We start from the raw sequence: 121,896 nt of genomic DNA on the forward strand, positions 1-121,896 counted from the left end.
CCTGATTTACACCTCGGTGCATCCCTTGTGTCTGATGAAATCAGTGCCTGTTGATGCTACTCTCAGGTTCCCGGCTCAGTATCATGCATGTGGCCACTCCAAAGTCCTTGGGTAATTTTGCTCGTTTGGAATTTTTTCATCTGCTGCCAATTGCGGCCGCTGCCCCCCTCGCTCCTCCCTGTGGATGTGAGGGAGGGAGCAGGATGTGGAGCTGCCTGGCTGCCCCCATCAGCATCTAGAGCTCATCCCTGCAGCTGGGCTCATGCCCCAACATGGAGAAGTGACTGGGCTCCTCAAGGGATTGAAACAGCCTTTCACAGAAAATAATTTGCAATCCCTTCTGGGCAAGACTTGATCCTTGTACCTGCCCAGATGGGCTGATAAACACCTGGAGGGGGCAGGCCCAAGGAATCCTCGTTTTCTTGGCACATGTAGGCTGGTTTCAACATCCTCAACAGCCAGAGAGGATGGGCTGCAGTCACCCTGTCTGGGCTGGTGGAAGGTGTCCCTGTCCATGGCAAGGAATTAGAACCAGAGGAGCTTTAAGATCCCTCCCAACCCAATTCTGTGATTCTGCAATAAGGACGGGTTCTGCTCAGTCACACACACCCCAACAAGGTGATTTTAACAGAAAAACTATCACTCCAAAGCACTGAATTCTGTGCCCAGGAGATCAGTGAGAGTGACTTGTGTTTCTCTGTGCTTTACCTCTTTACCTTTTATCCAACAGAGCAGGATCCAGATCAAAGCCAGGACATGACTGTAATTATACAAGTAGAAATAAGTAACCATCTGCACTAATAAGGAATACAATCCTTTATCTATGTTAATTAGAAATAAATTGGATAGAAAAAAAATATACACGTTAGCTAATAGTTAATTACTGCAAGTATATTGAGGAATACATGCATATGTAAAATAAAGACTCTATTCCAAATTAACAGAACATTGAGGCTTATTTCTAGAACCTGAGAACAGGAATGTGTTTGAGACCACATCCCAGTGTGAGGAAAGCCATTTATCACAAGCCTCAGAACACCTTGTTCCAGGATCCCAAAGTGCTCAGCAAACATTGATAAATAGACCTTGATGTATTCCCAAAGGGAACCATTATCATCATGATATAGCAGGGCCAGGCAGGAGCTCAGGAGTCTCACTCTCTGTTCCTGCCTGCACAGCTCCAGTCTGATTTCCACTCCTCTTCTGGAGGTCACCCATCCACTTCCCCAAACCTCTAATTCACAGCCAAAATCTGTAGGAGGTTGTCACTAAGATTTGGGGACAGTAGGGCTATCACAGAATCGTTAAGGTTGGAAAAGACCTCTAAGATCATTAAGTCCATCTGGGTTGGCTTCAAGCTGTTCAGCAGGATTGAGCCTCAGCACTTTGACTCACACCTTTGCCCTCTGCTGTCCCCCACCATAAACACACAGACACACCAGGACAGCCCCAAATGGAGGAGAAAACGATGGGAACATGGTCCTGTGCTGTCCATGTGGTCCTTGGATGTCTGCTGCCCTCTCACTGCTTTGTTATTTGAATAGAGAGGAAGATCCCTGAGTGAGCAGGGATGTGTGGAGCCGCTCAGGTGTTTGTTGCCCCACTTTAACAGGGAATCTTAAATGTGCTCTGTCACTTTACAAATAAAGTCCCTGTTGCATCTTACCTGCGGAGGGGACAGCGAGGAGCTGAAGGGCAGGTGGGAATGTGTTTGTGTGAGCAGGAGGCCTCCGTGCTGGCTGTTTTCAGGTGCTGGGGATGGAGGCAGCTGAACACGTGCTGCCTGTCAGCACCCGCTGCTGCTGCCCCAGCACAGCTCCCCTCGGCCCAAAACGTGTGAAGAAATCCCAAGAATCCTCCCCATGCACTGGGGCACCGACTTCAGAGGCCTGAGAAAATAAATAGTCACAATGTATCTGAAGGTGGATTTATTTTCTTTCCATATTCTGGACCCGACTTCACGTTCCCAAAGGTTTCCAACCACTATTTCCTTCTCCTACCTTTGGTTTTCCACTTGAATTTCACACGTATTTTCTTTTCTCACTCTGCCACAAGAATTACAATACGTAATTTGCTTATCTGGGGGTACAAAAATTGTGTTACAGCACAGACTGGTTTTGCAACACAGAATGAGTGTTGCCTGCTAGGGGTGTCAACACAGAGTTAATCCTGCCTCTCATGGCCTGCACTTTCCCTGTACTTGTTTATTCCACATTTTGTGTCTGCCCCAGGATGGATCAAACTGTTTAACCTCTGACAGCAAAGTCAGAAGAATGACTCACTTGGAAGCTAAAATGTAAATAAATATATGCATTGCTAAATAAATCAACCGCTAATGCCCTAATGCAAGGCTGATAAATATCCTGATTGAAATCATATTGAAATAAATGGGTCAAATTATCAGACAGGGGGTTTGAAAGTTATAATTTCAGGGCATAACTCAGCACAGCACCAGCCAGAATTAGCAAATTGTTTTATCTTTGATTTTTCTGTGCTATACAGAGCGAAGTCTTTTCTTCTACAGCTGTTAAGTGAATTCTGGTATTATCACAAACGTCGCAAAAGGAGACAGAATATTGTTGATTTATTGATAAATGAAAAAATCTCTCCTTACTTACATTGACTGAAAAATTCTCCAAAGCTCTTAAACCTTCCCCAGCACAGAAGAGTGAGGAACTGTTAAGGGATCTCCCTTTTGCCTGTATTCCTGCCATAACTCCGTGTGCCCACAAAAAAAAGTTCATCTCCTATACAGGTGCCTTCCCCTCGGGCACTAAATTACCCAGCACTACCCCCAGCTACAGCCTCTAAATCCATTAGCAGTTAGGAGAAAATAATCCCTGCCATTTGTGTGTTCCGTACGACGGAGGACTATGCCAAGAGCAGAGGGTGGATGCTCTGGGGGCCGAGGCTCAGCTCAGGACTGCCACCTCCCTGCTCCTCACAGCGCACAGAGCTGGCAAACCCTTCGCTGAATTTATTTCTGTTCTCTCCCTGCTGAGCAGCCTGTCTGCAGGGACTCGCTAGCACATGTCATTTATTTTTTGGCTCCCTGAAGGAAAGGGTAGTGTGTGCCTCCCACATTGGACGGAGCCCTCTGGACCCAGCGTTTCCACATCCCAGATTGTCCTGCCATGTGTGAATGGCCTGCCCACTGAGGAGACCTTCAGATCACCTTCCCTGCTCATTCTGTCCCCCCACACGCTGACTGAAAAGTAGATTAAATACTTCTCCCACCACAAATTTCCTCTCCTCGTGTACCCCCCTGCACTTATTATATCTGGAGGATGTTATCAAAGGAGCAACAGGTCGCTGAAGTGGTGGATTTGCCCCCAGATGACACGTGGGGCTGATAATTTATTAAGGGTTGTCTGGTAGAAGGAGATTGCTCTGAAGTGTTTTGAGCTGAGCACACTGGAGGGATGGAGCAGAGAGCACCCCAGGGTGCCCCAAACCAGGTTTGCTCAGATTTTTTGGCCTTCTCAGGTATCCAGCTGTCCTATTTGTCAGCCTGGGATTCTCCAAAGAGCAGCTCTGGTGAATGTGTTCTGCTGGCAGCACAGCTTCTGTGTAAAGCATCCCTGCCCTCACTCATCTGACACTGAGCCCTCAGACTTCAGAGGTGAGGAACTGATGAACCAGGGACCTAGGGTTCAACCTGGATCCATCATGGATCCTGCCAGTGATGCAAAGGCCTGAAGTGGAAAAGGAGGCTCTGTAACACCCTAAAAATTGCAAGAGCAAGGCGAGGTTTCAGGCATATACTTGAATTTTATTGGAGTGATGCAATCCTGGGTTTAAATGTATTCTTAAGAGGAGGCTTAAATAACTTATATTTACAGATAAACCCTTCTCCTCGCTGTTCTTGCACATGTAGGACATCATCAAAGCAGCTTCCAAAATTTCAAAAGGGCTTCTGGGACTAAATTCCAAAGCACGCCAACGTTCTTCCCAGTGAGGACGTTGGGGTTTGGCAGAAGAGTTTCACTGAGTTTCCACATCCCAAATCTTGCCTTTTCAAATACACATGAGCTGATCTGACACTTGATTGTACCAAGAGAGAACCTCATTTTGGAGACCTTCTGTTTCGCCTGCTGCTACCAACCCGTGAAGAGAAGATGATCCTTCAGCAGCGCAATTCCAATGGCATAAAAATGAATTTCTTTTTCTCAGCAATTACCTAGAAAGGTTTACATTCCCTATTGGAGTCATCTAAATAGAATAAATTGTGTTGCCTGTGCAATGTTATTGCCTCCCTGAAACTGAAAAAGTTTCCCCACCCTCCTCTCAGCCTCCAAACTTTGATCACAATCCCAACAGATGCAAAATATTTGCAGTAAGAGGTGCCAGTGCCATCAGCTCACCACAGTAGCTCCCAGTCAAAATGTTTGCACGCAGACTTCAGAGCATCATTTATCTTGAGGGATGTCAGCTCTAAAAATGTTAGCGTGTGTCACTGTCAAAGCAAATGCCAGAAATTAGCTTTCTTTCATCTCAGAGAAGAATAATTAACTTTGCAACTGTTTCCAAAAGTGCTAATTAATGGGTTTCAACAACTTGACTTGTCAGGATACATCTTGATTGGAACAACAGCTTGCTCTTCCCCTTGAGGATTATGGCTCTTCTTTTGGATTCTTTTCCTCACCCACCAGCTTAGTGAGTTGTGGAAAATGGATGTAATTTATTACACAAAAATAAACATGTGAAAAAAGGAAAGCCCTGGGGACTAGTTAACATTTATTAATTATTGGTGTGCTTTATTAGCAATACTGGAAAAACACAACCTCCCACTTAAACCACATAATCTTTAGGATCAAGAATAATCTTTAAAATGGGATTTTGTTTGCTGTTTATGTTCTTGGAAAAACAAGACAAGTCTTCACCTTCGTGTCTCTGCATGGGTATGGCTTGGACTGGGCTGGACAGTGCATCTCCCCCTCTTGCCTTGAAAGTTTCCTTCTGCACCCAAGTCCACCACTGCCTGGAGATCCACTCTCTCTCCACTGCTTTGAGTACTTAAGTTCTTCCAGCAGTTTGCAGAATCTATTTTCTTCTCCCAGCTTTATTTGAGGCAATAAGTTGCCTGACTCTCAATACTGAGCTCCTTCCCTGTTACTTCATGTCGCTGCTGGGATGCATTCTCTCCTTCCACCAGGATGAGATCTGCACATCTGCACTTTAGCTGACCAAACGAAGATGAAAAACAAAATACCTGTGTTTGATAATGGGATTCAGCTATCCCCATCCCACACGAAGTATGTGGAAATCCCTAAGACCCCTTGAAAATCCAAAAGCTTGGATGCATCTAACAATTTAAAACACTCTGGCCTAACGAACCAGTGAAGGTCAGACTCGATACAAATAGCCTGGTGAAGTCTCAGACCCTTATATGTGTTCCTGGAAATCTAAAGCAAATCAGGAAATCAAGTGGAAAATCCAGAAGGTTGTTATTAAAAACCCACAGCTCAATTATCATTACAATAAACCTTACACCAGAGGTCATTTACATTCACGGCAATTAGGGCGGGAGTTATGGTTTGAGAATAAAGGCATATCAACTAAAGAAGAGGTTTTTGTGCAGGAAACCTGTCCCTAATGCTGCCACTTAAATTGGTCATGCCAGGCTGGAATTGTGCTCATCCCACAGCAGCTGCTGCCAGTTCTCCAGGTTGGCAGGAGGTCTCCTGCCTCTTCCAGGTGAACAAAGGACAAAGATAACATATAAAGGAGTTAATGGAGCAGGAGGGGCTGTTTGCCTCGGGGAGCAGCTGGAGGAAGGACAGATCCTCAGGAGAGGTGCAGTGTTTGGGGGCTGCTGCACTCTGAAGGGCTGAGAGCTGTGTGTCCCCTCTGGTTCTCCTGGCATGAGGTGCCTTCTCTTGTTGTGACAGGAGGAGGAGAGGACATCTGAGCAGAGCTATGGCTGTGCTAGCTGAGTGCTTTCCTGGAGACCTGTGCCTGGCTTCTGCAGTCAGGGAAGGAAGTCTCTGGTCTCGTGTGGCCTCAGAGAGGGCTCAAGCAATGATCCCTGCCTTGTGTTTGTGCAGGGCTTGGTGGTGGCAGCTCTTCTAAAATTTCCCTGGAGAGTGGGGGGAAATGTGCTCTGAATTCAGTAAAGAGCACTGGACACCCTTCATGGGCTGGAGGCCTCCCTAGACTGGTTTTTGCTGAGCTGTGCCTTATGTTCAGACTCTGGCAGTACAGGGTTAATAAATTACTAGATCTGGTTGCAAGCACCTTGAGACTTAAGGAATAAGTGGTTACCTGTGCTTAAAAGCACATCTAGGAGTAGGTGAGGTGGCTACAAACCATGTGTTAGTGCTTTGAATTCCTAAGAATGGATAGATCAGTAAATTTCAAGCAACTTCAAGTTTTTGAGTTGTGTATAATTTCTCTGTTGCTATGTCTGTAGCCTGAGCAGGTTTTTGCACTGTCTTCTCGTGGTAGTAAACCCCAGGACAATTTTGGCCTGGCATTTTTATTGTAGGGGTCTGAAAAGGGGAGAAGTGAGCCTTGACAGAAGAGGACAAATAGTATTACCTGATGAGACTGACACCAGCAGGAAATCCATTATAATGGATTAAATTCAATCTTAAGTTAAACTAAGTCTTCCTGTCACTGGTCACAGAGCAGCCTGTAAGAGTTAAACATGAAGGAACTTCACTTTCAGGGTGTCAACATTATTTAATAGGTAGTTCTACTTAATTTGTTACCGTATTTACATTTACAGTAGAGGCTAAAATCCTGTGCTGCTCCATGTTTATGTGGCATCTATTTTTATCCATGAAGGAAGAGAAGAATTTTGGTATTTACTGGAAGGTGTGAGGTCATCATAGCTCTGGAACAATAAATATTCTGAAAAAATAAATCTCTTATCTACTTATTGTCATTCTTTGAATTTCACCTGTAGAGCCCAGGCAATTCACTAGATTAAATTTAGAGCAAGAAAAAAATGTTTAGAGCATAAATTTCTATTAGTTTTCTATTTCAAATGACCTTTTATTCTAAGAAGTTGATGGGACCACATTTTGCTGGTTCCCCATTCACCTGGTGCTGAATATGCAAGAATTTCTACAAAAGTTGGCCAAAATGCTAGTGGGAAGAATATTTGTGCATTTAAAAAGAGGCAGAAAAGGTCCTTTATACAGAAATCAGTACCGTGTTTAGATGCACACCAGGAACATTCAGGTGTTAGAGTAAGAACTGGAAATGGCAGAGAGCTGGACTTGAGTCTGCAGTGAGGCCAAAGGAGTCCTTGAAGGAAAGCCTGGGGTGGTTTTCTACTCATCTGTAAATGTGAGGGGAGTTTTGCCAAGTCCTTTGAGGCCTGGTGAGAAGAGTAGCACAGAATATTTCTGGGTTGTATATGGATTCCTTTACATTAAAGCTCTGACTCTGGCAAAGGATGCTGCCACATGCTTTTTGCCTTCAAAAAATCTGGTGGAAGGGAGAAACCTTCAAGGTTTAAAAGGAGGAGAGGGGATAGGGAGGGAGTGGTATTGCATTGCATCACTGCAGGGGTGTGGAGCAGGGGAGGTGGCTCCTGTTCATGCACACTGGTCCAGGGCCCTTGGTGTAAAGGCACAAGCTCCTGGCTGCCAGCATCCTCTGGACAGGGGTGAGCAGCTGGGGAAGGAGGCGACTGGGACACAGGGAGGGCTGGGACAGCAGCTCAAAGCCAGCAGGGATCTGAGTGAAGTGCAGGACTCCTGTGGCAGTGTCAGTCCCCACCCTGTGCATGTACATGCTGTTGTGACATGAAAAGCCCTCTGCTGCAGGTGGGATGGGCTGCAGGTCCTTCAGCTGCTCTTTGTTTCATTTTCAGGTCCCCCCACAAATGCTGTGGCACATTTAGGGGGAATACACGCTGTCTGCATGCAGAGGCTTGGCATCTTCTCCCAGCAGCAGCTGCTCAGGGTGCTATGGGCTCTCCTCTGCCTGTCCCCAGCCCTGCTGTCCCTGTGGTGTCCTCCCCAGCTCCAGGGACAGGGGACACCAGCCCTGCTGGGTGCAGAGCAGCTCCTGTGCAGCTGCCAAACAGCCAGGGTGGCAGTGTGGGCTGTGCCCAGGGGCTGCTGTGCAGATGATGGCTTTGTCTCTGTTTACTGGAGTGCATCTTGCACCCAGAGTCCTCCCCGGAGCATCTCCCCCTTGCCACCCCCTCACTGACAGCCCCTCCGGATTGGGCCCTTCACTAAAAATTGGCTGGGAATGAAGGAGGGGGGAGAAACTTTATTAGTGTTATACATTATTTTCCTTCTCTGCCTTCTCCCCCCTTCCCCTCCTGCATGATGAATTGCCTGGTACTGAGCTGGTAGCTCCAGCCCAGGCACTTAGCAATCTCCTCCTGGTCCCTTGCACAGACAGATGGGACGGCCCATGTCTTGACCGTGATTGATTAGCTGGAGAAAGCCTGTTGAGTGGAGTTCCATGAAGATTGATGCTTTCTCCTTCTAACAGCATTTCCAAAAAGTTTCTATTACATTTTGATTATGTTTATAGAATCTCGCTGGTCTCCAGGAAGATTCAATCTTCTTTTTTTCCCCCCTCTCCCCTCTGTGCGATGTGTGTAACTTCCCTCCTGTGCATATGCTGTTCATCCATCTCTCACCTTTATTCCTTTAGGGGTGCCCCCAGAGGCCTCTCAGGACAGTCCCCTTCCCGTGTCCCTCCTGTCCCTCTGCCCAGGTGCCTCTTTGCTGGTTAGTGCCCTCTGACTCGTTGAGGCCACAGGCAAAGCAGGAGCTCCCCAGCACAGGCCTCTCACAGCTGTAGAGCAGGAGGACACAGGGTTATCTGTGATAGCTTGCTGGAGAACTGAAAAATGAGGAGCCCCTGATTCCCAGCACAGGAGGCTGTAGCTCCTACCTGCCCACAAATACCTGCTTTGCTCTTGATTCCTTGCAGCTGGAGGGCTCTGCCTGTCCCAGCTCAGTTCACATCAACTCAGATGAAAGTCTCCAAAGCTGTAGGACGCTTTGAACCTGGGGATTAGTGTGTCTGGCTATGGAGGGGGTCAGAAAGATGAGTTGTTCCAGCCTTGAAAACTGCCCCGTTGCAGCTGGGTGTGGGGAGAGGGCAGAGCCTGTGCCAGTGCTGGCTGAACTTCAGCAGCACTGTAAGAAGTGAATTTTGTTTTACAAGGGAGGCTTAAGACCTGGGTCTGGGGTTGCCCATCTAGGAAGGCTGATACATATTTGCAGTAGCTCCACAGCATGTGTGTGTGGTTTTTAAGTAATAAGTACAGTATAGTGCTGAAAAATGTGCTCCCTGCTGCACAGCAGCAAAGATAACACTGGCCTCTGGCATCAGACAAGTCAACTTTAAAATGCTGGGCTTCTCCAAAGTGTTAGCAAGGAACCTTTTCAGTTGGTTCCTAATTGTAGCAAATAATTATATTACCAAATCTTATTAAGGAACTGGCTCTTCTGGTCTGTCCTTCTTATTTAATTAAACATAGAGCTTTCTTTGTGGAACAAGTCGCAGGCAGCCACCTTGCCTTCACTCTGGTGTCCTCTCTAGGAAGCAGAGATGCTTCTTTTGGGCCACCTCAGCAGATGAGCAGGAGTGGCACGTCCTGAGCACTGGGAACAGTCCCCTGAAGCAGCCCCAGGGCTGTGTACATTTACCTGCGTGGGCTGAGCACGCCTGGGGATGGGAATCTGCTTGTGGCTGCCTGTCTGCTGCTGTCTCTGTGGGCAGGAGGGTGAGATCTGCTGCCTGCTGTTCCCTCTGTCTCCAGGGGCTCTGGGTCTGTGCCACAAAACCTGGGATTTGTGAGTGAGGTAGGCAGGAGCAGCTCCCAGGAAGTATCAGAGTGATGCTGTGAACACTGTCACCTCTCGGGGACCTGTCCCCAGCTGGCAGAGCACAGTTCACTGGGGCAGGAGCACAGGCACTAGCTGTGCCCTGTGCTGAGTGATAAATACAGACAGGGAGCACCAAGGCAGAGTGTGCAGGCTGAGTCCCAACGCCTGGGGTAACCTGGGAGAGGGCAGATGCTCTCTAGAGCTCAGAGAGGGATGCAGGGGATGGGGCTGCCTAAGGCTGTGTAGGAATCACTAGCACAAGTGTTTATTCATGTCCTGGTGAGCTTCTCAGGGCTGGACAGGAACTGTGACCTGGTTTGCACCTGGGAAATTGGGATTGAAGGAATGATAAACAGTAATGAGAAGGCAGGCAGGAGGCAAAGACAGGATCAGTGCTGTCACAGAAGAGCCTTCCTCCTCCAAATGCCTCTCCAGGGCCTCGCAAGTGATGTGGCACCTCAGTGGGTCAGCAAGGCACTCTGGAGGTTCTCTCCTCCTCCCAGTTCTGCCCCTTTGCCAGGACACAGGTGCAGCATTCCTGTTTCCAGGCATCACCACTTGCCCAGTGTTTTAGCTTTACACTCAGCTTGCTCTGTGGTTAAATGTCACCCTGAGTGTCCCTGGGAGTGTGGTGAGGTGGCAGCTCTGCTGGGCAGCCTTGTCAAGGCAATGCAGTGATTAACCTGCAGCTTGGGGGTGTTGTTCCTTGGTGGGGTCAGCTTGTCCCAGCTGAGCTTCATTCCCTCGAAGTGATCCCCTTCCCACAAGCTGGAGCTTGCCAAAACTGGCTCAGGTGTTCCTCTGCTGCTCAGCAGAGTCTGCATGGGTCTTGCAGAGGGAACGCTGTGCCCCCATCATGAGCAGGGAGGTCACAGGGCATGCAAGATGTCAGCTGCATGGCTGGGCTGTGCAAAGAGCCTGTCTGCAGTGGTGGGAGCTGCTGGGGTGCTTTGTCAGTGGAAGCACTTCTGCTGTAATTTCTTGTGCCCCTCCTCCTTGTGTAAAATCTGCCCGGGCAGGCAGCCCATGATGTGTGCAGGAGAAGCCTGTGTGTGTTTCCCCTCCCTGTGCAGGAGGATGTGGTGCCCTGGGATGCAGCCCTCAAACCCCTGAGGACTCTCCCTCCCCATGGGCTCGCCTGCCTGCCCCTGCCATACCAGCCTATTCTTTAAAATATGGCCCCCATTTTTTATTCCTGCATTTATTACAAATGCAAATTACAGAGGAAAGCATCAACTACACAAACCATTACTCAGAGGAGCATCTTTCCAACTGCTGGACTTGGACTGAACAGCTTGTGGTTAATTTGCTATATAATCACTGCCTGCAACAGGAAGGCAAGTGCTTCAACTGTGCTAATATTATGAAAGGGGAAGTTAACCATAGAGATAAATTCTGAGGAGCTGCAGCTGGGATGAAAGAGGGAAATAAATGTAGCTGGAGTCCAGGCTTCAGGCTTGCAAAAGTGGCCGCTTGGATATTTAAAGGGATAAAAGATAAGAGTTCAGGTTAAACATGTGTTTTTTGAAGTTGCTTTTAGCCTGAATACATTTTCCCAGAGGCAGAGGATCCCTGCAGCTCCCACTGACCCGTGAGTGGAGCAGTGCCCTGGCCTGTGCACAGTGGAATCCAGTGGAACCCAGTGCTCCATTGCTGGGAGGGCACTCCCAGGGCAGCTGCTGCGGGAGGCAGGCACTGGGATACAAAGGAGATGAGCACATGGCAATTTAGGTGGCAGAGATTTTTACTGGGGAGGGGGTTGATTCTTCCCCATGGCACAGAACCCAGGGACATTCTGGACTGGTTTTGGTGTGTCCCCCCTGCATGGTGCTGTGTAAAGGGGTTGGTGGTGTCTCCAGAAACCTCCTGCAGTGGATAACAGCTCCACTTCCCCCTGACAGAAGGGATGTTGGGCTCACTGCAGCAGAGCCCTGCCTGAAGAAGCAGTTCTGCCCTAGGACTGAAAGTGTTCCTGTGTTGTGGCTGTGCTCTGTGCCCTGTGAGTGCACTGCCTTCACCAGAGCTGCCTTAATACCCTGTGCACGAGACTGAAATAGTATTTAAACTTTCCCAAGTACCCAAACCTCCTCACTCTCTCATTCCAGTGCCTCCAATGTAATTGCAGTACAACACTCATGCTGTTTTGCAAAGTGCTCTAGGGATTAAAAAAACGTTCCTGGAGATTATCTCAAGGCACAAATCTGAAGTCTTGTCTAACTCTTTTCTCTGGAGGCTTGAGCTATAGATTATCAGGGGTAGGAGTGGGAGAGTGAATCAGCTTAAGATGGGTGAGCTGGTTCCTATGAAGCAAGAGCTCCAGCAACTCTGCAAATTTACATCCACTGCAGACAACTTTTCTGACTCTGGAATGTTTGTTCGATTGCTTTTCACTGTTTCCCAGGTCTGGAACAAAATCCTGGGGCTGGGGAGAGGGCATAAAGTGTCAGGGGTGATTTGTGCCTGGGAGAAGCTGTCTGAGGCCCTTGAGCTGAGGTTAGTGCTGGGGGAGCTGCAGGGCTCCCTGCAGCAGCCCCATGGCACAGGGATGCTGGGGGGCTGCTCAAGCCCCCATTCAGCCCCACCACCATGAATAAATTTTGCTGGCAGTGCAACACACTTGGCAGTGGCAAGAACCTGCCCTTGCCAGAAATTTGGCAAAGCAGCACCAGTAGAAATTGCCACTTAGCTTCCCTGTGCTGGGAATTGATTTTCAGACCATGAGGGCATGTTCCAAAGGAATGATGCTCAGTGTAGGTGGTGTCAACCCCACAAACTGGAATTTTGAATGACCACAGTAGGGTTTTTTTTTCCAGAGTTGAGTTTGATTCCTGGACTTTCTTAATCTTAGGGCAGTATCCATTGGTCTTTTGTTTTTAAATAGACAACATTTTATCCAGTCATGAGAGATGAGCGTTTCTCTTAAGCTGATGGCTAAAAGCGTTTTGCTCCCCCCCTGGTCATTTCCTACAGGACAGGGGCAACTCCCAGCTCCAACCACTGCAGCTCCAGGAGTTAATCATTGAACAGGCAGCATGGAGATGCTCGGGGTGCACGTGTAAGGAACAGCAGGGCCAGTGTGGGCAGGGGAGTGGGAAGGAGGTGCTATTTGGGGAGAGAGGGAAGAGGGAGCGCGGGTGTCTGGACAATGGCGGGACTGTTGCGTCAGTGCTGGCCTTGCAGTTTGGCTCCCCAGTCAAAACAGATGAGCCATGAAGCTTTGTGCTCAGTCAGGAGAGGATGCTAGGAGGGGGTATCACAGCAGGGATCACCAAGGCTCAGTCTGGCAGAGACCATTCTGAGCTGTGTGTCATGGTACATGGTGTGCAGCAGTGTTACCTGCTGGGGTTAGGTTATGCCAGCTCAGCTCGACACAGCAAGAACTGCAGGGAAAGGGACTCCCAGAAACGGAGCCCTCTTCCCTCTGAGAGCACCTCTCAATGCCCTGAGGAACGCCTCCTGCCCTGGTGCTGCTCACGCTGGGCAGCCCTGTGCAGGGGGAAGCTGGTGTGCACAGGGGTGTGCAGCACTGCCTGCTGTGTGCTGTGACCCCAGCAAGCAGCAGCAAAAAGCCTGAAATTTGTTCAGGCAGCTCACTCTGAGATTTGACAAACAGAGGACAGGGATGGGGGAGAGATGCTCTGAGGGAGGCATTGCAGGAGGCTGCTGGAGCAGCCACGTGCTGTTAACTTCTGCAAAGAGCAGCCCAAAGCTGCAACTGAGGAAATTCCCAGTGCAGCTGTCAGCAAACCACAGTTTTGCACAGGCTGATCCCTGAGCATCCTGCTGCGAGGGGAAAGGAAGGAGCTTCAGACAAAGCAAAGCAGATGAGAGGCTGCTGGCAATGCCAGAGCCTCCAGAGCTGTTGGTATGACTTGGACACCCCAAGGTGGTGTTTTCAGCACTGAATTTTGGGGCACAGATCTCCAAATGATTTCAGAGAAACTTCAGTGCAGAGCAAAGATGCTCCAGGCTACCCTTGCAGTACCACAGCAGGAGCATACTGCCTTCTCCAGCATGGGAAGCAAATCCAGAGGCACTTGGGATCGCAGATCTTGTTCTTAGAATGTGAGCTAGAATTGCTCTTCAGCTTAAAGCTCCTTTTCCTTCAGCCCTTGTGGAGCTAAAACTCTTAGGGCAGCCAGAAAGAGATTGCAAATACCTCAAAGATTGGAAGAGCCAAGAAAATGTGAAGAGAGGGATCATTTATTTAAAAGTAGTCACTTCTGCAGTCCTGTAATGGGCAATGGCATAACCTGGCTGCATTGTATATTAAGTTTTTGTTGGCTTCCGTAAGTATTTGTTTTGCCTCAGCCTTTCAGAGGTACTCACTTGCTTTGTCACCAGGCCCTTTGGTGGAAGCAGCTTGTTGCTTTAAGGTAACCTGCCAAAACTGTTTTCCTGGAGGAGAAATGAATCGTGGTAAGGACATGGGCTCTTCTGTGTGCAGCTCTAAGTGCTTGGGTGCTGGCATTGGAAAATTCAATAGCGTTCTAGGGAATAAAAGGGAAAATACAATAAGCCATTAAATAACTTGCTAATGTTTCAGAAGAGAAGGAAAGCCCATGGTTGACAAGGCTCCTCCATCAGCTTTACACGTAAGGTGAATTCACAAACTCCAAAAAAGGGAAGGATTAATTAATGTTTGGGACATGTAAGGGACAATTTCTAAAAACAATTCAAATTTCCTGGAATTTTTGCCTGTAAAAATTGCTTTTACTGGTGTAGACAAAAGGCAGAGGTTGTTCAGACTATGAATTGCTGAAGCAAAAATTGCAGCCATAAATTGAGAAGCCACTTTTGGTACCTTTGCCCAAAGACTAAATGCTTCAGAGCAAAATCAAAATAAGTGATTTAAAGAATAATCAATAACATTAAAATGAACTGGCAGAGAAAAGACCCTGCATCTATAATGTATTTTCTAGATATTTTTAAATAATACATCACAAGCAAGCTCCTGAGTGATGAATTTGGCAGCTGTTTGCAAAAGGTGGCAAACCCAGATGCTATCCATCCTCTGCTCTCCTCCTGGAAAGGTGATTCCCTGTGGAATGAGTCTCCATCCTCATGGAAAATGGTTATTAGGTAGACTCTGAAGGTGTTTTGATACAAAGGCTCATCTTTCAGATGTGACTGAGCCTTGGGGTCATGCTGCTCTGCAGGAAGACATTCTGATCAGGCAGACAGGATTTTATCTCACCTTGAAGGGCTCTCTGCCTGTGGGGTGTTTGGTGTCTCCTCATCAGCCCCATTCTGGAGGGGCTCAGATGGATATTGGGGAGCAAAAAGACCCTGCCTGGGAAACTGAGGGGGCTGGAACAGCTCCTGGGTGGGGAAGGCTGGTGTGGTGGGGCTCAGGGACTGGCGTGGTGCTGCAGGAGCAGGATGAGGGTTGTGGCTGCAGCTCCATGCTTGCCCCAGTGCTCTGCTCTGTGCTCAGAGCTGGGGATTTTGAAGCTGCCAAAGTGTGGGCTGAGACCTTCATCTCCCTGAGCACACAGACCCTGCTGTATCCTCTGCCCCCTGAGGGGAATAGGAGCTTTAAAAAACCTACCATTTCAGGTTGTCTCCCTGACAGTGGAAGTAGTGGTATCCAGGCAGGCAGAGCTCCTGTTAGTCAGTCTGCCAGGGGACAGTGACGGGGGGAAGAAAGGCATTTGTCTAGTTATTCACTTTTATCTAGTTACACTTTACCTATCAAAGAAAAGCCTTTCAACATAAAAATTCAGCAGCCACTCACAATTTTGTGCCTCTGTTTTAAAATGGAGGCAATTTTTTCTAGCCTAGGGATGTGACTGATCTTTTACCTTTGGTTGGGCTGTTTTTTAAAGGGAAGATAAAACATGCTGTCCATTGATCTGTCCTGGCCCTGAATTGCAGAGTTAGTGAGAAGGGCAGGATTAACTGTTGGAGAGCAGCGTTTCCAATCCCAGCCAGTGGAATGTTTTTTCCAGTCACCACTCTGCTCTTGCCAAGCAATTCCTGTGCTAGACCTGGCAGCTCTGGCACCCTCTCGACCTGCAGTAAGTGACCTGAAGGTTCCAGCCCTGTCCCCAGCCCCTGCACCTTGGGGGATGACCTGTGGGGTGCTGCCTCCCTACAGTGGGGCTGATGGAGCTCATCCCAGCTCAGCTCCATAACCACAGTGGCCACTTAGGAAGCTTCCAAATGCAATTAGACAAATGCATGGGAGAACTGGCCAGCCATGCCCATTAAAGAAAATGATCCTTTCTGGCTCAGGGAGGAGTCCCTGAGCTGCAGAGCTGGAGTCTGCAAGGATTGTTAACTTTGTATTCTATAAGCAACTCCTGCTTGCCACCAGTTGTGGAAGGAGCACTGGTGAGATGTAATGGGTTTGAATTGAGTTTCTGTCCTTACTTGAAGTGCTAGTGTTTGCAACCAATAATCAAAAGTTACAAGGCTCCGTAAATTGTCATAAATCAGCTTTACTCTGATAGACTAAAGACATATTTCTACTCTGATTTTGAGCGAGCTGCATTAGCAGAGTGCAGTTTGGGTTTGGTAGACGCTCCTGTGATTGAAATCTAGTTGACAAGTTTGTTCAAACCTAACTGTGAGCCCTCTTTGCAGTTCAGCCTCCCTTTCCAGCACACCTGGAGAGGAGTCAGCAAAATTAAGATGCTGGCAGAGGTGGGATCAAAGCCAGGCTGTTTTAAAGGAAAGAAAAATTGCAAATAAGGAGGAGAAGCCACAAACCAACTTCCTTCCTTTAAACAGAGGGAAAGACCATGACTCTGTCCTGATGGGCTGTCAGGGTCCAGCCTCTGCTATTCTATTGAGAAATTATTGTATCTGCCCTTAAGACTAGACATATTTGAAATATCCACCAAACGATGCATGATAGCATCAGTGTCTTATGTGAATAATGACTGATCACTATTTCAACCATTCCTGCCTTGGTATGAAATATACTGGATATGCAGGCAGCAGGAAAAGCCTCAGACCCATTTCAGTTTCTGCATTTGAGGGTCCCTTGGATACCGTAGCACCACCATCTTTTTATGCTTAGAAACTGCAGTTATGTCACTGGACCCCTAATTTTTAAGACTTTGGTTTGCTGCTCATTTTAGCACATTTTCCTGCTTTCTTTCCATTTTCAATTTCTCAGCCTTTAGCAGCAGAATCTTACTCCAAGTGGGCTCCACAGGAACAACAAATTCAGGTGATGGGTAAAGCATGACTCACTTGCTTCACACTTGTTTCTGCAGAAGGACAACATCACCTGAGCTGTCACTGTAGCACCTAAGGGTGCTTTCTGAAGTGGGATGGGTGGAGATATTTCTCAAAGAGTAAAGGATACAGTTCAGCTGAACGTGACCCTTAATAAAATAAAAAGATGCCTTAACACTCCTGAAGGAGACCATGGGCTGTGTTGGCACTTCCCTTAGCTGCTGCCTGGGTTACTCTGAGGAGCTCCCTGGATACAGACAGCAAAGATGGGAATAGAGCATGCTTTAGAGGATGGGGTTGGATCCTCTTCTCCAGGAACATGCTCACAGCTGCGGTCTGCAAACCAAAGCACTGCAGGCAGCTCTCCTGCATGCACTCTCCTAGGTTTGGCTGGTGGCTGCAGAGGGAGCAGAGCTGGCTGGTGAGTGCCTCACTCTGAGCAGGCTCTGTGCCCAGACACCAGGCACCAATCTGACAGATCCTGCACGGAGAACAGACCTGTTCTCTCTCCTCAAGGAACTCGTGGAACAGAAGCTGAAGTGCTCCTCAGTGTGGTCACTCCAGCCTGTGCATTGCACAGTCTCATGATTTATACTGGAGGCTTGGTGTTCTGATCTGCAATAAATCTGTGGGTAGAGACACACAAAAAACTCTGGGAACTGCTTAGATTCCACTGGTGTCAAGTTTTATATCACTAAAATCTCACTGGCTTACAGGGAAGGGATGGCAATTGGTGGCTGTAGGTTCAGGACTTGCTAACAAGACAAGTGCCCTCTCCTGTGCTGCAACCATCTTGAAAGCTGCTTCTTATGTGGCCATCTTGGTTTTCTAATATTTCATCGAGAAACATGGTTAAGTGGTAGCAGCAGCTGCTGAGGGAGCAGATGGTGCTACCTGCATCATCAGATGTTTTATCACATTCTGTGTTTTATCCCACAAAGAGTGGCTGGAAGCAGAGGAGAGCGTGGGAGCTGGTGTAGGTTGTGAAGGTGTGAAGAATCACAGGTGGCTGCACTGCGTCCCTGTCAGGCTGCTGCTTCCCTCAGTGCTGGGTTAAGAAAGAGCTTGTGCTCATGAGAAGGTCTGTGCCCACCTGTGCTCGTGTCTGCAAGGGAAGCACAAGGCTTTGGAGCAAGCTGGTTATCCCTGCTGCCAGCCAGGGATCAGGGTCCAAATAAAGTCCCAGACAGGTTTGGATCACAGGCAAACTTGTAGATTCACCTCTGCCATGGCCAGCCTGGAGAGCACTTCCCAATCAGATTCCAAAGAAGCTTGAGACCTGTGAGTAAATTTGGTAAAAATCCAACCGAAGAGCAGCACAAGGGCTGGGTCTTGGGTCTGAAGGAGACAGGGGATTTATTCTCTTGGTATATGCACTGCACAAACCCTAAGAGCAAACTAGTCCAACAGAGCAGCTTTTAATGTCCTTGCTGTTAAAGACCAGAGCCCAGCAGCAGCAACAATTGTGAGTGGAATACATACTAAAGTTAGTGAGTAGAATAAAGACAGAAGTATAATAACCCCTAACTGAGGTATCAGGGGACCACAGCTGGGAGTGGGGGGCAGCAGTGTGCAGGGAACATGACGTTTCATCCCAAAAATGACAGGACAGTGAGTGCAGTAGCAGGGTGGGCTGCTAAAGACAGACTACCCATGGCCCTTTCCTCCCCTCAGCTTTGCTTCAGCTCCTGCTCTTCATTTTGCTCCTCTTCCCTGGCAGTTGTGTGTGTCCATTCCCTGTTGTCCCAGCAATCTCCGAGGGGGGAGAACATTCAGATGTAAACAGGGCTGGGGCTGTGGCAGACCGGTAGCTACACGACACTTGTTTATGTACCAGTCAGCAAAGCCATTCACCACCCCAGGTTAATATTTCATCAGGGTGGATGGATGGGAGGGTGGGATGGCAGGAGGGTGGGTGAGGAGGCTGGAAGTCATCAAGCCCAGGAGGAAGAGGAACGTGTGTGACTACAAAAGGGGAGGAAGCCCATTGTGTGGGAAACAAGGTGGAAGATGCCACCCAACGACGCCGGGTAACTGGTGATTAATTAGAGGCACACTTTGAATTCTGAGCCTGGTTTAGCATTAACAGCATTTCCGTGTCATGCAGTGAGTTGTCTTGCTTGGTGGTTTCATTGTCTGGGCCCATGCGGGGCAGGGAGTGGTTTTCTCAAAAAAAACCAAAAAAAACTTCGGGAATTGAGAGAATACATGCAAATACCAGCTTCCATCTGAAGCAAAAAAATAAGGAAAGGAAAAAATCCCAGAAAGCAGAACAAGTTCCTGGATTTCACAGATGAAAAGGAGATGGATAGAAAATAAGCCTGGCTTTGTTTGAGGTATGGAGGAGGCTCACGGTTTTGAATGCTGTAGTAGTTGTATTGCATTAGTCTGGACTTTCTGAGCCCAGCCCAGCCCTTGGCAGTGTCTGTGAGGTGTGGGTTGTATTCCAGGCATGTCTGCAGGTCTGTGCCTCTGTATTAGTGTTTATAGGAAGTCAATGAGATGGAACTCAATAGAGAAAAGGAAGACTTAAGAGTCACTGGAAGACAAATGTGAAGGCCTGGCACTCAATAACTTTACTGAATCATATTGTTTGTTGCTGTATGTTCCTGGGCAGCAGCAATGCAAGCAAGGAGAGCGGGGCTGTGTGTTTCAATAGGCTGTTCACCTTCCCCTTTGGAGAGAGGTTTATTTCACTTGATAAAGAGATATCCATCCTCTGCTTGATATGAAGTCAAGCAGCACCATGAATCAGGAGGAAGGTGCCAATGGAGAAGACTGGGCTGCTGGAGGCAGAGGAGGGAAAATGGGACATTACAAATAAACTCTGGGAGCTGTGAGGGCACAAGTGTCTCCATGCAGCTCCTGCTGGGGTGCTGGAGTCAAGTCTAAAGAATTGGTCCAGGCTGACTCAACTTACAGCTCTGGTGTAAGGGGAAAAGTGCCTTGTTGCATGGTCTGAGCATCCCCTGAGTGTTTCTTTAGCAGGGGCAGGCCAGGCAGGGCTCAGGCAGATTCTGGAGGGAAGGCACAGTGCAGGCTGAGCTTCCCACTGGAGCTGTGAAACCTTCACACCCTTCAACCTAAGACACCCCTTCTGTCTTATGGAAAGGGTGATAAGATGGACAAGCCTTTGGTGACAATTATGGGATACAGTAGCCAAAGGCTTTCTCACACCAGACGTGTATGGGGCCTCTTCAGCTGCAAAGCTGTGAAAATTCAGGTAGCTTCATTTTTTATTTAAGTAGGAAAGTACTTTTCAAGTGGTTTTAGTTGCCAAAATAACCTTGAATTTATATGTGCAAACGTAACAAAAGTGCAAAGCAAAAAGCTCAGGGGTGGCTATCCAGCCTTGGGTGGATTCCTGGAAGTGGCAGGAGTGCCTGAGCACAGGTGCCTTCCTGAATTTTCAAAGAATTTCACTGAAACTTATCACCAACTATGGAAACATGCAAAATGGCAATACGAGAAAGCTGCTTTGTTAATTGATAAATATAATTAAGGGTACCACATTAGTACGAATTTACATGGCTAATGAACTGAAGCAATTTATAATAATGCATAGTTTTGTTATAACCCTAGTAGCTCTGCTTCCTGGACAGTGCATTTTTGGATACTAACCCAGTGTGAATTAAGCAAACACTTCTGAACAGCTAAGTACCAGGTCTTTTGGAACCACAAGACAAGTCAGCAGAGATGATTTGGGGACATTTGGGTGTCACAGCTGTGTGGGCAGGACAACGTGGCTCCCACCTGAGGGTCTGGGCTGTTCCCCTGCTGAGGGGGGAGGATGGATGGCTGCTCCCTGTGAAAAACGAGATTCACTTTTTTTTTGTAGATTTTAAGAACTAGGTTTTAATAAAAGATAAGACAATTATGAGATAAAAAAGCAAAGCATGGCTGGCTGGGTGACTTGGCATTCAGCCAAGTCCACACCCTGCTATTTCAGAGGCTTTCTTTAAGTACCCTTTCTATTGTATCCATCTGTTGAATATTCATATTTTTCCATAAACTAGTTTCCATGTTCCAGGGACTGTTTTGCATGGCCCCTCCTTGGGTCTGCCTTTTTAGAGCTGCGTGTTTCTGGCTGTGTCTTCATCATCACCTCCAGCTTGGGCCTTGGTCCGTGCTTTCTTCAGATGGAGATGCTGATAGTTGGTGTATCAATAGCAGAGTCTTTACATGTTCACTGGATGTTATCCCAGCCAAACAGACAGTTTAGGCAACTACTATATCACTACTACCACTATGCCTAATTTTCTTTACTAACAGCAGCAATAAAAACTTATATCCTCATCGCAAAGTTATTAATCATATAGCACACATCTTGCCAAAAGCCAACTTTATAATAGGCATTTATAACATCCCTGAATGCAGCAGCCTAATCCAGGAGGAGGTGACCTGACCTCCTGTAGGTGCTTTGAACAGCAGGAGCTGTGTGCTTGGGGAGGCTCAGACTGCAGCCAGTGCTCGCCCAACAATTTCCTCCCCTGCAGGCTGTGGCAGTGGCACTTGGCCACTGAATTCCCAAACCAAGCAAATCTCAGCTGCTTTCCCTCCTTCCAGAGGAAACTCAATCTGCATTGCTTCTCCCTGCTTCAGCCTGGCCCTGCCCCAGCCCCAGAGCCCTCCTCTGCCCTGGCTCACAGGCACTGCTGGGCTTGGAGTCACAAGGGGCTCAGTCCCTCAGGGAGTGGGGTTTTGCCGCATCCTGCATTTTATGGAGACTGGCCATAGCCCAGTGCAGGTTTGAATATGGTCACCTTCACACTGATGAGGCCAAAGTCCCAGGGCAGGACACTCAGACACTCAGCCCATGTCCCCACAGAGGCTGCAGCACCAGCCCAAAGCCCTGTGACAAACCCTAGACCTGCATCTCAGTGGTCCAAAGGGACCCTCTCTGTGCACACCCCCACTGATAGGTGCTGAGCTGGCACTAATTACGAGTTTGCTAATTGCTCCAAGCTCCATTGCCTTGCTGCTTTCCACAGGCAACGTTTGGCCACAGCTTTTGCTGAACTGGGAGCTGTGCTTGGAAGCTTGATAAAATCTGCAGGGAGACACCTGCCAATCTTCACACACAACATCTTTATTCTAATTCATTGGCAGCATTTAGAGAAATTGGCTTCTATGCAGCATCAGTTGAACTTCATTAAAATAATAAGAGAGCTAAGTTAGTAAAAACAAACCTGGCCAGCTGGCAACCTCAGACTTTTGTCAGGACTGATCTATGCTGGAAGATATAGATTTAGTCCATCTACAGTAATAAAGTCCCATGATCCTATGGTTAAAATGTCTTTTTCCCTGATAGCTGATGCAATTCATTAATTATATGACATTTCCACAATGATTTCTCCAGAAGACAACTCTGGATGCCAAGGTTTACATTACATTTTCAATTACAGAGATATCCATATGGTGACTCTGCAGTATGTACAACTGCTTAACATGCATCCAAGCCCTGCTGCAATGCTAGAAGGGCTTGGGATCTGCTGGAAAATCCCTTTCAGGATATGGGGCTCTGACTGGGTTTCTCACACTGTCTCTGGGATAGGGGTGGCATTTAGGTGTTTTTCCCCACAGCAAAATTACCCATTCAGGCAAATTTCCTGAATTTCCCAAGGGGAAAATTCTTGGAAATTGAAACACAAATCTTTATTTGTTTTAGGCCACCAGACGTTTTTAATAACCCCTTGAGCACTGAGGGTGAGTTTAAATCAGCATTACAGACCATCAATGGCCTGAAATCCAGCAGTGACGTGGGCAAGATTTTAGACTGAGCCTAAAGGGCTCAGCTCAGGCCTGGATTTCCCAGGCAGGCTCTGAGGAGCTGGTGGAGGGTCAAAGCCCATCTCCAGCTCCCTGGTGGGATTTATGTGTTGCCACAGTGACATTTTTTGTCCCACACACTAGGATCAAGGCACCCAAAGGAGGGACAAAGCTGCAGGGTGAGGTGCTGTCATGGACACAAAGGAAGGGGATCCAGGGCTGCATTGGTACTTTTTAATACCTGTGTCCATACAGGACCAGCTGGTGCTGTAGAAGCTGCTTAACCAACCCCTAGTTTGAAAGGTACAAGTTGTGGTTCAAGTACTACATGGTCTGAGGGAATATACTGATTTTCTCTGAGGGACAGAACCCTTGGAGAAAACCTCACTCACTTCTCAGGTGGTTTGCAGAGGTTTGGTGTTCAGCCAGCACCAAGCTCCTGCCTGCCAAACACTGTGATAACACAGCTGGGTCCAGAAGGGAAAGCAGAGGTCTTCCTCTGACAGCACTGGTGTGTGGACTGTCAAACAGCAGAATTCCAGGTTTATTTTTCCCAGCTCTGGACAGGAGATGTGTCCATGGCTTGTGCTTTGCTTCTCCCTGCTCTCAGGATGCTCCCTGCAGCACCAGAGTCAGGAGTCAATGCTGTTTGCACAGTTCACTCTGATTATCTCTGCAGTGCCTGTAACCTCAGAGCAGTAAACCAGTGGCATATATATAGTTGAACAATTATATGTATTGTGACTAAATTTCCCCCAAAGATCTCATTCAGGATGTTAGAGTGAAAGGATCATAAAATGAATTAATAGCTGATTCACTGTATAATTTCCTAGTTCAATATACTTTAGTGTACCAGCTAAATGAGCCATACACAGCATTCAGCTCAGCCAGTTAACAGCTTTATCATTGAGATCTCAGGCTTAGAAATAAAAGCAATTCTTCTGAAGTAATTGCGTCTAATTAAAAGAAACATTTAAAAAGTGTAACCAAAAGGAATTCATTTCAAATGGAAAATTAATGCTGAAAAATAGCCCTGAGCTCTCTTGTCTTTGCTAATAGCTAAGCATTCTCAGAATAATTAAACTGTTTTGAGATGTTGATACTTTCCCCTGTTCAAAATTATAGCCATGGCCTGGCACAGAGTGAACCCTGAGCATGGCCCTGGCTGGAGATGAGCGTGGGGCTGGGGTGTGCAGGGGAGGATTCCCACCCTGGGACTGCTTTGCCCTGCCATGAAGCAGGATCTTTGCAGCCTCCTTTGATACAGCAGTATTGCCCAGCCAGAGGAGCTGAACTCAGCATCCACAGGGCTGGGGGGCTCTGCCAGATGCTGGGACTCCCCATAAAAGCAGAGGAATTAACTGAAAACAGCTCTTTTCAGAAGCGTGTGGATTTGCTAAGATATTTGCTCCTCTCACAGCAGCCAGTTAACTGATGGGCCAGGGTGTATTTCCAGGTGAAACCTGCTCACTGCTTTTCTGTCACCTTTTCTTTGAGCAGAAAGTGCAGCATTTTAACTGCACCTAGAAAGGTCCTGCAGTGAATACTCAGAGTTAATGTTCCTGACTAGTGTCTGTGCTCTGTGTGTGCCAGCCTGGCTGCTCTTGACAGAGATGATCCTAATTCCTGCAGGCTCCTCATCTGTTTCTTCCTGACCTGCTCTTTTCCCTGGGCTCGTTTTGGCAGGGCACATTTCAGAGCTGAGTGTGCAGTGAAACTCCCCCTTAGCAGCTGCCCCACCCCATCCCTCCACCCAAGGATTCGTTGGGTGACAAGGATGTTTGGGGCCTGAAATAGTTGTTATAAGTCCTCATTTGCATGGACTGAATGGCCACCATCAGAAGGGACCTGCTGCAGCTGGTGCTGCCAGAACAGCCACAATCCATGGTGGGCAAGAAATTTCCAGCACTGCTCTAGGGCCCAGAGCACCGGGAGGGGAACTCGGAAACTGCTGCTTTGTCAGGAAACACAGATTCCCCAGATGTGCATCTTTTTCTGGATTTTTTTTTTTTTTTTTTTCATAAAGAGTGAATGCAAAGGCACGAAAAAGTTTTGACAATGTCAGTGTTTGGTTTCAGCATCTTCGTTAGAGTTTGACTCTCATATTGAAGCAACTTCTCATTGGGAAGCAAACACGGAGAGAACTGATTCATTTAAAGTGTTGAAAAGGTCAAACCCAAACTCTTCTGACCCAAGTGACTTTTTTTGCTGGGTAACCAGGACATAAGTGCTTTTGAGACTTCAACTTTGTACTAGTTGAGGGAGGGAATTTGTTCTCTTAAAATCCTTGTGGGATGGGAATGTAGTTTCTCATGCTGCTGCAAGTGGGAAGCTCGGGGAATCTTTGGGGGCTGCTGCTCATTACAGCCAGTACCTACTGAATTTGCTTTCATTATGTTATTTGGTAACTATGACAGAACCAAGCATTTTCCATCTGAGACTTGTTTAAAATGTTCCCAGCAAATTCTGTGAATGTACAATAATGTGATATGTAAATACACAGTTATAGCATTGACCCTACAAAATAACCTTTGTCTCTGCTGCCTTGTTTCCCTTTCCACAACATTGTGCTGCTGTTTCATGTGTTTCCTTGATGTTTCTCTTCAAACTGTAGAAAATCAAAGTTTTCTCCCTTTTATTCTGGAGGCAGAGCAGAAGAGAAGCCTCTGAAGACAGGATTCTGTGACATGCATCGCCACATGTTTTTCTTTTACAAATAATGCTGAGAACATCCCAGTTTCTCAGGGAATAGGTAAAACTGGTCCCTGGTCTTTGCAGCAGGTCAGTGAAGGCCCTACCCTGGTCCACTTGTTCAAAATTTTGCCTCTATATTCAGGATGATCCAGAACTTTCTCTTTTTTTTTTTTTCCTTCTTTTTTTAATTCCTGAGTGTTTCTAATTGAGCTAACATTATTAGAAGGAGAGTTTTTTTTTAAAAAAAAGCCCTTCCCCAAATTCCCTTTGCGTTTCAGTAGCTCTTTAATATGCAAGGCAGCAAGAGATGAACTGGGTCTAATTACGAGTCCCTGGAGTAGCCAGTCAGAAAATGAATTGATGCCTTTTTCCTTATGAACAATGCATGTACCACAAATTAGAGGCGCCATCACCAGAGATTTAATTACAAAATATCATTACTTTCACACATCATTTCAGATTTGGCCTGATCAAATCAAAGTTGGGGGAGAGGGAGACGGGGGGGGGGGGAAGCGGGCGCAGGGAAAAACTGCACCACTAGCAGGGTCATTCGTTCAGGGGTACTCGAATGCAGGAGGGAATTGGTGTTATTGAAGCTTCCCAAAAGGCAGTTCTGCAGAGAAGTGGCAGCCGGGAGGAAATTCATTTCCTTTTCCAAGGAAGGCTCCAGGCAGTGCAGCTGTCCAGGGAAAACATGGCATGAAGACAGCAGCCAGGGCAGGGTGGGCTTCCCTGGGAGGTGCTGCCTGACCACGGGCATGTCCAGCTCCAGGGCCACTCTGACCCTGCTTGTGGAGAGGGGAGGCTTTTGTCAAGTGGGGAAAAACGTGATGAAAACAGCATTTAAACTGCTATCACTTGGTTTAGCTGGGCTGCCTCTGGCAGCAAAAGCCGTGTATGGAAAAATAAGGGGTTTAACACTGAGATGTATCTAAGTGTACTCCAGGAATGTACAGTGAGCATTATCTGGTGTCATTCCTGACAAGCCTCCCCAGAACCAAATGCTGGAACTAGCTGTTCAGGCCAAAGTGCATGATGGATTTTGTCAAGGGGAATGGCTGCCAAGGGAGGCCTGGAAACTCATTTTGCTGTAACGTTCAGCCCACAATTGTGGTTTAAAGGTCACAGTGGCTACCAGAAAAAAAAGGGTCTGGTTTGCACTGGGAGAGGGGGTGGCTGCTTTTGCTTCCCTGGAATCTATTCATAGCACCAGAGTGAGCAAATCACCTGCTTAATTTTAATAAGACAGATCCATTCCTGTGGTAGGGCATCTGTAGAGTTTGTGATGCTTCCTTCATAGAGCAGTTAAAATGGTCAGTGGTCCCTGTTCTGTAAATTCACATCTCTTTCAAGCTGAGCATCCCAAGTAAGAGCCCTCCTTTTTGGTCCCTGCCCACTGAAAAGGGGTAGCACAGTTTGCAGCTTGGAGTGTGACTCTTGGGTGCAGGAAGGTCTCTGGCCTCCATGGGCCCACGACAAAATGGAGAATCTGTTGAGCATTCAGAAACTGAGAGGTTCCAGTGCTGTGTACTGTAGAAAGGAAAATATCAGAACTAACCCAGTAAAATAAGAGGTGATAGGCTGTCAGCATCTAATACGTGCCTGAGTGCTGATTGCTGTTAGTGGATCGCTCCTGCAGCATCAGAAATCTTCTCTCTCCATCCCAAGGAAGAAGTGGGGCTGCTCTCCATGTGGAGTGACAGCAGTCTGGTGCTGATTTAAGGGCTGGCGGTGGAGCAGGGTCACTCGTGCTGAGCTGGTGCCATAAAGCCAATCAGCAGGGCTGGGGAGGGGAGGGCAGAGTGGCTGCTCAGCCCTGTGATGATTTACAGCCCTGCAGCCAGCCCAAGCCACGGGCTGTGATTATTTCCCGGCTGGACACACAAGCCAATCGTTTCAAGAAGGTAAAATGCTCCTCAAAATTTATGAGGAAAATGATGGCTTGTTGAATACATGATGTAGCGAGATGTAGTTTCACATTAACTTAAGAGGCATTTATGGGGCAATATTCATCTTCCCTGTATTATGGCAAGTGTAATATGAGAGGATGCTATGTCATGGGGATATGAGACCTGACAGACACGATGTACACAGAGGGGAAACCACCATGAAGTAAAAAAAGGCAGGAAGGGCCAGAGCCTGGCTGAATGTGGATAGGGCAGGAGAAGAGGTGTTGTGAGAGTGGGAGATGCCACCCCTCTCCTCCACCTGGGGAAGCTCCATCACTCCCATGGAGCCATGTGGATACCCACCAGCTGAGGACATGATCGGGTGATTACAGCCCTGAAGATCCTCTTGTGACTCAAGGTAAATTCCCACTCCCCACCAACTCCACTGTAAGAGCTGCTCAGCTTTGGGTTTTGTTCAGTGCACCAGTGAAATCCAGGGTAATTAATGTGCCTGGTAATTCCAGTGGAATTTTACATGTGGCATCAAGGGCTTCGACGACCAGGAAGGAGCTGTGAATGTATAGCCACACTGCAAAGAGAAAAATGATTGCTTCCAATAATATCCATTAATATCCTGGCTATTAGCTGGGCTCTGCCATGCAAGCACATGGGCTATAAAAGGTGCTGTGGTCTTCTGGAGGAAGTAGCAGACTCCCCTGGGAGCAGGGCAGAAAGGCACATATTTCACCTCTGGCTAAATATAGCTGGGTCCTCACAGGGCTCTATCCAGCTGGCAAAGCACACAGCTCCTGTCTGCTGCACATCTCGCTCCTCAGAACGTGCAGAGCAGCCAAGCTCTCAGCCTGCTCCAAGTAAACTTCCCTGTTTCAGTCTGGCAAAACTGTAGCCAGAAGTAATTCCTAAGCACTTTTTTTCACCACCTCTGCATTGAGCTGCAGGCAGAATTTTGCACTAGAAACTGACTTGGTAAAGAGCATCAAACCACTGTGGGTTAGAGCAGCATCCTTGGTGCAAGCCCTGTCCCTGAGGTGTCTGACCCCAGGCACTCAAGGAAGGTCTCTGGGCCACCTCCTGGTCCCCCCTGACATTGTTATGAGCACAGGCTATAGCAACAGGAGACACTGGTGTGTCTCAAATCCTACAGTAAATGATGCAGAAGAAAACCTTTCCCTGATGCCAGGGGTGCAACCACTGCAGACAGCTCTTGATCTCTGTAGATAATCCTCCCTGGACATGGTGTGCAGGAGAAGGGGTTAAATTCTGGGTTTTCTCCTCTGATATATTGAAGACACCAAAAAGAGCTGTGAGCCCTGTCTTAAGAAAATAACAATTTCCTTTTTAAAGCAGTGGCTAATCCCCAAGGAACAAAAAAATCTTGTGCAAAACCAAAGGTTTCACTGCACCTCTGGTTCAGCCCCTTCCTCTGAGGGCTGCAGTGCTTCCCCCCTATGCCTCACCTGCTCCTTGGGAGGAAGGGATGTTGTCCTCTTATTGTCAGTTTCTCATCTTATTGCATAAAACAGGTCAAAGCTGCTAGACTTTGATTCAGCCTGGGGTGAGCACCTGGATGGATGGTAGGACCCAACTTCATCTGTTACCATCACTTCTCCACAGCCTCTGCCTTTTGAAGTTTTACCCAACCTTTATTAGCGAGGCTTGTAGCTCTGACAGAGTGATGTTATTAGCAAAAATAAAACCAGAAGGTTGTGTGGGGGCTGGGTTGGCCTTTTCTAATATCAGGTGGGGTCAGAGTCCAGAAGACCAGGAGCAATGCAGGCTTAGGTGAAGGCTGAAAGGCTTTGCAGGAGCTGCAGCAGCCAGGCACAGGAGATGGGCTGAGGCTGGAGCAGATGCCTGAAGAGGTGCCTGGGTGAGCAGGAAAGGTTGCAAAAGCCATGGTGAGGAGGCAGGAGAGCAGGATGATGTATAACACCCATTACATCGGAGAGAAATTAAAAGGATTGATTGATATCAATTATCAGGTGCAATTTGTTGCTGCACAATTGACACGTTAATCACCTCCCCGCTGCATTTCAGCATTGCAAGATTTTTGACCAATTTGAAAGGTTTACAGCAACAATATGATGCTGATTTATCTCTCCTTAATAAAAAAGTGATCAACTGAAACCTGCATCCATCATTCTGTTTATCACTCATGGTGATTTATTAACTAATTATACTTACAGTGGGTCTTTTTCTATAAGTATGGATAACAGAGTGATGCGGTGTCAGTGCAAGTCATAAATAATGCCACAGAACTGTATGTTTAATACTCACTCCTAGGGCCAGCCCATAACAAGATGCCTTGATTAAGGTAAGCAGATGGCTTCGTTTGTCAGGAATGGTCCTGAAATTGCACATCCAGGAAACAAGTCCATTTCTCATGTTTTCAGCCCTGGACATCCCACAAATGTCTCAACCATGTAATCCAGATCAGGAGAAGCACTCCCAGACTGGCGATTTTTCCACAGGCACCCAGACCTCAGAGCACCCTGAGACTGTGCAGTAGTGTGGTGTTCAAGACTGAGCTCTGCAGAGGAGGAAGCAGCTACAAAGACAAGAAGGAAAGGCTCCACTGTGATTTGAAAACTGAGGTGGGGAGCTGACAAAAATCAGAACTTCTCTAGCCATCATACCAAGGAATTTGTTTGTTTGTTCTGAATTGACAAGTTATCAGGCCCCTAAATCAGTTGCATCCATCAAAAGTACCTTGCACAATGCCTGTAAATTCTGGTAATCGGCTAATCTAGACTCCTAGGATTTCTGCCTTGACAAAGAGATGTGGTCAGTCCCCTTGCCTCTCACAAGAGGACGATGATGTGACTCTATTAAACAATTACACCCAGTAATTGTGTAATCTCAAGGAGAAAGCAGGGTCTCAAATGACACATCAGACAGCTCGGGGCTGCCTTGCCAGGCTGTGCAGCTGAGGAGGTCGTGTACAACCCCCTCTCCCTGCAGGGAAGTGATGCTATGACAGTGATGGCACTGCCAAAGCAGCTCTGTAGTGACTCACTGGCTGTGTATTTTGGGGTCTTTCCCTAAGAAATCCTACAGAACCGACCAGCATTTTCACACTTGCATTAAAGAGCTATGCAGGACACCCCAGGGCTGCTCAGCTTCAGTGTCATTTTTCTCTTCCTAAAATCAGATGGGAAGTACTCTTCAAATTCCAGTCTTAAATTTCTAAGACTCCTTTCTGCTTGGAAAGCAACTACAAAAAAGGCAGAGATTCTCTAAAGCCCCATGTGCTGGAGCACAAGAGTGCAGCAGGAATCCTCATTTTCCCTTTTTTCTCTTACTCATCCTTATTCTCCTGCTGGGGTGCAGGTGCTGGGGCATCAAGTCTGCAGCTCTACTCAGCCTCAATACAGACAGAGGCAGTCCCAGCTTTTTCCTTTAGTGTCTGAGGATGGGGTGAAGTGCCAGTTGCATCCCTCAGCAGGAAGGTTGAGGGCAGCAGGGGATAACTTGGGCCAAGCCAGGGTGGCTCTGGGTGCAGGGGTGTCCTCACCCTGTCATTGTGCAGTGAACTCAAATATACTCAATCCAGATTCCAACCTTCTGAGCTTGGACCAAAACCATCCCCACCTTCACCTTGATGTCTGCCCACAAATGCATTTAGAGCCCATTCTTTCTCATGATCTTTTGCTAAAAATGCAATTTATCTTAGCAAGAGGGATGTTCCATTACCTTAAAGAAGCTTTTTTGATCTTCTTTAGCCATCACTGGCCTAAGTCCATAGTGGATATTCTGGGTCTGGACTCCCTTGTCTCTTGGTTTTAAATGGCTATAGATCACATGAATTTTATTTTTTTAATTGATTGATATCTGTAATTAAGAACCCCATGTAAATGCAGTATATAATGGCTATTTTCCCATCATGCTGGTACTTTGCTCCCAGCCCTGTTATTGACTTTGCTGACTTGTCCAGATCTCTTTGCTCTACTACTCTGAAAATAATAGGTGGAGCACAAATGTTCTTTGGGAGAGTATCTTATTCTCAGTTTGGGCACGATCTGTAAAATCTCAGATCTCTCTTTTTCCACCCCAGGAATATGTCTCTGCTTTTTGCCTACAGTTTGCACTTCTGGCAGAGAGCAGCAGTGGCTGAACATCATCCTGGAGTACAGGAAGCCAAACAATAACACCATCCCAGATTTACAGGAGTGGAGAGAATTGAGGGGATGTCCATGCGATTGGTATATTAACAAGAGGGAGCACTCAAGTCACCAGCAAATAATTGTTAGATTATTGCACAGTTAATAGTTGTTTAAAAGAAAAGCGGGAAAACATGCAAAAAAATCAAAATCCCTCTTTTGAGAATTCTTTTGCAGGGCTGATGGGCCCAGGCAGGTTTGCAGCTGCAGAGGCACTACAAAAATTACCCAGCACCTCCTGGGGGAACAACACCCTGTGTCAGATTCATAATTTATAGGGGGCAGTCAGTGTTCAGTAATTAGGGCATAATTTACACTGAGTGGGTTTGGGCCCAGGAAGGAGAGGAAGTTCTGTTTGCTCTCCTGTTCCTTTCCTGGGTGTCTGTCCCAGAGCTGGAGGGGAGGGAGGATGCAGGCAGATCTGGGTACATCCCTCCCATCTCTCCATCAGAGCTGTGAGCTCACAGTGACCATTTTTTGCTGGTTTTTCAGATGGAGAGGTCAGATTTTTCTCCTCTGATCCTTGGCACAGCTCTTCCCCTCTTGGTGTTTAATCCACATCATCCCCCCTACACCAGAGCCTCCAGGCACCCCCACAAGCCTGTACCTCAACTCATGCACTGTAACAGCCTGTCCCAGTGGTTTGAGCACATCTGTGCCCTGTGAGGGGCTCGGTGCCTCCAGCCCATCCCCATCCTCAAGGCCTGGAGCAGTGGGAAATACAATGCAATGTTTGTTCTGCCTTTCGGCCACAGAGCTGTCTTGCAACCAGGCTGCAGGTCATCTGTCCTGGTGGCTGCCTTTCCCCCTGCCCCGGCAGGGCTTGCAGGGTTTAGGATGAGCCACTTTTGCCTGTTTACAGGTGTTTCTGGTCCTCAGGGACATGTCCCTGCCAGGAAGGACATGACTGTTCAGAGCCAAGCCAATCCACTCCCACTGAGACACTCTGTAGGACAAGAAGGAGACCTCAGGAGGAAAAAAGCCTTAATGTAACACAGCAGAAGCTAAAGAAGTCCTGGCAGTTTTGGGGTAGGTGCTTGTTGATGTGTGTGAGGAAGGAGATCACCCTGTAGACTTCTCAGTAAGTCTGTGCCCAAGCTGTCAGTGTGAGGAATAACAGCAGCCCAGGAGTTATGCTTAAACTAAAAGCTAAAGTGTGTCTCTAGAGGTGATGTGTAAACGAGTCTGAGGACATGCAGATCTAAAACTGAGAGGGATGGTAATCATCTCTTCCTTCCTGAATTAGCCCTGCCCTGATCACCCAATCATTAAGGCTGGAAAAGACCTCTAAGGTCGTGGAGTGGAGGCATTAACCCAGCAGTGCCAAGCCCATCAGTAACTTCAATCACCACCAGATCCACACCCTTTTGGAGCATTTCCAGGGACCGATTCCACCACTTCTCTGGGCAGCCTGTCCCAATGCTGACCACCCTTGCAAGTGTAGAACTTTTTTTCCTAATATCTCCTGTAAATGATGACGAGGGACAGGAATTTGCTGCCTGCCCCATCCCACGGCTGCAGCATCAGCCAGCTCTGCCCTGTGGGCAGCAGTGGGGAGGGGAAAGGTGCGGGTGTCCCGACAGTGTGACAGCCACCGCATGCAGTGACACGACAGGCGGGATCCAGCCCCAAGCAGAGGCCACCTGCTGGGGCAGCCTCAAAGGAGTTAAATTTGATTTTTCTCATGGGGAAGAGGCTTGTAAGGGAAGCAAGTAAAAAATGGCTCGGCTTCATCTTTCTCCCATTTTAGAAAAATTAATTTTTGAGAAACCTCCACAGTTTCACTATTTCTGGTGCTTAAATCAGGCCGCCTGACAGCCTGTCCAGGGCTATTTATGGGCTCCCTTGCCGTAGCCGTCCTCAGCGAGCGCGGCTCGATCTGCAGACCACGAGTGCCATCTTCTGGGAGCCGGCAGCCCGTCCTCCTGCCCCGAGCATTCCTCAGCCGAGCCAGAAATCCCGACTCCAGAGGAAAAAGTTTCTCCGCACTGAGCCTCACCCTTGGGTGTTCCACCGCTGGGTACCGAGGCATCGCCAGCTGCAGGGCACACGGGGCTCCTCGCTGTCCTGGGGGAAACTGAGGCAGACGCATTGCTGTGCACGCTTCGGATGCACGGAGGGGTCTGGGATGTTCTGTGGTGTCTGGCACAACCAAGGGGCTCAGGATCAGGAGGGGCTGTTCTGTCCCATGTTCCCTCTCATTTTGGAGCTCTTCTCTAGCATCAAGCAACAAACTGAACCTGCCTTCTTTTTTGTCTGTTAATGTTCTATTAAGGAGAGAGAATTTTTCTTTGTGCATCAAAATTTAACTCCAGAATTGTGCACTGTAAGATACTCTTGGTGCATCACCTGCACCCAGCCAAATCCCAATGAAGGGCAACATTGGAATGAAACTTTTTGGTTAAAATGAAGGAATTGCCTGGGCTGGAACACCAGGCAGTGAGGCTGCAGAGAGAGGGTGCTCAAAGCACCCCAGGAAAGGAGACAGAGGCCATAATGTGGGGACAGTGCCCCTCCTGCAGAGGTTTACAAAGGCTTTAGTTTCTTTTTCTGTAAAACTCGCCAGAGCATTTTGCTCAGGTCTGATTTATGATGATGGAAGTGACCAGACACATGAGCCAGCAGTGGTGGTGGCACTGAGGTGGCCAGACTGGCCCAGAGCAACCATGCCCATGAGAAGCCAAAGAAATGGCCTTTTCAGTGAGTGTGCATCACTCTTGTACAGGGATTCCCACGGTTAGAGGTGAGACAAGCACTCCCTGGTGCCCTGCACTAGTGTGTGGACAAGTGGATGTGTGTGTGTGATAGGATGTCAACACACTCTGCTGCTGCTTATTGTAACCCCTACAGCAGGGCACAGCTCAGCCTGTGTGTGCAGTGCAACAGCAGGGAAATGCACAGCAAGCAGTGTGGGATGTGCAGTGTGGGATGTGCAGTGTGGGATGTGCAGTGTGGGATGTGCAGTGTGGGATGTGCAGCAGTGGGATGTGCAGTGTGGGATGTGCAGTGTGGGATGTGCAGCAGTGGGATGTGCAGTGTGGGATGTGCAGCAGTGGGATGTGCAGTGTGGGATGTGCAGTGTGGGATGTGCAGCAGTGGGATGTGCAGTGTGGGATGTGCAGTGTGGGATGTGCAGCAGTGTGTGATGCTCAGCAGTGTGTGATGTGCAGTGTGATGCTCAGCAGTGTGTGATGCTCAGCAGTGTGGGATGCTCAGCAGTGTGTGATGCTCAGCAGTGTGTGATGTGCAGTGTGATGCTCAGCAGTGTGTGATGCTCAGCAGTGTGGGATGCTCAGCAGTGTGTGATGTGCAGTGTGATGCTCAGCAGTGTGGGATGCTCAGCAGTGTGTGATGTTCAGCAGTGTGTGATGTGCAGGGTGATGCTCAGCAGTGTGGGACGCTCAGCAGTGGCAAGCACAGCAGTGCAGCGTGTAGAGCATCCCGCCAGCACGGTCCGTGCCACACGATGGTGCTCAGAGCTCTCTCTGCCGCATTCCCCACCAGCCAGCGCTGCCGGGACTCGCTCCGTCCGCTTAGGGGCTTCTCCCGTGTCCTTCCCGGGCCACCAGGACACCATGGGCTGGCTTCCCTCTAGCTCTCAGTCTGCCTCTCCCCGTTGCTGGCTCCCAGCGTGGCCCAGGGAAGGGTGGAACCCGCCGTGGGGCAATGCCTGTGCCGTGGGAGTGTCCTGGCGCGTAGGGCGACAGCCTCTGCTGCAACCACTACATGATGACACCATCAGTACCTCCCAGCTGGGTGTTCTGGACAAACAAACCTGGAACGATGGGGCTCATGGCTACAGGGGGTGGGGGATTTGGTTAATGCTGGAACAGAGGAGCGTGGTGGTTTTTAAAAGAAAAGCAAGTGTCAGGCATTCGGAGCCCCTCCTATCAGATTTCAATATCTGATTCATTAAACTCTGCAAATATTCTCTTATGTGATGAAAAATTTTAAATCCAAATATCACCCTCTCTTAGGACTCAGCTCTTTGCTGGGGTGGAGGGGAGAAACGTGAAAAATTCCTGCTAAATGTGTCTGTGTCTGTGCTGACTTTTGATCTCAACACCTGAACTTCAGGTGGGTTTGGAGTAAAACTGGAGTCCTGTGCAATCTCAGCTGGAGAAAAGGGGAAACAGCCCAACTCAGTCCACTTGTGGCCCAAACCCCAATTTACCAAACACTGTGGGGAAGTTGGCAGTGCCCTCTGTGAAATAGTGACTCCAGGGATGACTGCAAGGGACTTTGGGCAAACTTGGTGAGGTTTTTGTAAGAGTAATCACTGCCACTAACACCAATAGCAATAACACCAATAACAATAGGCAAGATTTCAGAACAAAGCCTTTTTCTCATGACTTAGCAGAAGCAATGCTGAGTATTGGTGATTTCTGCCTCCCTCATAAATTACATTTTAAGACTAGGATTCTGTGTCATCAGAAAAGATGCATTTTATTTTTATATAGCATATTTAGCACACACTTAAGGAGAATGATGGTGTTGTCAGGGGTCTGGGGTGAGGGAGAGGGTATATTTGCACTTTTTTATTTATTTTTTAGCCCAGAAAGGTTTCAGCCTGTGCAGGGGAGTTAGGGCAGGGTCACCAGCTGGCAGATTTAGGGGAGGAGGCAAAGATCAAAGCCGGGGGCACAGTGCACAAAATGTGTGGGAAGAGGCTCCCATGGGAAAGTCATGGCAGATCTGGCCCTTGGGAATCTGTCAGGTCTCACAGACAGAGCCAAGGAGCCCTTGCCATGGTGTCTACACTCTCCTCTGCTCCCTGCCCAGCCCCTCACTCAGCTGTACTTGAAAGTGCTCCAGAGTTCGTTTGGTTACCCATGGCTGTGTTATCTCCATGGGATTGTCACATTGGCACTGACAGGTCCTGCCTTGGTGCAGGATATGACCATTAAGTTTGTCACTGTGAATTGCTCAAATTTGACGTGGAATTCATCCAGGAATTTGGTCCATTTCTGTAGTGATCCTCAGGGTTTCTGGGTTGTGTAAGAGCTGCAGCTTCTGTGGGTTATGGGGCTCTTCCTAAAACTTTTATCAATGACAGGATGCATTCGTCAGAAATTGAGAAGCAATAGGGCTGTTGGTCATGTTTAAAAAGGAGAGTCCTCTCACACTGTAATTCCAGCTGCAGGTTGCAATCACTGGGAATCTGTGCTCGTGTACTCCAAGCCTTTTTTCTTCCCCAAAATTCCCAAGGTGACTTGAAAAAGTGAGGAATTCACTGAGTAAAGGTCCAACAGTTATATTTTTCTGTCACTCCTCTCATGCTTTGTCTTTATGAGCTAGCACTGTCCTAGCCATGAGCAGAGCTGGTCACTAGCTATCAGCCCCTCAGCTGATGCAGCCATGACTTTGGCAGGATGTTTTCTCCCAAGGCTGGAGTAGCAAACCCTCCAGGATCACTCCCTTTCACTCCAGAGCCTGCAGGGAGGCAGCTGGGCCGGCAGCAACATCATGCTGGGTAAACATGGGCGTGGGTCACCCCGTGACTTCCCTGGGTCACCTCAGGCATCAGACGGGTGTTCCCCCTCCTTTGATCTTTCCCTTCCTCCCGAGGGGCTGAACTCGCTGCTGGGCACTGCTCTCCTCCCCTGGGGTGGCCCAGAGGGCGGCCCTGCTGCAGCTGGAGCCCCTACATCTCCCTTCCATCGCCCTTTTGCAAGCTGGATGTTCAGTGATTTGGGCTTAACAAACTTTCCCTGCCCGTGCAGCAGGTTCAAGAGCTCCGGAAGAGAAAGAGGATTGGGTCATCTCCATGGGAACATCGTGGGAAGATTGATATGTGCCCCAAGAGGCAGGTGCAGCTGTTAGCATGTTCCAGATCCTTTCCTGCAGCCTTTTTCTCTTTTCTTTTCTTTTCTTTTCTTTTCTTTTCTTTTCTTTTCTTTTCTTTTCTTTTCTTTTCTTTTCTTTTCTTTTCTTTTCTTTTCTTTTCTTTTCTTTCCTTTCCTTTCCTTTCCTTTCCTTTCCTTTCCTTTCCTTTCCTTTCCTTTCCTTTCCTTTCCTTTCCTTTCCTTTCCTTTCCTTTCCTTTCCTTTCCTTTCCTTTCCTTTCCTTTCCTTTCCTTTCCTTTTCTTTTCTTTTCTTTTCTTTTCTTTTCTTTTCCTTTTCTTTTCCTTTTCTTTTCCCCCCTACTGAGGAGGAAGAGCTGGAGTGTTTTCTAGGAGAAAAGAATGTGAACATCTGAACCAAAAGCACCACTGCAGATCCCAGCCCCTTCCAGCAGCGGGTCTCTGCTGCCTGTCACAGCACAGCTGAAAGAGTTCCAGCCACACCAAAGCCCGAGGGAGACAAGCAGGTTTGCCCAGGAGAGGACAACCCTGCTGGCAGTGTGACACAGATGGCACCAGCCATCACCAGCTGGATGCAGAGTGGTGGCACTTGGCAAGATCTGGGCAAGGAGAGTGGAGGAAGCAGCTCCTGGTCTGGTGGTCACAAGCACAGGGTATAACAGGTTCTTGTCTTCCTGCTGCCTCTCCAACACAAGTCCTCCACATCACAGCATCACCTGAGACAGTGAGATGGACTCCAGCTCAGGTTGGTGAGCTGAGCACAGATCTGAGCACCCAAATATTTCTGGTGTAACCAGGAGGGTCAGAGGAGACGTGCTCACCTCAGTTTCCTCTCCAAGCCCTGTTCTCCCTGGCCAGCACCAGGACTGCCAGGAGCCCTCACATATGCTAACCATTTCCAGGAGTGATGGTGGGCTGAGACAAGCCCTTCAGTCTTGCTGGAGCCAAGAATGAGAGACCAGATGGTGTGTGACCTGCTAAAGCCCCCTGTGATCTTCTGTTTGTTATTCCCCTACAAGCACTGGGAAAAAATCCAAGGGTTCATTTCCAGGACCCTGACTCCTTTCATGTGTAACAACTGCACCTACTCTGGCCACACGCATTGCTCACATGAGACTCTCTTGCTGCTGCAATAAGGGTTTGGGGCAGGGAGCCTGGTGAGGTCTCCTAGAAAAAAAACAGGATTTAGCTTCTCATTCAGTTCCTCCGGGGTACAGCTGCAATACAGCTCCTCTGTTTAAAGCACCTAAAGAGAGAGGGTCCCAGCCATGGCAGCCCTCCCATGGCTGTTACTCCAAAATTAACACCAACAGGAATATCTTTGAAGTAGAAACTTCTGCTCTGGGCTATGTAGGAATTAATCACAAATAAATCACAACACTCAGGAGAAACTTTATTGTTGCCAAGCTGATTTTATCAGTTTGCCAAAGTGGACACGAGTGCAGAAGCAGATCTGTAACACACTTCTCAGGTGAAGTGGATGCTTCTCTCCCACCCCACTGAATTTCTGCTTGCCTCCTACTCCAATTAATTTCCGCCTGGCAGTGAAATTTGGATGGCTGGTCTCTGCAGGGCAGATCAGTCCCAGTATCCATGTGTGCAGCACGGTCAGGACTGGAAAAATCAAGGCACGCATTGCAGTAACAATAATAGTGAAGTCCCCAGAGTGACATTTCAAATGCAAATGAAAAGAATAAAAATATCGGTTCCTGTTATAACTTTGTTGCTGTTGTAACCAATCCAAATTAAGGCTCCAAGCCATCCCCTCTGCCTGACTGGCAGAAGAGCTGTGAGTCTGTTTAGTTTCACTCTCCCAGCTCAAGTGGACAAGGATTCAACCACGGGCTGAGGAACAGGGTGAGGAGCTGGGGCTGACCAGACAGACTCGTTGTGGCACTTGCCACATCTTAATCCCATCTTGGGCATGCAAAGTGAAGGGTGACAGCAGCTCTGTATGGTGTGACTAATAACTCACCCAGCACCCTGAGAACTCAGCAGTGAGTCCCTGAACCTGCCCTGCCTGGGCACCAGGGGCTTTGGCTTTCCAGGCATTTTGCACTCCAGCCCTGGGATGGGAAATGCTTGTGGAAAGGGCCCAGCAAGAAAGATTTCTTGCAGTTTGGGTTTGGATGTTCACCTCCAGTAGCATCCCTTCACTCTTCCTGCATTAACAGACACAGCTCCCTTCCCTTCCCTTCCCTTCCCTTCCCTTCCCTTCCCTTCCCTTCCCTTCCCTTCCCTTCCCTTCCCTTCCCTTCCCTTCCCTTCCCTTCCCTTCCCTTCCCTTCCCTTCCCTTCCCTTCCCTTCCCTTCCCTTCCCTTCCCTTCCCTTCCCTTCCCCTGATGTCACAGTGCTGAGCGTTTGTTGCTGTGTTTTGTGACCTTTGCACAAATGCACATGGATATACACATTTTATTCTGAAATCACAGTATCACTCAGTTTGCATTTTTAGCTAGATACTTCGTGCAGTTTGTGTGTGTCCTGGGAAGAGGAGGGAGACTGGGGTGCAGTGGTTTGGGCTTGTGTGAGCCCAGAGTCACAGGGCTGCCTTCATCCCCTGCACAAGGAAACCCCAGATGTGCACAACCCCACACCCTGGTCCTGTGACGAGTTTTCTGGAAATTCAGAAGCACAACACCTAATCCATTTCTGAATTGTAAAAATAAGCCCTATCACTCGTGATCAGTTTGGCTACCAGTGGGAGAATGTGGCAGCCAAGGAGGACAGACAGGATTTATGGCCACAGAGCACAGGGAGGTGGCCATTCTACAAGCAGCTTTTAAGCCAAGACAAATCTCTTAATCTGAAGACATTTTTTTTTCCCAGCAAAGAGATTGTCTGATCATCTGAAACTGATGATTTAAAAAACAAAGAAGAACAAAAAAAGGATCTGAAACTGCTCAGGCTATTTTCAGTTGCCAAGATGAATGAAACGTAAAAAAAAATTATATGGGCTGCAACTTTTGAATTCTAAATACGACCAGTCTGAAAACATGAAAATCCAAGCAGGTGCTGTCAGCTGCAAGCATGACAAGGCAGGCTCCTCTGCTGGCAAGTAGTGGAAGATTTCAGCAGGCACACATGGGGCAACACAAACCTGCTCATCTGCAGGGCTCATTAATTATCAGGGGAGACCTGAGACACGTTAATGCTTTGCTGCTGCTCCTTATTCCTGGTTCCCAAGGCTGGAGGCTGCTGATGGAGCTGCTAACAGGGCACATCAGACCTGCAACCCTGCCACAGAAGGGTGCAGCAGAGAGCAGCAGAAAAGGAGTAGATGCATCAGGGGAGACAAGGCGATGCAGCTCAGCCTTGTGCCCCCACCACACAGTCTTCCAGCCTCTCCCTTGTCCTGGCATTTCTCTCATTTATCTGGGCATGAGGCAGGGAGAGAGGATCAGGGCACTGGGGGCTGTGAGGACAGAGCCTCACCAGTGTAATAAAAGCTCGAGATTTTTACTCTCCCAAACCACTGCCCCCTCCCATAGCTCCCCTCAGTTCAAGAAAAGAAGCCGTGCACAGTAATTCACAAACAAATCTGAGCTGCCCATTTCAAGGTGCTGCCCTGAAAATTCACTTTGTGGTGTGTAGCAGGGGATATGCATGGGTGGGTGGAGGACGGAGGGCAGGAGCTGTGAGCGCACATCACTCATGCATGAGTGGTGCCATCCACGGCAAGAAGGAGCTGCCCCAGCACCAGGGAAGGGCAGCACTCAGCCCAGGGCAGGGGGAGACAGCCAGGCTCGGGGGCCTGCACTGGGCAGCAGCACTAGGACCCAGCAAAGCCCCTGGCAGCGCAAAGCTCATGCTAATCAGAGCCTGGAGGCCCCAAAGGTCATGCAACTGAGGGCTGAGGAGATTTCCAACCCGCTGCACTTGTATTTGGGGCATCTCCTGCCTTTGTCGGTGACTGTGACCATCGGCTGCTCCCAGGGCCATGTCCCCATCCCTGCCTAAGGGCAGGGGTGTGATGGGACACAGCCACACTGACACTTGTACATGAAACAGGAGCAGACTGAACAGAAAGGGCAAAAGCACCTTCTCAGCCACAGATGTGGATTTATGCTCAGGGGCCAGCAGTAATTCTTCACTGACTGAGGCAGAAAACCCTTCCCAGAGCCCTTTCCCTCCATTCTCTTGCTCGCAGCAATTCAGGTTGGTGCTGATCAACTTAATTATATTTAAGTTACCTATCAAGCAGCTGCCTGTAGTACACGGTCCTAAGCACTGTGACCGTGTCTGAGTGCCCCAGGGGTGCCTGTAAGGGCCTGGATGTGCTGACAGCTCTAATGCTTCCTGCCCTGGTGACCATACACACGCACAAACAGAGCAATGGGGCTTCCAGAGGCTTTGCTGAAGTTTATTAGTTTTTATAACGGTCATGAAAATAATTGGATCCCAGGCACACGCCAGCAATTTGGTACGAGGGAGAAAAAAAATGAGGCCAGAGGAGGTGTAAATCAGGAGTAACTCCAGGGCTGCTGGAGCAGTGTGAGCAGAGCAGGGTGAAGCAGAGAGGGAGAGTACAGCAGTGATGTGGTTTGGGAAGATCCTGGGGTCCATCCGTGATGAAATCAGTCACCTGGCCCATCTCAGTGAGGAAGGTTGATGCTGGACTGCCAGGGCCCGGTGCTGCACCCAGGAGCTGTGCAGTGACTCCACTCACAACTCGCAGGTGTCACAGCACCGTGTGTGATGTGGATTAGATCCTTGCCCCACTGTCTGCCCAGCTCTCACAGACACCCACGAGCTGCTGCCAAGCTCAGGGCTGCCTCTCTCCGCCAGCTGAGACCCTCTCACCTTGCTCAGCCCCCATCCCTGTCCTCCCCCAGAATCAGCAATGCAGATGGCAGTCCCTGTGCTTTCCAGCTTTTCCTGTAGGATTTTCCATCTGAAGCCCCTCAAGGAGATAGCATCCCACTTTCCATTTTGCAGCTCAGTTTCCTCAGGGGAAACTAAGGCCCTGAGGAGCACTCTCAAGCAAGTGAGAAGAGCCTGCAGTCTCTGGGGCTTGTCTCGTGTGCTGGCATAAGGGGGTTTTCCCAACACCCTTCCCTGCTGTGAGCCCGCTGCCAGGCCTGCTCTGGGAGGAGCAGGGCAGAGGCTGGGGTGGGCTGACCCCAGGCAGGGGCTCAGGGAGCTGCTGGGAGCCACGGATGGGCTGAGCCCTGCCACGAGCACTGCAAGCAGCAGCTGACCACGAGCTCTCCACCACAAAGCCACCGATCCTCTTCCCCCGGCTCCATCCATGCACACATGCTCTCCATGCCAGCTCCATCCCAACAAAGCAGCCCCTGTTCCCTGCTCCATTCCCAGCTCCTCCCCTAAGCCCCATCCCGGCCAGGGCTGGATTTATGAATGAGTGCCCTGCTCTGGTGACAGCCAGTCCTGCCAGCCTGGGGTGTCTCACTCCAGGGAGGAGGCACGGCAGGATTTCACTGACATCAGGAGCAGCACAGGATAGGGATGGCAGAGCTTTGGGGTGCCCTGCCTGCCCCCCGCAGAGGGCAGAATGCCATGCTCCCCTCCCAGCCCCAGCCTGGCCCCATGCCCTCTTGTGGGGAACTATTTTAGATTACAACTCGTGAGCTGCCTGTGCCAGGTTGCCAGCTGGCACCACTGCATGGGAAACAGCTCCTGAGTCCTCACGTCCTGGCGCAGCAGCACAGGCTGTGCTGGTGCTGCTTCCCTCTGCCACCCTGGGCTGGAAGCTGCAGCCATCCGAGGGCTTTCCTGGGAGAGAGGCATCCCCACTGCAACGCTGGGACCTCGGGCAGGCAGGCAACTCAAGCAGCTGGCCTGCAGCCCCTCTGCATCACCAGGCTGAGCACTTTGTGTTTGTCCCACCAGCCAACACAACACAGATGAAGGAGGGCTGATTTCAGCACGCTCCATGCAAAACGGAGACATGGAGCTGGCAAAGTGCTCAGCACCATCACAGGCTCGGGGCACATGGTGTAGACCTGACACTGACAGCTTGTTCGCTTGCCCAATACCCTGTGTGCCCAAGAGCTCTGCCCATACTCCTGGGAAAACCCTCCCAGCAGCTCTCTGAGCCAGGTCAGGGCTCAGCAGGATCCTGTCACTCAGGCACTGAGCTCTCTTACAACTCAAACACTTACTGCTGGTGCTGATGCTCAGCACCCACAGCTTCCCAGGAGCCAGGATTTCACCCTGTGCTTCCAGACCACACTGGAAGTGAGTAGCTGCTCTGGTGTCATGTGTCCCCTCCTTTCTGCATGTCTGACTTGGGACCCTTCCTGAAGCTCTGTGGACCATAACAAACCTTCCTTGCTGCTTTCAGCATGGCTTTGGCTCAGCGTTGTGTCAGCAGCTGGCCCAGTGTATTTGCATTTATTTCTTCTGTATCTTGATTGCTCTAAGCATGATCATCAAAAAACAGTTCCCAGCACTGCAGGGGCTATGGTCTTCATGGGCACAATGAATGGAAATTACTGCTCTGTGCCATTTAATGGCTGTACAGCCCCATCTTTGACTCTTTTCATTTTGCTGCATCTGGAAGGTCTTGGAAAAGGGAAGGGGGGCAGCAGCAACCAGAGCTGAGGCCCAGCTTGGAGGTGAGAAAGGAGCTGGTCCCCTCTGGGTAGGTTCTCCCTTGGTGCCTGGAAGCAGACAGCAGTTGCATCTCCATTCTCTCCTTGTGTCCCTGCTGGCTGCTCCCCTCGGAGCCACAGAGTCTGGCTGCAGCAGCTGCAATGGGCCTGTGGAGCCTCTCCTGTGTGCCTGGAGGGAAATATCCACCCCAGCCTACAGCAGCAGGAACTCAGGGAGACCAAGAGCTGGATAAAACCACTATTGCTGTCTTCCCACTCCAGCTCCAGCCTCTAAAGAGACAATTTCCCATGGGCTCCTTGTTACTTTTATTTATTTTTTAAGGCATCTTCACATCCACGTGGCTGGGCTGTGATATGAGCTATGCTTTGCTTTGCCACCAGGCTGCTTTCCTACAAACACACCGCTTAAACCAACCCTACAGAAAGATATTTAAACCTCTATTTCAAACCACCTGCTTAGAGCTGGCTAAGCCTCTCCTTATAATTGCATCTGCACACCCTTACTTTATGACCTAGAGTTAATACTCACATACCTCCATGATGAATTCAGAGGTGCACTACCCTGATAACAGCCTTGGGAAGTCATCTGCTGTCTGTGTCACAGCCCACTGCCAGGAGGTCTTGGGGCTGCATGCAAGAAACCTCAGAAACACTAAGAAAAGCTCCCTGTCTTGAGAAGGGCTGATCCTGCTGCCAGCTGCCTGTGTGTGTGCCCAGACCAGCTCTACCCCCTTTTCCAAGCAGATACCAGGAGGTGCTTGCACAGAGCTCCTGTTGTTCTGGGAATAGCAAAAGATAAGCATCCTCATCAGCATGGGACAGAGGCCTTAGATTAGGTCAAATATCATTTTAGCTCGCTGGTTATCCACATCTCTGAGCTGTCTCCACAGCATCTGAGCTCTCTAGAGCAGTGATGATTTTTGCCTCTCTCTCTTTATTGACACAAATGTTGAGTGACAACAGATGGTAGGAACCAAGGTGTCGATCTGCTGGACAATCCTTTTTGTAGTTATGGTTTGTGAGTTTTGCATTGCTCCATCTTGCCCAACCAGACGTGGACATGTTGTTGAACAGGGTTCAGAGGTTACCACCATAAGTTTATCCCAGCACCTTGATACAGGGGGTGATTGCAACTTCCCTTCTCACCACTTACCTACCACTTTTCTGGCTTCATCAAGAAAAACATCTGTATTAAAGGGAAAACGTTGTTGATGTTGTCATTGTTATTATTATTGTTGTTGTTGTTATTGTTACTATTATTAAGCCAGCAGTTTGTTTCTCTGACCCAAAGATGTAATTCACCTGCAGTGTAAGCTTCCCTTAGCATGGAAGAGTGCTCACATAAGGTCTAATCACTGATCTAATTAAACTGATTTGCTGCTGTGTTAAATCAGTGCAGCTATATTGAGCAGATCAGGTCTATGTTTCTATTCCACCTCATCTAAATAAAAAGCACCTTCAAGACATCAGTGTAAAAAATTTAAGCAGAAAGTAGCATTTATTATTTTAAATCTAGGCTCATTATTTCTAGGATAGGGATTTCTGAAAGGAGGTATGAAAACCTTGGCCTTGACAATATTCATCTCACATTTTATCAAGAGCTCTACAGGACATGGAAATATTTCTTAATGTTCCAGAAGGGTTTTGAGAGTGTAAAAATCTAAATTCCAATGAAGATAGCAACCATCTTTAAAAAATAAAGGAAAAAGGAATGCCAAAACCCTCATTATTTTAAAAATCAGTCTTGTCATTATTTTTATTCATTATTTGAGATTTAACATTATTTGAGATTTATTATTGTTTCTTCATGAAGTATCTTCATTACTTCCTCCTTGACAAAATTGCATTAAAGTAGTTATTTCCACTTGAGGTTTTGGTGGATTTCCTGATCAAGGGTTCATACTTTGGCTCTTGCAGCTCTGTTACAATACTAACATTGCAAGTTATTTTAGGAAAGATTTATGTTCCAGCAAAAACCATGATAAATATATATTTAAAGCCAGTGTTATGGGCATTTTTAAGCAAGGCTGTCTAATGTACAGATTTGGTCATTGGGTTTTCAGTCCCAGCAGCCCCAGCCTGACAGCAGGACAGCCCTAGGCTTGGACACAAACAGCCCTCCAAAACCTCTCCAGCCTGATGTGATGCTGCCTGTGGACATTGTGTCCAGCTGTGACATGGAATTCATGGTTAGCACCCAGGGTGTAGGTGCTGCTGGCCCGTGGGTTTGCTCTGTGGGGTGAGCTCTGGCAGTCCTGCCCTGAATGAACAGCCCTGACATGTTCTGCACTTGCCTCAGCCAATGGTTCACCACATCCTGATATTAATTCAAGGATTTGCACCCAGGCTGGACCCAGGCACAGTCTGATGGCCTGGGATGCTAAGAGCTAACCCACCTCCAGGGAGAGGAGGGACCTTAACAGACCCCTCCTTGAGCTACAGCTGCTCAATAATGGCCATATTATTCAGGCTGATCAGCTCAGACCTGAAAATGCTCCCACTACTTTGATCTGATCAGCAGAGGATCCCACACCTGCATTTCTCACCAGTCACCTACACTGGCAGGGAGGAATCATGAGCCTCATCTACCAGATGACGAAGCACAGAGAGCCCAAAAGGAAGGTAACCTACAACAGACCCTCTTAGAGTAGGGGGTTTGCAGCCCCAAAAGCAGGGTTGGTCTCTATCTCACCTTTACCAAGTCTCAACTCTCAAAAGACCTTCTGTTTTCTTTTTGTGCCTAGAGGGGGCCAGGTCTATCCAGAACCTGGGAAGAGCAGCAGGAGAGAGCTGAGGCACTCAGGAAGCTGCCAGTGCCTTTCTGGCTGTCCAAGGACAGTGCTGGAAGGGGTGCAGGATGGGAATCCCCCAAGCAGCTGGGTGCACCAAGCAGGACACAGTGCTCCTGGGCCATCCCTGCCGTGAGTAAGCAGCAGTTCAGTGAGCACAGACACCGAGAGAAAGCTGTTCCAGGGCAGGAACCGAGCAGCCCCTACAGCCCTGAGGGCACAGGGCTCTCCTTCCCGCTGGGAAGTGCAGCCCAATTGCATGGGGCCACCGAAGCTAATAAAGCCATTAATGGGGCCACAAGTCACCTCCTGACTCAGGTGTGAGCAATTCACACCTCATTCGAGCTTTCCAGTCGGAATGCATCCACGTTTGGCCAGACTCCTCTCCAGCCTGGAAGGCAAGCCAGTTTAAGGTTAGTTCTCCATATTTTGGGGGCTCTCTTCCACTGAGTTTTCCAGGCCGGGCTGAGCTTAGGCTGTCTCAAAGCCCTCCAGCTAAAAGCAGATTTTTGGCACGGAACAGGAGGGTGATGGCACACTGGCACGTCACAGGGAAGCTGTGCCAAGTCTCTGCTGAATTTTCAGTGCTTGCCACTGACTTGAGCAAAGTCTTTAAAGGCTCCTTTTCTAAAGTGTTCCCGAGTTCAGCAGGGCCAGTCTCTGGGATACGTCTGGGTTGGCACTTGGAGTGACGAGTATCAGAGCTCCCGTGGATTTTGGATGGGTTAAGCTGCTTGGATCTCCTGGAGCTGGGCCCAGCATTCTCCACGTGGCGCAAGTCCAGAAATGGAAACACTCCAAGTGAGCAGTTTCTTTCCCAAAATGGGGATTCTTCTCTCCTTTGGATGGAAAACAGTAGAGACAGGGAAATATTATCTTATTGTACTGTGAAGGAGAGACATTTATTAACTGTGGGTACCAAATTTAACTCTGGGTATTTTTTAATAGCAGTTCTGATGTGAACAGAAATGCTTGGACACTTTCCTTGCAACGTCGGGAATCTGCATCACAGAATTATGTCATATTGTGAGAAACAGCCACTGCCATCAACTACAGGAGATAAAAGTGAAACCAGCAAGCCTAAATTCACGAGAAATTCATTCCAGGGGGACAGATTATATGAAATGGCTCCTTATCTCAGCTATATTTGCAACATGTGAACGCTCTAAAAGAGCCATCCTATTGCCTCCCACGCCTGCCACGTTATGCAAGGGTGGCTTTTCTCACGTGCTCTGGGGCTCCCAAAGCGCCCACGCTTCGCTGCCGGGAGCCCCGGGCTGGGGTAATCTCCAAATACTGGGCACTAAATGCTCTGCACGGCAAAATTAGGAGGCCAGGCTGAAGCAAGGTGTTGTTTATGGGCTTCTCATTGATTTCTCAAGCAGGAGAGTCACTTTTATTTGCTGGAAGCAGGAAGGCAATGAGGCACAGAGGGATGGATGTGCCTGACTGCATTTGGTGTTACGCACTGGCCGCGCAGCAGCCACAAACCATCACAGGAGATGTGTATGTGCTTGGGAATGTCAGCTGAAAATCCAGGTACGTGCTCTTTGGTTTATGATCCGAATGTTCTCCTTTCCATTACGCCATCCTCTCTACCACTGCCGGCTCCCTTAATCAAGGCAAATGAGGACATAATAAAGTTCAAGTGATATCAGCTATTGTTTTCTAACTGGTAATTTCCCAGGACTTCTGCAAGCTTCTCCCGTCCCAGGTGAAACTCAGTAATTAAGACTGACCTTTGAAAGCTCCCACTTACAATTGTATCTGCTGGTTCTGTTTAATTTCCTCCCTTGCCTTACATATAAAACTGTGAATAATTGCTGCAGTTTATTAAAGTGCATTTCTTTCAGAGCACTGAGATCATTTAGTTTCAATGCATCCGACAGTACATAATAAGTATGAGTGTTTTGAGCAGGTCATGCTAATGAAAAATGAGTGGGGAGTCGTGTATCTGACTGTTCCTATTTTGTAGCAGTGTCACTTGGCCCTAGAGACAGCAGATTTACAGGATGACGCCAGTTGGGAATCCTGCACATCAGGCAGGTCTCTGGCTGTGAAAAAAATGTTGAGTAGTGATAGAAATATCCAAACCATAGTTCTTAGAAATGAGCTGAATCATTACAGGCCTTTAAAAATTAGATCTTTGGGTTTAAATGTGTTTTGTAACTGGTTCTTCATTGCCTCTTCGCAACCAAAATGTGCTTGGTCTGTAATCAGATGGAGGGGTTTTGCTGCTGATATTTTTCTCCTAAAACATAAACACTAGAAACTGGCTGCTGCCTCTGACAAAAGTTGAGATTTTTACAAAATTATATAAAGGAAAACTAAAGAAGGGAACTTGGATCTGTGGTGCTACTAATAAAATTGAATGAGTTCAATGTGCTCTTCCTTCTGCGCTACAAAATAAGCTCTAAGGCCTGAATTTTCAATATTCTAATCAAAAATACCAAGATACGAGCGTATTTAATTACCGGCTTTCACTTTCAAACTCGAAATGCATCATATAATCAAGTTAAATATAAAAGAGTATTAAATGAAGGAGCACAATGTAGATGGCTTCACCTGAGACTAAGAGCAAGCCTTGGAAGGAGGGCTAGGGAGGGTTTAGGGGTTTGGATGTGGATGTTTCTTGTCTTGTGTCGGTCCGTGCGCAGGAGTGGGGACTCAGGCTGGAGCACGGTGTAGGATCCCATCCTGACAGAGGACCGAAAAGCTGGCCCGGAAAACAGCACCCACCTCCGTCTCCCAAAATATGCACCCTGAGCACAGCATGAGGCCCCCAGTGCACCAGATAAATCAAATCTCACAATTCACCAGGATCAAGAACTGGCGGCTTTTGTACTGGTTTTGTACCCTGGATGATTTATGATTTAATTTAAACACATAGTTTCCAGCTGTTTCTTTTTGCAGGCAATCACCTAGGCTACATTAACCCGATGGTGATGTACTGGTCCCAGGGAGCCCTGGAGGGAGACCACAGCACTCAGAGGTGTGAACTTCCCCCATTTATCTTGATGGAGAGTGCACAGCCTCGCCGGGGAAGCAGGGCCAACTACGTTAACCCCCTCACTGCCAGCCTCCACCGTAGAAAGGGCTGGTTAGAATCAGAATCTCCCGAGCTGGAAAGGAAGCACAAGCATCACCCAGTCCAGCTCCCACGTAGGACAACCCCAAGAATCCCATGTGCTTGAGAGCTTTGTCTAAATGCTTCTCTAACTCTGGCAGGCTTGGGGTCACCATCGCTTCCCTGGTTGTACAGCGGTGTGTCCCGTACGAGCCTTCCTCTTCTTTGGCAGAGCCTCTCGTGTCCCAAGGGATGCCAGCATGGAAGGGGTGAGGGAGGTTCAGCTCCTGGGCGGTGGTGCTGCGGGTTATAGGTTTGCAGATCAGAAGGTTTTTTTCATCATACATCTCGTTGCAACAGATGGGGCCACACAGGTGTTACGGTTTCATGTTTTGAACAAGCTGTGTATTTCCCTGTCTCTTGGGTTGTAACAGCAGGGCAGGGGCTCCCTGCAGGCTCCAGGGTAACCCTATGGGACACTGAGGATAAAACAGATTACATGGAATGGCTGGGTTTGGGAGGCGCCTCTGGAGAACACCCAGTCCAGCCTCCTGCTAAAGCAGGCTCACCTCCAGCAGGTTGCACAGCTTTGTGTCCAGGTGGGTTTCGAATCGCTCCAGAGAAGGAGGCTCCGTGCAGCAGATGGGAAGCGATTCCTTGGGAGACAGCTCTCTCCGGCTCGAGCACGGCTGTCTCAGCTGCAGGTTCCTCCGTGCTGGGAGAGGTGTTTGCCAGCAGAGCACAAGCTTTAGCTCGTCACTAATGGCTCTGGCACTGCTGCCGCGGGAGCGGTCACTGTCAGGACCTGAGACACCAAAGTGGGAAGCTCCCTGTTCCTTCGGAGCTCTGCCAGCGGGCTGCTGCCGGCAGCACAGCACTAAACCTCTGGTGTGCCGGTTTCGGGGGCTCTGCTTTGTAACCAGCCGTGTTTGCAAACGCCTGTGAAGGTGGCAGCTGCTGGAAGGGGCCGCGCTGCCTTCCCCTGCACAGGGCTGGCTGCAGCTGCAGCGCGCAGGGGGCTGTGGCAGGACACTTTCTTGTGGCAGGCGCAGCCACCTGAGCAGGGCTTCTCGGGGAGACAAAGATGTGAGGTTTAAAGCGAAATTGCTGCTTCTGAGGAAGAGCTTTTAGGAATTTCTAATGCTGGAAACAGGAGATGCCAGCCCGCTCCCAGGCTGTCCCAAAAGACACAGACCTGCAGCAAGGAGGGGCTCAAACTCAGGGCAAAGCCTGCGTTCACCTCATCCTTGTGAGCCGGGGGCACACACGTCTTCCCGGTATCTGAAACAGCCCTTTCATTATGTTTATATTTAAAAATCTAACAGTGACTAAAGCAGTTTGCATAATAAACAGCTCCAGAGCCAGAAATATTTGCCTGCTCTTGGTTAAAAAAAAAAAAAAAAAAGAAAAAAAAAAAAAAAAAGGAAGTCCTCAGATCCTCTTCTGAAGACGGTAAGAAAGTGACAGAGCTTTCCCTTTGCAGGATATAAATATGCAGTGCAAATAGGTGGCTGCTGTCACTGCTTACATTTTGATGTATCTCTTCAGATAGCCTGGCAGCGCCAGGTTATTTTAGTGTCAAATCAAAGCTCTGGTTGTGTAAAGAAGCTGAGGAAAGGTACAGTCTGTGTTGCAGCAGAGGATGGAAGCTCCAAGAAGACTGGAGGCAGTCCTGTGAGACACATACCAGCCATGCATACTAAACCTGCCATTTAGTACACCGACAAGAAAACCCGTTTATAAGAGCTGCTGCAGAACAGAAATAAATGTTGTCTTCAGATTGTCTTGTTCTTAGGTTGAGGAAGGAGGGGTGTTTTTTCTGGACAGGCACGTGCTTTATTATCACATTAGCTAAAAGAAGATGAAGCTTTGGCCCCCTTTTACCTTCCATTTCCTTGTAGGAGAAAGAAATTTTAAAAGCCTGCTTATGCCAGAAGAAAAACCTTGCGTGCTGATCCCTTTTTAATGCTCTTGTATGCAATGCACCAGTGCTGTCCTTGACTTAAACGACTCAAGTGAGCCCAAACCTGCCTGATCTGCATCTCCCCTCAGCATCTCCCCGTGGTTCCTGCGGGGCCTCTGCACTCCAGCCTGGTACAGAGGCCGAGAGCGAGGGGTCAGGCACACAGATAACAGACTGATAACGAGGGGGCTGCGGTGCACACCCCGCTCGCCTCCTCCCGCTTGGAAATGCCCAAATTGCCCAAGAGCCGGTGCCTGTGGGGGGGTCTGTCGCGGCGAGACTTCAGGGCAAGCCCCGAGGGCGCCGCAGCCCGTGGCGCCCAAGGCTGCGGGCCCGGCGGGGTGCGGGGGTGTCACTGCGCGGTTACCGCGGGGAGGCGGCGGAAACACCTCCCCTCAGAGCCGCCCTCCCGCCCGCCGCCATGCGGCCCTGGGGGCGGGGCCTCAGGGCACGGGCGGGGCTTGTATGCAAACACCGCCGGCGGGGCGGGAGACAGCGCATGCGCGCTGCGGGCACGGAGCGGCACGGGCTCTTACACAATGCACCGGGCCTGGCAGCCGCGGGGAGGGGGCGGGGCCTCACATGCAAATGAGAGTCGGGTTTTGCCGCGCCATTGGAGGAGGGGGGAAGGGGCGGAACCGGATATGTAAAGCAGCGAGCCGGCGGAGCGCACGCTGGGGGGGCGGCGGGTCGGAGCGGTCACGCCGGAGGGGCGGGGCCCGCATGCAAATCACGCCGGCTCCGGGGGGCGTGGCTCGCATGCAAATTTACGCGCGGCCGCTTCCCGCCCCCTGCCCGTCAGGCCTCTCCCCGCCGCTTTAAAACGCGCCGCGCCTGCGCAGAGCGCCGAAAGCGGGACTTAGTCTGTTACACAACCGCGCTGCGCTCCCCGCGTCCCGCTCCGCCCGGCGCTCCTCTGCCCGCCGCTCCTCCCGCTCCGCCCGGCCGCCCGCGTCTCCGGCATGAGCGGGGACCAGCTGCACAACGATTCCCAGGTGAGCGTCCCGTGCCCGCCCGCGGGGCGCGCTCCTCGGGGACCCCCGCCGCGGTGCTCGCATCCCCCCGTGCCGGCCCTGGGCTGGCCGCCTCGCCGCCCCCCGTAACCCCAGCGGGGGGACCGTGCCCTGCGGCCGCCCCCACGCGTGTGGGCAGCGCGCTGTCAGCCCAGCTGTTCCCCCGCGGTGGGATGGGGGGCGGTGGGAGCGGGGACCCGCGTGTGACCCCCTGGCCGGGCGGAGAAGGGGAGGGGGCGGCTGCGGCGCTGCCCCGGCTCGCTGCCCTTTGGGGGGCTCGGGAGGGATCCCCCCGTGAGCTGTGCGGGGGCCGGGGGGGCGCTTCACCCGTTCCCCCATCACCTTCCGCATCGCGCCGGGCTTTTCTCATTCCGTGTTTAATTCCCCTAAAAACGAGGGTGAGGGCGGGGGCGGGGGTCCCCCGGAGCGCCGCGGACCCGGGCGTGCTGACGGTGTGTCCCTGTGTGCTCTCCCCGCAGATCGAGGCGGATTTCCGAGCGAACGGTGAGTGCGGCCCCGGCGCGCCCCTCGCACAGACATGGCGTCCCAGAGACTAAGTCCCGGCTCCGCGCTCACCGGCCCCATTGTTCCCATCGAGCTGCCAAAAGCGGCCCTTTCCCGCCGGGATCGGCCGCCCCCGACCCCCGCCGCCCCGAGTGGGGGCACCGCAGGCCCCCGATCCGAGCCCCGCGGCTCTGCCGGGGTCGCCTTTGGGCCCCGATTCCTCCCTGGAAAGTCGCCTTGTCGACGGTCGGGACTTAGTCTCTGCGCCATTTTCTTTTTCTCTCTCTCTCTCTCTCTGTGGCTTTTCTCTCCTTCTCCTCCCCGAGCTGCCGCCGAGCCGCCTCTGCAGAGGCACCGGGCCGCCATCCCCGGCGCCAGCCCCTTGTAACCGAGGGCAAAGCAAAGTTTTTAGCTAAAAAAAAAAAAAAATTAAATCCCAAGTCGCTTTTTTTTTCTTCTTTTTTTTTTTTTTTTTTTTTTTCTCTCTCTCAGGCTCCCTCCCCCCACTGCTCCCCGTCTCTGTTCCTTTGAGGGAATCCCTCCCTTCCCCTAAAATGAAAGGTGATTGCAACATGTTGCTCTTTAAAAGAAGCTACTGCATCCATTTTAAGATCAGTCTTATTTTCTTCCTTGCTATTTAAATGATGTGACTTTACCTTGTTAGATGGGGGTTTTTTACATTAAAATTAAAACCTACTTTAAAAAAAAACAACAGACCATAGTGTGGACAATTCCAGAAAGGTAGACAGCATCACTTCAGGGACTTTGCAAGATAACTTCATTTTGTTCAGAAACATTTACAGGAGTCCTGTAATTTAATATATATATATATACACACTTATATGTATTTTTGTATATGTATATATTTATATATGAATATATATGTATATCTGTTTATATTATATTTACATTCCTATATATATGTATTCCTGTATATCTATAGATATACATTATCTTTTCTAATCAGCCTGATGACTGCTAACTTTTTCTGATAATTTATTCATTTTTATAGGAAGCAAGCTAATTGCAAGCCTTCCCCATTTGATAGATGTCAAATTGAAGGGCTTAAATATGATGAAGGGGAGTTGAGGACATAAAACCAACCTCTGTGTGTGTGTTACTGTCACTGTTTGGGATGTGTTAGGAGCTCTGAGCTGTCCCCTGACTGCTGAGGTGGTAGAGGACAAAAAAGGTGGTTGAAAATATCTGCTTGACTTATAGTTACACTAATTTTTAGAATGCTTTTCTGGATGATGTCCACGTGCCTGGTTGCTTTGTAGGCCACTGCATGTAAATATTTACAGATCTATGCTTGCGAGCACCTTTCTCTCTGTCAGTTCATTGGAATGTGATTGTGTGTGTGCAGCAGGAGCAGACAGTATCGAATATGCAGGTTTTGAACTCTTCATTTCCATTGTGAATTTATAGTGGAGCTTTATGAGTAATTCCTGTCAGGAAAAATGGGTGCAGTGGGTTTCCCAAGAAGTACAGGTGTAACTTTTGAAGCAATTTAAATATAAGCTTGTATAGGAATGCTTGTAGCCTTCTCATGCTGGAAAATACTTGCTTCATCTAAAGATCATCTTTATTTAGGGATAAATATTCCCTGGTAAGCTTTAGTTAGTTAGTGCTCTTGTACATAGAGGAAGTGATGTATATTTTTGACCTTTCGACTCCCATCTCCCAGTGAACCTTTCAGAGGGATTTTTCTCCTCTATTGTGACCATGTGCTGTTTTATTCTTCTAAGAGTTTTAGTCATGCAGCTCTTAAAACTCCTGTGGTTTTTATTTCTACCATGTGTTGAAGGAATTCAATACAGAAATTCAAAGTAAGACACCTTTATGGAAAAACTGAATTCCTGGTAAATCAAGTGCACCCAACAAATCCATACCAATGTAGGCATCAGCACCCTTTCCCTCCTGTTGTAATTCTTTGTGGCAGTCGTGTAACATCACTGTCATTGATCAGAGGCCCCTAAACCCCAAAACCCTTTTCAGCACTGGAAGGTACGTGTAACCCTGTTAGTCTTGCTAAGGGAATAATGCTGGATAGACACTGCAGTCTCTGACCTTGTGACCACCCCTGATCTCCCTGAAAACCTGTCACCTCTGCGTGCTCTGAGCCTTGTTTCCTCTGCACAGGAGCTCTTTGCTCTCGTGCATCGGGAATTGTCACACGCAGATGTGACAACAGCGATTCTCCTTCGGGCAGAGCACTGAGCCTCGTGCTCTTATTTCCTTGTTTTGACCCTATTTAGTGGTAAAGATTAGGAGTGGGTGGTAGGAATCCCAAGTGACAGGCTTTTCCCCCCCCCCCAGATGTTCAGAATTGGTTTGTATTTTGATTATTGTCAGGCAGCACTAAACAGTTGAGCCAAACTCTCCTTTTAGGCCTCCTGTACTTCACATTTGGGGGAAGTTTTCCTGGGGGCTGGGACTGACTCATTCTAAATGTTGAATGTAGCAGCAGTAAACATTTTTGTTAATAAGGAATGTTTTGGGTGACTTTTGGCTAGTGTATCAGTAGTAGGGCAGCTTAAGCACTTTGAAGCTTCCTGTTAGTAATGTTCCTATCTGGGTCAGTGGACACACTACCTGGGGCTGTGGTCACACAAGTTGTTGCAGCTGCAATAGGTTGGGTGGATCTGCCCATTGCAGGTCACCAAGGCACAGCCCGGTTGTAGCTGGGAGCCTGGATCTGGTTACACACCCGTTTCATTGATAGCAGGGTAGTGTTGGGTGTGAGAGGGGGTGCCAGCAGTAAATAAGTGTTCCTGGCTATTTCTTGTCATTAAATAGCCAGATCACTCTAAGCAAGAGTGATCCTGGACAAATTCCAACTTGAGTAATTGCATTCCATTTTCAATATCCAGGTTCTCCCTCCTGTTTGGCCGTAGTGGGTATTTTTTTCACCTTAGCTGTATTTTTAGTATCCGTACGCATTGCAAAGAATTTTCCATGTTCAGTGCTAGCGGTGCCTGTTTGCAGACCATGCTGAGAGCAGTATTGTGCTAAAACAGCCAGCCTTTTCTGCAAGTAACATCCTTGCAGTCTTCAGCATTCAGAAGGGAAATGGAGTCCAAAACTGTTGTTTCCAGCTACAGCTTGGATGCTGAAAATGTCCCCACCTCCACAGATTTGGATTCTATTGAGTTTTGCCTTTAAGAGCTCTGTTACTCAGGTTGGATGTAACAACCTCTTACTACTGAGGACAATGTTGAGACTAAAAGCAATTTATCTTGACTTTCAGCTCTCCCATTGTGTTTGCAGAGTGCAGCAGATAAAAATTACTTTTGTTTGCAAAATAATCAAATTGCATTCCAAAACTACTAAATTCTACTAACTGTTATTAGTGCCTTGGCTGCTCAGCAGCCTGTGATCAGAACTAGTGTAAAATCCAGAACTGCTCAGTATGAAGACTGAGGACATCACCCCAAGCAGTGCTTTTTGCTTCCAGTTGATTTGGCCAGTAATGTTAAGATGCAATTTGAGGTCAAGTATCACTGGAGTAACCATTACAGTGCATTAACAGGAGTCAAGTGTGAATTTGTCCAGCATCACAGAGGTGGCTTCTGGAATTCAAACATGTTTGAAGGAGGGGCTTACTTTAACAGTGAATATTTTTTTTGGGAGAAAAAAAAAAAAAAAAGGCAAAAACCAAAAAAAAACAGAAGCCCTTACTGCTGCAGCATCTTATCAGGAACTGGCAGGTTTTTTTGTGTTGGCCCAAGCGCACTTGGGGCATCTGTGTATTTATCAGGCTGGCAACATGAAGGAATGAGCAAGAGGGAAATTCAAATTAAATAACAGGAGTGCTGAACCAAATGCCGTACAAGTTAAGGAATTTCAGCACGTTTTGTGTTTTTGCATTAAATTCATGTTTCATGTATGACAGGGCTGTGCAATAAGAGGTGTGGGTGATTTAAATGCTAACAAACTGTAGAGCAACATAGCAGAGATCTTTAGGATTTCTCAGTGGTTGTGAAACAGTCTGTTGGAGACCAGATTTGTGCTTCCTTGCTGCTGCCTTTGCTGGCGCCTTCTGGATGGGTGAGAGTTTTTTGAAGGAGAGCAGGGCCACTTCTGGCACAGGGCTGTGTGTACCTTAGCACTGCTGTTAGAGCCGCTGTGCTAAACAAACTGCACGGATTTAGGAAGCGTGAAGGCACTGCCTGTGCTCTGTGTGTGTGTGACATGTCAGGGAGAAACTGTCTTTTGAGTTCCCTGGGAACATGTCTCACGAGTGCTTTAAATGTCAAACGTTTGGCAAGGGATCCAAAGTACAAAAGGTAGTTAATGGTATTTAGGTGCAGATTGATATCTCTGCTGAAAATTTCCTTTGCCTTTTTTGTGATACATGGAGATGTAGCTTGTTCCAGAAGAATGTAGCTTGTTCCTTCCTTGCATGGCTCCCTGCCTTCACTCCAGACTGCAGTGCTGGTGGTGAGCCTGCATTGTGGGAAGTGCTGCCCACAGCCTCAGAACAATACTCGGGTAGTTTTAAGTCTGCAACCACTTAGTTGTTTGTTGTTTTGTTGGGGGATTTTTTTTTTTTTTTTTATTTCAGAAGTGTTTTACATAAGACGCCAATCTCTGCGAAATTTCTTGATTTTGTTTTTTGCATTGATTTTCAATATGTTCACAGCAATCCCTCGCAGGGCTTGTTAGGATATGACAGCGTAGCTTCCGTATGGGAGTCTTCAGATTGTGATAGGTGAGAGTACTCTGAAGTAAATTTGTCATTCATGACACTTTTCAGAAATGTAAATAAACATATTGTTGGTAAGCTGCTCTTCACTACCATGTGCTGCATAAGTTGCATCTATTTTCCGCAGCAGAAGCCTCAGAAGGGCTTTGCTAAAGACCTTGAGGTCTGTTGTGTTAATTGTTCTGACACATTCAGCGTTTAGGTTAAAACTTAATGGGTGTCTGGTGGGAGTGGGGACTTGAGTGCATTTCTGGGAGCTGCAGCCAACTTGTGTTTTTGTTAAAACTCAGCAGAATTACTTAAATGTGCTGGAAGATGTGTTTTGGGGGTTAATGGCCCGTGTGTTTCTTCCTCCTAGCAGGTTTTCTTAAGATGTTTTTCCTTTTACTCCAGTGTTAAGCACTCTCTGTTATTAATGTGTTATCAGGGCTTCTTTGTTTACTTTGTTAAACATGAAAAATTTTGAACCAGGGGACCTGTGTAAAAGTGTGGTTTTTTTACATGGCTTCATGTAAATTAGACACACAGCTCATAAACATGATCAAGCACAAATCAGATTTAATTTCATTTACAACTGTGACTTCAGATATTCGTTAGATAGTTCATTGAATTCCAACCTCCTGAGTTGCACTGTCAGCAGAAACTGCAATAATATGTAATTATAGCAAGTACTTAACATCTCATTGACTCAAATTCCTCTGTTAATGATTTCACTGGATTCCTGTTAAAGTAATACCTGCTGAAATAGCACAAGCCACTGCCCTGTTGGAGGGAGGCTCCAGGTCAGATTCTTCCTGGTGTTGTAAATGGCTGTAGTTCTGCTAAAATCAGTGGAGCACTGACAGTGTATCTGCTTTTTTTGTTAATGGTCTGCAGGGATGGGCTTTAATGTCACAGTGACTATTTATGGGAAATACAGTTTAACCTAGGAAATCATTGCAGATTTTTTTTTTCTTGTGGCTTTTCAAGATGGGACAGTTTCTCTTTCAAGTCTGCTTGAGCTGGTTGTGCTGATACAGTTTCTCATATCATTGTAGGACATGTAGTCATTCACAAATATTTATTGGCTTATTAAATTTCATTGGTTTTGGGGCTTCCAATTTCATAGATACTGCTCCCCATTTTATAGAAAACCTCACACTCTGAAACATGGGAGCAAAATCTATTTAGTGTTATGTATTCTGCTTCTGCCTGGATTTTTGAAGGTCTGTCTTAGCTTTCCAAATCTGAGAGAAGACATTTGATACAGAAATCAGTGTTTATCACCTTGCTGTCCTGGGACTTTCCCTTTTGACAGCGCATACGACACATCTGCCTGTACCTTCTCCCTGCAGGACTCTGTTCCGAGCTGTTCAGCACTTGTCAGTGTTTCAATGTGGATCATCTTTAGATTTCAGAATGGTTCCTCTCAGTAAGGGAATGGGAAAAGGGTATGGGCTTGCTGTGGTTTCAGCAGTGAGGTTTTTTGCTGTTCTGCTTTTCTGAAAAAAACCCCAAAACAGTAGAAAATAAATTTAAACTCCAGTTCATAGCTGCAGTAGGCTTACTCCTTTTAAACAGTGTTCCCAGTTACTGCTGTCCTTACTCTGCCAGTAGCTGGCTGCCCCAGGGAGTTCCTCTGTGTGCTCTGGTGGCTTCCACTGTCCATCACTGGTTGAGCACTGGAATTACTACAGCGTGGAAGTGCTGTTCCAGGCAGAGCAGAGAGAGCCTTTTCTGCTGCAGGCTCCTGCTATTTCCTAGCACAGCTGAACACGTTGTAGTAGTGGTTTCCCGGTGTGTATGAGACTACAGTATTTTTAGCCCAGCGTTTGTTCAAAATGTCCTGGCTGACATAAATGCTGAATAGTTCCAGTAGATTTAATGAGGTTTATAGTTGGAAATATTTTCTTCTTGAATGCTTGCCTTTTAAACTAATGATGTTAGTCAATTGATCTTAGTCTATCTTGTGGTGTCGCAGGGAGAGTTAGGACATTTGGAAAGTGAAGTGAAAAGAAAGGATGAAGTTAATTTTGGATTCTTGTGACCTGCATGGTATAAGGAGGATTAAAAAATTGGTTTTGGCTTCAGAAATATGAGCATACCTGCATGTTTTCAAGTGGACATTTGGTTTCTTAATTTGACTTCTGTAGCTGCTCAGCTGATGAACAAGTGAGAGCTCCAGAGTTGAAAACGAAAGTGGAGAATGCGGAGCAGTATTCAGTCTTCCTGAAATTCGTTCTTTTGTAACATGTACTTAGCATCAGTAATTCTCAGACTTTAAGATAAAATTAGGATTTTTGAAATCCTTGTTTGGGTCAGCAGGAGCGGTGGCAGGAAATACAGTTTTATGCCAGTCCTTGCATCAAACAGTAATCTGGGAGATCCTCCAACACAACTGGTGGAGATCAGACTTGATGCTTTTGGAGACGTGGGAGAGCTTGGCAATTAGTTCTCTATTAATACTAATGATAGAGATGGAGTTCTGTAATGAGGGAAGATGAGTAGGAGAGGGACAGCGGTTCAAGTAAGAATTGCCTCACAAATTTTCTAGTGTTGTCACAGAGTTCTGGTGATGTTTTCCATCATCTCAAGGCCTGTTTCTCTGCTAGAATAAAACACTCTACTGCTGCTTCACTCTACCCTGCTTCACCAAGGGGAAGTTCCCCTTTGTTTCATGGCTGTTGCTTGAATCTCAACAGCTTTCTCTCAAAGGTGAGTGCAGCAGTTGTTCAGTTTGGAAGAATGCTGACAGCTGCTCTGGGTTTGAGATCTGCCCATTCCCAACACAAAGGAGTCCCAAGGACAGGCAGCAGTGGGCATGCCTTACTCGTGTCTTGGGAGGCTTTGGAGGCAGGGGCTGGAAAATGTCTGAAGTGCTTATCTTGATGGGATGGGGGCAGTGCAGGCTCATTGGAGGCACAGCAGGAAAGTTAGTGCAGGTGCTTGTCACTCAACCTCAGTAGACAGTGTCTCCTCAAGAAAAACACCCTGCATCTCCACCTGCAGTACTTAAATCCCTTTCTGAGTTTGATGGTGTTGAGTTCTGAAATTGGGATGAAAGCAGGGTAAAGAGGGACAGTATCAGACCTTTGGGAATAGTTTTAATTGGAGGCTCCTGTCAGTCTCAAAGAGACGAGAGTTGCTTCCCACAGAGCTTCCGATCAGTAGATGTTTTTGGATTCCTTATCAATATTTTTTGACGTGAGTGTATTTGTTCATGTTCACAAGCTTGCCATATGCTTTGTGCAGTTGTGAGCTGTGTGGGTGTCCCTGTATGTATTTTTATCTTATACCTTCGTCAGAGAAGGAGCTTTTTAGGGAGTGTTAGCAAGACAATGGTTTCCTTCTCTATCAGTATCACAGAATGCTGAGCCTTTGATGCCCACCAAAAGATGGAGATTTTCCTTCATAATTCTGCCCAGCGTAGACGTGTTACAGACAGATGGACACTCATGGAATTCAGCTTTGCAGCAGAGTAATTCTGCGGCTGCCTGTATCTTTCCATCACTGGAGAGAGATTGATTTCTGCCTCAGGAAAGCTTGGAGTGTACTTGTAGCTTCACTAAAATGTTTTGATCAGTCTATATGTGTAACTCATCTTTGGCTGTGTCCATTAAACCCATGTTCTGTGGTGGGAATCTGCTTGTGTCCTGGTTTTGGGTGGGATAGAGTTAAGTTTCTTTGTAGTAGCTGGGACAGCGCTGTGCTTTCAGATTTACTATGAGAATAATGTTGATAACACACTGATGTTTTAGTTGTTTGGACAACTAGCTAAGTGCCTGCTTGGTTTCATCAGCTGCAGTGTACAGCTGACAGTCTCTTTCTCACACACAGCATTCAGCACATAGTGCAGCTTTATTTGGGGGAGAAATACTCTTACATTCTCAATGAAGGCATAGTTTGTGTTCTTCAAGATGTCCGTTTTTCTTCCATAATGCTATTTTTCAATGATTTTCTAAAAATAACCCCGTGGTGGTTTTTATTCCTTATTGCTCATTTTGTAATCCTAGTCATTGATTTGCATAGTGTTACCAATTTTGCAGCAAGCATCAAGGACCTCAGTAGTTGAGTATTTTGCTGTGTTTAAGAATAAATGATAAGAAGAAATTAAATATGAGATGTGGTCTTGAACATGCATAAACTGCTTACAGCTTTTCTGTCTAAAACCCACTGTTTGGCTGCCTTGAAATAAGTTTTACCAAATGCTTTAGAATTTCTGGTGTTGAGGGCACTGTACTATTCAGTATATGCACCAGAAAATTGAAAGTTGTCTTGTTTCTATCCAAATGTCTTGTCAGTTTGGTGCAGCTAGATGTGTGACAGTGTCTAAAGGGAATAATTTTAAGAATTTTTAAGAATAATTTTTTTAGACATTGGCCAGAGACATGGCTTCACAGTTAAAAGTCAAGAAAATAGCTCCTAGGGATGGAGCAATCCCCAAGTGCAGATAGCTTTTTAATTTTTTCCTGGCATTTGTCACATACTCTGCTCTATTGCCTAACACAGCTTCTGACATACGAGATCATGAACTTACAGAGTGTTATCCAGAACATTTTTTCTTTCATTTGTCACTTCTGTACACATTTTCAGCTGAACATTGCAGCAGCTTTTCCTGTGTATGTAACATGGAGTAGATGACCTGTACTTTAGGGCCAGGGCAATGTACTTTAGTTGAACTTTTTATTGATGGCAATATTTTACTACTCAAGGCTTATCCTGGTATTTGAACAAGGGCCAGACTCGTCAAAACAGCTGCTCCTCTTCCTCTGAGGTTGCACTTTCTTGCTTTGCAGAGGTGGCTTATAAAGACCTTTTAGGAGAGAACATGCTTCAGTGTTTTCTCCCCCTTTGAACTATAGTGTCTGGTGCAGATTTTTTAGTAGCTGGAGGTAAAGTTGAGAAACATGATCATCTTCTAAGGCAGAGATTTCTGGAGTTAGGGTTTAAGCAAACTTGGTATTTTTGTGGTCTGTAGGCAGAGTTTTAGGAGGAGAAAAGTGGAGATAGCGCCAGGAGACACACCCTATTACATACAGTCTCTTTGCAGACCTGATAACCAGGTGGGAAGATTGTCTTCCCTCATCTACTCTGCAGCAGGTGCAAGTGGATGGAGTTTGTGCTGTCCTTAGGGAGATTAGCAGCTGATAAGTTGGCAATTCTTATTGCAGCTTCTGGTTTGGTGCAGTGCTGCCTCACCAGCTGTCAGCTTGGCTGGAGTGCTGGGTGCTCTGCTCAGGACACCAGGGTGACGGGTTGAAAGTGCAGACAGACTCTTTTGAAGCTGAAGGCAGGAAGCACCAAGGTAACATTTTGTTACTCATGGATGCTGTGTCTGGGTTTAAGGTCCTTTGTGCTGTAATTTGTTATCTTGTCCTAAGGCCTTATTGTTTAAATAGGCAACACAATGGGGAGAGAGGGAGTACTATGCTCTTCTCAGAGCTGGAGAAACCAGAGCATAGTGGAGTGATTTTTTCCAGCACAGACATAGATGTAAAGCTGTCTGGCTAGGACTGAGATTCAGTTCCATCTTGGACATTTGCTTCTGACTTTTAATTCCTTCTCCAGCTTAAGACTGAGGTCCTTATCAAAGGGCAGCACAAAGGGAAGAAAAAAAAAAAAAAGGAGCTTCTGCAGTTTTAGGAAATTGTTATATGCAAATCCCATCTCAGGAGCTAAGGTGGGCATTTTTTGCTGTGGTACTATCTTATTTTACACATACTTATGATACAGTGCAAATTAGAAATGTAGTGTGGAGAGTTCTGCAATTAGTGAAATCACTGGATTTGCAATAGGCAGACAGTGTCTTCCTGGTGCAGGCTTCTGGTATCAAGGACATCAACCTCTTGCACCATACAGGCCACCTTGCTGGGGTGTCTCCTAATCGGGCCTGGAGCAATAGGAAGAGCAAATTATGTCTTCTCCCAGTTTGTGAATGCTGGTGAGTGTGTGAGTAAGATCAGTTTTTGGAAAGATAAAATAGCTGGGATGGGCAGGTACTGGTTTAAACTTGCCTTAGGAAGGCACCTTACAAGTTAGACGAGCACTCTCCAGTTTAATCCAGCCTTTTGGGAAACAAGAAACTGGAGCTCTTGGGAGATCCTTGTGAAGGGGATGATTCATTGCGACACAAGCAGCGTGTACAAAATGGAGGGATGGAGTAGAGCTAGTGACGTACTCTGAGGTTTGTTCTCTAGAGTTAATGACCACCAGATGGGGAATAAAAGGCTGCCTGCTTTTCTTCTGAGGACCGGGAATGTCACTGAGGCTGTTAAAATGTGCTGTATCTGGGGTAATGCTGCTTGTGCACAGCAAACCCTTTGATGTGTGGATCAGAGTTAGCTTTCCTTGCTGGTGTTTCCCCTCAACACTTGGGTTTTAGCATGGGTTTTGGCTGAAGATGAGATTCCTGCAGTGTGGTTTACAATGCACCTCAGGGATACAGTGCAAAAGTCTTTGAGTGCTTTCTGCAGTAGAAAAACTAAGGTGCAAGGTTGTGTTCCCATGCATAGTGTAAATGGCCAATCACCCAGGGGCAATAGGTTCATGTGGACAGAAATGCAGTGCAAGATAAATGAGATGAGCTCATTACAACAGTGACCTTGATTAACTTCTGCAGTGTTGCCCAATCCCACTGTAGGTGTCATCTCCATCCATCTTTGCAGTAAGCAAGCACTGGCACAAATCAGAGTCTGAATGTCAGTGCTGTAAACTCTGATACTCACAAGTTGTCATCCCAGAAGTGTGTAGGTGTTTGGGTTGTTTTGTCTTGCTCCATCAGATGGGACATCTCTCCAGCTGTCCAGGATACCTTTGGACATGGATGCGGAGAACATTTGCATTTTTCAAGAGCCTTTTACACTTTTGCAATCTCCTATCCTCCTGCCTTCTTCCTACTCCAAAACCTGGAATACTGTCAGAGGAGCCATCATCTTGTCTAAATCATGTTATCATAACTCTGTATGTCACCTGCACTTCAGTAGGGAGCATAAGCAGGCTGTCCTTGAAATACCTGTTTTTATGAGTAGATAGAGCCTTCTAATTTAAATTATGCTGCTCTCTGGATTTTCGTAGCTGTCATAAACAATGTCTTTCTTTTATCATCAAGTGGGCTTATTCAGCGTCGCCTGTGTCTGAAGGAAGCTGCTTTCTGGGTTTTAGGCTGTTGTAATCATATAGATATAAAAAGTACAGCTTGGCCCTTGATGCTCTGTGCTTGGCAGCTTTAGTTGTCAGCATGAGGTCTTGGTGAGCCCAGCACGGTATAGTTTTATTTGCTCCAGTCCATAGCTTGTCTTGAAGTAGATGGAGGCTGCAGCTGGAAATAAGATGGCTATCCCAGTAATTTAATTCTTAAATTGAATCCTGGGCAAAAGGCAGAAGCAGTTGAATTGGCAAGTGTATCATTTTCTTGTTTCACAGGTGAGGGTATGAAGCTGTTGTTCTGGAAGCGCTGCGTTCTGTCTAAGACATTTTCCTCTTCCTTCCTGTCCAGCCCTGTTGTTGTGACTTCTGTCCACTGATGCATAATCATCAGTTTATGGTTTTGCTCCGCATCATTGTCAGAACATGAGCTTGTCTGTGCACAGCAAAACATGAATTTATGTTTGAACCACAGCCTGGGTTAAAATTGTCCTTCCCTGTGTTAATGAGCGGGCCTCTCCTGCAGCACTCATCCTGGGCAGTATTTGCCTCTTTTGGGAATCTGATGAATTTTTCTTCAAAGCTGCCAGTGCTGTCTTTGCACACCGGCTGAATCTGGTCTGTGAGCACTTCAGCAAGCTGGGTACACGGTGCTGACAGCAGGGACAGCGAGTTCAGCAAGGGCACTGGATCTCCCAGGAGCTAATCTGAGCTTGGGCTGTGCCCATCACTGCTCAGTGTGCTTGGAGAGAATGAGAAATGATGCTGACACCACGGCCACATTTCTGAGGGACCGGGAGCTTTGCTAAGTCTTTGTGTACTGAAGTTAGGGTGTATTTTTAAATGGTTTCCTTTGTAGGGAATAAAGCTGTGGAGCTTTGTTTTGTGAAATAAGTCCCCTGTAGCTGTATTTCACAATAACGTGAAACAGTGTTCAAAACAGATGTGAGCCTCATTTATTAAGGGCAGAATTAGTTTGGTTTTAATTTAAGTTCTTGTGTTTTATCTCCCTTTTGGTAAATACCCCATCCATTCACACTAGCACAGGAGCCTGATGCTCAGATTCTCATCCAGAGTAAGAAAACTTGAATTCCAAAGGGAATTTTTTAGTGTGTGTGTGATTTTTTTTTTTCTAAGATGAATTTTTATATTGTCTTTTTGTGTGTATTAACATTTTAATCTCAGGGGAGCTCTGGAATTAGCTTCGGCAATTAGCTCCATAGGTAACTAGAGTCAAACATGCCCTGACTTTAATTGTTTTTCCCCAGTACTAAGAAAAGTATTTAAAAATTATTGTAGTACATGGACTACAAATAAGTATAATGATAATTTTTGTCATAGTAGCTCCAGAGGCTGCACAAGTAAGTTTTCCACTGATTTTCAGTTCAGGAAAGATGTAGTGTTTAGAAGGGCTTTCTTCTAAGCATCTGTGAAGTGTTTGAAGGCTCAAGAATGAATGCAGATTTGTGTCATTGCTAGGTTTGTCACAGGTCTGTTATTTCCAGTTCTGAGGGTGGTGTCATATGTTCAGCAAGTGTCAGGGACACTTGTTCAGTTCCTCATCCTGTAAGCTCAAGCTCTTTCTTAAATCCTGACTGTCTCTTCCCCATCATTGCCAGGAATTCTTACTCTGTGTATACTACTGGGTGGTGTGGTTAGTAGTGCTGACTACAGGTGTGTGATTTCCCAGGTCCTGCCATCTGAATGGGTCTAGTTACATTCAGATCCAATTACTTGGGGAGATTGGTACTTCAAAAAAGCACAGACTTAGGTTGTCAGGCATCTTTGTCCACCAAGAGTCAGAAGATGTTTTCTGCCTGTAGGGCACTGCAGTTTTCCATTGCACTTAATCCACCCAGCATTACCCTTGGACATCAGATGTGCACATCGTTTGTAAAACACTCTCTCATGAAACAGATGCTGGGCTTGACCATAACAGGACATGTTTCATAGCAGCAAAGTTAGGTGGTTTGGGTTTTGTTTGGGTTTTTTTAGTGTATCTTGCTTGGTATTAGCAAATTACCTCCTTGCTTTACTTGTGTGTGTTTATGGCTTTCACTTAAAAAGGAAAACTGCAGTTTCTGTGTCAGGGTGGCTGTCTTACTGTGAAGTACGACAGGATTCCACTGCTTGTCACAGTGACTGCAGTGACAGAAAGTGCCTTGGTTTATATTTTGGTCTCAAGTCACTCATACTCTAAAGTCTCTTGTTGTGAAAACCTAATGCTGAACTGTTTCTCTGGTCTTAGATCATTCCTTGAGCTGAGACTACTGCGCTGCTTAACCTCGTAGAGACACAAACATGTCCTTAGGAAACCAGGTTGAACTTACATTGTATCCAACAAATTTGGGGTATTTAGCACAACATTACCAGAAGAAAAGTTGTCCTGTTACAAGCTGTTACTTAATTCTCAATTTTATTAAACCTCTTTCTTCAGGAGTATCTTCATCTGTTGAAGCAGCTACTTAGTTTTGAGAGTGGCATGAGAAGTTAAGTATCTCATGTTGCTGCTAATTTTCAGAATAGATTGTTCACAATTATTCTTTCTTCTGGTATTAGGGCTACTTGTCTTGTAGTTTTCTCCACTCTGTTTAGTATTACACAGCCCATTAATGAAAGCAGAAGGCTCCAGGCTTTCACTGTTGGAACCTTTTTACATCTGATACGATCAAATAAAAGGTGATCACGGGTTGCAGTTGTGACTACAGGAAAAAGAGTGAATTTTTTCCTTGGTCTGCTGGAGACTGGAGCACAGGAAATAAGATAATTGCTAGTTCAAAAATAACGTGCTACACTTTAAAACTTGCAGAATAATGTTGCTGCAATGCATGGACACTCAAACAGATTAAATGTATTTGGGTATTGTAGTTTCAGAAATTGCTGGGGCTGCTGTGCACTCCTGAGTAAAGCTGAACATGCTCAGAGGAGAGCAAGCCTTGCTCTCTGCTGGATACCTGGATAATGCTCTCACTCCCAGATGTGGTTTTGTCTAGCACAGGCTTGAAACACTTGGTAGATCAGGATTGGAGGGAATGATGCAGCTGCTGCTCTGGGCTCTTTGTGTAAGAGCAAACTGCTAAATCAGCTGGAGTGGCTGCATCTTCCATGCGCTCATTATTAGTCTTTCGTGTCAAATCAGTAATAAATTTTAATAGATGTATTGATTTAATTTTGACTCTAGTAAAAATTATAATAACTTTTTAAAAAAGTCTCAACATATATAAAACTGGCAGCCAAGAAACTTCAAAATATTTTATAGCATTACAGCTGAATCATTCCAGAATAAATTATGAGATTGTAAATAGTCTTAGATGTTCATCTTGTTTCCTTTGCCTATTTCTGCTGTCAGATAATCAAGGTGAAATAAATATTTCCTAATGCATTGGAATACGCCTGAAAGTAAGATGTATAACTTAGGTTTCTCACTTTAGGTTATATTAAAGAAAAATTACAAAGCTTTGAATCTTAATGGTCACTTCTGTAGTAATCACAGTTTTTCAAGCATGTTTCTACCCCTCTGACCAGTCAACCTTTTAAAGATACCAGGTTCCATGTTCAGAAAATGAAAAGTAGAGAATGTGGTTGTGTTGCAGTAGCTGTAAAGCAGGAGCTCTGATATGATGGGAGTCTTCAGCTGAGCACTTGGAATTTAAAGTGTAGTGATAAATGAACTTTTGATGACACTCTGCACCTGCATCCTATTTCCTTTGGTTTAAACAGCTAATTTAGTGACTCTGGTAGTAGAGGGCATTTGAAAGCTAAAAAGAAAATGCTGTTTTCACACCTTGTTATTTCTGCATGGGTAAAGAAAGGACTGCTCTTTAAATTGAGGCACAAGGTAATCAGAGTTGATTCAGTTCAGTTTTGAGGACTATGCTTGCTTTCTTTTAGATGGGAAACAAATTACATAAACATTTCCTCCCCTTCATGTCTTATTCAAGGCAGATTTGAGTTTTTCGTGGGGTAGAATCTGAAAATACTGGCTATGTGTTCCATGAAGAGATGCCTGCTCTTAGGTTTAAAGAAAAAAAAAACAAAACAAAACAAAAAAAACCACCATCCAGCAAACAAAACCCAAAAAAACCCCCTCACCAAACTAGTAATACATTGCATGGAGTTTTTTTAATTGAAGAAGTTAGGAGTGTATCATGCATAATAATGTAGCCACAGCCTTTTATCCTGTGTCAATAGGTTATGTTTTATATTCAGGTATTTGTAGTGGTGTGATGTAACAGTTGTCAACTAGTGAGATTTGGCCTGGATTTAACATAATAAACAGATTACAGCTGCATGAAGAGATTAAAATCAGTGACTTAAAGTAACATTTTGTAAATTGAAGACTTCCAATGGAATTTAATGCACCCTATCTAGGAGCTGTACTTATTAAAATATTTGAATCATAGCGTTACTTTAAAACTACTGTGTCCTACACTGCTCTGCTGATCCTTTCTGCGTGCTCTTTCCCTTCCTTCGGAGGACTCAGGAGTACAGAAGTGCAGAAATCTCAGCTGTCATTAAACATTTACGTCTTGTTTGCTTTCTTGTGTGTTTTAGCTGGAATCAGATTTCTTCTTGTATGCTAATTGTGGTAAAATCCCCTTAAGGCAGGGGAATTGCATTCCCTCCCTTGACTTGAGAATGGGACTTGTGGCAAGGCAGACTGATAAAATGCTTCTAGACACTGCTGGAATTGGCCCCTTGTGGGTGAGTGATCAATTAGCTCACCCACAGTGGGAACAGAGGTGAAATCGGGCTGTATCCATCCAGGGCAGCCCTACACTTTAAAGGAATCACTGTAGATATGAGGGAAAAAAAAAAGGCAAAACAAAACCCAACAAAAAAACCTGTCTGGATTCAGTGTGGGAGTTGCTCCTACAGTGAGGAACCAGCTCAAATGTAATAAAAATAAGTTCTCAGTCTTCTGAAACAAACTTCTTCTAAGACTTTGGCCATGCTACCCCATCAGTTCAGCTTAATGGGAATGATATTAAACAAGTAGTAGGAGAATAATCTGACTCCAGTGCATAAAGCAGTGATATTGCTTGGCAGAGGTGATTTAAAGCTTCCACCAGCCACTTTTTTTGTCTTGTGCATTCAATTCCCAGTCTCAAACCGAGTGTTGCAGAGGCTTGTTCCCAAGGGTGCTGCCTCTGAAGTCTTTCCTCCCTGCAGCGAGCAGGAGACCAGCACTGGCCAGTGTCAAGGGATGGTTAATAAAAGGCTTTGAGCAAATGCCATCAGAGCCTCTCCCTGAGGACGCTGAGCGTGTACCACTCCCATGTGTATAAACTGTGTGATCCTGGCTGCTGACACAGCCTGGGCATCCGCTGCTGCAGGAGAGGCAGTTCAGTGCCACTGCTTTTTTTTTTTTTTTTTTCCCCCTCCCTGATTTGTTAGATTTTTTCTTGGGGGGAGCCCTTGTTCTGGGTTAAACCCAGGACAGTTGAACACACCAGCCCTGTCCTTGTGTGCTGTGAATACAGGCTCTGTATGAGCTGCTCTTGGGACATCACTCTTGTGCTAAGGAGGTGTCAGCATTTCGGGTAGTCTTTACAAAAAGCTTCTTTTCCATGAGTCCGAGTACAGTAGTGATTTACAACACAGTCAGCAAAAGAAAATGTTTTTCTAGTTGACATCATCACAGGGTAATTACTCCTGACAACACAGCAGTTCTCTTGTAACCTACTACAATTTTTAAACTTACACCTCAAAATAATATCAACCTGTTTTTTAAATACGGCTGAAGCCTCTCTTATTGTCTATAAGGACTAGGATTTGTCATTGGCTGCCCCTGTTTTCTTCTGGTTCACCTTGTAAGTTTGCATGCAGTAATCAGCTGTTGCCTTTGCCTCACGAATTGTGCTGTTTGCACCTTTCCAGTCTAATGATGGTATAAAGAGCATTTGGAGGCGGAAGGAGCTTGTGCTGGGGGCACTGACTCAGTCTGTGGATGGTGTACAGAACATGAAGTTCTCTTGTCTGCAGTGCGAAGTTGTGACAGATTGCGCCAAAAGATTCTCTTTGCTCTTGACCCAGTCTGTTGAAGTAACTCTCAGGGCTGCTCCCGGGGTAATTCTTTGCCAAAAATCTCGCAGAGGTGATTCAGCTCTTGCCTACCTGTGTCTGCAGTGAAGCAGCAGCACTGTCACTGCATGCTGTGCTGGAGGTCTGGCCTTCATTCTTGTGCTGCAGCTAAGCACTGGCTCAGGTTTTCTGAGCATGGAAGCAGCTAAAGAGGTGAAGTGCCTCTGGCATCTGTGCACTTGGTGTTTCAGTCCCCCTGGCTTGCACATCCTTCCTGAGAAGGGATTGATGAAAAGTAATAATGTGTTGTCCCCAAAATTCTGCAGCCCAAATGGTTCACCAAGAGGTCCTAAAGGAAAAGATTCCTGCAAACCAGAAAAATAAGGGTTAATAAAATAAGGGGTTTGCTTTAGATAATGTTGAAGTAAGGGATAGGTTATCTCCTGTAGTCCCTGATAGCTCCGAAGTCTAAACAGGGCTGTAAAAGTTGGCATTGCCCTGTTTGCTCACCTTCTGCCCTGCTTCTCCAGAGGCGAGTGCCCCTGGCTCCTTCTCCTCAGCGACTCGTGGGTGACCCTGGGCAGTTCTTTTTGTCTGTCTGCCGGCACTTACATCCCTCGGTGTGGTGGGTACATCCCTCCCTTTGTCTCTTCCCGGGAAAAGATTCTGTGTGACAGCCCCGCGTGACAGTGTGTGCGCCAAGCTGTGGATCTGTGCTAAAGGTTGGTTTCTTTCTGACTGTGAAAATAGGATTAGTCCCCCTTGCATTAGCTATTTGAATGCCCTAAAATTTTACCTTCTTTCATAGTTTTAAGCTAGTTTTACACCCCTGGATGCCAGACTGGTTTGTGAACAGTTGTCCAGACTTTCCTGGTGAGTCCGTCTGTCCTGCTGTGCCGGTTATGTTAACTGTGTTTGGCGCAATGGGGAAGAAGCAGGGGAGAATTTGGAAAAGCCTGAGATTAAATGGTGTAGTAAAAGTTTTTAGTATTTGTAGGTCTGAAATCCACAAGGAACCTGCTTTTAACAACTACTTTATCAAAACTTTTCCCCCCTCCTGTCGATTTGTAACAGCTGTTTGTGCTCAGCCACAGTCATTTATATTTGTGTATTAGCAAATGGGGATACAGATGGAGCTGCAATAAGTGTAAGGCTTTTGAAACCTCAGAGGTAACTGTGATCAAACTTGTTCCCACTAGATCTGTTTGTGCTCTTTAGATCCCACTCTCGGCCCCATCCCAGCCTCCTGATGTGTGGGCTATGGCTGTTAAATTGTGAGGCAAATGTGTTTCTTAGTTTTGCTGCTTTTTAAAAGATGGACATGCAGTGCAGAACTTTGTTTATTCATGTGGTCGTAGACTCATAAAGCAGTAGGAAAAAATTGCTGAAACCATTTTTACCCCAGTAAGGGAATGCAAGGAACTCCAGTTCTGAATGGAGGAGGCAATGGAAAATAAGTACTTCCACTCACAAAAGCGTAACCTTATAAGAATAAATATCACTAGGGACAAGAATGGGTTTGCTCTTGTTTCCTTAGGAGACTCTTCTGCACTCTGCTCTCTTCATGCCAGCACAGCAGCATTTTAAGCTGTTCACTGATGCCGGTCATTTCTTGAAGTTTTAATTTGCTGTTCTTTTTTATTCTGCTTTGTTAGTGGAAACATACTAATGGGTTTCAGTCTCTGACTCTTATTTATACAATTACAGGAGAATGTTTTACATCTTGGGAATCCCTGGAAACACGTGTTTCTGTTCACATGGAACTTTTTTGGTTTTGAATGCAAATAATGGATTGAAACTTCATTGTTGCCTCTCGGTCGGGAGCCCTTTGGCATGTGTAAGAAGCAGCTATTAATTTAGCCTTTCTGTACTGATCAAACATGTATTTTCATGCTTTATAAGGCTTCCTTGGACTTGTTCTTTGTGTAATATTGTCTTCTGCAATTTTACTTGAAGTGATTTTGTGCATTTGTTACAACAGCTAAGATCTGCTGTGGAAGGGGCATATGTGAACCTGCCACCTCTTTGAGAAGAGGTGCTGACAAGTCATTAAACTTGCTGCTTCTGCCTACACCATTAGTTGTTTTGTTGCAAGATGCCTGTAGTGTAGCAGTTTCTTAAGGTCAGCAGCCCTGTGTGCCACACAGCTATCTCAATTACTTGGGCATTAATTGCCACAGAGTATTAGCTACTTCCCCAGCAGGTGAAAAAATGAGGTGCACAGAAAATAAGCAATTAATCCATTGTGGCTGAAAAAAAAAAAACTGAAGAAGGGCTCAAAACACGTGCCCTCAGGGTGTCTGTCCTCTTTCTGAAGAGGCTCTTGCAGCACATCTTGCTTTACCTCCCGAGCCTCTGCAGGCTGGGTGAGATTGATGAAATGCCAGCAGTGACATTTGCTTCAGGTTAACTTCATCTCCCAGAGGTTCCAGTCACACTAGATAGGAGTGATCAGTCAGGGTTTTTTTCTGGCATCCTTAACGTCTCCCTGATAAGCTTTTAATATTTGGGGTATGGACAAGTGCACAGCCAGCATGGCCTGTCCTGTGGCCACCATATGCTGTCCCTGTTAGCAGTGATTGAAGTTGTCCTGAGGTTTCAGTGGAACAAAAGGTGCGTTGATCTTGTTTGGCAAATGTTGTGTTTTAAACAATCTGTGTAATATCCTTGCTTGTGTACTAAAACTGGAGCATAGAGGAACTTCTTGAGGAGTTGGTGGAGCTGTTCTAAAGGACTGAGAATGGGTGGAGACAATTCTCTATCCACCTTTCTCTGTTGCCCTGTGAAAATTCATCCAAGTCATTGCATCGGTTTCTTCTTTTCCCTGTATTCAAAAGCAAGGAATACTGGGCCTTCAAATGACAAGACTGATGAAGAATGCCGTATCTAAGGGGTCTGTCTTGTTCTGAAGCCAAGTTTCCCAGACAGGTCCTTTTAAGGAAAAAGACATAATATCTGTCGGGCCCTGGTGTATCTTTGCCTCAAGTAACTGCTGAAGTGTGGAAAGGGGTTGTGAGGTCATTGGTTTTACTCTGTTTCTATCAAAAGTTTTCAAGCTTTGGCAGAACTGATTACAGGGTGGCGTGGTCAGTTCTGGCTCAGCCCAAAACAGGTTTTGTCTCAGAGTAAATATAGTCTGGGAAAGGGATAGACTCAAGTCTCTTCAGTTGTGCTATATTCCTTCATTTGAACCCTTAGAAAAAGTAAGAATGCTCTCTGGTGAGGTTTTACATTTAGTAATCAAGTTCCTGCCCTAGAAAGGAAGAACTGTTGGGTTGTTCTGCTCTACTTCTCCAGGCTCCCTTTTTGAGTTTTCACAACTTCTTTTCTTCTATTTCATGTAAGATTGGAAAATGAGTGACTGCAGATCTAAACTTGACAGTAAAGAGCTGCATTTTGTATTCCACTTGTGCTTATTCACAGTTAGTTTAGTTGTTTTGCAGCAACTATAAAACTCAGATTTTATCTGGTTTATGGAGGGAAAGAGTGAAGTGTTGAAGTGTTAGCATCCCTGAGCTCCTGCACCTGACCCAGCGAGGCACCTGAAGTGAAATAAGCTTGAGACAGCACAGTAACTTATTTCATTGAAATTTGACTTCAAGAAGGGTTTTAAGGACTTAGATTTCTGTACCAGTGTAGATTGTGGAGGTATCTTTATAAACACTGGTAAAAGGTTTTGTGTCAAGTTGCTTTTGGAATATAGGTATCTTTGCCATTAAGTATGGCATTATGAAATGAGGAAGCAGAAGCCAGACAGTCTTGCTTCATTATACTGCAGTTTCTTTCCTTTTTTGAGTGAAAAACCCAGATCCTACTTCTGCTATTGAATTTCAGGCTTAGGTTATGGGGGACTCAAGTGGTGGTTTCACTGTTTCAGTCACTCTCATTTCAGTATTCCAAATGTTTTGCAGTGAGTTATTGCAGAAATAAACCAGCACAGCAAACAAACCTGCAATACTTTCTCAGGGTAAATGTTTTATGTGGATTCTGCAGTTGTGTAAATAGGGCCAGTAAGTGACATATCCAGTTTCACTTGGGAAGTTTACTTTAGATTATAGTTTTCTACTCCAGTGTTTCATCCACAATACCATCGTCTCTCTGAACAATGCCTTCTGGGTATGGTTTTCTGCTCTTGACACGTGTAGCTGTGTAGAGAGGCTTTCCAGTTTCTGTACCTTTCATATGTTCACTTTGGTTCTCTTTGCCGTGCTTTATTGGGAAAGGTGTTGTCTCCCATACCTAGATGCAGTTCTGTTTTCTGCCCAGGAGCTTCCCTTCTTTCTTTCCTGGGCTACAGCAATGTCAATCCATTTAAATAAATTCCAGAAATGCTGTTTAATCAATTACTGGAACACCATGACCGTAATGTGACTTCCTCTAACTGGAATACAAATATTTTAGAAAAGTTTGGACCTTTTCCAGATTACTCAGGTGGGATTATTGTATGTGGGTATAAAATTGTTAAATCAAAACATGTATGGTCAGATGGTTTGTCCAGAGTTATAACCTGTGTAAGACTGAGGGTCCCTGTGCCTCAGACCATGTGCTGTGTTTGCCATATGATGGTTTTTCTGAGCCACACAGGGCCTGCAAATAGGATTTTTTTTAACTCTGCACCATGTTTGCTTTCTCAGGCAAGATTTATAAATTGACCAGCACCTCACAGAGTGACCTTTACACGTGGGATTACATTGCCTGTTTAGGTAATGTACTATAACCCTGTCAGTATCTGTGTTAAAGATCTTGGATAATGACTGAATGTTACACTCTTTCTCCTGGCTGGTATCTGTGTATTGTAAAAGTTAGTGCAACACTAGACTGTTCTGGTCAGATGCCAAGGGCAAAAGTATGTGTTCTTTGCCAGGAACATGAATAATATTCTAGACACCTTGGACTACATTCGCATGTTTGAACACTCATAACCCTTCCTGGCATCATTTCATCGACTAAACTGTGGTAATTTTAATAGTAGTCTTTATATACAAAGTGTAAGAAATTAAAACTCTGAAAGTTATATGATTTGACAAAATAAATGGAAAAAAAACCCTTGAAAGTAAGAAATCTTCTGATAATCTGCATTTTGGGATGAATGCTTAGAAGGAGAGCCTGTGGGGGAGGGAAAAAACCAGTAAAAGTCTTTCATTTAGGCAATAATAAAGAGACTTTAAGCTTTGCTTATTATTGCATCACAGCCAGTGAGAAGAGTTCAGCCTAACCACTGAAGAGGCTGCTGTGGAGTACCTGGCCTCACATGAAGATGGTGTTTCAGCTGAGAAGGGTCTGACGGTTTTTTTCCAGTGACGGGAAATTTTCAAACTTGACCAGCTTTTGAACCTAATCCAGTGTTAGAGTTACCTTGCTTTCAGCTGCATAATTTAGCAGTGGAACTGGAGAAGTCTTTAAGACTTTCTCCTCCTTTCCAGAGAGGCTGAGAAGACCCTGCTGGTTTCATCCCTGCCAATAGCAGAGGGTTTCTTGCTCATGCTTCAAGTTGAGTGCCAGAGAGAGCCCTGTACTCATACACACCAGTGATCCTGAAAGCCTTGAGAGCTTGTTTGCTTCTCTTGTAACACACAACACTGAGGCATTTGGTTTAACTCCAGGCAGAAATTTCAGCCACTCATCTGAAGTGTTACTGGAACAACAAGAAGTTCAAAATGTTGGTAACAAGATGGATTTCCCGTGCTGTGTCCTCAGATTTTGGGCACAGATTGCAATCCCAAGAAACCAGAAGGCTTAAATTACCTTTCTGGACATCAGTGTAAAGAAGCATTGAGATGATGCTTCAAACAGATTAAACTCAAGCACAGTCTGCATTAGAAGTATTTCTAGGACAAGGAAAAGAAATTGAGATGTTTCTGGAACTAGATGGAAAATACAAAAAGTCCCTGTCTGTAGAATCTAGTAAGACGTTTTAAAGAACAAAGAAACCTCTCTGTAAGCAGGTTAATAAGCTATTCAAATTGAGCCCACAAAAACTTAGAAGAAGGTGAACAGAAAGACAGCAAATCTGAAAGGCTAATATTTATCTTGAAAAGCTACAGTTGACCAGAAATTGAGGTTACCAGGTGTTAATTTGCTGGCTACCTCACTTAATTGGGGAAAAATTGGAAGGAGCCAGATTGTGCTCACACCTTGTTTCTCAGTTCTTAAAAAAAAAACAAATTCTAGTTCAAAATGATGGAAAAGAAGTAAAAGTGGGTGTTGGGAGTGGGATAAAATGGCATCTGTAGCATCCTGTATCATGTGCCAACACTACTCTCTTGACAGCTGTACTCACTGGGCATACAAGAGCTTACATCCCTTTCTGATTTCAGTATTTTATTAGAAAAGTTGCTGTCAAAACTGAAATATTAATGTAGGAAGCAGCCCGATTTCCCTTGATTGTGACATGTAAGTAGTATTTTGGAAGGGGCGCAGGAACAGGTGTTCAGAAGTGTTTTGAGGCAAATGAATTTGGCTCATGAATTAAAACATCACAGTCCCACATAATTGTTTTGTCACCAGACTAATTAAGCCAAGGGTTGTCCTTGTTGTGAAAGGGGACTGCTCACCTCTGCCATCTGTTGGGACTCTTCCTCTCCAGGTGTCAACTGCCTGCTGGAAGAGCCTTTCTTTGCCTTCATCCCTGTTCTTGCCATGCTGCCGTTGGAGATGCCTGACCTTTTAGAGCTCTGTTCCTGGATAAAGAGTAAAACTTCCCTGTTCCAGGCAGACGTGTATACAAGTATTGCAAATAGGGTTATGACTCAGCCTTTCCCTGGGGACTCGGTGCTGGAGCGAAGGCGGAGCAGGGAACACAGAGCCACAGACCAAAAGTGCTTAGAATTTCCCATCCTTAAATCAGTGTCCTTGTAATCTAACAGAGTTAAAAGATGAATCAACCCTACAAAAATGCAGAGCTGCTCGTGATTTGTTGGAGGTACAAGGGGATGGCAGGAATAGTACAGGGACTGCGGTAATCTTTTGGAGACACACCAGGCTCAGCATTAACAGACAGAGATCCAGTGCCAGAGACATCAGGCTTTCTAGAACAGAAGAGATGCCAAAAGCTCTGTTTGGGTTAGAGGATACTGAAGGGAAAGCCTCAGGGGTAGTGGATCCTTGCCCAGTGAGCATAACCCTGTCCCTGCTCTAACCTTGTGCTGAAGAGAGGCTTTGCATTTTCAGAAATACTTAAATGTCACATAAGCTTTTGGGGGTTTAAACTTTGCTCACAGTAGATGATGGATTTTGCTAATGGTCTTAGAGAAGGAATAGTATTTATCTCCTTGTTTAGTGTTAGATGGAACAGACATACTTACTGAAAGACATAAAAGGCAGGAAAACAAATCTGAACGTGTGATAATGTCAGAGCTCTTTCCGTAGCTGATGTGAGGCTGGACTTAGTGAACTACTCATCAGCTGCAAGCTGGGAGAGAGCTACTGGAGGCTGGAAGATTCTTCTAGGAATCAATATGCTAAATATATCGAGGAAGATGCATTACAGACAGGAACACTTCCCGCTGATTGCCTGTGTGCTGATGAGGCTTGGAGTGCGGTGGCCCCGTTCCCAACTCAGTCATCTGTTGCCTGCGTAGTTCAGTCGGAGGTGATGCTGCACTGGTTCTTGGCAAGTGGGTACACAAATGGGAGTGAAAGAGCTTAAATTTGTTTCATGTCAGCCACCAAATAACCATTGGCAAGGACTCCTAGATAAAGCCAGTCTGGAACAAAGCATTTTTGTGTAGAACGCCAAAAAAAAGAATCCTGTGCTTTTTAATGACCCAGTCTCCTGAACTTCATCCAGCTCCACCCTCAACAAAAAAAGAAAGACCAAGAGCTTTAATGCCTTCTCAGGACATACATATGTCAGTTCAAGACTATTTAATAAACTCTTTTGAAGTCTTGGTTCTTAACCTACCTCATGGCATTGTGTCAGAAAGCAACACCATGGAGTTTGAATACTAGGCAAATATTCCAGAATAATTTAATCCTTAGGTGATGTGCCTGGGAGGCAGACCTCCATGGAAGTGCTACATTTCAAGTGTTGTTCATAGTGAGAGACACCAGGTAGCTCTGTCTTTTCACTTTCGATTTGAGACCAGGCACAGGACCCATTGTTCCTCAGCCACTGTGGCCTTTGAGCCAGAACAGCTCTGTGGAAGACCTTCCTGTTAGCAGTCCTTTGGTAGACAGCAAAGGAAAGCTGTCTGGCAACAAATCCTAGCAAGCAGAGCTAGTTTAACTAGTCAAGCTTTTTTTTCTTTTTTTTTTTTTTTTTTTTTTTTCTTCCTGCAGTACCAGACTTTAATTGTCTGAAAATGCCAAATCACTGGAAGCAGAGCCAAGGGTTGAGGAAACAGATAGCCAGCTCCAGCAGTTCTGGGGTATATCCCTGGAATGGCTCTCCAAGAGTAAATATTAATTTCAGCTGTAAAGCACAAGTCAGATGAAGGGATTCTAGTGATCAAGGTAAACTGTTGTGTTTTTTGCTTTTCTTGGTGACAAGTCATCATGTGGCTCTTAGTTCTGAAGAGAATGGCACTGAGCACAGTCACACACGTTTCCCATTGATTGGGTGGTAGGAAAAATTGATTGTGTGTGTGCTATACAGTGACTGTACATAGCTCTGTGTACAGCATCACGCTGGTTTCTCTCGCAATTTACCTATTCATCATGTGTAAATAGCTGCTGTTTGCTGCAGCCAGGGCTGTGGGAATCAGTGAGTAAACCCTCTGTGGAATAAACCCCAGGCAGTTTGCAAACAGCCAGAGCTTCCAGCTCCTGGCTGAACTGAAGAATCACAAGTGTGAAACGCACTGCAAAAACATTTTTGCCAGTGAAATGTGTGTTGTCCTGGTGGGAAGAAGGGCTCCGAGAAATTGATTCTCTGCAGTTCAGAGTGTGTGGGCGTCTGGTCCCCACACAGTTTGCTAGAGATGCCTGCAGACTCTGCCTGCTGCGAAAGAGATTTTGCTCTTTAGGTACTCGAAAACTCTTGGGTGCTTTATGCTGTAACACCAAATGTTCACATAACCTGCCACGTGCCTGTATATCAAAATATGAAAAACTTAAGCCCTGTGATTTAAATGTGTGCACTGTGTACACCAAAGCACTATGGAGGAAAGGGGAAGAAGGCAAATTGAAGGTTTGAATGTCAGAATTCCTGTGTTGGTTTGTTCTTCTGCAGGCTTCCGAAAGCAAACCTTGAAGTTACAGAAAGCAATAGGTTAAAATCTATGGGTATATTTGTTTTAAATCCATTTGAATGCTTTGAGTTTTTAAGAGCTGGTGTCAGTTAAGGAGAAAAATGAATTTGTGGTGAAATACTTGGAGTCAGGAGGATGAGGCTTGTTCCTGGCTCTGCAGTGCATTTCCCATGTGACTGTGGAAGTCACAAAATGTTTTTGTTGCAGTTTCCTATTCTTACTGCAGGGATAGGAGTCTTTTTTAGAGGCATGCTAGCATCTTTACAGTTAATAATTAAGCATTAATACCTTACATCCAAGATCTCTGGTGGAAATTCTAGCACTGATATCTGAGAAACAATTGCCAAAGTCAGCACAGCTTTTAGGTTTCCTGAAGAGCCTGCTTAATTTTGATTACTTTGAGAGTAGCACGTTCAAAACAAATCCTGGGGGGAGTCTTTGGGTATTGCATGTATCCCTCCCATCACACTGACCTTGACTGTAAGTGGCCTTTTGAGGTGCTAGTTCAGCCTCAGCTCCTTTTTAATATCTTTGGAAAAAAATGCTTGTAAATGTGTTTATTTACAATTCAACTGTGTTGCTCTTTTTCGCTGCTGAATTCATTTCCTTGGTGCTTTAAAGGACTTCATTGTAGAGCACAGTTGTCACTGAGGATGGGAAATGTCACTCAGAGTAGAAGCTGATAGCAATAAAATTACTGTGTTCCTGTAGATTCACTTGAGTGCCAACTCCCATTTTTGACCTGTCACATAGTTGGGACCAGCCCTGACCTGTGTAGGTGGGTGACCACCAACACAGCTCATTACAGCTGTCAGGTTGGATTTTCTTGGTGGGGCTGTTATCAGAGGGAGGTAAATGTGTCCTGCAGTAGAGAAGCAGGAGGAATCCTCCTTTTCACCCTTTCTTTTCATTTTCTGCCATTATTCCCCATTTTCCCTGCTTTCTGCCTGTCATGTTATGTACTGTTGGAGATAAGAATAAAATGGTTTTATTTCAGAACAGGGAGAAGGGAGGGATGCTTTGTCAAGATTAAATACTTGTGGAAGTAGAAGTATTAAATTTTCAGATTCAACAGGCCTGATGCCTCAGCCTTATGCTTTGTTCCTGTATCCTTTCTGTGTATTCAGCATGAATGCTTCGAGGCATAGGAAGTCAGGCTGTCCATCTGCCAAATAAGGTTGAACTTGCTGTATCAATAGGTACCTAGTTAATGGAAGGGCTGCATTTCTTCAGGGTCTATAAAGCATTTAAAGGGCGTTGAACTGAAGACCATGTTAATGCAGCTGTTGCCAAGATGAATTAACTTGTGCTGCAGGAACAATGAAACCATTTAGGACCTCTGAAACCAAGACTTTCGTTACAAATTTTGAATCACAGAAATACTAGAATGCGGTGGGGAAAAATGCAGAGGTTCACGAGGGAGGTGTGGAGGTTTCTCCCAATTTAATTTCTTTTGTTTTGCCTCTCTGCTTACAGATTCTCACAAACACAAAGACAAACACAAAGACCGAGAACACCGGCACAAAGAGCACAAGAAGGACAAGGAAAAAGACCGGGAAAAGTCCAAGCACAGTAATAGGTGAGGAAAAAGTGGATGAAGTCTGTGTAGGCTAAAACACCATTGAATGTACAGTCATACAGGAATTCTCTGGTAATAAATGAATATGGAATTGCTACATTTTGAGTGTGGTTTTTATAAGTGTAGGTGCTTTAAGCCTGATTTTTGTCATTGCGTGCATTTCCATGTGGGTGGCTGAAGCTGTGCATCTTGCAAATGTGAGCTGATACTAATGTATAAACGATTATTGTAGCTTAGTGTTAAAGGTGTAGAAAGCTAGCTCAGCCCTACCTTCGTGCAGATTGATGGGTTTTGTTCATAATCTTTTGTGTGTGGTTCCAGTTGTTTGTCAGAAATGTGGAGTTCTCTTCATGTTGGTATAAACCCCTGCTGCTTTAGCACAGTGAGACCCTCACGTGGCTACTAAGCCTTCTCATAATTAAAAGTGTCTGTAAAGCTGGTCCCCCAGAACCAGGGTGGTGTCCTTTGCCTGTCACCACAGTGCCTGAATATCTCTGTGAGGCAGCACTGGGAAACTGCTGGGTTAGATGGATCCCAAAGGACTGTGTGCTGGTTTGTCCAATGTGGTTTATACTCCACACTGCCACTGCATGGGGAAGGTGTTTGATGCCAGTCACTTGCCAGGTCACCCACATTGATGTGAGGGCCTGTAGCTCTTCAGCAGCTGAATTCCTTGATCCAGTTGCTCCCTGGCCTGGGCTGTGAGCTGCAGGAAAGCAGAATGTGGAAGTCTGTGTGATGATTTGGTGTGGTGGAGAATGGGGCAAGTATATCACAGCTAGGATGTTACCCAGGGGAATTTTCCTTGTAACTCCTGACACACAAGTGTCATGGACCCTAAATTGCCACCAAAATTTGCAAAAATTAGTTCCTGGAGGGAAAGGTTCTGGTGCGACATTTGGTGAATGACAGATAGTGTTTGTGAGGTGGGCAAGCAAGTGTATTAAGTAATGGCTGTGCAATAGCACTGTCCAAAAAGTAACAAAAAAGTTTGTGTTAACAATGATTTCTATTAAAAAGAAGCATGAAAAGGAGGGAATCTGTGCAGAACAGTGGATTTGTTTTATTGGGCTCACACTTGATGCGAATTTTCTGTGATCTTACAAGAAGTTACACAAGCCTACTGTTCCATAATGTGTCTTTGATGGGCAAACAACCCTAGGCCAAATAACTTGCATTTGCTGGCTCTCACAAGGATGAAATGCTTTAGGCATGTTCTTTGCCTTTGTTCACACATCTATATTGCCTTGATTTCTAGTTTTCATTTTCCTGATCATCACGCACCCCAAAACTGACTGCCTCACATTTCCAAATGTTCATTGCTTCGCTTCAAAAACCATTCTCTTGAAATCTCAGCAGAGCACATTCTTTTGTAAGGAGTAATGTAAGCACTGTCTTTAAATTCTCAAATTCATTAATGCTTTGAATTCATTTGTGTAGGAGTTGGGAATGGTCAGCGTGTTTTTAACTGGAAGAACTAATTGTGGCTCATAACTTGAAAGCTGACTTTGCAAACAATAAATACCAGGAGAGTGGAAAGGAGACAGCATGGCTGTAATGTTTTTTTGAGGTGTAGCTCAGGAGGTGATATGTAATCATGCCTTATTTTGAAGTACTTCCTTCCTCCCTACCATGTCTTGAAATCCCTCTGGGAAAGGCATCATGTTTTCTAGGCACTGTGCCTAACGCTCCCAGTTGTTCTCATGTCTCTGATAAGTGCTTGTGTGTCCTGTGAGCACTGTATCTGCTGCATGCTGGGGTCCCAAAAGAAGGTCCCCCTCTGTGGGTGGTGTCACTAAGAGCCTGCATGTGCTGGGGGTTTGTTCAAGGCATTTTTGGGGAGAGATTACACACTAGTGCTTTGCCCCTCAGGTTGCTTCACAAGGGAGGGCTTCACATTCCTAGACTGAGTGCACACTCTGCCTTTCGAAGCTGCCACCTTAAAAACGAATGTGTTATAGTGCTGAATCTGAAGATCTGGGTTTGAAAGTGGTTCTCTGGGAAGTTAACACACATGGACATGCCTGTGATCCTCTTGGGGTCACTCCTTTAGGAGTGCTCCAGAGTCTTCACTATCCCATTCATGCTCTGTCATACTCAGGGTTGCTTGCTGTGTAAAAACAGCAGACTTGTAACAGAACTTCATGGAAATAATTGAAATTTAAACATTTCTTCCCTAAATGCTTTGATTCAGTTGTCATCCATGCAATTCCATAAATGCAAGTTGCTGTGAGATTCAGATTTTAGGTGACCATTGTTTGAAGGAAAAAACGCCTGCTGGTTTGTACTGAAGTTTGTCCTTTGACAATGAGAAAAAGTGAAAAATAGCCATGAATCTCGTAGAAATTAAAGAAAAAAATCTCCAGGGAACAAGAACGGGAGGTTTCAATGGTTTTTACCCATATGAAAAACTTTTAAAGCATTTGATAAAAGGCTGTATATTAATCCTTTGGATAAGTTTATCTTAGATTTATCGAATTGCATGTAAATCTTCACAAGATCCATTCTGTATTTCAGAAAAGCTGCTGTGTTACTGCAAAAGCTGTGCTGTATCTTGGGTAGCTCTCACAAGAGGTTGAGTGGTGCTTTAGCAGAAATCGAAGCCATTGTTTTCTGGGAGGCTTGGATTGGTACCTCTGTGACATTTTATCTGTGGTGTGTGAAGAGCCCCTGATTGCATTCTGAGAAGCACAGTTAAGAGCAGTGTGTGGTTGTGTTTGAAGCAGATCGTTTTTGTGTGTGTCTGTAATAGTTTGACAGTTTCATTTCCTGTCCTGTACTTAAAAAAGGCTTTTAAAATAAAACCTGCATCAAGAAGACAGAACAACTCCAATACAGGAGAATAAATGTTTCCTGTATCCAGACTTTGAAGGATCTAAACTGCCAAGATAAGTCTCCGAAATACCTAAAATAGACAATTTTGATTTCATATGACAGAAGTGTGTGGAGTGGTATGTAGAACTTCTTAATTTTGGTTCTTGCTTTCTTCCTCTCCCACTCACAAGATGACACTTTGGTGTCTTAACCACTCATTTACAGCTGTAGTAAACTGGGATAGAACATTTGTGTGCCTCAGACCTCCCTGTCACCCCTCAAGGAAAGAAAATGCAAAGCCCACTTCAGAACCGTCCATATCACGGAATAAATCCACATCACTATCCAACAAAGTGTGTTTTTTTGCTCATTTTCTCAGCCCTGTACTTCTTGGTCTCCAAACAAAAATCTAATACACATCCATTAAATATAAATGTCAGTGGTTATAAAAATAAAATGAAACAAACCCCATGTGGCAAAAGGTTTCTGATCTGTGGGAGTTGAGTGTTTCAGACAAATAGACCACATAAAATAATGGAATAACAGGTCCTTTGAAGCCAAGCCTTGTTAGGGTTGGAAGTGTTGGCAGTACCAGGTGTGTCTGTGCCAGGTGTCCTGGGCTCTCTGCAGGGACAGGGGACTGCCAGGAGCCTGAGGAGGGCAGGGCTGGCTGTGACAGGGGATGGGAGCAGAGAGGCTGCTCTGCAGTGCTGAGCTGGGCTGTCAGCCTGACAAGCACCGGAGCCACAGGAAGAAAATCTTCTGTCACATTGCATATTTCCTCCATTTACTAAATCTCTTGTGATCACAGCTTGGGATGAACCTAGGCGTGGAACACAGAAGGGATTCGCAGACCTGATCTTTGCTGGCATAATTTTATGGTTTTGGTAGGAAAAATACAGATTCCAGGCATTTGCTAGCCACGGATGAAGATCAGTTTCAGTTTAGATTTCTTGCACACCTCTTCTGGTTTATTATGTGATCCTGATCTGCATGGAACGGTGTGTGTTGGGGACACGAAGAGGCAGGAGTGCTCAATTAGGGGTAAAGGCAATTTTAAAAAAAGACTTCACACCAGCTGTTCACTAGCATGGATGGGTTTGGTTTTCTACCCCATTTTAGTGCACAGTTCGCCTTGAGCAGTTTTCTAATGTGACACTGCTTTCCAATTGTGAAAGTTTTTGCTTTTTTATTTAATAGTCTTCTTAATTCTCACATGTCCATAGAAAGTGTGTGCTAAGCATGATCCTCATTTCAATGTGTGAATATTGTTCTTACTCCTAAAATTTTCATCAGCTGTTGATAAGTCCAGCTTTTTATCTCGTTCCTCTTGCTGAAGGCTTGATCCGTTATCTGTGAAAAGGCTCCTTTCACCACGGGGAAGAATGGTTTCAGGTGGTTTTATTGCATTACCAGAAACCCAGCAAAACGTTTGGGACTCACGTGTTCATTCCATATGATAACCCTCTAACAGCATAATATCCTGCAAGCCAGCTGAAAACCTGTCTCTCCCTGGGGTGCTGCTGCTTTGGAAGTGCTCCCTGCGCAGGCAGCTCTCCCTTGGTGTGCATTAGCCTGGATGTGATCACAGGTTTCCATTAATACCGTATTGCGTCAAAAGAGACACGGGCCGTGGCACCTGTGCCCTGTCCCCATCGTGTTTTGAGGCTGCTCTGAAATCACAACTCCCTGTTATTTTACGCTTCAGTTGTGCTGCAGCAGCTCCCGAGTAGGCACGGCTCCGATGGCAACCAGCTCTGGCACTCGCTAGTAGCAGATTCCCTGCCACGAGCTAATTACAGCAGAGAGAGGAAATAAGAGACACTTTAGATAAAGCATCCTTCCCAGCTTGCGGTTTTGAAGCTGGAATGGAAAGGGCCTGGGAAGGGATTATTAACGTACATAAATGGCACCTGAAGAATGCAGTGTTAAATTACTGCGAAGCTGTTGCAGTTTGAAGGAGGAAGCTGTGATCTGCACATCTGCTGTTCTTTGGAAACACTTTCCACTTGTGACTTTCCCATGTGATCTGGGCCTGAGCAGCTGCTGCCAGGTGCCTGGGCTCCCTCCCTCTCCCTCTCTCCTGCAGGCATCCTCATTGGGAAATATATCCGTGCTTACAAGGGAAATGGCTTCTTCTGATACATTTTCTGCTTCATGTGCTTCAGCCTGAGCTCCCCACAGCCTTTGGATGTCCTTGTTTACACCAAAACTGTAAATGGAAGGCAGTAAGCAAGCTGGCACAAAGGATGGAGTGCTTCAGGAGATGTGTGTGCTCACCTGGCCTTTGTCTGAACCAAGCCAGTAGTACAATGATACCCCTGTAGATGATGTAATCCCTTGTTCTGCCTGTGTTAATGTGATCTCCCACTGCACTTGGTTACCTTAAAAAAAACACTAACAGTGCAGGTTTGTCAGCATTAGACACCTTCCAGAGGCATATTTCCGAGTTCTGTTGCAGTGATGCAACTGCAGTGGTCTGGGTGAGAAGGAAGACCTGACTTTGTCAGCAGGGCTGCGTATGAGCAATTGTTATGATCCAGTTGTCCTGTTTTCAGGCTAGCTTCCCCTGGAGCTTCCCTCTATCTTACAGGGGTTTTGCTGTCCTACTTCCATGATTCCAAGCTGGCTTGTTGGCAGAGAGGTATGTGCAGGAAAGGTAACAAAGGATTCACAGAGCTCTGAACAATGATTCAAGATAAAATTAGCAGTGTGCATGTGATCGTGAGACCATTTTGCTTGGTTTCTGTAAAGAAAAGTGATTTTTTTTCTTCCAATTTTGAATTGACCAGGAAGATAGACTTCTGATCTTTAAATTGTTCCCAGTCCTTCCTAATAATAGCTTTGGGATTGTTTGAAATAGCTTTCTGATAGAAGGCTGAAACTCCATCTTCAGGGTAAGGATGGCATCCTGTTGCCTTCTCTTTTCTTTTGAGATTAGTGTGGTGGTTAAATTGTGTTCCCTGTAGGCTCACATGTGTATCTGAGCCAAATGAAAGACCAAAGCAGCTCAGCTTGACTGCAGTTAATATGCGAGCAGCTTGCTTTGCTTTGGGAGAAAAAAGAAGTTCCTCTGCTAAGGATTGTTGCTCGAGGCCTTTGTGATCAGCTCATTTCCAAGGGAGCTTTTCTGGGAGATGGAGATTTCCATCCCTCCAAGAGAAGAGGGGCACAAGCCTTCCTTGATGCACATGACAAAAGTTTTGTGCTGAGCTGTTGAAGAGCTGTTGTCCATTGTGGGGAAACACACAGGGCTGGCAAGCAGGCTGCTTACAAATAGGGGAAATAAATTTATGCTCTCTTTTAACATTGGAGTGAAAAGTACACAGTATCAGGTTTTTATCTAGGGAATTCCTTCCAGTCACCAGGAGCAGCAGCAAGCAGGACCTCGGGGCCAAGCCGCTAGTGCTGATCTTTGGAAAATGAAGCTGCAGAGTGAAACTGGAGACAGAGTTTCCTTAGGTTATCTGAGCCCACATTGCTGGGGTGAGAAATTTACTGCTCATTGTAGAGCAAAGGGGAAGGATAGTCTTATGATTAAAAAATGAAATCAACATCTAAGACTGAGTCAGGAAGCCAAACTTCTTGATTCTGGCTCTGATGCTGAAAAATCTGAGAAACTAAGCTGAAAAATTCAGATTAGATTGCATGACAGCTTTTCAATGCTGGCCACTTACTATCAAGAGGGATGTCATTTGAGCTTCTACTTAACAAGCCTAAGTTTTTAGAGGTTTTAGCACTTTTTTTTATTCCTGCTGTAGTCTGTAGGCATTCAGCACACACAAATATTGTCTCTGCCTCTCCAGACCAATGTGATTTTGTTTCTGTTTCTGTCTTAGCTTTGCAGCTAATAGACTGTCATCCATTAACTTGTTTTTAGTCATGCTTTGTGTACATCCCAGGGCTCTTCCAGTCATGAACTTTTGGCTGCTAGTGAGATTGATTATCATGCTTTGGAAAACCAAAATGTTTCTCTATTTTGGTTTTTGGGGTTGTTCTTTTTTTTTTGCTGTTCTAAACTCCCAAACAACAGCCACTGCCATGAACTTTACCTCAGAGCATTAGCTCCAGTGGTTGCAGTGTGTACCCTGCTTTAACAATGCAAATTAATGTCTGAGTAAAACATTTTATTTCAGGTGGGATTTAAAGATTCAGAAAGAGTCAGAAAATAAACACAAATAGACTTGGAAAGAACAAGATGTGTCTGAGCCTTGCCTGTGTTTGTTATGTTACTGTTTTGTACGTTAGAGTTGTAGAATCACAGAATGGTTTGGGTTGAAAGGGACATTAAGGCTCACCTCATTCCACACCCTGCCATGGACAGAGACACCTTCCCCCAGACCAGGTTGTCCAAGGCCTGTCCAGTCTGGCCTTGAATACAGGGATGGAGCATCCACAACTTGGATTGACACAGGAAGGTTGAATATTGATTGTTGATATTGAATGTTGTTGTTATGAGTATTGGTTTAAATAGGTTGAGATACCTTTTAAATTGTCAGCCTTAAATCTTTAGCAAATGGGGTACCTGGCATACAGATACCAGTGCAGGGTACCAAGTCAGAATTTCCAGACCTTCCTGAGGTTAAAAATCACTAGTAATGCTTGGGTTTTTTGCTTTCAGACAGTCAATGAATCTGATTGGAGCAAAGGAAAATTAAATAGGTGTCTTGAGCTCGGAAGACTGATGAATAAACAGGGTACAGAACCTGGGAAGAGAGATCTGAGCAGCAGCAGCAGGCATGTTGTGGATTTCCAGGATCCAGTGTCAGGATGTTCCGTGTCTGTACTCGCATGTCCTGAGCACACTGTACATAACATGATCTGCTGGGTAAGAATAGTCTGCAGTTGTTGAGTCTGCTCACAGGCAACATGTGGTGCTGTGTGTCTAACTACAAGCGTTCCTAGAGTGCCTGTTGCCTTTTGATGTTCAGATAGGCCTTCACTGCTTTGTATGAAGGGGTTGCTAGAGAGTTAAAATGAAACTGGTTTCTCTTGCTGCTGATCTCTTAGTGTCACACAGTATGTGAATATACTGATTTCCTTCGGAGATGGATTTTCATGCTTTAGCTGCTTGAGCTTGGATGGCTGGTGTTTATTCAATTTATTCAATGTATATTTATTGGAGTGTTATTATTCAAGCTACTCTGTGTTTGAATTATTTAGACCTTTGGCAGGTTCACATGCATCTGTCCACACTGGTGTCTGCAGTTGTAAGCTGGATGTGGGTTGGTGTATTTGTGACTGAGATTGCCTTGCTTCTAATCACACACAGACTGTGGGAACTGGTTAATGTGCTGCTCACTCTCTGTAGCCATCAACCTTTTTGCAGTCTGTTTCTGTGATAGGAAGAAGTCTCTAAGAATCTGTAGTTTTTAAAAGTCATGCTCTTGCCCAGCATTCCCGCCTTGTTTTTCAGGGCTGTGTTCACCCAGATTGCCTTGGGCTTGCACCTGAGTGTTGAAATAACTGAAATAAGGAAAGTGCCTTTTTCTAGTAAAGCTTTGTAGTGCATTTTGTAATCCTAAGGAGAAGCGCGGTGTGTCCCAGAGAACAGCACTGGTGGGAGTCAGGTGCTGAGAGGGAGAGTGTGAACAGCCAGCATGAGGAAAGCAGCTTGGTTGGTGCCTATCCGTGCTGATTTACACCATGCCTTTGACTTGCTAAAGCCCTGGGTGACCTCAGGGAGTCCACACAACCTTATAAGTGTGTACTGAAGGTCTGTAGAATTGCCAGGCTTGTTGCTTGGCTTCCACACCACTGCTGCTAATCCTTGTGGCCAGTTCTTGATGCTTCTATTCTGAGTCTCCTGAGAGCATTGCCTCACTTTTGGCTTCAAGGTTTGTCATTCCATGAAAACGCTCATTTTCATTTGAAAACAGCCATGTGTCTTTCTAGTTGATAAGAAAAACTTGAAAATGTGATGCAAATTTATCCTAATGTCTCAAAAGTGGATAGAAAAAGAATAATAAAGGTTTTTCTTCTCCTTGTATGCATTTTCTCCTGTGTTCTGACTAAAGAGTCTAGGTATTTAAACTCTCAATACTGCTATTCATAACACCAGAGTAGTTACAGACCAGACTCTGACTTGGAAACACCTTTGTTGGGTTCTTGCCTCACAGGATGGGGCTGTTTCAGCAGAGCTGGGCTGGCTGTGGTGGCATCAACAGCTCCAGCTGAGGACCGCGGCATTATTCCTGCCTTTTCTGTTTGACTTTGCATAAACACAAGGACATCACATATCCTGTTTGCTCTGGTTTTCCCATCTGTTTGGGAATAATAGAGATCAGCGGTTTTCTCTTTAAGTTCCAGAGATGAGAGCTGCTACAATGACAAACTGTTGTCTGAGCAAAAGCTGACACGGGCATTGACGGGGCTGGCGGCTCTGTTCCAGTGACCTTTTATGTGGACTAGGAAAAGAGGAAAAGCAGAGACAGTGGGAATTCATCCTAAAGTGTTGAGCTTTAAGTGTAGCAACTGTGGATTTCCTCAGCAATCCAAGGCTGATGGGTTTCCTGAAGTGGAAGCTTGGCAATTGGGATTTTGTGGTATCCCTCCTGTTCTTCTTCCTGTCAAGGAGAATGGGTCATGCCTGACAGGAGACTGTGGTGGATCTTCCTGTTAAGGTGATCCCTTATTTTTTAGGGTTTGTAATCATCAAAGCCTGTGACTCTTTACCACTGGAAATTGTATTAGTCAAATCTCCTTGTGTTCTCCTCTGCAAACACACTCTCTTGTCTTGCAGTGAGCACAAAGATTCCTCGGAAAAGAAACACAAAGACAAGGAGAAAACCAAACACAAAGATGGCAGCTCAGAGAAACACAAAGACAAACACAAAGATAAAGACAAGGAGAAGAGAAAGGAAGAGAAGGTGGGTGTCTCCTGTGGGAGAGACAAGAGGCTGGGTCTGGCTTATGATGCTGACTAGTACAAACTTAGTGGGTTAGATGTAGCTTGTACTTCAGGTTTTTATCAGCTTGGAGAGAATTATCCCAATGCTAACCCAGACACTTTGTGGAGTACTAGATATGAACTCATAAGGGCTTTATCTGCAGGTATGTGAATAGAAACAGTTCCACTATGGAGCTGTGTCCACTGGCTCCACGTTTTCTCCCATTACATTTCACTTTGTCAAGCTTGGCTTCAGAGACAAGGGGGAAAAATCAGTCATATCACATTCAGTCCATGCAACAACAAACTATATACTTAATTCCAATTTTCTGAAGAAATTGGAGGGCTGAAAAATACTGAATTGACTAAGACTCGCAGAAAATGTTGCCTTTCAGTCATGTAGGTCACTAAGGACTACAGGGGACGGAAATAGTCACAGTTCCTTCTGCAAGTTGAATACTCTGTGTTGTATGTTGGAAAATGCTAATCAGCTCCTACTTTTTATGTTTTTCAGATGAAGTCATCTTCTGGTGATATAAAAATAAAGAAGGAAAAGGAAAATGGCTTCTCCAGGTAAGAAATCAGGTCTATGATTTGGAAAAAGCTGCAGTTTGACTTTTCATACGTGCTCAGTGTTTGAATCCTCTCACTTGGTCTTGAGAAAAAATTGGAGCACTCTTGAGCCCTTCAGAAGATACTCAATTAATTCTCAGTTATGAGAATGGGTAGATCTGCTTACCCAGTAACTGGAGATGGGAGTTGTGAGGTACCTGGTGTCTGCCTGCACATGCTGGGTTTGAGTATTCAGGAGCTGGATTCTGCTGAGGACAGATTGAGCTATAGGAACAGTGGTAGCTGGATTTGAAAGAACCTCTATTGTAAAACTGAACCCTGGAGATGGTTTGATGGAGACAAGACCCAGCAAAGCCATTCCACATTGTCTCTGTGTGTCTCTCCTGTATTGTGACTGCAGCCTGAAGCCTTTGCAGGGGAGTGACAGGAGTGACGTGTAAAATCAGAAGTACCTCCAGGAAATGCAGATGTCCTACTCTAGTACTAAATTCCTGCTTATAATAGAACCTCCTGGACTTGAGTGTTGTATCAGTCATTGCTAAGTAGTCTTATTAAAAGCCTGAAGTGAGCAATTGATAGAAGAGTACTTTTTTCTTAATAGTCAACCAAGATCTCTTGTGACTCGTTTACCATCCAGTCATTGGTTATTTTAAGGTGCTAAATCCAGTCCACTGAGCTACTGAAGGTGTGTGGCGTGGTGGATGCATGCACCCATAACTGTTAGTCAAGAACAGCACTTAGTTCATGAATTCTTTCAGTTTATGAGTCCACTTAAAAATCAAAACAAACAAAATTTTTCCAGTCTCACCACATTCTGTGGCTACAGAGAGGCTGGGAGAAGGCACCTGCCTGGCCCATGCCTTTTAGGTATTCTTTATTTGTTTTGAGTGTGCCCTTTTGTCGTGAGTTCTTCCATCTGTTTCATTTCCCTGCTGTTATTCAAAAATGCCGAGGAAGGAGCCGGGCTTGGCGCAGGGCAGAGGCGCCACCTCCAGGCCCTTTGGGGAATGCTCTGGAAGTGGGAAGCAGTAACATTCAGGTGTTCTGTGCTGTAGCAGGCAGTCCACAACCCTCTCTAGCCTCTGCTCCTCAGCAGAATCACATGGTGTGCTAATCTCACCCGGGATGTTGGATGTTCTCATATCAAGGCAGCTGAATTACGTCCACATTTTTTCATGTGTTTGAGAAAAACGTGGAGGAGCCATCACTTTTGTGCCTTCTGCAGGGCCATGTGCTGGCTAAGAGTAAAGCAATTTTTTTTCTTTCTTTTTTTTTTTTTTTTTCCTGCCGAAATATTCTTTTTGAAGTTCTGCACAGAAAAACATTCTCACTCAGATGGTTTTTATTTTCTTCCTTAAGACTTAGTATGATGAGCAGAGTTACAGTCTTGGAAACAATGCAAGTCAAGGTTCAGCTTGGTCATACAGCTCCTTTCTTTTCACAGACTCACGCTTTATTTCTTCCATTACAAAACACTTTGCAGTATTTCAGTGTTAAAATAGATAAAATTCCTAGTGACTTTGCACACAGTAATTCTGCATTTCTGCCTGAAAGGGAGAATATATTAAGTTGGACAATTACCTTTTTTTCCATAGATGTTTTGCAACTGTCTCTACGCTGCAGACTTGTGTCTTAGTCAATTCCAGGCGATGCAACAGAAATGGCTTCATAGAGCAGCTTGTTTTTATCTCCCCTGAGCTGCATCTTCCAGCACTGCAGTGGCTTTAGAGCTGTGAAAGAGCAAACTGCTTGTTCTGCTTCATGGACACACTGCCAGCTAACATGAGACTCCCTAATGTCTCCTGCTGACTGTGTTCTACAAAGCTGAATCCTGCTTATTTTAACTCCTACTTCATCTGATTGCAAAATCCCCACGTTGGCTTGGAAACTGAGTCAATTTGATGTAGAAATTGTTAGTGGGACATGAATAAGGAAGCCCAAGATGGTACTAAGTACTTCAAAATGTAATTTTGGATTCTTTGAGACATCATTTTCTTTATGAACATTAGTGAAATGCTTCTGTGAAATCTAGAAATAATGAGTTTGTCTAACAGAATAGTCTCTCTTGCACTCATACTCTATTTTTTCCCTTATTGCTAATGTCTTGGGATGTTATGGCTGAAAATATTGAGGCTAACTTTGTGGTCTGTTGAAAGGGACAAGATTGTTTGCTTCCTGCAGTTTGGACAGTGAAAAGAGACTGATCTGTTTAACTTTGCCAAATCTTTGTTTCCTTTTCTGGTTTTCACATGCCTCAATATTTAGTTGGCAAAATATTCCAGGGAATAGCTTTCAAATCTTTGTTTAGTTGATAATCTTTTTCTCTCTTAGCAGGCTCAATAAGGATATTGAGTTGAAACTAAACAACATCCTGCATTTTTCTCCACACAGGCATTTCAGTTTTTAAGTGTATCTGAAAGTGTTGGAAGCTACAGTTGTTTTTACTCAAAACCTCAGAGAAACAAAAATGAACTTTGAGCTGTTAAAATTGAACTTGATATTGCTTGAGAAATGGCAAATGCGTAGACATTGAATGACTCTCCTTACACTGTGGATGTTCAGAAAATGACACATCTCAAGTCTTTGGGGTCCTGTGATGGCAGCACATTCTGTGGAAGACGTGCCCATTTTGCAGATGATTATTTCTTAGAACTTAGTTCTTGCTGGTTTCCGAGAAGCTGCTCCTTTGAAAGTAGAACTGTATTTCTTTGCTTCTTTTTGCAGTCCACCACGTATTAAAGATGAACCAGATGATGATGGGTTTTATGCATCTCCTAAAGAGGACTCCAAACCCCTGAAGAGACCTCGAGAGGATGATGAGTAAGTAGCGTGGGTGCTGGTGATTTGGATGTTTGCCTTTCTTTTTAAAAGGAGAGCACTGAGGGAGCAGGTGGAATTTCAAGTGATCAGCACAGACTTCTTGAGATGAGTCCTTATGCTGTTACAAGTTCTCTGAGCAGGGCAGGGATAGTATTTGTGCTGTGCAAGGCAAAATGCCATTACCTGCCTCTGCAGATGGTGCTGTGAAATGTTGCAGAACTAGTAAATAGAAAAACCCCAGAAGGCAGGTAAAGACTGATGAAGACAGTAAAACAGAAATGTTGGCACGTGAGGTATTAACGTAGCTAAGTGGCTGCAGTGGTTTCTTTTGGGCAAGGAAATGACTGCACAAGAGGCAGAAAATGCACTGTCAGCCTGTTTGGAGGCAGGGGAGGTTTGCCTGGAGTATCAGTGTGTCATAAGTTATGCTGAGGGTTGTCTCCAAGAGAAACACCCATGATGTTTGCCTGATGCAGGAACCCACTGAAATACAAGCTCAGTTCCATCTCACTGAGATCTGCCACTGTGCCCATCCAGCTCTTCAGGTAGTTTGTCCATACTGGCAGTCAGGAGTTAAAGGGTGGGAAGGATTTCACCATGGTGGTACTCCATCCCTATGTGTCTCAGTTTCCAGGAGACATGGGTGGGGCATCTTTTCTTTGGTGTAATCACTTGCTGCCTTCTGCTAGCTTTGTATGACCTCCCCTCTCACATGTGCAGTGGGAAGATAAAGGATTGGGGTGTTTCTCTATGTTAGGGAGTGTTTTGTCTGTATAGAGCACAAGAATAGTGACAATAAGGATAAGTGCCTATGGATGAGCATCAAGGGGAAGGCTGGTAAGGCAGATATCCTGCTGGGAGTCTTGTTCCAGACCACCCAACCAGGATGAGGAGGTGGATGAAATATGCTATGAGTGGCTGGCTGACATTTCACCACTGCCAGCCCTTGTTCTTGTGGGAGACTTTAACCTGCCGGAGACCTACTGGAAACTCAACACAGCAGAGAGGAGGCAGGCTGGGAGGTTTCTGGAGTGTGTGGAGTTTCTGTCTCAGCTGGTAAGGACAGCTGTGGCCTTCCAGGGATAGTACCCTGCTGGACCTCTTTACAAACAGAAGGGCAGGTGGGAGATGTGGTGGTTTGAGGCTGTCATGGGCATAACAGTCCAGGAAATGATGGAGTTTTCAATACTTGGGGAAGGAGAGGTGTCAACAAATCCTCTACCCTGGACTTCCAAAAGGCAGACTTGGGCCTATTCAGGATGCTGTTTCGGAGTATCCCTTAAAAATGAAGAGGCCCAGGAAGGCTGAATTTACTTTAAGAAAGAAATTTTGAAGGCACAGGAGCAGCCTGTCCCCATGTGCCAGGAGATGAGCCAGTGGGGAGGGAGACCAGCCTGGCTGAGCAGGGAACCGGAACTCAAAGAACAAGAGTGGAAAAAGGGATAGACCACTCCAAAACTGCTTAACGATCTCTTTAGGTCATGTAGGAAGAAAATTAGAGAGACAAAAGTTCAGTTAGAAGTTAATCTGGCCACTTCTGTAAAAGATAATAAGTATTTTTATAAATAAATTAATAACAAAAGGAGGGCCAAGGAAAACCTGCATTCTTCATTGGATACCAGAGGGAATATTTTATCAAAGACAAGGAGATGGCTGAGGTATTTATTGCCTTTTTGTATCAGTCTTCAACAGCAGGACTGGTTATCCTGAGGGCAGCTGGGTCCCTGAGCTGGTAGAGAGGGATGGGGAGCAGAATGGACCCCCTGAAAACCAGGAGTGGCCTGCTGAAAACCAGGAGTTAGATGTTCACGGGTCTGTGGGACTGGATGGGATCCATCCAAGCGTGCTGAGGGAGCCTGGTGGAAGAGCTCTGTGGGTTAGTATCCATCATTTATCCAGTTCTGGCTTACCAGGGAGGTCCCAGATGACTTGGGGTGCCAGTGTGACACCCATCCCCAGAGAGGCTGGAAGGAATGTCCCAGGAACTCCAGGCCTGTCAGCGTGACCTCTGTGCCTGACAAGGTTATGGAGCAGCTCATCCTGAGTGTGATCACACAGCACCCACAGGACAGCCAGGGGATCAGACCCAGCCAGTGTGTGTTTAGGAAAGGCAGGTCCTGCCTCACGAACCTGAATCCCTTTTATGACCAGGTGACCTGCCTGGTGGATGTGGGACAGGCTGTGGATGTTGTCTGCCTGGAATTCTGCAAAGCCTTTGACACTGTGTCCCACAGCATCCTCATGTCTCCTCCTTTTCAGCCATCAGCCCACAGCTTGGGCAAGTGCACTCTTCTCTGGGTTAAGAACTCTCTGGACAATCCAAGTTTAGAGAGTTGTGAGAGATGGTGTTGCACCATCACTACTGGTGTTCCACAGGAATCAGTGTTAGGCCCAGTCCTGTTTAATACCTTTACTGATGATCCAGATACTGGGATCAAGTCTGCCATTAATAAATTTGTGGATAACACCAAGTTGGGTGGGAGTGTTGATCTACTGGAGGGTAGGAAAGTCCTGCAGAAGGATCTGGACAGGCTGGATCAATGGGCTGACACCAGCATGATGTTCAAAAAGACCAAGTGCTAGTTCTGACACTTTGGCTGTGAGCCCTTGCAGTGCTCCAGGCTGGGGGCAGAGTTGCTGGGAAGTGCCCAGGAGAAAAAGCCCTGAGAATGATGGTCAACAGCAGCTGAACATGAGCCCAGATGGCCAAGAGGGCCAATGGCTCCTGAGCTGTATCAGGAATAGTGTGGCCAGCAGCACCAGGGAGGTGATTCTGCCCCTTTACTGGGCACTGGTGAGGGCACCTCAAGTTTTGGGCCACTCAGTTCAAGAAGGACATGGACTGGGGAGCAACTTCAGAAGAAGGCAGTGGAGCTTGGGAAGGGTGTGGAGCACAAGTCCGGTGAGGAGCAGCTGAGGGAGCTCAGCCTGGAGAAGAGAAAGCTCAGGGGTGACCTTACCACTCTCCAGAACTCCCCAGCAGGAGGGTGCAGCCAGGTGAGGGTCAGGTTCTGCTCCCAGGGAACAAGGGATAGGACAAGAGGACATGGTCTTCAGCTGTTCCAGGGGGGGTTGGATTGGATATTGGGAGGAATTTCTTCACAGACACAGTGATTAGACAGTGGAATGTGCTGCCCAGGGAGATTGGTGGGGTCACTGTCCCTGAAGGTGTTAAAGGGAAGACTGGAAGTGGCACTCAGTGTCCTGGTCTGGTTGACAAGGTGGTGTTGAGTCATAGGATGGAATAGATGATCTCAGAGGTCTTTTCCAACCTCACTGGAAATGAAGTTGTGTTTATGTAATTTGCCAGTACTCAATTTCACTATTGTTTGAGCTGGTGGGGGGTGCAAAAAGTGAGTCTTATGGGCAGGATCCCAGACTGATGACTGGAAAGATAGTTGGGATAGAACATGCCAATAAGGTTTTACTCATTTATCCCATCCTGTGGAATCACTGCATGGCTAACTAATGCTTTTGAATTGATTGTTCATCGAGGAAGATGTTTGCTTCAGCAAGCAGTGAAACTTGTGGAGAGGTATTGAAAATAACATCTTGTAGGTTTTGTAGACTGTTGTGCTGGATTGGGATTATTGAGTCTTTTGAGAGAGCAGGGTATAAATTATATGCTTTAGAAATTAAAAATGGCAGCTATGCTGCAAGCTTGTGCACACAAACTTTGTACATCTATGACTTGTCTCTATTTGTACTGGAAAATGGATGGATTTCATCAGCAAGTCTTTTTTGTTCTTAGTGCTGACTACAAACCCAAGAAAATCAAAACAGAAGACATCAAGAAAGCAAAGAAAAGGAAACAAGAGGAAGAAGAGGTAATGTGACAGACAAGTTTATTTCTGTGATCAAGAAAAGCCAGACTCTTCGGTGTGGGATTATGCAGAGCAAGGGGAATGTGATTTTGTCTGGAACAGAGCTGTGTGTGGCAGATCCCCACCCATGGTGCAGATATGAACTTACCTGAACTGTAACATATAAAAAGTCAGGGAAACTTTCTTTCCTACCTTAAAACAGTGGGTGAAGAAGATGCCTCCAGGACATGAACTTCCAGGCTGTTGCAGGCAATTCACAGTTCTGTTAAGGAGCTGGCAGGGGAGCCTTGCTCACTGCTTGTGGTAATTGCACAGATGATGTGGCAGGGTTCAGAGGCTGGGGAGATGGAAAAGAGATTAGATGCTAGAAGGAAGCTTAAAGCATTTAGATAGAGCCTAGGTGGAAATTTCTGTGGAGAAGGACTTGGAAAAGGTTAGCCATAATTTCAGACTGACAAACTACACATCTAGCAAAGACACCCTAGTGAGACACATGTTGCAGCGCCTCCAGGCAATAGGGTTTATTCTTCCCTTCAGAGGAAGTCTCTACACTGAGCATACACCAGGATAATCCCAGAAGCCACCTGACTATGGGATTGTGCTCTGTAGGCTTTGCCAGACCAGACATACCAGTGCAGGCCAGGAAGGAGGTTCTGTAACACAACAATTCTGTTCCCAGACTTGCCCCTTACCAGGTGATAACTGGCTCTGTGCATTTAGCATGTCCCTAGTGTAAAGTAAAAGAATTTGGCTGAAAACTTGAGTGGGACCATCAGCCGACTTTGACTTAATGGGATCATCTAAGAGCACATTTATATGGTGAAGCCACAGGAACTCAGCTCTTATTTACCCCAAGAGAGAGTTTTTTAGTTTTAACACATCTTTTCAGGGGAGGGGGGAATACAGTAGCTCATTCTAACAGATGCTTACTCATTTTGCAGGACATCAAAGCAAAGAAAGTCAAGAGTAAAGATAAGAAAGTCCCTGAAGTGGACAAAAAAAAGAAGCCGAAAAAAGAAGAGGAGCAAAAATGGAAATGGTAACTATATATAGTCAGTGCTGTAGGCTCCCATCTGCACCTGGACTTGCCTGTACCTCCCATGCTGGCTGAATAAGCACATCTGGCTTTCTCTTCTGTTGATTCATGAGGATTTGTTCTGAATAATTGGCTTACTTTCTGGTAAGCTCTAAATAAATATCTCATTCACTATGTTCATCCTCTGAAGTAGAAGTGATATCCCTAAAACAGGAAATAAGTGTTTTGTAGGGTTGTCTGGTTTTGGTTTTTTGGGGTTTTTTTTCCTATCTGTGTCACGTAGAGGCCATCTGTGGTGGTCAGATACCAATATCCTTGTGCCCTGAAGCTGCTCTGTGCTGACACTCTTCAGAGCAGTACCCAACCTTGTAGGCTTGGGGGTCCATTAATAGGTGCAGGTGGAGTAAGGAATATATTAATATGTGCAGATGTGTTAAGCAGTATTCTAGTAGAACTTCTCTGTGTTCCATAGAGGTACAGCATGAGTGGTGTCTGCCTTTTCATTCTAGCTGGGTGTCAGCTGTGCCTCTCAAAATTGCCCCTGCCTCTGGCACAGAAATGAAACTTGATCAAGTGACCAGTTAGCTCAGCCTGTTTGACAAATGATTTCCAAAAATGAGTTTTTAATGAAAAACACTTTCTCTCTTGCCCAGGATCCTTAAGTAACATCACTGAAGGTGTACTTTCACCCACTCTTAAGTTTGTTTTTTTAGAACTTTTTTTTAAATAAGTCTGACCTTTGTGGTTCATTTGGAAGACAAACCTGTGATGCGTCAGTAGTGCTCTGTGTAAGAAACCTGCTGGATATATTTTTTTAACCCTCCATAGTCATTTAAGCTGTTATTTCTAGATTTGAGGGAGCTACCATTTGTGTGTTTTGAAGTTTTGGCCTTAGTACTTCCCTCATTTTAGTGCACATGTACTTCTCAAAAGCATGTGTGTCTTCTGCCCTGTAATGTATTTTTATGACCTTTAAGGGATGTTTCCTTGATCTTTTCTCAGATCATTTGGCTGCTTTTAATAGATCTGTAGAGTTGAGGAAAGTCTTTGCAATCTTCTTCAATCCTTTCAGGTTCAGTCCTTTACTCCTTTATTGACACTATTATTGATTCATCTTTAAAAAGAAGAAAAATCTTCAATAGTGTTTATAGTCTTTGTGTATTTCTCTTTGACTGTCGCAACTTCCTCAGAACAGCAGCACTTGCAAATCTTTTTCATATTTGAATAATCCCTTAGAAACTCCCTGGGTTTCCAGCCTCTTCCCAAAACTTCCCTTTTCCCTGGGCAATCCACTTTTTTCTCAAATCCTTTGACAGAGTATTTTTAATGTACTGTAACATTACTAAGCTACAGGGACATGAGGCATTAGAAAGCTACAGAAGGATTTTTTAGTTTTGTCTCAGCTCCCTTTACTGGTTGTAACTTAATATTCTGTTACCCCAGCTCTCTTTTATTGTGGGCTGTATCCTTGAACAGCACACCTTTACTGGAAAGCTGTACTGTTCTCCCCTCACCTGCCTGGGCAGCACAGGCCCCTGTAGCTGTGTTAAGCTCTGCAGTTTGTGCTTACAGCTGAGGAAAAGTGCCTTGGAAAGTATGTTTTGCAGAATTTGGCATGAGGTAGCTGCATCCTTCTGCTGATGTTCCTGTCATCCATCTGCAGCTTTGTACAGCGTGTTTTTGCTGGACAAGGTTTCATCTGCACTTCACTTGTTTCTCTTAAGGGCATTTTATGTTCCATGTGAGTCAATTTTCTGAGCGTCTGATACCTTTTTTTGGCTGCTTCCTCAAGTGCTTGCTGCCTTGAGCACTTTAATCCTGACTTGTGTGAATGCTGGATGCAGACATCCCCGAGGCACTGGCCTCATTCATCACTCACGTGTGGAGCTCTTGCAAAGGTCATTTTCACGCCCCGTCGGCGTGTGAAGAATGGGATCCAGAAGTGCACCTTAGGAGCACTTCTCCCACCTTGTGTCACAGCAAGTTCATGTCCTTGAAATAACACATCCCTGAGGTATGTTCTGGGGGTTTTTCCCCAAAAAATGTTCTCTCTTTTCATTCCATTTGAAAGATCTTCCCCAGCTTTTCCTTCCTGACGCACCCTGGAATATTGAGATAAGTTTGATGTGGGATTTAATTAAGAAGCCTATATGATTGATGAGTTGTTGCTGGAAATCAGTGAGGCAGCTTTCCTAATAGGCAGCATTCTCCGACAAAATCATGTGTAGAACATTGCTTTAGAACCAGAAGCTGCCAAGGGCAGTGATGCTGCCCTTGTACAAGTGTAATGCTTTTCCTATTTGAAACTAGATGAGGATGAAAAATGAGCTACACTCAGGAGACTCACTTTTACCTTTTGTCTTAATGCTTATGTGTGATGTTTAGGAAGGTGGAGGTGGGATTGGGGGTGGGTTGTGGTCTTTTTGTGGCACACTTTCTGGTAGTTTTGAGCTTAGAAACTACCCCATGAATCCCATGTTCCCCTGTAGCCTTCCCAGAAGGCACAATGTCCTTCTGCTGTCTATTCAAACTGTTTCCTTTCCAGTACTGCTTTTATATGTGTCCTTTGTAAAAGAACAGGAAGGGATAGAGGTACTGAATTTCTCACCAAGTAAATACCAGAGGAATAAATTTAAAAAAATACGAATGACAAACCTGTCTCCTGAAAAGCAGTAACTACTGTGAATGATGCCCCTATTTTGTTCTTACTGGAATAGAATCACTCAATGTCAGAGAGAAGAAGCTTATTCTGGCTGGGAGTGGTTTAGATTTATTTTGCTGAAAGGAGCTTCTGGGTGGAAGAGCCTAGGCCTATGTTTGAAAAAAATATTTATATTTCTAGCTTTTAATTAATGATAAAAAAAACCCCAAAACACAACAATCATTACGAATGTAAATATTTGGAATCTGTGTCAATATTGGTTTCTTATATCAACATGCTTTACTCTAGCCTTCTTCCCAGCCAGGGGCTGAAGTCTGACATGCAGTCTGTACTGATAGCTGGATTTGGATGCTTTGCTCTTAAAGCTATTGCTTCTCATCAGAAGAAATCAGGTCCAGTGGTGTGGTCAAAGATGGTGCCTTTCAAACTCCAGCCAGCTGCAGTGTTGCTGCTGCTCTTAAGCTGTTGATGTACAGACACGAGTGAAGCATTTTGAGTGTCTTTTAGCAGGAGCTCTTGTGTCTGTACAGTGTTTGTCTTCATACCATGACTCCTGTTGTAGTGGAGATGAAGCAATCTGTTGGTGCAGCACAACTCCCAAGATGCAGGCAGTACATGCATTTCCTCAGCTGCTGTGGCACCTGGAATGGGAATGCTGCTCCTTAGGGCTGACACCAGACAGAAGCTTAAACTCCTTTTTTTTTTTATTGTCGTGGCTGCTCAACAAAGTTGTCTGGGCAATTCAGAGACTGAGTGCTGTGACAGGTTAATGGTCTTCCAGCTGATTGATGGCTGAGGTGAAATAGCCTTTCCCAGCAGGGAATCCTGTGCCAGCAGCATGTAGCAGTAATGTGGTGGTGATCATGAAAGGAGCTTGGAGGGGAGGAGGGTGGAATCAGTGGCCTGGGCACTGGGAACTAGGGGGAGGATCCTGGCCTGGCAGGACCCTTTTCTCTGCAGATGAATTGCTGACCCTGTTCCCTTGGAATGTGGGATTGGTGGCGCCTGCCTTGCTGTGTTGTGATACCAAATGCATCACTTGCAAAGCATTTTTATAGAACATTTTTTATAGAGCGTCTTTAAGGCAAACATGCAGTTTTCTGGGCTGCTCTGTTTTCCTTCAAGTATGCTTTTCTTACCCAGAGAATTGGAATGAATTTAAAACGACAGAGCAGGTTTTAGTCTTTCTAGCCCAAGCAGGTTTGTTCTCATTTAGGTCGTAAATGAGCATCTGTTTCTTTATCTCTGCCCTTAATGGCATATTGTCCACATCTGAAAGCAGCTGCATAATATGCCACAATTGTTTGACTTTGCTGAGAAGGCATCCTGGACCTGATGTTAGATCACGGCTGAAACTAATTTGGCGTGATCCAAGCAGGTTTACAGGGTCCAAGGCTTATTTTCTTAAGATCTAAGCAATTTCAGCTGTGTGATTTTGTGAAAAGAGAAGCAAATGAGAGGTGAGGGATAGGATAGGATCAGATAATCTGCAGCCCAAGGTATTCTCCTTATGGATATGACTGTGCTTTTCAAAAAAGAAAAGGAAAAAAGGAATTAAATGGTGATAGTACATTGAGTATTTTTTGTTGGTCTGACAAAGCAGTGATTTCTTGCTGGTTTAGCATACTCTCATACCTACAGAGTAATAAAATGAAGATTGGGAGCTTAAAATTGTATTGGTTCATATTTCTTTCTTGAAGGTGGGAAGAAGAGCGCTACCCTGAAGGCATTAAATGGAAGTTCCTAGAGCACAAAGGCCCTGTATTTGCTCCACCATATGAACCTCTGCCTGAAAATGTCAAGTTTTATTATGATGGTGAGTTAATCTGTGTTTCTACTTGCTAGGAGGAGAAATAAACATCTCAGGGTATTGCAGTGTTCTTCTGGGGACTGAAGAGCTGAGGAGGTGGTTGTGTTTTAGTGCTTCACTTAAATCAGCTCCTCAGCAGCGAAGTGAGGTCTGTGGAAGAAAAGGAATTTACCTGAGCCTGCTGAATTCTGCTCACTGAAGTGACACAGGGATGAACCTGCCCTCAGCCCCTTATGGTGGTGAATCTCTCAGGTTCCTTAGCAGAATGAGGATGTCTGATGGCTCAGAGTAGCAGTGACGAGTGGAGGATGTAACTGTACCTGCCTCATCACTGGTCCTCTCTAGGCTTCCTCTTGTTTCCCTGAACATTAAGAATTGCAACTTCCATCATCTGTGGTGAAATTCATCATCATTTGATGGTATGATCAGAAGAAAAGGGAAGTGAATTTGGGTCCAGGTGATTAGGATCTTGTAGGAATGAAAGGGATGACCCTGGTCTCAAGGACACAACCCTCTCATGTAAGTCATGGTCCCATTCCCTGACCACTGCATGGCTGAGCTGCTTGGTGTGGGATTCAAGTATCCTGGGCTGCCTGGCTGGTAGAGGCTCACGTGGAAGGGATTATATGATGTGATGCCTGTTGGAGCCTGGACTTGATGATCTGTGTGTTTCCTTTAAGTCCTGTGATCAAGTTAAATGAAGGATCAAATTAACCCAGGATTGAATTAAGTGGGAGGTATTTGATTGGATGAAAATGTCGTTTTTGGTGATGGGGACATCTGCACATGGAACTGTTGCAGAAGGATTTGCTGGTTTCATGTGACATTACACAGTGTTTTTAAATACTGAAGAATAGGTGGCATTACATTTTCAGCAGCAAAGTAGTGAAATAAATATGTTGTAGCCTATTAAAGGCCATCTCCAAGCAAGTACAGGGTGGTCAGGGATGTCAGCCTTCTTTCATAGGGTTTGATAAGACCTTGATACAAAGTTGGAAATTGTTTCCCTGTATTGAAAAATGCATGATCTCTCCTGTTGTCTGTAGAAGGGGAGGGACAGAGTTGCACTGTGCTGTCTCTTGGCGCAGACAGCAATAAGCTCCTCGTCCCTCCAGCCATCTATTTCCCAGAGCCTCTGCAGGGATATTTGCAGCCTCTGCCTCTGTCATCACAGAAATTCATCAATAAGCTCAACAGTCATGGACTGGGCAGGGAGGGGGTCTGGCAAATGAAGACATCCCGTAAGTCTTCCTTGAGAAACTAGGCAAAAAATCAGATGTCTGATTTACACAGCAGCTGCGGAGAGCCTCTGTCTGTGCTCACAAGGCATTGTCTCATTTCAAGATTATCCCAGGGTGATTTGTAGAGCCCAATAATGAGGCTGTGGCTGGCCAGCAGCCTGCTCACACCGGAGGAGTCTGTCCCTGGCCTCGGGATTCACTGCCTGCTTTCATCTCACGTAACAACTGCTGGGGGCTGGGAAGTGCCCACGATACCGACTCAGGGAAGGAGCTTGAAATGCCAAAACCATCCTTTCTCAGTGCCTGTGGGTTAACCAGTCACTGCTCACAGTCCAGAGGTGGCTCAAACTTGCACATTTTTCTGTAGATAGGGCAAGGTAAGAGTGTAGGTGGCAGCAGTTGCAGTCGTGGCCGTGGGGTTTCTTCTGCTCGTTATATCCCCTGCTTGCTCTCTGGTTTTCAGTTTTGAAACCAGGTAACAAATATTCATGCCTCTGGAATAAATCCTTTCTTTACCAGCCTTGTCACTGAGAGCCTTTTCAAACCTTGGTGGAATAAAAGGAAATTGTGTCCAATGAAATATATTCTAAAGTGATTAGATAAAGGTGACTGAGCCTTCAGCTAACTGGGAAAAATATCAGACATTTTAGCCCCGTAACATGTTACTAACTACAGCCTCTTTCAAGCTAAATTGTAGCCTGGAAAAACAGTTTCCCTTGCTGTCTCTCCCTTCCCCCATTTCCTGTTATAAGCAAACAAATGCTGTATTTTAGGTTACAGCTTAAAAATTGGCAGAGTTACTGTTGGTTTAATTTAATTGTGGAATATTCTCAGATCATTGGGAGGACCTTTTGCTAAGTCCTGTTTTACGAGGGTTTATAGATCTTAAGGCTTTTTAGCTGACTCCCATGATTTAATTTTAGAGATGATGCAACTTTTGAAAATACATAGTAAGTCCAAAGCATGGTATTTTTTTTTCCCAAGAGCACAGATTGAACAGTTTCTTTTGTTCACTTTTGTGCGGTAAAATGGCTGTTAAAAATCCCCAGGTGTTGACTGTCTGCCAACCATTGGAACTTCAAATGTTTCTTGCAACTAAACTAGCTGGAGATGTGAGCTGCATGCAGAGTCCTTCAGAGGGATCACTGGCACCCCGTGTTTCATCAGGAATGCAGTCAGGACCAAAAACTGCTCGATAGGAATGTTAGATGTGGAATCCACAGCCTCGATGCTGCAGCTGCCTCTTTTCCCTTGTGTTTCAGTCTTCCCTTGCAGCAATTCCACTTTGTGCTGCAGTCATGCAGAGAAGCTGGAATGTGACCCCTCCATTCACTGACAGCTCAGTCTTTCTTAAAAACAACTGGCTTTTGAGCCTGCTTTGGGGCTGCAGGAGTGCATTCCCACAGCACAGGGAACAATTAGCAGAACCCTGACACGTTTCCCTGCAAAGAAGGAGAGTTCAGTATTTGGCATCTATTTCCAGCCTATTTGTAGTGTGTCCAGAGGAAGGGCTCTTCCTGCCTAGAAATAGCTAAAGGCTGGAAGGGGTGTTCCAAGGTAGAGTCTGTCTGTGCATTGAAAAGGAATACAGGGACTGTATTTCCCATATGTCTGAGTGCTGGAATATGAAATTTAATGAAATCCCTGCCTCTTTGACATCAAACAGCAGTGTCTCCCCAGGAGCTTACCCAGCACGGGGGTGGCCCAGCAGAGGGTTTCCTGCAGCAGGCCTTTTCCCCTTCCTGCCCTGCAGCCCAGACCTGCCTCACATCAGATTGCTGTTGCTTTTTTGAATGTTTAGATTCCAGAGGAAACTTTTTTCAAAATGTTTGTGGTGGAAGTCAAGCAATTGTGCTCCTCTGTTTCCTTTGTCCATTCAAGTTGCCCTATTATGTAACATTTAAAGACAAACTTCTCTGTAGTAAAAATACAATCCTTTAGGGTAGTTACTATGTTCTCTTTATGAATTTGATTCCTGTTTACCATTTTCTTTAAGAAGGAAACCTTTCTTTGTAGGTAAAGTCATGAAGCTGAGTACCAAAGCAGAAGAAGTTGCCACATTCTTTGCAAAAATGCTTGATCATGAGTACACTACAAAGGAGATCTTCAGGAAAAACTTCTTCAAGGACTGGAGAAAGGTATGCACATAGTCCTGGGCTGCAGTGACTATTGACATGACCAGTGTCTCCTTGGCACTGACCAGTGAGAAGGGGCTGATGTTCTTTGCACTCAAAAGTTGGCTTGAGGCAACTACAAGCTGTCTGAGACTGTAGCTGTGAAATTTCCCATTTATCCTGGATTTTCATCAGGGAGGATCCTACTATAAATGCCTTTCTAAACCAACAAAGTCAGATTTCTGTGTTCCAGCACCATGGCATGTAGTTGACTTGCCTGTTACATGCCTTGTGTAAAAGCCAGATGTACTAGAAGAAAACCTCTTCCAAAGAACTAAAACAGAGATGCTCACCTCAGTCATCAGCCATAAGAGCAAACCTTTAGATTAGTTTGATGCAGTTTTCCTGGATATGTTTCTGGAATTTTCTCCCCATCCCTCAGCAGACCCTATCAGGGTGTGGGAGTTATTTGGAAAGTGGTGCAGCATTGCCCAGTGCCTGGGGAGACCAGAACCCTGCAAGGCCAATGCTCCATAGGATCTGCTGCTTGTCCTTTCCTCTTTAACCCTCAGCTGGAGTGAGCCTGTGCAAGAATTTGGGGATTCTAGGGGTTATTATGAGACCCTGCCTGTTGTTCCTGTTTAGGCTGCCTTGAACAGGGTAAGCTCTGCTATGCATTAAAACTTGGTGTGTGTGAAAACTTAAAGCACTGCTTTCTTTCTGCAAGGAAATGACCTCTGAAGAGAAGAGCACTATCACCAACCTCAGCAAGTGTGACTTCACCCACATGAGCCAGTATTTCAAAGCTCAGTCGGAAGCTAGGAAACAGATGTCCAAGGAGGAGAAACAGGTACCAGTGGGAATTCTAGGAGATTTCATGGTTGTAAACATCTTTGTGCAGTCATTCTGCTTGCTGTGCATACGTCAGTAGCTTTCACCAGCTTTCAGATTATTGCTTTCATGTGAACTGTAGGAGTCTGCACTGTGCAGCTCAGGTAGGGCAGAGCACTGTGTTTACAGCTGAATCTTCATCCTGATTTGAAATGATACTGATAGGGCTGATCCTGCTTAGGGAAATAAAGTTAAGTAAGTAAGTGCTTAAGTAAAGTTAAGTAACTGCTTAAGTTAATAAAGAGAATCAGAGGTGCTGCCTCTGGGTTCATTAGTCCCTGGGAAATGATGAGCAGTGGATACTCAGTTAAGAATGGCATAGATCAGATTGGTGGAAAGGACGCAGCAATGCCATTAGTGAGTAAAATGAGGGAAGAAATCTTAAACATCAAGTAATGCTGTTTTTTGAATAAAAAATTAACTTTATTATCCAGTAGCATGGCTACAGTGTCTTGTAGGTCAAGTATTAAATTGTCTGCAGTGGATGTTGGAAGGTGGAAACTTTCCCCAAGTTCTCAGTTGATGTTCTGCAGTGCTCTAGTAGTTGTCCTTTAAATGAAGGGCCTGGCAGCTTGGAATTACAACATTTAGGATTAGAGGGATCCCATTTAAATGGAGAGCCCTTGTCTTCCTGCTGTTTCTATTTGATAAATGTGGGTGAGCCCTTCAGTTCCTCTCAATGATAGCTCTTAAAATGGAGCAGAAGTGTTTTTTTCTGTTTCTTAGCTGGTGCAGCAGTGCTGTCTGTGGGTCAGATGTTTCATTTTGAGCTGCAGTGTTTTTATTTTTCCTTCTATATAATTAGAGTTCAGGCACAGAAGTATGCAGTGAAATCTCAGCACATTCTTTCTTAGAAGACTGTGTTCTGCTTGTGAAACCATTTGCTGACACAGGCTTGACATGCAGCAGCCTGGAGACATTCCTTTGCCTGCTTTCCAATGCTGAGTTCAGGCACAGAAGTCTTTTATACACAGAATTTTTATATATAAACAACAAGATAGGAAGTCCAGTGGATGTCAAATGCTCAGTATAAAATATAAAGTAGCAGTACTGTGCTGGGGGTACCCTTGAAGCTGAGATATATGGATAGAGATACACGCCTCTATTGTGGCAAATTTGTAGCTGCCTTCAAATTCAAATCACTGCCAGCAGTGATTTGTTTCCTTCAATTACAACTTTTCAGAGAGTTTTCACACCTTCTTTCCCTTTTTCAAGTTTGTTTGTGCACTCTGCATTTTATGAATGCTTTTCTGGCCAGTCCAGTATACTTGCCATGATGGGGATCTGTTTTTTGATTGGGTCTTCAGCATTAGAGTGGTGCAAATCTAAAAACTTTTCAAGTCTTGCCATATAAAGGTGCATGTGGTGCTGTGTGTGCTATATCATCTTTGCTTTTGGCTTTCCCCAGAAAATCAAAGAGGAGAACGAGCGGCTATTGAAGGAATATGGGTACTGTGTGATGGACAACCACAAGGAGAGGATTGCCAACTTTAAGATTGAACCCCCAGGTCTCTTCCGAGGTCGTGGGAACCATCCCAAGATGGGAATGTTGAAGAGACGCATCATGCCTGAAGACATCATCATTAACTGCAGCAAGTGAGCACTGCATGCTCCACACCTTGGCTTTGCTTTCATTTTTTAAACCCCTCTGTAAGCTGATATTCAAACGCGTAGAATTAGGGAGTTTATCTTGTTCTCATGTGGATAAGCAACTGAGTCATACAAGCAAAGTCTGAGCAAGGCAATCATGGGTTTCATGTAGAACTTTTTCAGCATATTTTCTTCCTCATGCCTGCAGCCTACATCTGCTAAACTGTCATTCCTGCTAGTATTTCCAGAGAATCATTTTCTTCTACAGAGGTTGCCCTACCTTGTCTTTCTTGATGTTGAAGGCTAAGGTTTGGTGGGCTTCGCTTCAGTCTCTCTAGTCCTCGTAAGTGTCCACATTATTACAGTGTTCACAAATCCCAACTGGTCCCAGCAGGGTTTCCCACCTACAGTATAATTCTTCAGCAGGTACATGTTGGTAGCATTCCTGATCTTTGTTCATTTTGATTTACTTGGTTTCCTGCCTGTAGAGATAAAGCACTTCTGTTGCCTCAGTTCCTTTGTCTGCACTTTCTTTGTATAATGCTGTTTATTACCTTCTCTGTTTTGATGCTGCTGGGATTTTCTTCAAATAGCTTTTCTCATCTTTCTGATTCTCTGTAGGGATTCCAAAATCCCTGCCCCTCCACCAGGACACAAATGGAAGGAGGTCCGGCATGACAACAAGGTGACCTGGTTGGTGTCATGGACTGAGAACATCCAAGGCTCTATCAAATACATCATGTTGAACCCTAGCTCAAGAATTAAGGTAAAGATCCACTCAGGGAAACAAAACCAAAACAATCTTCCTGGTCGTATTTCCAAGAAGCAAATGTAGCTCTTGGTTAGGAAAGAAATAGGAGGTAAAGCTACTTGGTTATTTCATCTTAGAGTGGTGAAATACACTGGGAAGTTTCTGTGCTTCTGTTCCCCCTTGAAAAGAGAGGATACTGTTACTGCCCAGGAGAGCAGGTGAAATCTGGAAAATGTCTCCTGAAAAGCATCCTTGTGTCATTTCTAGCAGGAATCTTTTAACCTCTGTAAACCTAAAAGAAAGCAGTTTATCCAAGAATAGTCTTGTTCTGGTGGATATTTCACATACGTTTGGCCTTAAATTCCCCTGCCTGGTATTGGAGTGAAGTTCTAACCATGGGTTGTTAATTCGTTGTTTGTAAAATTAAAAACCCTGCCAGGCTCCTGGCTGAGAAGGCTGGTAAGGAGCTCATGACTGAAGGAAAAACAAACTCCTGCTGTGGGAGCAAATACCCAGTCTGTGAATCAAGTCCATAAAAGCAAGAATTTAAGCTCCTTTCATGAAGTCTTTTTCTGAGAGATTTTTTCCTGGATTGGAAACAAGGAGTTTGTCCTACAAATACAGGAGGAAAAATATCTCTATTCCTTGTGAGTTCCTGCCCTCTTTTTGCTGTGTCTTGAATATATAATAATGATGATGAACTGTTGATGTTGCTTTTGCCTTTTATGGGTATTTAATTACACAGCTGAAAGAACATAAGTACCATCTGAATAAAGCAAAGGAAACCATTTGTATTTTGAGAAGCAGGGAAGATGTGTCTTTTGTGTCTCTCTCGAGTTGCTTCCATGGAAGTATTTAATATCATGGAAATCTGAATGACCTGCAGCTGTGTGGCAGCACAGTGTGAAGCTGAGCTGTGCAGCAGCATCTCAGTGCTTTTGTACATTTGCCACACATGGGCTTGCAAAGCCTTGAGATGCAGATTGGAGCTGCAGAGCTCTGCCTGCTCTGTAGGGCTGACTCTGTTCCAACCTCCCTGCAGGGTGAGAAGGACTGGCAGAAGTACGAGACAGCTCGGAGGTTGAAGAAGTGTGTAGATAAAATCCGGAATCAGTACCGAGAAGACTGGAAATCCAAAGAGATGAAAGTACGGCAGAGGGCTGTGGCACTGTACTTCATCGATAAGGTGAGGCTCCTTCCAGGCCCTCTCACCTTCCCTGTCCTGCTGGGCACACTTGGGAATGCTGTGTGTTTGTCTTGAGGGCAGAATTGAGCCCAGTTACTAAGGTATCCTGAGACTTCCTGGTGGGCAGGCTCCTTTTCCTTCCCATTACCTGGAATCCAGAGCAATAAACTATTGTACTAAACACAGCTATTTCAGGCAGCATTGTTTAGTTCAGGCAAAGCTCACAGCCTGGTTCCAGAATCACCCAGTTGGATTACTGGGAAGTTTTTGTGGGCCTTTTGTCTCCAGCTGTTTTAGTTTTGCTGCTGGGAATTTCTGCTGGTTTGTCACCTCTTCAGCATGAGGTCACAGTTGTGAGGTTTTGTAATTATGCTAATTTTTTCACCGCAGCATAAAGAAAACTGCAGTTGTGTTGATGCATTTAAAGCAACATGAGACCAGTACCCAGAGCGCTGTTCCCCAGCAGCATATGGTGTCTTAAGTAACTAAATTAACAGATTTTGTTCAAAATGGTTTGATGTAAACCAGGGAAATTTGATGTGAATAATTGTGGTTTCATATGACCACTGAAGATTTCGAAAGTTAGAAGTTGTTTTAGCCAGCACTGTTAAAATATGGGGTTTTATGCAGCCAAATGTAGCCTTTAGATAATTTATACAAGTCAATATTTACATAACCTGCATGCTGTTTGAAATGTATTCAGTGTGCAGTGAATAGGTAGGATCACAGAAGATGAACAACTGAACCGTATGAATTGTTACAAGCAGAGTTCACATGGAGGTCAATTTGATTTTTAAAAACTGCTGCACTTTTTGAAATTAATTTCCATTAGTCAGAACTGTCTCAATTTGAGTTATCTAATGAGCAAAAGTTGGTAAAGCATCCTGGCTTAAACTCTTTAAAAAAAAGGAGATATTCTCCTCTGGACACTGCTGGTTCTAGGCCAGTATCTGATGGTTTGCAGCATTTCTCTATTCTGAGGGCAGTTTGAAGTCCTTACCTCTCTTGTCTTGATATAAATGTAGCTTGCCCTGAGAGCTGGTAATGAAAAAGAAGAAGGAGAGACAGCTGACACCGTGGGCTGCTGCTCTCTGAGAGTAGAGCACATCAAGCTGCATCCTGAGCTGGATGGGCAGGAATACGTGGTTGAGTTCGACTTCCTCGGGAAGGACTCCATCCGATACTACAACAAAGTCCCTGTGGAGAAGAGGGTAAGGCACCTGCACAAGCACATCCACAGGCTGAATAGCACAGAGGTGTGCTCAGCACAGTCTGGATGGTATTAACAGATTGCTTTATCACTGCTCAGATATCGAGCCAGAAAATAAGTCAGTTAATGTGACATCCTTGTGGTGTGACACAGTCCAGCAGGTGAGATGTTCAGACATCTTGCAGCTCTTCCCTGTGTGAAGAGTTGACATAACAACTGTAACAGCTGTGTTAGACAAGTTTCCTGGGTCTCATTCTCATCACCAGAGTTGGTTTTGTCACCTGTAGATGGTGGGGTTGCAGGCCTGTGTGACAAGTAACAGCATAAACGGTTCTGAAATACTGTTGGCACTGGCAGAGCAGCACTTTGATTGGGGCTTGAATAATAGACACCTCTGTCACAGTGGTCTGGGTCACGTTGGAGCTGAGCCCTCCCAGAGGTAGATCTTGACCTTGGCTGCTCTAGAGCCCATAGAGTAGGTTCATTGATACGTCTGCCCTATGCACTTGGGTGTCTGCCAGCCAACACTTCTTATGCCATGTCAATTCTTTTATTTCTGTCACCCACCAGTTTCAAATTTGCTGTGATTTTGGCCTCAGTTCAGAATCCATCCCTATCCAGCAGCGTGAATCTGGAGGGCACTATCCAAAATGTTTCTGTGGGTCTAACAGCTTTGCATCTGGCCCACAGCTCTGTGGTCTGAGTGAGATACCCTGTGTGTAATACTGTGGTAATTGTCATGACAGTCAGCAGTAAATGTCGGCCCCTTGAGGAGCAAAACAACTGAAAAAATAAATCAAACTATTGCTGCTCTAGAAATTAATGTGTGCTGGAATTCTTGGTTCCCTGTGTAAAGAAGAAAATATTTTTCTATTTAAATTTATTGGTATCTCCTAGTATTTTTTCAGTGCTTAAAATGGGGAGTTGGTTATTGTGGAACTAGAAATCTTTGTATATTGAGTGTCTATAGAAGAATGTGTGTTGTTGAGAAGCTGGAGAATTGTAGCACACAGAGCTGGGATTTGTGGTCTCTCTTATAATCAAAGATGCTTTGATTATTCTCCTCCCCCAGTGAGACATGTTTGGGATGAAATTGTATTAAACAATGCAGCAGTGAGGAGGGTTGGTTTCTTGGAGCCTCATGGGAAATGGCTCAGAGGTCTCTCGGGCTCAAGTAATGTGAGAGTAAGGAAAAGGCAGTAGCTTTGGGGTCTCTTTCTCTGTTAGGCAGCTACACCAGAGCAGTTAAGTCTCCTGACTGCAGTTTTGATCCAAAGGATGGGAGGGCATTGAAGGCTCAGGACTACTGTTGCTGGGGAAGAACCTGCAGCACAAGCATTGCATTGAGAGAGGGGTCTTTGCCTACTGGGAAGTAACACCAGCTTCATCAGTGTTCCCTGAAAGCAATTTAATGGCTCTCTGGCAGTCCTGCTTTCATGCAACTTAGTACTGGCCAGTGCTGTGTGGTCTTTGTGCCTGACATTCCTGGTTTTCTTCTCCTGCAGGTATTTAAGAATCTTCAGCTGTTCATGGAGAACAAGCAGCCTGAGGATGACCTCTTTGACCGCCTCAATGTAAGCACATGGTTCATGGTGAGGGTGCTGGAGCACCCTGAACAGGCTTGCTCTGCACTGGGCAGTAACAGCTACTCTATTCCAGAAATGGTTTCAGTGGAAATTTTCTTCCAGAGCAGCCTCAAAGCTGTGAGAGTCTGTCTCAGTCTGGTGTCTGAATTGTCCACAGGTTCCCAAAGTGAAGGGCGTTGGTCCTGGTGAACCTGCCTGGCTCTGACCTGGGGAGGTTTTATCAGAGTTCAGAGAGGATGAATGTGTGAGGTGACAGATTTTCACATGCCATCCCTGTCTGCACACTTGGCTCTGTGGGAGCACAGTGGTGGTCCAGGCATATTTATTGTTGCTGGAAACCAAAACCTCCACACCAAAGAAATCCTTTTTGGCCACTTGTGGTACTTGTTACCAGTTTAATACTTGTTGGTTCTCTGTTCACTTTTGCTGTGGTTTCAGTAATGCTGTGGCTATTCTGTTGTGGTCAGGTCTGAGTACACCAGGCCCCAGCCATGAGCTGTGCCTGTCTGTGTCAGCCATGGATCCAGGGGTTTCACAAACACTGTGGTCATTCCTGGTGCTCACTGTCATCCTTTCTGCTTCTTTAGACCAGTATCTTAAATAAACACCTTCAAGACCTTATGGAGGGACTGACAGCCAAGGTATTCCGTACTTACAATGCCTCCATCACGCTACAGCAGCAGCTCAAGGAGCTCACTAATCGTAAGTCTGAAAGCTGTGAGAGGAACAGATCTTACCCTGCAACACAGACCTGGCTTCCTTGGCTGGGCCACAAGTCATATATCTGTTCACCACTTCCTTGTTACAGTTCTCCCACTGCAAATGTCAGGCAGCTGAGATCTGACCAAAAATCTGCTGTAAGACAGTCAGTCAGAACAGAACTGACTTGTGAGCACAGCAGTGTGTGCTTTCCAGGTTATGCCTATCCTTTGCCAAATCTGTTTGCTTTCTGGTAATTGTCGGGTTCTGTAGATGAAAGGCAAGACAGATGTGTATCAGCCCCATGTTTCTTGGCTGCTCATCCACAACCCCTGTGAGCAGTGCTGCCTTGCACTTTGCAGCTTTACCAAGTGGGCACATTGGACCTGTGAAGCCCAGCAGTGTCCTGGGCAGGGTGGTCCTGCTGTCCCCTGCCTCGGCTGTGCTTCCCCTCTATTGAGTTGAGATGGTGTCAGTGGTGATGAGAAACATCCAAGAGGATTTAGGAGCTGGGATGGAAGTGGCCAGGCTTGGGACTGTAGCTGGAGTGCAGTGTTGAGACTGGACATAGCAGGGGAAGGTTGGCTCTGCAGTGGCTGTGGGATGCTGTCTGGGGCACCACACCCTGGAGAACTGACTTGTTCACCACTCTCCTGTCCTTCACAGCTGATGACAACATCCCAGCAAAGATCCTCTCCTACAACCGTGCCAACAGAGCGGTGGCCATCCTCTGTAACCACCAGAGAGCTCCGCCCAAAACCTTCGAGAAGTCCATGATGAACCTGCAGAGCAAGGTACCTCCCCCTGCCCAGCTCCACGTGCTGCATCTCAGGAGTCAGCATTCCTTCCCCTTGGGGTGAAAGCAGGGCCTGCTGTTCCCTGTCAGGAGTTGCTGGTGTGCATCAGAGATGGGCCTGCTCGGAGATGAGCATTGAGCTGGAATGGGCTTCTTTGAGTTGCCTTTTAGCTGTAAAGAACAAGACCAGACCATTTTTCTGCCCTTCACCCTATAGCTGCCTTTGAAACTTGAGAGCAGCAGTCTCTGACTCTGATCTGTGTCCCCTAAAGAACCTGGAGTGGGCATCCACCCCTGTTTTGTGAATCCCAGGCCACTGTCAGTGTGTACATAGTACATTATGCCCCTCTCACTTGACCTCTTCCTTTTCAGATTGTTTCTGGTGAAGGCCATGAGGTCCAAAGGGGTTAGGTCTGTTCCTGGTCTGACTTTAGAATAACCTTCACAATAAGGAGTTCTGGTTTGGCACTGCAGTGTCCCCTGCTTCCATAACACCTAACATGGCTGCCTTCACCCTAGATCCTAGAGCTTGGGGATGTTTAGGGGGAGTGATTGAACAGAGGCTGCAAAATGCTGAATCTCCCTGAATCCCAAGCTTACTGAAGAAGAACGCCTGAAGTGTTAACACCTTTCAATGTGTAGGATTTGGGGCTGATTCCTGCTGAGGGATCAGGGATCATCCTTCCATGTAGCCATCAGAGAGCTGGTAGTGGTGAGATGCAGTGAAGGCTGATTAGCTGCCAAGAGGGGTTTGTTGGCCAGGCCAGACCACACCAATTCCTAGGCCTGCATGGCTGTAGCTGTGTGCGAAAGCTCCCAGCACCAGTTTGTCTTTGGAAATGAGTGAAGCCCTGTGTTCAGAGGGGGATCTCTCACCACACTTGGCTGTGTAGTGGCCAGTGGCCTGATGGCTCTGCAGGAGCAGATCTGACTGCTGGTAGATTGTGAACGTGGTCACAAGCTGGCTTCCTGGGTCATACTGCCCAGGGGGACTGACACAGCTGTCAGCAGCTTGTTCTCAGTGCTGCCCTGTGGTTTTGCCTCTCCTAGATTGATGCCAAGAAGGAGCAATTAGCTGATGCCAGGAGGGAACTGAAAAGCGCCAAAGCTGATGCCAAGGTCCGGAGGGATGAGAAGTCTAAAAAGTAAGGCTGGTGTTACTGGGCTCTGCAATGCTTCCAGAAGGGGGCCTTCACCCTGTATTCCACTTTCCTGGCCTGTGATTTAGGAAGGCTTTCTTCTGCCCTTTCCATTCTGTGCATGAAGAACAGCCACCTGCAGGGTGGTCTGATGCTGCAGTTCCTGATGTGGTCACTCATGCCCAGCCCTGGGAGCTGAGCCAGTGCTCACCCACCCCACTGCTGCCCAGGACCAATATGCAGCCCTGCTCTCTTCCTGAGGAGCCAGGCCCTGCACATTAATTCATTAATTGCACAGGCACCTTCCTGAGTTCCACACTCCCCACTGGAAGCCCTGGGCACAGACCATGTGCTGGGGCTCCGTGTGGGCTCTGCAGAGCAGCCCCGGGGGAGCTGAGTTATTACAGCAGCATCACAGCATGACTTACTGAGGGATAGATGGGCTGCTGTGGGAGTGGGTGTAGCATCAGAACAGTTCAGGCTGTTGCTTCCAACCCTTTAAAACAAAAGTGCTGCTTAAGATTCCTGCTCTGCCTCTTGGAAAATGTCAGTTCTTAATTGCATGTGCTGAGTGTGTTGTCACCATCTGTGCTGACAAAGCTGCCCTGTGTGGCTGGTGGCATTGCTTACCCTGAGCAGAGGCTCTTTGGGTTCCTGCAGTGCTGGCAGGGCATTAGGAATTCAGTGCTTTGTTCTTTGCCACCCCAGGACAGTGGAGAGCAAGAAGAAAGCCGTGCAGAGGATCGAGGAGCAACTGATGAAGCTGGAGGTTCAGGCTACAGATAGGGAGGAGAACAAGCAGATTGCTTTGGGCACCTCCAAACTCAACTATCTGGATCCCAGGATCTCTGTTGCTTGGTAAGCAGCTGCCTGGGGGTGTGCTGGGATGATCTACCCCACCCCTTCACCTCTCTCTTGTCCTCCCACATAACAAGGGCAGAGTCTCTGGCCTTCCTTGTATCCCTGATTCTAACAGCATCTCCTCTCCTGCAGGTGTAAGAAGTGGGGAATTCCTATAGAGAAGATATATAACAAAACCCAACGAGAGAAATTTGCCTGGGCTATCGCATGGCAGAGGAAGACTATGAGTTTTAACCTGTTTTTATTGAGCTGAATTTTATGGGAAAAGGGAGTAGCCTGGTTTTTAGGGAGATTGATAAACTGTGAGCCTTACTTGTCCTTGGATGCTGGGGAAGGGGGAGGAAAGGGGCAAGTGAGCATCAGATAAAACAGCCAACACCTTGCAGAAAGCATAACCTGGAAATATCTTAAAGGAGCTGAGCCAGTTGTCCTATGGACAACTTATTTAAAAATGTTTCAGAGATCCAAATTCTAGCTGTCTGGTTTGTGTGGTTTTTCTCTTGAGGCAGGGCAAGTGGATGGGGATTTGTCAACCTTCCGCCAGGCAAATTCACCATCACACTGAGAGCGTGGGAATCTTTAGCTACTGTATACAAAATCCAATTATATTGGTGCGTTTTTACAGTTAGGGTTTTGCAATAACTTCTATATTTTAATAGAAAATGGACTCCTTAACCCCTGCCCTTCCCCTCCCCCTCCCGCCCCATTTCAGAATTTAACAAATAAACAAAACTTAAGGAACCCAACGCACCTGTTACAGCTGTCACTATAGTCATGGAAATACCCAAATCTTTTTCAATTTGTCACTTGAAACAGTCGTGGCATTGGAACATGTATTACAAATATCCACCACATTTGTTCAGAGCAAATCATGATGGGAAATCGGCCTCCTGACTTGAGTGTTCCTATTTTAAATGTGAATTTTTATTTCTTTTTAATTATTTTAAAATATTTAAACCGTTTTCTTTCTTTATGATCTTAAAGATCGTCTAGGTTTGGGGAGCGGGTGGGGGGAGGGGGCCGTGTGAGGGAAAGATGCGTGTGGAATTTGAGGACAAGTGAAATTGGAAACAAATGACATTCCCATCACCCTTTGTTCTGAACACGCTCTGTACACTTCCAAGAATTGTCTACTTTTAGGTTGTCAGACTGTTTTACCTTTCCCCCCCTCCTTTTTTTCTAAGCCCCATTCCCCTCTTTTACTTGAAAGATTTTATTGTGTAAAAAGAAGTTTCACAGGTCAATAAAATTTCGAGGGAAATGAGCATTGGTCCAAAAAGGAAAATAATCAAGATTTAGGGCTTTTATTTTTTTCTTTTGTAATTGTGTAAAAAAATTTTAAAAATTAAAAAGCAGAATTTTAATGTGAAACCTTTTTTTGCTATAATCATTAGTCTTAGAGGCATTGTTAGCGTAGTGTGTGTGCAAGACCATTTCCTGCAGCCTTTCCTCAACAAGTATCTTCTATTTTTATCATGAATTCCCTTTTAATCAACTGTAGGTTATTTAAAATAAATTCCTACAACTTAACTGAGTGTTGGTGTCTCTGTGTTCTTTCACCTCCGGCCCTGGACGTGAGGCCCTCGTGGTCTCTGGGCTGGGGGAGATGGTGGGGTGCAATTCCTGTTCCCAGCCCCAGCAGGAATTCCCTGAAGGATGTGGCCCGTCCCTGCCTCGCTCTGATTGTGCTGCACCCTCCGTGCTCACTGTGGGTCTCCATGCAGGCACAGCTCAGAGTTGGCTTTGTCCTGGGAAAAGCCCTGCCCAGGAGAGCAGGAGGAGGGGGATGCAGTGACACTGGAGCTGCCCTTACTGGTTCCTCAGCTGCCTTTTACTGAGCCGCAGCCCTCTGCACAGAGCAGGGTGGAGGGAGAGCAGCTCCTTCCCTTGAGTGGCTGGGAAGGGCAGGAGGCTGGGTGATGAAGCTGATGGATGCATTCTCCTCCCTGGCACTGGGAGCTGCCCTGGCCTGGTGTCCTTGGGGATTGTGGAGCACACACAGCCCTGGCTCCTCTGCAAACACCTCCCCGTGACCCCAGAGCTGGGGTGGGCTCCCAGACCCCCGAGGGTGGCTCAGGCAGCTGAGGAGCCTCTGGGCAGCCAGCCCCGAGCAGGGCTTCCTGCTGCTCGCTGCCATCCTCCAGGCACTTTGTTGTGGCTGCACACACTTGGAGTTTGGCAGGAGCTGCCGTTTGCTCTCTGGGGCCTTTCCAAGGTGCAGCGGTGAAAATGCCAGCGGAGAGGGAAAGGGGCTCATTGTGCTCCTGACCTGCCCGTGCCTGAACAATGCAGCCTGTAAAAATATCATTTCTATTTATACAGCCCTCCTTCCCGCCTGCAGACCTGGCCCGATTACCCCAGATCTTACAAATTCCAGTGTCTTACACCACTGGGCAGGGAATTGTGGAATGCAGTGGGAAGGTGTGTTCTGCCACAGAGGGCAGCTGGCAGATCCACCTTCTCCCTGGGCACGGTGGGGTGCTGTGGCCAGGCTGGGAGATGGGTGCTCTGCCTGTAAGTGCAAGGCCACGCTGGTGTCCAAGGCTGGAGTGTGCTGGGCCTCCCTGTCAGCAAGGAGAAGGATGTTGGTGCGAAACCCACCCTTGAGAATGCACCCAGCTCCCTCCCAGCCCTGGGCAGCACAGGCTCTGTCCCGGGAGCTGAGGAGGGTTTAATCGGTGTTTGTGCCTGTGGCACAGCAGGGTGAGGAGCACACACCCCACGCTTTCCATGGAGAATTCCCAGACCCCACCGACTCACTGCAAACAGAGAAATGGCCACAAACGTGCCACATCCTGTCTCACAGCCCTCCACTGCAGCGCCTGTGCTCGCCTGCCCCAGTGCCACCAGCCCGCTTTGGCTTTCCTGTCCCTCAACAGGGCCCGTGTCCGGGAAACTGAGGCAGCAGTGACATGACCGGTGGAGAGGGCAAAATGTAGGTTTGAACTGGATCTCGTGCATCCATGGACAGGGCCTGGCGGCCAAGGGGAGGTACAAAACCCTGCAGGATGCAGCCCCATCCCCCTTGAAGTCTTCAGGATTCCAGGGTTGAAAATTGAAACCAGGTGAATTGGATATTAAAAAAGCGTGTGCTCCCCGTGCGAGGATGGGGAGCGGGAACCCGGAGCTGCAGTGGGTTTCTCACCAGGTGCTGTTGTCATCCAGAGGGATCCTGCAGCGCTGGCAGGAGCAGGGGCGGTGCGGGGAGCAGCCCGCGGGCACGGCTTTGCCCAGCTCCTCGGAGAGCGGGCGGCACGGGGAAACCGCGCCAGCGGCCGCAGCAGCTCCCGTGCCCCGGGCGGCTCTGCTTTCCATCCCGGCACAGCGCTGGGCCGTGTCTGCCAACACCAGCCCGGGCAGCTCCGCACCGCCCGCCCCGAGCGCCTTCCGCATCCTGCTCCCCGCAGCACCGGCCGAGCTCTTCTTTCCCCGCGGTGATGTTCTCAGCCGGGGTTGTCTTTACCCGCCCCAGGCAGCGCAGAGCAGGCAGGGAGGAATAAATAACCCGGAGAGGCGCGTCCCTCCCAGGGACTG

General features: G+C 46.1%; 1 protein-coding gene across 1 annotated transcript; it reads left to right on the top strand.

Annotated features, from left to right (window-relative positions):
* Positions 1 to 52,565: 52,565 nt before the first annotated feature.
* TOP1 (DNA topoisomerase I) lies at positions 52,566 to 119,892 on the top strand. Its single transcript, XM_066330582.1, is given in 22 exon segments — positions 52,566 to 52,724; positions 53,222 to 53,246; positions 81,768 to 81,870; positions 91,427 to 91,553; positions 92,088 to 92,146; positions 94,871 to 94,966; positions 98,718 to 98,793; positions 99,732 to 99,829; positions 104,189 to 104,304; positions 107,556 to 107,677; positions 108,381 to 108,503; positions 109,953 to 110,140; positions 110,756 to 110,900; positions 111,928 to 112,071; positions 113,097 to 113,282; positions 114,787 to 114,855; positions 115,455 to 115,569; positions 116,233 to 116,360; positions 117,413 to 117,507; positions 118,210 to 118,359; positions 118,495 to 118,565; positions 118,568 to 119,892. Coding segments are annotated over 22 exon segments (2,298 nt in total). The 5' UTR covers positions 52,566 to 52,691; the 3' UTR covers positions 118,597 to 119,892.
* Positions 119,893 to 121,896: the final 2,004 nt, after the last annotated feature.

This window comes from Sylvia atricapilla, chromosome 16, assembly GCF_009819655.1.
Source record: "Sylvia atricapilla isolate bSylAtr1 chromosome 16, bSylAtr1.pri, whole genome shotgun sequence".
Classification (NCBI taxonomy): Eukaryota; Metazoa; Chordata; class Aves; order Passeriformes; family Sylviidae; genus Sylvia; species Sylvia atricapilla.